The sequence below is a fragment of the Triturus cristatus genome, chromosome 4_1 (assembly GCF_964204655.1).
Source record: "Triturus cristatus chromosome 4_1, aTriCri1.1, whole genome shotgun sequence".
In the NCBI taxonomy this organism is placed as follows: domain Eukaryota; kingdom Metazoa; phylum Chordata; class Amphibia; order Caudata; family Salamandridae; genus Triturus; species Triturus cristatus.
Window position 1 is genome coordinate 967,571,804 of NC_140585.1, and position 124,992 is coordinate 967,696,795.

Genomic DNA, 124,992 nt, shown 5'->3' on the forward strand with positions numbered 1-124,992 from the left:
ATTGTAATCTCTATGGCGGTGCCTGAGCAGGCACCACCTCCATTGTAGGGATTACTGACCCTTCAACTGTCCAACAGCCTCCTGGAGCCCATCGTAAAGCGTCGGACTGTCCCTCTGCCTGCTGCCTCCGACCGCACGTATTGTAATGTGTCAGACAGACCGCAGCAACAGATGGCAGTTGAACCACATCCAACGAGCAGTCAGATGCGGTCTGACCACCACAGAATAACCCCCTCATTCCCTTTTGTACCTTTTGCAGCAACCTATCTTATTTGGTGTGAAATACAGTTTTAAAATAATGATTTACATATTTACACACTTTCTGTCTCAGCCTGGGATCTCGTAGCACTACAAATACACAAGCCACTATTCTCCGCTGTGCCAATTAGTAATCAGTTCTGTGACTCTCTAGTTACACACACCAACACCTGCGGTGATCGCATTAATCAACTGAGGGTTTCTAATATGAAAAGTACATTTCACACCAATTAGTTTATCTCCTATACATTTTTCATTTGAGGTGTTTGGGTTATTTTATGTGTAGTTACCTAATTGTAAAAGACCATACAAATAGTTATAGAATATTTATTTGCATTAATCACTCTTTGGCCCTGCACCCACACCCACCGACCCCTCCACCATTGCACTCAGGATCACAGATCCTATACTATTTTTTATAAAAATTCACCCTCTGCCCTGAAAGAGGGTGATACTGAGGCCGAGAAAGTGTTATGGTAGATGTTAATGCAGCACCCCATGACATCTATATTTTTATCTTACTATTGGTGTTTCTATTACTATATGCTTGGCTCTGTTTGGAAGTCTCTGGTGTGGTTCTTCCGTGAACGCTTAATCGCATACAAATATACTGTTCATGTCTAAATAAAAAGGCTAGTAAAAAATATTTAATCAAATAAGAGACAACTTATCAGGGAACAAAAAAAAAGGCAAGCTGGCAACTTAATTAGGGCCACTAAGTTTGAGAGAGAAAGTGCAAATTATTATTTAATTCTTGAACTCACAATTAAGGCATTTTATCTCCAGCTGACTAATAATGCAGGTAGTTTCAGGGTGCACTCAAGTAGCTGAGAATGCTGGAAAGATTTGAGAGCGTCAGAGATAGAGTCCAAAAGTTACTGAGAAAACTTAATGCAGATTGGGACAGAAAGGCAACAATTAGGCATGCTAATAGTGTGCTGTATTTGCAAGGCACATTTTGTAGCTGGGCTTGTGCAGGTAAGAGCGGAGAGGCGGTGGGACCCGGTGGGGGGATTTCAACAGACGACCACGAGGAAAATGTATTTATTTAATTTTCACTCGTGGTCGTCTTTCGAATCCCCCCCCCCTGCCCCACCACTCTTACCTGCACGGGCTGCGACTGACACCCTGGTGTCCCCTTAATGCAATCCAGCTGGCCATCACATGGCATAAACAAAGACTAGACTGCAAGACAGCACCTCATAAGATGGTGGTGTCACTTCCAAGATGGTGTCACCATCTCACCTTACACTCTAATTGCCACAGCCCCTTTCAAACATGAATGCTCAACCACAGGTAAAATGCAGCATGTTCCGGGGCACAAACGTAGGTAATAATGGTGCAGCAGGTGGAGAAGTGTGGCTCAATGATTAGAGGGGCAGACCCTGATGCAGAGGTCTAGCCCGGGACCAGGGTTCAATTCCCCGCCTCGGCGGGTCTTGGGCTCAAAAATTCCACGGACCTGATAATTCTCGCCTCGGTGCCATTCCAATCATCGAGTGCAACTCTGGGCAATAGCTTGCTTAATCTCCGCAACGGCCCCCACAACGCTAAGGATGCCTGGCCTCCACCTTGGGGGTGCCCAGGAGTGGACGCCTCACAGGGAAAGCCAGGATGGGTTCCACAGCAGTATTCGTACAAGCGCCTTGAGACCCTTGCGGGTGAGAAGTGCGCTATACAAGTATCAATTTAGTAGCTCCAGGGTCCGGAGGCTTTAGGAGTCAACTCATCCATGTCTATTGGTGTATTTTACTAGCCAACCAGCAATCAGGAAGCCTAGTTTCCTTGTCAGCACAAAAAAATCTATTGCCCGCTTGTTACGCCACTGCAAGGAACTAAAGGCACAGTAAATAAAAATACAAATAAAGTCCATATAGGGATGAAAAAGTAGGTAGGAGAAAGCTTTGCTGTCAATGCATACCAGAGACTTTGTAAAAGTCTCACGAGCTAAAGAAACTGTGTGTATAGCTACCATGCCCTCTGACCAATTTGAAATAGGAACAGCAAGTAATTCAAAAGGAAGAAGCAGTCCCTGCAAAGACAGAGGATAAGCAAACTCGTAGGGAGATAGAGAGGTAGAGATGTTCACTTACCAGCCGTATGAGTGTACTTTCTGAAGTGCACAATAGGTGCTAACTTAATATATAGACCGACTTTACAAATGACATCTGCAAAAACGAAGTGCCTATAAATGCATGAAGGTGCATATTCTAGGAGTTTCACAAAGATTATTGAACATTAGATAACCTTAAAGGAGGATGCAAAGGGAATAAGGGTTGGCAAAATCAATATATCTGCTCTCGGGTATTTTTTTTATTTTTTCATAGCAAGCAAATGCCAACAAAAACAAAGAAGGAAAAATAACCTGTAGCTTGTAATGAAAAATGTGAATTAAAACTATCAATCTTCATGTATAATTCTGATAGACGATAATGGGTGCTCCCTAGCAGGCTAATGTTCTTGGAAGAAGCGCAGAAACCCTTTTTATAATTTTAGTGCATATTGCAGGAGCATATTTTTCTTATTCACACCAAGAAAAGGTACTATTGATTTGTAATAACTGCAACACAAATCGGGATATTTACTATAAAATGTCGGAGCGCGGTGTTACTCCAAAATTGTTGACGTCGGGCACCAACATTTTTTAAACTCAGGGATGCGCCGTTTTTAAAAAAAATATGGTGCACCCCTGCGCTCCCCCTAGCGCTGTCGCTAAAAATGCTGCTGAGCGCCAGCGCTGGCCCCCTTACGCCATGTTGCAAGGGTGCCTGTGCAGCATGGGCGATTGTTTATGTGCAGGAAGAGGAACCATCCTGCATGTAAACAATCTTGAAAGAAGATTTTCAGTTTCTGTGTGCTGCAGGTATTCCCTGGTCTTGGTATTTGGCGCTGCCCCATCCTTGTAAATATGTGGGTGTTGCAGCGGAACGCCCACTGCACCACCCATTGCATGCCCCTTTCATGCTAAGCAAAGCATGAAAAGGGGCCTTATTTCTAAGGCAGCGTCAAGCCATGTCAAGTGGTGTGACTCTGCCTTGTAAATAAGGAGAAGGGGATATCGCCACCAGAACATCATTAAAAGTGAACTTCTGGTGACGATATACCCTTGTAAATGTGTCCCTAAGTTGAAACAGACATTAGAATGACAGGACAATTGCAAAAAGATTTTATTTTAAAATGGAAATATATAAGAACTGGCAAAGAAAAGTATTGACCCAACGGCACAAGCACTGAAGGGCACTACTTTTTAGGCAAAATGCTTTGCAAGAGAGACAATGTATGAAGTAGGCTGGCCCTTTGCCTCATGCTGAATGTTGTGGTACATGGAATCAAAAAAGCTGAAAAAGACCAATGTATAGAGAGGGCTCACACAAAGCCCCTATATGCATGCACATATGAATGTTTCATTTATTGGATTTATTTCTTACATAAAGCTGGCACAACAGCAAAAGCAGTCTGTAGGCTAGACCCAAACCTTCCATATTTTAGACCACTGGATGGACACAAATAAGAATGTTTAGGTCCATAGAAAGAATTAACATTTTTTGAGGGATTGATGTATTTGATAGAAAATGAACAGCTGTTTGACAATTTCCCTTTCCAGCAGAGCGCTGGTCTGCAGAGGCTTACCAAAAAACAATCATGTCAATCAAACCGGATGCATTGGATGCAACAAACATTTTCCTTGATGATCCCTGGGGGTTGGATGAGATGTGGTTGTGATTTTTGACAAGCTTCTTAACTGAAGATATTACACACAGAGACTGAATTTGCTTCCAAGTGCAAGGTTGAACTTGTGTGTAGAGCTCAGGTTATTCAGTGACTTTCAGCACTCTGATATCACCTGCACTGGGGCAGAATTATTATGCCAAGAAGGCAGTGTTGTAGCTACCTTTAGGCGACTGCTTCCCGTACTTGCTACTACATTTGGTAGGTTACAAGCTCACTAGTTTCAAAAGGTGTTATACAGGCACTACAGAAGCATTGAAGCAACAGGGTTCAAAGAGAGACCAAAGTCCTGGAGGGCCCAGGGGGAGTTCAGTCTACCCCACAGGGTCTTAACACAGAGATCTAAAGACAACAATATTAGGCCCAAGGCAATAACTTTACAACGAAGTCAGATCAGAGGTTGTGAATGTCCAAAGCATACTTTTGCGGAACTTCACAAACTTACGATGCTAATCGCATGTTGTAATGTTCATTTCCCACCCCTTGCATGGGATGTTAGTGCTTTTGTTTTCTCTACTCGTGAAGAAATCTGTAGTGGTAAAGGCATTTTCTTCTACCAGAAGGCCTTTTGTGGATTTTTGGCAGGCGTAAATCATGTATGCATCTCAGAAATCACATATAGCAGACAATTTGTTGAGCAGGACTGAATATTTAGGAACAAACAGACCAATGCGTTTTTTCTGTCTCTCGGCCAGGCATATATTAGGAAGCACAAAAACATGATCTTTATTTAAAATTTCTCTCTAATCTAACACATTTAAGGTTACTACTGTTATGAAGCCCACACAACACGATAGTGATATGTTTCAGGCTAATGTTTTTTTCGCACTGGTTTGTTTTGTTGGATGGAGTAAGTCAGGAGTAGGCTTGGACTACTTGTGTTAGGTCACCAGATCACAGAAGTCTGTCGCTAGAGGCCGGGCGGATTCACCTGGATTTCCCATGACAATCTCTTGGGGGTGCATACTAAGGGTCCCCCCACGCCTAAATTTCCAGCCGAAAGCTCCTGGCATTGTGAATCATACTGCTCGACATAGCAAGCAGGCAATATGGACCAGCAATTGGAACAGGCGGGTGGCGTGTTGACTGCCGCCACTGAGAGCGCACATTCAGAGCTGATACAGAAGCCCAGACCCGTGGGGCACTGCATAAGGAACCTGAGGAGGTGAGTCAGCAAGCAGGAGGCGGGGAGATGGGGGTGGAAGAGTTAAGCAACGGTAGCTCCAAAGCAGCACGAGGACAGCACATGGACTGTGTAGAGCAGAGCCTCCCCAGACCTGGCTTTCTGGCTTGTTTGTTCCTCTGACTCTGTTCAGGGAATCCAATTAAGTCTCTACCACCTCCAGAAGCACCTGTATGGGCACAAGGCGATTAGCAGGCCCCCAAAAGACTAGGACAAAGGACCAGGAGTAGCTGAGCTCACTTTAAGCAGTGCTCGCAGCCAGGGTTGAGAACTTAAGAGCTGTACCCAGTCCTTGTAAGAGCCGGGGGACCCGCTGAAGGAGCCCAGCTAGGTCTGGGTGCAGCTTGGGGGTACCGTGGAAAGCTCCTGCTTTTTCCCTTGTCAGGTTAGAACATCCATAATAACTAGCGGACCGCCCAATTGGCCTTCGCATTCCTAACAATAACTAAGCTACTTTGAATGCTTATTAGGCAACAACAAGCATTACCAAGCACTGAATGCTTCACATAGACTATTGATCACACCAACAATAGCAGGAACATAAGCAGCAATCCCAATGTACTTCGTGACAATAACAATGGAAATGGCAACGTCCTGGCACTGGGAGCAGGAGTGTCTGTTTCCCATACCGCATTGTGCCTAAGTCCCCGTAAAGGGCTATCAAGGTGCTGCAATGGTGTCCCATGGAAGCTGTGATCCATGGCTTTGTTGGTGATAAACAGCAGGAGGTTTGCAAACACAAGAGTAACAAAGTCACCCGGATCTATGGGACGTGTCAACTGTAGCGTGGCGCAACACTATTGCATCGCTCCAAAGGGTAGAGCCCAGGTGACACAGAGGCAGCCATGGTAGGTTTCAATGCAACCTGCTGCTACAGGTGAGCTCCTCTGCACCCCACCACCAACAGTCTGATGCTCAGCTCTTAACAACACTGATAAAGTGATACAAACAGCAAAAAGGGAATCAACGGAAAAGTGAACAAGTAAGCCAAAGTGCTTTTGGTAACCACAAATGATCAATATCAGGATGGGCAATGAGAACTCGCAGCTCCCTCCTGTTGCAGGCAACTTTAAGGAAAAAGAAAACAACAATTTGAAAAAAGACCTCAAAGAAAATGAGTACCAATTCCTTGAGTAAAATAACCTGTGCACAAAACATGGCCCACTAATTACCAAACAGTTCTAAGAGCACCTTCTATAATTGGCAATTTTCTGACACAGTTCTAGGTGATCCAAGGATGCCAAGCATACAAAACCTCTGACAATCTCAAGATGTTAGAAACTATTTCAACGTCCACGAAATAGCTACGCTTTAGCCCCCCTTGCAAATCATTGCCCCAATAAGTGGCGAGGTATTGGAGGACATCTTTGATGATATCGTATGGGCTGATGAAATTGTCCAAGAAGAAGAAATGCCATTGGTTACATCAGAGGGCCAACTGGACTTACAGCAAGTAAATCAAGTAAATCTAAGCTCCAAGAATGATTTTAAATAATTTATGACGATCTCCCCTGTCACCAGTGATCAAGATCACAGGCAATAAACCAAAGGAGACCCAGGAGCTAATACTAGTGCCTTTGGTTGGCAAGGATCAATTGATAATAAAGGGGGCAGGAAATTTGCCCTCCCAGGTCATAAAATCCATTTTGCATTCCACTGTAGCAGGGGGGATTTACAGCTATTGGCTGACTTGGCTAGCCCAACATTTCAGGGGAGGCTTGAACCAGCCATTAGTGTTTCACAAGTGATGAACACATCCACCTCAAACTTACAAGAAGACTCCAACTTAGAATAAACACAAAATCCTCCTATGTTTGTTGAAGCAATGCAGGAGGGAAAAACGGCCTTTTGGGCTACAGACGATCTGTTAGTCGCTTCTGACTGTGTTGACCAAAGCATTAATCGAGCTAATCATGTTCCGTTGTGGTGGGAATTGCTAGAGAAAGAGGTTCTTGTGAATGAGCAGGCAGCCATATTGTATGCTGACAAATCAGATGTCCAAATCTTGGGGTTGGAAAAGCTGGCCAATCATACAATGGACATAGCACCTAGGCTTGACAAGTTGAACGATTTAAAAACAAATGCGCAGTTGGCACCCAAGTCATTCAAAATGCCTTGCTATTGTCAACACTTAATCGATAAACTGGCCTCCCTTCCAGAATGACATTAATACAGGACTTAAAAACCTTCAGTAAGGGAATCACCATCCCTTGTAATCCAACAAACTAATTGCAACCGGCATTTGCTAGCACAATTAAATCCCACACATCAGGTGGGCTGGCTGTGAGCAAGGAAGCCACAGAAGTAACTATAAAGGAAGCAAAGCCCTCCCTTCAGCCAAAAGAAAGTGAGACTGTCAAGCTACCATTGTGCGTTCCCGCAATATCAAGGGAAAACAAACAAAACTGATTAAAAAACTGAACTAGAAAGCAAAATCCCTTTTGGACCCACCCCAAAGAATTGATTCTATCTTCAAAACAAATAGGGACCGTCAGTAGCTTAATCAGACAATTGAACATGAAGAGGGAGGTAGTAGGCTTTATGGTAACAAAAGCAATAACCTGACAATTAAAAAAGAGAATGATTCATAAATCAATGCAAAAATTCCAAATACATTTAACACAGAAGCTCCTCTTTTGCAGCATGATGCCACAAATGTCACTGTACACAAGCAACAGCGCTATGCCTCAACATTCTCAGATTCTATGCAAACAGAAAATCTAGTAGAGAACAATAACAAGCCAACAATAATAAGCAGACTTTGCAGGACTTTAGTTACCTTAATAGCCTGAGCCACTCCACTTCTTGGGAGGTTAATAAGGCAAAAATTGCAATAAACACTTCAGACCACCTTTAAGCAGAACAAACAAGCCATCCTCCTGTGCTCCCCAATCTCTAGACCAAGTGTAGCATAAAGAGTGCTGAAATACCACTGAACACGCTAGAAGGATCAGTTGGAATAGTCCCAGCTACAGACTACCTCCATTCGCAAGTAAAGGCTATACAGACAAGAACTCCAGCATGAGGATGAAGCCCTTCCTGCTCCTACTTTTAGCCAGAAGACACCACAAGAGGCAGAGATGATATTTTAAACAGAAGTCATTTGTTACTACTGCTTACAATTCTGCCAGGTACAGAGAGGATTTCCACAACGGACATAGAGTCAGAGACATTCACTCCAGGCCAAAACCAAGAAGCGAATGAACAAACAAGGATTGCCTTTAGAAGCAGAGAAATAAAGGGACTAATTATATGACATAAAGGTCCCTTGGAAGGGTTAGGTCTCCAATTATTAGACCCCCCCCAGTAACTAGATATCCAAAAGCATTCACACAAATGGGTCAAAGAAAATCAGCGAAACATCAGGCAATGGAGCGTCGATCAGAGAAAAGATCTGATCTATATACGCCAGTGGAGCTGAGCTCATAGGTTATCCCTTCCCAGGGATATCTATATCAAGAACCTAAACTAATGAAACCTTGCTAGTTTACTTAGACGCGGGGAACAGTAACTACAAAGGGTCCCTCCAAACAGATAGCTAGCGTACCAAATAAAATGCCTTTGGATCACACCAGATCTTCAACTCCCAAGCTGGATCCAGGTCTCACAGTGTGGTCTTCCGAAGACTCAATAATGTGTTCACAAAACCAGAAGTAATGCAGTCCTTATACCAAAATGACATAGTTTGCCGACTGGCTGGCAAGACTTTTATGAAATATTTGCAGCCGCACAGGCATCACTAAAAGGAGGCCACCCCTCTGGTGAAGCAGCTATACATGTAAGCAAACACTTAGAGGCCAACATAACCCCTCTCCATATAGGCTTGGGTGACCTGATGTTCGTCAAACTGGATTTGAAACCTTCAAAATATTGGCAAAAAAGAAATGTCAACTAAAAAATATAGTTGTTATAGTGAGTGATCAGTGGATGAGACAGTTTGAGGCTTTGTGGATTTTGGCAAGTGATTTTAACTCAGACAATACAGAATGGAGAATCCCGCCTATAATGAAGACTTTTGGCAAACCCGACAGGGTTGGCACAGCAGCAGCAACTCCTTTGAATGATTTAGGCCTTCGTAGTAACAATGGAGAAATTCTCCCATACCAACCGGTCTCGGTCACCTATATCTCCTGCAACCAAAAGTCAACCTTGAGCTACATTTGGGTTTCAGGGCAGCACTTTCCGAAAATCAAATCATTCTCAGTGCTTCATACAGGGATTACCCAATAGCAACCATGTGGTCCTAACAAGTCAGTTCACACACAGAGGTTACTGTAAAGCCCCACTGAGTCTCTTAGAATCCCAGGAGGATGTAACCCCAGTTAAGAATATAAGATGGAAATGACAACATCAGGATTCAAGGTGTGAGCAATTTAAAGGTACTCTTCAGAGGATTGAGACTGAGATTAAAGGTACGACTGACTCCTGGCACATTGCCATTAGGACCCTTCAGGACAGTCTCCAACTTTCGAGAGCACGAGTACACACAATAAGGTTTTCCAAAAATGGCCCCCAAATAACTGAAAAAAAGCTGAATGCTACAAAATGACAACTGGCTCAAGGTTGTACCAACAAAAACACAAGATCTACTCTCCTACAAATTTGAAAGCAGTACGGGGCAAACTTTGAGGGCTTTAACAAAACTAGCAAGAGAAGGAATGGTTAGAACTATATGAATCAGCAAGATCACAAAGCCTGTGTGCATTTTGGATCCTTGTCCATCAACTATTGAGGCCAAGTAAACCTTCTCCTCACAGTAACATCTCAGTTGCATAGTAGTCCAGGTACATTGCTACCCTGTATGTGGTGGATGAGGTAGTAGCTCCAGTGGAGTGTAGAGCCAATGAAGTGCAAGGCAGATGTACCTCCAAGCATGAAGCACTAATTTTAAGTATGACACAGTACTAACATATCAAGTCATTGCACGCCTTGGGGGCTCCTGGCCTGCATGGCCTGCTGGCAATAATTTTTAAAACAGCTAGTTGTTAGTGGGCGGATGTTCTGTTCCCCCTATTTAAGAGCTGTCTGCTTTTTAACATCATTCCAGAAAGTTGGAGAAGCTCTATTCTGATAGCCATTCATAAGGAAGGCCAAGAGATTTAATGGAAAATCATAGGTTTATCTGCTTGCTGGACGTAGATGGTAAAGCATTCGCAAAAGTATTTCTTAAAGAGCTGGAACAATGGGCAATGGTCAATGAGCTAATTCAGCTTGCCCAGATTAGTTTCCGAAAGGGATGTGGGACCGAGGACAACCTGATAACTGTGACTGCTTTATCAGAAGCACCAATGAAGAAAGGCGGTCCCCCTCTGTTTACAGAATTCATAGGCTTTTCCACCGCCTTTGATCATTTGAACAGAGGCTTACTATGGACTAAGCTGCAAAACTGGGGTCTCTCAATTCCAATGCTAAATGGCATTATCAGCCTCTACTCCCAAATGTGGGTGCGGATATGAATAGCACCTAACTGGGTGATGACGGGTAAGATTGCCACATCAAGGGTGGTGAAGGAAGAATGCATTCTGGCCCCCCTCCTCTTTAACCTGTACTTGGCTGATATCACTGCCCATTTAGAAATAGCAAGAGCGTTCTCACCAAGAATTCTGGATCAGAAAAAACAGGTGTTCCAAATGCGAACAACGCCAATATATTTGACCATACCCAGATTGCCCTCTGCTCACGCTAACTGCTTTGAAGTACTACAGTAGGGTAAACAACTTTCGAATAAACAGCACCAAAAGTAAGATCATAGTGCTAAGTAGGAAAGTCTATACCAAATGGGCTAGGTATCTATCCAATAGGAAGCTGGAAAGAGTCAAATCCATGATATACCTGGGTGTTTGCTTAAAATAAATGTTATCGACCAGTATTTGTCCTTCTGATTGCCGCTCCAGCAGTGTGCTTATGATTGAAATCTAACCTACCCAGGTAAAACTTGATTCTAAAAGTGCGCTTTTTGGCATACGGATTAAAAGAGAACAATGCAAGTAACAGCTCCTTGAAACACCCAATCTGGCAAATCCTTATGGATTAAAACAGAGGATGGCACAAATGTTTCAGAGCTCCAATAGATTCTTTAAAGGCTAAACATCTCTGGGAATCCTCCATTCCTCCGAAAGTATTAGGTAGATGATTTCTGAAGCTGTAAATAGGCTTGCCTTTATTAACTCGACTCCACTTATAGACAATGAAAGCTGAATTTCAAGTTTGTTGGACTATCTACTGAGCCTTCACAATGAAAAAGAACTACTACGGTTAAGGTGTGGTATAATTCGTTTTAAAGAGTACCGCTTAGGCCGGTCAAAAGGATCATCGGAGCGGGTCTGCAGACTCTGTGTGTCAGCATCGGAGTCCCTATTGCTCATAATTTGTATCTGTGAGCTATTAATGGTGCAGAGATACTTCTGGCTATTTCTGGTCTTCCTGCAATTCCAGATAAGATCATGCCAAGAAGCAGTTTCTGCCTGCTTCTCCCCGCAATCATCACAGCTGGCAGAGAGACTTGTGAACCTTATGCCACAAGCACTTAAGACGATAGAGGAAGTTTCAGATCAAAATTGGACAAACTTTGATGCCTAGAGTAACAGACTTTACCAACTTGATAATATACCCTGTTGGAAAAATATAACTCACCACCATTCTGTAGTGTCTGCAAAGGGTGAGCCCTACTTGATGGGGCAGTGCCTTGAGGCACATCAGTGCTGCCAAGAGGAAGCAGTGCCATCAGCGGGAGGCAGGTGGAGGGCGTGCCCTCGCCCCACAAGATGAGAAGGGGCGATTAGTAAGGGCGAACTGGAGAGCTAACACTGCCACTTGTGGACCCCTCTGGCATTAGCAAGAGTCAATGGAGCTGCCAGCATCCAAGGCCTTGTAGGCAGGAGAGTTTGGAGAGGTGGCGGGGCACAGCAGCAAGCCACTTTCCCACAGCCCATCAAGAAAGTAAGAAACCATGCTTTCTCCACTTGAACGAATCCAATTACACAAGTATGGTGGGAGCAGCACCCTGACCCTTTCAGTCTCACTGAGACTAGCTGAAGCAATTGCAGGAGTGGAGAGCATTATGCACCCCGGTGAGATGCCTCACAGGCAGCAGAGGCAAACGCTCAACATAAGGGGCACAAAGCACCACACAGAGCAGCGCTGGTCACGCTCAGCAAAAGTAAAACTTTGAACAGATCCAAAGAAAGACAGCACAAGTGAATCAGAGTGGCAAAGCCTACAAAGCCATCCCAGTCAAGAGATGACAGCAGTGGTCTGACAAGCCAGAAAGAGATACCACTACTGCACTGTGGCACAACCAGAGAGCCAGCTGCAAAGAGGAAGTGAGCAGGAGCTTTTTGCCCCAATGAGGATCGGCGGAGCAGAGCAGTAAAAGGGAGATGAGTGCTCTGATGTTATCTCAGCATGACAGAAATGTGGAAGCATCCCAGTAAGGCACTTGAATTACAAGGTACAACCTACCAAGTGCAACGCTTAGGAGACTGAAAATTCCAGAGACTTCATATTGTCTGTCTTTGGCTGCCAGATGGACACAGCCCCTAGCAGAAGGTCTAAGAAAACCAAGAAAACCAAGGTTGAACCAGAAGGTGGACAGCATACAACGCCACATACAACGCCGCAACTGTGGTCCAAACACTGGGACCATATTCTCCCGCATCCTCAAGGCACATCAGACTACACCCCACCAACCATGCCTGATGGCAGTAATGTCTTGAGGCACACGTCCTGCACCACCCAGAGAAAGGAGGCAGCACTATATTGCTGTACTGCCTACGGAAGAAGGTCCATGAAGAGGAAATGTGCGACACATGTCATGATGCTACACTGACCCAGAGAAGAAGAGGGTCAAGTAGCGGGAAGACCCTTGAGGCAAAGGGCCAGCTTCCCATATCTACCAATGAAGTCGGAGCTCCAAGAAAGTCAACATATGAAGTACTTGGCCTGACTGTAGAGACAGTTGACCACTGAGAGGCCCTGTTGGCCTTCCCTGAAGAAGGTGCATGCATCTGCACCCAGAAGAAGATACTGCAGCAAACATTAATCTCAACTGAATCATTGGAAAGAAGGTGCATGCCAAGGCACCAAGGAGAAAGAAGAGGAGGAAGGAAAGTATGACCTGTCAGTTCACACTGGGAAACCTGATGACTGGAAAAGCCCAGGAGGGAAGATCAAGAGTGGCCAGGACAGGAAGACGTGCTTGAGATGACGGGCGCCACTGTCAGACTGCATCTATCCGCATGAAGAAGGCCCACCACAGTGCGAGAACTGCGAGTAAGCCGCAAGCATGCACAAATTGTGTCTATGCCCAAAGCCCTGTGGGAGAACCGGGAGTAAGCCGCAATTATGCGCAAACTGAATTTTGGCCCCAAGTCCAGTGGGAGAACGCAGAGCAAGCAGCAAGCATGCACAAACGGAGTCTCTGGCCTATGCTCCACAGCATAAACATCCAGGTTTTATAACTGGGAGCTCAGCAACCCAGAGTATATAGGCTCTGCAAAAACAGAATATAAGCATCTGGCCACCATTGCTTCAAGTTGTCGATGATTCAAGCAGGAATGCCTGCGACCATCAAGGCAAGTCATCGCCACCTGTCATATAGGTTCATCACACGACTGGCAACCCCATCATGCCAGCCCTTGACTTGTGCGTCATCACTACCACCCATGGAGCATCGAACAACCAGAGTGGAGTCCAAGATCATTGTCATACCTACAAGCAAGGTGCTCCAAAGATCACCTGAGGAATCAGTTAACAAGTGACTACCTGCTAACCTCGCCTGCATCCTGATCCCGGTAGCAAGAGGATGTCTTGACCAGGACCCATCTACCTCCACGGTTGCATCAGCGACTGGGCAGTGGCTCCTTGGTGGTCTTGCAGTAGCCCAGACATGTTACACACACAGCCCCAGCACAGACCACACGCAGTCCTATGGCAACCCAACCAAAGGACCTCCAGAAGCATAAGAGAGGGACTTGAGACGATCCCATCAGTCGATGCCAGAAGCTAGTGAGGCCCAAAAGCAGAGACTCTGGCAGCAAGCCAAGATTGTCTTCCAGGTGCCAAGCAACATCACTCATTCAAGCTTCGCGTTGGAATCCAACAACGCTCCTAATGCACCCTGTTTTTTAATTGTTGATACTAACAACAAATCGTTCGGAGCATCAGCAGAGGGGGCCAACTCGACACAATGGACATGACTCTAGTCGGTATGTAGCCAGAAGGTCCTTAATGTCTCTGAGCCAGCTTTTGTGTTCTGACCCACTCAGGTTAAATTATGAATGTGAGTGGAGATGTCCTGTTGAAGCCAGCTACATTAGCCAATGTGTCTATTGCTGTCCTAAAGATTGACTCTAGAGACTAATGGACTGTATGGTATCCAATGTATTTTTGTTTTATTTCCACAGGTTGCACTTGTCCTTTCTTTTGGATTTTGGGAGGAATGAGGCGCCCCGCTTGACACATAATGATACAGCTCCTCCCTTGGGGCAGTACTAACACCAACCCCACATCCATCTAACAAAGGTGTCACCAGTCAAGTGATACTGCTAATTAAAGGGGCCAGGTGCACGTGCCTTGGGCCAGTTTCACCCACCAGAATAAAGTCTCTGTGTCAGTCATTACCTTAATGTGCGGGCCTAGGGCCCACAACCTTTACACTGCCAAACCCCACCTCCGAAATATAGTGCTTTGATGATATGCCCACACCTTGTCTATAGATCACAGGGGATAAATGTTGGGAAGTCCATCTAGGTAACAGATACGCTTGACTGTGGCATACCAAGGGATCACTTTACCACCTTCTCTGTTGAATCTAAATAAGGAGCTATGGGAAGTGATCTGTGTATCATGAATATAACATCCCTTCAGCATGTTGGCCAGAATCTCTTATTTTGTATGGTTTGTCTCTGGAGGACATCCAGGATCTGGACTGCAGTCTGAGAGTCAGGAAGTACTGGATAGTCAAATATTACTTAAAAATGAATGATCAATTAGCTGAGTTTCACATATATGCTCATTCAGCCAACTCCTTGCAGTGGCATCCCTGAATATTCCATGATAGTAATTTCTTCTTCAACGGCTCCTCTTAAAGCTAAACATCATACTGTGGCCAATCTAGTGTAACCCTAATAAGCTAACTTCTATTCAGTTCCTCAATTGGGCGCATGGCCAGGTAGGCTGGTCAGTTTACGCAATCATTGCTCTATAATGATTATTTTTCCCTGTGCACATCTAAATACCGATTAAAAAAAAAAAATACAATCAATAAATATTACCAACAAATTGCATGTAAAATGAAGAAAATATTTTCTGAAAAAGATAAAAAATATTGATTTTAAACGGACTATATTAATATTATTCATACAATGACCTTAAAAGCAGAAAAATAAATGTTATAACTTTAGGCAGACTGTGCTTCTTTCCTTATAAACTAAAGTTCATATTTAATATGATTATTGTGAAAAATCTGGAAATATGAGTCCTGCATTGTGTTATTGTAAGGTGGTTAAATAATAAATAAATGCATGTACATTTTAGAAACTTCCACATGATGTTAAAACGTTTCCATTCCTTTGATAACAGTAAATCCAACATTTTTTTAAAGTTGTGGTTATTTAAGAAAATATGTGATGGTTGTTAAAATATTAAAGTTGATCATATTAAGATGTATTTATTTATTTTCAATTTTATACCACGTGGACATGACGGGTACGTGTCAGAGTGCTGTACAAGAGAACTCTTTTCCCTCCATGCAAGCAGTTTACATGAGGATAATTTCGACTTACAAAATATAAAATTAAAACATTGCACAAGTAACTTAGAGCAGATTTATCACTTAATCAAGCAGCACAGTGCAGCAGCTGCAAATGCTGCGCTGCGTGAAATGAAGAGAGGAGGAGAGCGCCATATTTACAGAAATATGGCACTTCCCTCTCCCTAGCACTGGTGCTGAAATCAGCTGCTGTGCGCCACGGAGACACCTTTGCACCATAGTGGAAGGGTGGAAGGGTGTCTCTGTGAGTCTAGCATACGTTTTGTACTGTAAGGATACACTTCCAGTACAAAATACTATGCATAGACTAACTTTAACCCTTTTACCTCTTCGTATGTGTGCTGTAAAGTGCAGCACACATACAAATTTGGAAAAGGAAGGAGAAATTAAGGCATTTCAAAAAGGCACAGTTTTCTGATGCTAAACCCTGTCAACTCTATTTAGTAAATAGGGTTTAGTGTCAGTAACCTTGGCTGGTTGCATGCCCATGCTCGACCCATGGTATGCCCCCTTGGCACTAAGTAATGCAAAGCAGCGCTATGCACTGCTTTGCGCTAATTTCACTTTATTTCCAGAATTCAGAAAAAAAACAGATTTTGAAGCAAACGCGGAGTAGAATCTTAGTAAATCTCCCCCAAAGAGTTCAAAGATTACTTGCCTCTTTGTGCAAGCTTACTGAGTTCGGGTACTAGGAGTGATGGTACCTATCCTGCGATAACAATCAGATTCCATAGCTTCATGGAGGTACTACTAACCATGCCACCACCATCTTAAGTATCATCGGATAAGCAACTGCACAAACAATACACTCCATGTTCTCGGGTCATGCCTATTTTCACCAGAGGAACAAAGCAGAGCATGAGGACCTTCTCCATAAGGCTCACTTGTTACAGCAGCACTAATTCCCTCACATTCAGCATCGTACCGCTCCACTGCTGCCCCTTAGCATTCTGATTGGGTGAGGTGGTGCGCGGGGGCCAATAAAACCCACAGCACATCTTGCCCATTACATCCTGCTTCCAAGGGATGCACTTGAGTGGGCAAAGGATTCCCCAGGACTCCAAACTACTGTGGTGGTAGGCAGATGGGCCGCCCAGCTCACAGCAGACAATGCCCACCACGTATGAGCACTGGGGCACCAAGAGTAAGGCAGTATGGGTCCAAGACAGGGCTGACTCAGCGACAGCATGGGGAACCCAAGAGATCTCTGAGAAAGGCAAACCACAATCCAGGAACACCTGCACTGTCTCCAGACAAGTCAGCTACCACCAGTTGACAAGACAGGTGGAGGGGATCTGTGATTTTATTATTAAGGTTTTCAGGGCTCCGGGAAGGAACTCCTCCTGCCATCTTGAAGAGGGCCCGTTTTACTTCCAATCCACACATTTCAGAAAGTACAAAGATTAGTTGGGCTTCACAAATGTTAGTATTAGCTGGCAGTACATTTTAATATTACATTTTTACGGACATTCAATTAATGGAAAATGCCTAATTACATGAATACCTTTTTTTAAATGTTCTAAATTGTTGCTAAACATTTTCATATAACTTTTGGAAAATTCTACCCAGCCTCTCACTATGTATTTAATGTGGAATACGTTTGGCGAATTATAGAGTATCACTCCCAACATTACCTCCTCGCCTGCCTTCTCTGTTTCCGGTACTTACAGCAGAAAACGTTTCACCTTCCTGAGACAGATTATCAAATAAACATTACTGAGAAAATTGCGTTGTTTTGGGGGGTGAGAAGTCTGCCTTCCCTTTCATTTTTACTATTTGAACATGCCCCCTTCCCTAAAACTCTTACCTTCCCCTATAGAACATGACATTACACCTATCTGCATTACTATGAGGCCCAAGGAAGGAAAACCGTCCTTAAAAAGTATGCGGTACCATATTAGTACTGGTGGGTCTGTGCTAAGACCTCTTAACCTCAAACTGAAAAAGGTACAGTGAACCATTACACACATACTTTTTATAAAATAAATTGTTTTCTTACCTTGATAACTTAATCAGTGTGGTGCTGTGGAATTTCCTTTGACTTCCAACCGTAGAGTTGACTGTTCGAGTCCTGCTGCAACCATGATTTATTTTTTATTTTTTAGAAAGTGTCTCTCTCCTTCTCCTATATTAACAAGTTGGATAATTGCGCACTATTGCGACATTGATCATAAGATGTGGATGAAGATAACAAGACCTTTGCCAAAATACAAAGATGTTCAAGGGACTCAGGTTGTTGTGTGTAGATTTAGATTCCGTATATAGGTTTCCCGATTTATGCCCTTATATAGGTACAATTCATATTGCCCTTATTTAGGCATACAAAATCCAGCCCTTATTTAGGCATTGTCCATGCTAACCAAATACAGGCATGGTCTCCTACATCCGTCAATCCACGTCACAACCAGTTCTTGGAAAACTAGACTCTTAAGCCTTTAGGAATTTCTCTTGCTTGGATATTGATTTCTCCAAGAACAAATTTATTATGAATGAACATCTATTCCTTAGGGTTTCATTCATGACGTTCCGATGCCTGACTTTTACGTCAATACAGACATTCCTTAACACCTTCAAGGTATAAATATACCTGCACTTGCCCTGGCAAACCACGGTTCCAGTACGGTCCAGTTCGACTGCCTACTTGCGGTTCGCCACGGCGAGTTCGGAAGGAGACCGAGTTCCCGCCTGATGCACTGACCAGACGCTGTCATCCTCCTCGCAGAGAATCCAGCTCCAGTGTTTCTGACTCCCCTTGCGGGGTGTTCGATATTGAGTCCCGGAAAGAGATTCCAACCTCACACATTCTAAGGTATGGAGCCGACTAGAACTTAGAGAAACGTTTGGCAACTCTTGGCAAAACTAAAACTATAGCTAGCTATACTTTAGAAAGCAGTACCTACTTCTTACCTCGTGCTACACTTAGGTTAGGTACACTGGGGTAGAACTATTTAGAAGCATCAGATGAGTATTCACATTTTAGCCTGTGTTATTTATGTATGTATTTTATGAATATATGTCATAGCTACAAACCATGCTATTGCAGTATTATTTTATCTTACTGCTAACACTGTACATATTGTACTTCGCATCCTGTCTTACGATTGTAGCAGCTCATATCTCTTGCATGAGAAATAAGACTGTTCAATAAACCCTTTTTATTGAAACACCTGTCTCTCTATTTCTGTGCAACTCTGTAGAAACGAAGCATGCACGATTGACTGAGTGAAACTGTTATCTATTTTTTCCACGGTTCTGAGATTGTTCCGACTCTAAGGGAAACAAAGTTGTCATGTTTATGCGGTTGTCAGAAACTAATCCCTTCTTGTACATTCTAGAAGTTTCATTGACCTCTGAGTTAGCTGGCACATACAAGTAATTAAGTTTAATGTACTCGATGGAAACATACTGACCTCAGTCCTATGTCATAACTATAGTGTATATTATTCTAATGCGCAGAGCCTATCAGGGATATAGGAACTACACTACAAGGTAATCTCTCAAATGGGAGCTCCCCTGCCTGCTCATCTTCATACTTTTCACGAAAAGAATGAACAGAGATTGACAAATCTGTTTTTAGTAGACGCTAGAAAAAGTTTACAAATTAACTGATTTGTAAACGAATTTTCATACGTTCCAAAAGTTCGCATTAACCCTCCATCATCAGTGTCTTTGGAGGAAGGATATTTAGCAAATATCATGAAATGGAAAGAAGGTGTATTAAAGGGTTCTTTTTTTGGCCTCAACATTTTCCATTCAGGCTGCTACATATGCAGTTTATGCTGCTGAAAACAATCCTAAATTATTTTCAATATATGTGTGAAATGATACAGTGCGGAGCAACCCTGTCTAATTGTTAGTTATATTGAATTGGTTGCCTGTTTTTTGTCAGGCATAACATTTGGTCTTCTGCTACTTCGGCATGTGCCTCTCAGGCTGCATGAATGGAAGTGTACAAGATAGTAAGCTTTATCCAACAACCTTAGATTTTTTCGGATAAAAATTATCTAGTTGAGATTTAAATAAACTTATTCAAAATTGTGCAGAAAAATAAAAGATCCTTTACAACATAAAGTGTATTTTCATTCCCAATCCTTTGTTCTACAAAGTTATCCTCACCAAGCCCCTTTTGTGGCCAACCCCAAGGCCAGTGGACTGCACTGGCTGGAAAATCTCAAGTGCAACAACAATATTCGTACTAGTTCAAATGAGGATGGCTCTGGCTATTTTAGGGCAACTGGCTTTCCATTGTTCTGAAATTGTGAAAATGGCTATTTGCTACAATTCTGTATTCCCAGCTAAATAATCTTATTTCAGTAGGACGTCTCTCTCATGACACCCATAGTCAATGTTAAGTTCTAGAGAAGGGAATCTCTTCTCTGTTAGATTGACATGCCATCATATCACCTCATCAGGACCGGTTGGGTGAAAGAACTTAATCAATCCTGCACCTGAAACAGCACATACCCCTCAAAGCAGTATTGCTGCAATCGGTAGTTCCTTCATTTGCTTGGGATGAATTTTTAGTAACATTGGATTCCAAGAATACATATTTTTATACATCCAAAGCATCAATGATTCCTGAGATTTGTATTGCAAGATCGCCATTTCCAATTTAAGGTTTTTCCTTTCTGGCCCATCATCAACCCCAAGAGTATGAAAAAAAAATATTGTCAACAGTTGCAGCCTCTTTCCTTTTGGAAGGAATGTATGTGTTCTCATTTAGATCGCTGGCTAATTTCTGATTCTTATTTTAAGGCAGATATTAACACCAACAGAGGGAATAGTCGTCTAACAGAAATGGGATTAGTGAACCTGGGGAAATCACATGCAGAAATTACATCTTATTCCAGACCAACAGAGATAACTATTGGAGCTCTCTTCCTAACTACTCTGTGATTAGGTTTTGCATCAGAAGAAAGACATTTGTGTCTCTAGAAACATTTGAGTTATCTGTTGCTCCCTCAATATCCTTCAGTAAAGCAACGGTTAAAAGTTCAGGGGAACTGCAGTCATCATCTGGGTTCCTTCCTACAGCAAACCCATGAACATTCATCTACTCAAATATTGGTGGCCAGTCTCTTAAGAATTTGAGGCCCTCATCCCTGTAACTCCACGTTACTCACAACCTGGTTAGGCGCCTTGTGGTAGGAGGGAATGCTGATGCTTGTACACTACTCTCCTTCAAGTCAGAACATTAAGTGGAGGAATGAGAATCTACAACATACTATTCATAAGAGTGGAAAATGGAGATTGGGAATTAAAGAGAAAAACGATTTGGAGTAGATGTCACATTTTAGATGATGTGTGATGGCACACTTTCTCTGGGAGGTCTTTAAAGGAACCACACATACTACTGGTACATCAGTTTGGGCTACGATAACTAAGGCAGATGGTAAATATTAGTAGTTGTACCAATGCGGGGTGCATCCGCCATTGGTTTGGTAAGTAGCTGTGTGTGAAATTTGTCTAATTTGCTTTCACATAATTCTGAAAAAGTATGGCAAAATCACGCAAAATAACACATCTTTACAAAAAATTTAAATCTGACATTTTGAGGTATATTTTAGCACAAAACGCATCCTTGCATCAATTTTTGCCACAAAGACACATTTAAACAAAAGCACCGCGAACAACAGCTTATTCCCTGTACAAGTGCATTCGCAAAACGTTTTTACTGGGAATGGCACAATTCATGGCCAATTTGACAGGGTATAGTGTGTAATTAGTCAAAGTGGTGTAATGGTATAATTATGGGGATTTCACATAACAGGCATAACAGAAAATTCACAAAATTAGTTTGCCCATGCATACTTGTACCATAGTCTGACAGCTGAAGAACCAAACAATTTGAGAGCAAGAAAACACCTATAAGGTGAGAAGCAAATTTGGGATGTGATTAAGGATTTACTAAATGCTCTATTATTAACCAGACATCTTCATGTGCTGAATATGTTGGTGCTTCTATCAGCAAACCTCTTGCATATGGCATTAGCTTTTAGCAGATTTTATAATGCAGTCTTGTTGTACAAGAGGGGGACTATAATTAAGACTGTTACAGAAGATGCCTCACCTAGAAAAATGAGCAGGCCATACTCATGGATGCAAACTGTAAGTACAAAAGAATGTGGAGCATCCTAGAAAGTAATGCCATGAGTAGGGATATGAAGATGTAAAATACCTCAAATACTGTTCTGTAGCCAGATTGAGTCTCTCAGTCTGCCCATCTGTCTGGAGGGGATAGCTGGTGAAAGGTTAAAGGTTACCATTCTTAGGTGTTTTCATTTCACTACTGTCTGTCGTTTAGGCAAGGGTACCATATGGGCACATTTGGAAAAATATTTACAGTAATCCACAGTACTGTGTTTCCATGGAATTCTGTTAATTCTACAATGAAGTCCATTGAAATGTGAACTCAATGAGTGTAGGGTATAGAGAGTGGATGTAACAACCCCATGGCTTTTGTAGTAGATATCTTACTTTGGACACAAACTACATGGTTTGGGCCCCAAGAGCTGCTGTTGGTGCTTTTCTTGTGCCAGGGAGGGAGAAACTACATCTTCAGGCTTCTCCGCAAAAGTGGGTCAATGAGGAGAAAGTCCACACAATGCTATATAGCGCAACACCCACTCCAGCAGTGTGGGACCCAAGAACTGTTGCTAGTGCTTTGCATGTGGCTGGGAGAGTGAGACTACACCTCCCAGGCTTCTCTCCAAAAGGGGCAGAGGAAAAGAAAGGAACCCACATAGAGCTATGTGGTGTAACGTCTACTTGCACATTGGAGAATGTGACTGCTCTGCTCCCTACCACATCCGATAGAGGCCAGGACAGTCTCTGTCCCTTTGGTTTATTTCCCAAAGTCTGAGAACTGTGGGAAAAAGGAAAACTGCAACAATCACCAGCAAGGGTAAGGAGAATTCCACTAGTACCTTAATTATGAACTTTTTAACATCTTCTTTGGGTTCTCTAAATGTTGAAACTGTGCCTGTTGAAGAGCATTTGGGTATGCTAAACTCCGCTCCAATGGAGCAGATTAATTCGGGTAAAACAGAAAAAATTACCATTCAATGCTATTAACACCTCTCTGACTCCAACTATTTCTAATAATTCATGTATATCATTTAAACATCTAACTATCGTGGCTGACAAACACAACTCTCTCTCTATGGATCCGCAAGTTTGACTTCAACCCACAAAGAAATCAAAAAATGTTCAAAGGAGTAGCAAACTCATACAGTGAAAATGACAAAAGGACTTCAGTAAAACAAAAGGTCCCCAAGGGGCCCAAAAAATCATGCCCATATATCCACGGACCCTGTTTTAAATGGGCCAGAGTCACTAATCATCACTGCTTTTTAAATGATCAGTGCTAGCTTGTCAGCAACTGAATCTAATATTACACTAATTTTAATGAAATTTACTTCTGTTTGGAATTTCATTTCTAATCAACCCTATCAGCCTAATTAAGCGAGGGATACTACAATTCTGTAGACAACCCTATCTCTTCACGTCCAATTTAACATATCCCTGCGATGAAAACTCGCTTAGATTCAACAGAGTTTATTACTTATGTTTGCGGTTCAAGGGACAATGTGCCCCTCCTGTAATATTCAGTCCCTTCTAATGACACCTTTTCTTCGCTGCAGGTCATCATTACTCCTCCCTCACTCTTCATTCTTGTTCCTGGTATCTGTCCTCCACCTACTCCTGCTCTCAATTAATTACCACTTGAGGCAAAGCTGGTTGTCCTGATTTTAGCTGAAGTTCTTCCTCTGTCCCTTTGGTTTATTTCTCAAAGCCTGAGCACTGCGGGAACAAGGAAAGCTGCAAGTGTCTCGAGGGCCATATGCAGTTAAAAAAATAAGGTTGTTCACTGGTTAGGTCACTATATAGGTGGAGAGGACAATTTACATGGAAATTATTATGGTGAGAAGACCTTCCTGGATTACATCAAGTGACATAACCTTACCTGTAGACCTTTAATGGGCTCCATTTTGCACAATCTATCACGTACTTCAATAGATTGAAGGAGAATCTAAATTTTTACATTGGGTTACTTTTATAGACCAAATCCAGCCCCTCTTACCAGTGGTGTCTCCGAGTTTTGTCCCATCCACAAGCTGCCTATGAAAAATTAAAGTGGCATTCAAAAATACGATGTATTTGAGGCTCTCTCTTCTTGACCTTGTAATAATTGACTTTTTAAACAATGCTTCCCATCTTTGTGTAATTTTAGAGTCGAGGATATGAACATTTCAAAAGGTCTAGCATCTGAAATGCCAGTGCCAAGGGTGTAAACACCTCTGTCATGACTTCTGTTTCAAACCTGACCCAAGCAAAACTGCTTTCATGAAATATTGAGGGCCTCGTGCCCAAAAACAACAACACAGATTGGTCATCTTTTGGTAAGTCTTTTAATAATATTTGTTTACTTGAAACTTGATCCCAAAATAATGTTTTCTTTGATTGGTATTCTTTTTTTATCCCTGCTACCTCTCTCACTTCTGGTTGTGTGAATGGGGGTTTATTGACATTGATAGCCCTTTCTCTTAACTGTAATGCCATCATGATTGAGACATGGGCCCAGATTTACTAAGGACTTGCGTTCTCCTGGCATGACACAAGTTATCACAAGGCAACGCAAATCCTTAACTGGTATTTACAAAGCCATGAAAGGGCTGGCTTGCATGGCAGTGTAATGACATGTAACGCAACACAGCGGCTTGCACTGCACTGCATTACATATTCTTAAGGTATGCGTTCCATGGGCGTAGCGTTGGAGTGACTGTTTATCCACCCATGAATTTTGATTCAAAGCCAGATTTACTAAGGTCAGTAAACCTGGGATTGCACCAAAATGCTGTGCCTTACTGACTAAGGTGTAGATAGGAGAAATATCTTTATTTCTCCTCTTTGCTTCCTCTGTCTATGTGTGATGCATTCTCACTTACATTGGATGAAAATATCATTCTTAAAACTTAGGAAAGATTTTAGGGAGAAAAAAAAATTACTAAATCCTCAGCAAGATTCTAGGCATTAATGAAATCTGTACCCACGCTCTAACCTTACCTGTGCTTTGTGACTAATGGTAGACACGGTTTCCTATTGACTCGCTTTAGACCGAATGTGATTCATTACTGTGAATTTCTCCAAGGATCAGCAATTTTCTAAAGTGCTGTCTCATTGTCTTTGTGAGTGAATCTGCATGCAAAACACTATGCACTGAACTATGTGTTATAGTTCTATTTTTAAACCACTTTGGCAGTGATATCTGATTCTGCTTTTAAAGACATGTAATTCTGCCAATAGTTTTTATAAATGATAAAGGAACTAGTAAACAGTTTTGCTGTTACCCGTTTTCTTATTGGATCTGTCCCTGTAGGGTCTTCACTAATTTTTTATAACTTTTAAACAGTTTGTACTACATATATATTCGTACCAACTGATCTGTAATGTTCTAAACAATGTTACTTATGTTTGATATATATCGATCATTTGTATCTATTTCTGTCATCTGGTGTATTGGTCTGAATATTCGGGTTTTCTCAGAGAGCTGTGTTTTATCTTATTCGCAGACCGTGGATTTCTAGCTCTGTTAGGTTGCTTATTTTATATTGTACTATGTTGGTATATATTTATCTGTATGGGTTTAAGGAAAAATATGAATACAAATTGTCACTGCTACACCGTTCTGCAGCTAGGCCTGTACTGCCTTTTTAAGCTTAGGCCAACAAAATGTTCTTACTACCACTTCCTTTGTTCTTCATTCTCTAGGCTGTCCTCCACAAGGGGAGTCATAACAAATGTTTATGACTTTCTGGTGCAATTCCTTCGCGGGACAAAGAGTTGATTGTCCATGTAGTAATAAATCTTGATCTTTGCTTCTTGAGTCTCTGTTTTATTCTATCCAAGTCTCAGGCTCTAATTCATGCTGTTTCAATCGTAACTGTTCTAAAAAGAATTCCGCCATTAAAAGTAGCTCTGTTTGCAGAGTAAGGATATTCTTCCTCAGTGCCTTGTCTGGAGAGGCATCAGCCTTCCCTGTTGAAAACCAGGATAAGTGACGTCATTTAAAAAACATGAAAAGAAGAGAGACCATCTGCCGTGTCTGGGATTAGTACACTTCATACTCTTTAGAAAACTGAGGTTTTTGTGATCTGTCCAGACTCTGATATTATAGGGAGAACCATCTGAATAATGCCTCCAATGTGTGAAGGCATCTATGATAGCTAATGGCTGCCAGGGTGTTACAAAAAATTGCCACTGGGTAAAAGGCTTGAGTTTCCATCTGAGACAATATTGCTCCTTTACAAAGGAAGAAACATCTGTCTCCACATAAAAAGGTTTGTACAGTTTGGATGTCTCAAAATCAGGGCTGTCATTAATGCAGATTTTAGGATTCAGAAAACTTCTTCTTTTTCCTTGCCCCCACTTGAAGGGTTGACTCTTCTTAGTGAGCATTGTTATTGAACACTCAAATGGGTTTGATGATCAAGAAGGAAATTTTCTATAGAGTGTCTAAAGAAATTGGTAAAGCCTAACAATGTTAGTGCTTGTTTCACAATGTTACGAGAAGGCCATTCCTCCACAGCTTTGACCATGTGTGCGTCGATTTGAATCACTTGATCTGCAATTTAAAATCCCAAGAAAAGGCACATTTTTCAGCCTTTGCATATAGGAAGTGTTTCCACAATCTCTGTAGGACTTCTCATACACTTCTTTGATGTTCTTACATATTTGAAGATAGAACAGTAAGATATCAACAAAATAGATAATTACAAACGTGTTAAAATGTCTTGAAATATATCACTGAGAAAATTTTGGAAGGTTACATTGCAAAGACCAAAAGGCATTCATAATGCCCATATTTGGGATGGGCAGTTTTCCACTCATTCCTCTTTCATATGAACCAAGTTATACCTCCTCTAAAGTCTAATGTGGAGAAAATCCTGGCAAAATGTACTTGGTTTATTAGGACAGAAATGTGGGGCAGAGGATTCCTATTGAGGAAAGTGACTATATTTAATTCCTGGTAAGGCATACTGGGCCTGTATGCACAATTTGGTGTCAGCATGAAAAAAAATATCAGGGCCCCAGCTTGATACACTGAATGTTGGTTGAATCTGTTAGCTAAGTGGTCTCCATATATTACATTTAGCAGCATATCGTTATTAGGTGCCAGCGGGTATGTCCTGCCATGTGAAGTTGAGGCTCCTGGCTAAAGATCTATGGCACAATGGCATTCCTGATGAGGTTAAGATGTATTTGCTCCTTTGGTACTAAACAATGTTTATAGTCTTTCTACATTGGGTGTTTCTATAGAATGGGGTGTAATCCATCTTCTCAGGTCCATTATCTGTTCTACTCTCTGAGACTGTTGTCCAGCGTTAATCTGATGCATGAAACCAATCAAGTCTTCACACTAGGTAGGTTGAGTGGTTACTAACAAAAACATGTCCTTCAGATCGTCTCTTAATCCCGTATAGAAAGCTGTGGCTGTGGCATCACTAGTCTGGTTCATCTAATCTCTTAATTTCTGAAAAAGTTACGATTAGAGTCCAAATTTTTCTTTTTCTTTTGAAGATTCAAAGGTCCCTGTTGGACCTAGAGTCCTAGGGTAGCTTGGCTCAGGTGGAAAGGCCTTACTCCAGAGTTACATGTCGTGCTTGCATCACACCCACTTCACACTCCAGCGTTCCATCACTAAAAATGACGCTACACCAAATAATTAGAAAAGGTAGAAAAGCTTTATCTTTCCTTATATCATGTATCTCCTTCCCTTTCAAGTGAAGTCAATCAGTTTTTATCTTCTGCATATCAGGATCAAAACATATCATTGTGTCTAAATTAGCAGTACTATTCTGCTTTAGACTGGTATGAAATTAAGCGCGCCACTTGGTGATTCAGTCCAGCACAGTAAACTCAATAGCGCATTAAATAAAGTCACTAGACGTAGCGCTACACATAGCATTTACAATGCGCTGGAAATCAGATTATTACATAAAGCGCTGCACATAGCATACATTATGCTCTTCAAATCAGGTTACTACATTAAGCACTGCACTTAGAAATCACAATGCGCTTGAAATCAGGTTATTACATTAAGCACTGCACTTAGAAATCACAATGCGCTTGAAATCAGGTTATTACATTAAGTGCTGCACATAGGAATCACAATGCGCTTGAAATCAGGTTATTCCATTAAGCGACGCACATAGCAATTCAATTCTGGCAATACCTTTATGCATGAAATATAACCTTAAATATGCTCATGACACCTGGCTGGTCTTTGCAGCATAGAACATGGCTTTCCCTTGAAACAGGAAATCTGGCCTGTTAGGACATTAAACTGGCATTCAATAGCAGACTCCTGTATACCCCCCAAGTGCACGGCTTACTAGGTGAATACCACGTCTTCCACAGGGTGAGAATGGAGGGGGCCACAAGCCGAGTTATTCTTTCCGCTGGGCAGTGGGGGCTCACCGGGCTCAAGGAGAGACTTCCCCGGTGAGGGGCGAATCCTGGCCCACTCCGGCCTTCCGCCCTCCTCCCCAGGGGTTTCCTTACTTGTGGGCCTCTGGTAGGACTTTTCGGCCGGTTGAGGACTCGCTCCTCAGAGAGCTCCACACGCCGGCAGGCCTCACTCTCTGGCGGTGTCCGGGGGGGGGTTGCGCTGACGTGGAGTCGTCCTCGGGCCACCCAATGTTTCCTACGGCCAGGCGCTACTCTGCTCGGCCTTAGTGGCTGCAGGGAGGCGCGCCCGCAGCCGCCAGAAGCAGCGCGGCCTGCGGGGGCGCAGCCTCCTCACACAATCGGGCAGCGGCGGGGGCGGCACTCCACAGTCCGCCCCCAACACGTGATACGAGTGTTGCTGGCATCAAGGCCTGACGCGGCCTTCTATTCCCCTCCGGTGACTTCCTCACAATTCTGGGTTGCGCCGCGCTAATGTATCCAGTCACAGTGGGGCCCCGGTCTTCCTCACATGCCCCAGGTGACAGAATGGACGATCTTTCAAACCCTGGGCTGCAGCGGTGCGTGTTTCCTTCTGGGATCTCAGTGCGGGGGTGGCCAAAATTAAGGGGGGTGATCTGTAGCTCAGGGGCAGTCGAATCGGACAGCCAATTTCCTGGGTCTGTGGCAATGATCACATTCTTGTTCAGTCAAGAAAAGCTGTCAGTCACTAGATCTGGGTTATTCCAGGGTTCCAGGCAACAGCAGGGATGTGGAGGATTTGGCCAATGATGGTGACTCCCTACCCTGTCTCCCTTCAGGGGTCCTGGCTAGACAAAGAGCGCATAAGGTTGATGTGACCCCAGGGTCAGTGGCTGAGGGCATGGTCAGGTCAAGAGGTAGGGGGTAGTGTTAGCCGAGGGGGAAGAAAAAGCAGGCCCTAAGAACTGTCAATTTCCCTCTCTAGCGCATCCACCTCCCCACTCAGGTGCCTTACTCCTGACTACCTCACGTCACACCTTCTAACCCAAAATGGCCGACGCACCTCACCTCTATTTATAGTCTGGGCCCTGACTGGCTAGAGTGGCCCAGAAGGTTCTGGAACCCCTCATGACAGTCTATGGCCCAGGTTCTGAGGTGACAGTTTAGGCCACCATTTTGTGTAGGAGCTCTCTCCCTCCCTCCATTTTAGAGAAGCACCTTGCGCCTTACCCTCAATCAGTGAAAATGGGGCACCCAGAGCCTCGACGTCAACACCAAAAAAACTAGTGGACCGAAAAATTAGAGGGTAAAGGGAGAAAAATGAGGAGGGGACAGCCAAAGGACTGGCAGGTCTAACAGTCCCAAATGAGCATTCTGTATAGTTTGCATGTGAACAAATACTTTAGCAAATCCATTCCACTAGAGCTGAAATGTTAGAGGGCAACAAATTGTGTTCGTTAATCAGAGGTGTTGCCCAACTGAATGCTTCTTTAGTTAAATAGGAAAGGATAAAGGTCACATTTTTCAATTTACTGGAAAATGTTTAGGTGCAATCTGTTCTATTTATTTTAATAATATATATATTATAGAATAAAAACCTAATATATGATTGCAATGAGTAGTTCAAATATTTTCATTTTCTAGTACAAGCCACATCCAGATACCACTGAGATTGAAATGTAGCCCATTCTGCAAATTGTGTGGCTTCTTAAAGATATGCTTAATGTGATCTATTTGCTCATGTATACTAAGTAACTTATTGGAAAGGTGAGTGCAACATTCAGAACCTATAATGGCACAACTCCCTAGCCCCTTTGGTAGCTAAAATGTAATCTAAATCCATATTTTTAGAACCAGCTTCTTAGCATGGGTATCTAGTTGGCCTACCTCTAATCATAAAGCTAATGCTGTGGCATTCGCTATCTCTTTCATTATCTCTGCATTTCGTGTTGCTTAAACTGAAGTAACCATTATATTGGGTGTAGGAATTAAAGCAGAAAAGAATCTAGAAGTAGTAGAGGCAGTCAACCTCATTGATCATTGTATCTCACTCAGGAAGGCAGAACTACAATTTCTCCTTCAAAGCTAATACCCATTATTAACCAATTTGGTATGGAGATCGACAAGTCTACCTTTTAATGATCTAGAAGAGCAGATGCCAAAAGTAAGTCACTAATATATAGGACTAAAGTAGAATCTGAGGAACAACCAACATCTCTAGATCTTTAGGGCTTGAGAAAAGATTTAAGAGGACTTTAGAAATACTTGAGGAAGTCAGATCCACAAAATGTGGGATCATTGGAATGCGAACTAAAAGAGATATGGACTCTTCTTATGTATGGGGATGGCGAAAGAGGCAGAACAGATCAACTACTATAAACCATTGGGCATTTAGTGGGATGCAAGAAAGGCTGGTATCAGGATTAGGGATCTTAGTGAAGTTTGGGATAACTACATCAATAACAGCCTGAAGGTCCTGAACAAACCTTTGCATATTGGCTTTAATGGGTACTAGGTTATTCTGGGTAGCTTATTCTGAGGATCGACCTTCCCTGGTTTCATTGTTGATATGAACAACACATTGTTGGCCCATGTGGGCCACAATGAGTATGGTACCCATGAAAATAATTCATTTAAATTGGCAGACTTTTGCTGTATCATTCACAACACTTTGGCAATTCATGACTGTTAGACCTGACACCCTTGCATTGTAGTTCCCACATCGTTTTGCCTTCACCCCTCCTGTTTTGCTGAATTTGTTTTGTAGGCTTTAGGACTCTTTGCAATTGTTAGCTAGTGCTCTTCCTTTCAAACAATTTACAATTGACCTACACCTAATTGGCGCATTTAATTTACTTGTACTTCCTTAGTAAAATGGTAATCTATGTATCCATCCATCAAAGGATTTTTTTAAAACATGTTTCATGCCTGTCAGTGCAGTCTGTAGTGCAGTTTCAAACTGTCATTTCAACCTGGCAAAATAGATCTTTTGCTAAGTCTAAGCCTTCCAATTTTAATACATATGTCACCTCTAAGGTAGGCAATAAAGGCTCATAGGGCAGGGTGGACTGTATTTACAAAGTAGGACATGTGGGTTTAGGTTTTACCTGTCCTGGTAGTGAAAACCTCCCAAAATCATTTTTCACTACTGCAAGGCCTATCTCTCCCATAGAATAACACTGGGTTACATTATCACACCTAATCAGTAATAACGCCTGTTTGGGAGTAGATAGCAACATTATGTTTACACTAAAATGAATTGTAAATGTAAACCCTCTTTCCTTGTCCATTCAGATTTTAAGTCCCACGTCCTGCCACTTTTAAAAAGTTGCAATTTTTTTGTCCTAACTATTTGTGCCTTCTGTCAGTATTCTGAGTCACATGGCTGTGAATAGCTTAGCTACTGGCCTTTGTGGATTCCTCCCAGACTGTGAGAAAAAGGGGGACTAAGTGTTGGCAGGATGGGTCTTCCTAACAGGATAGTTGGGGTGGAGTTGTGCCTGTCCCACTTGCATTTCAAAGGGCTGCCTCCAGCACACACAAAATAGAACTTGACACCAGTCTTTTGTCACCCTAGACGACTTAGAGCATTGACAGAGGAGGGGAAGAACTTTCCAGACCCACATGTATAGGTAGTATATGGGAACCCCCACTTCAAAGGCTGGCAGCAGGTATAAATATTGGACCTCTAGAAACACTTATCAGTTAACTTCTGGTCCTGTGGGAGACTCAGAAGGTGAGCTGCCCTGCTACTGGAAAGACTGCCCTGCTTCTAAGCACTGCCCTGCTTCCTGAGGAAGGAAGCCTGGACCTGCTCCTTGAACCCAGAACCACCAGAGTGACTCCAAGGGCTGGCTGGATGGCCTCCTGTTCTGAGCTACAGGGACACAATAAGCTTCAGATGCCTCTCTGCAACTGTTCAGCTGACCCTATGCAACCGGACCTAAAACGGGAAACATCCTTTACCACGCAACCATTACAATGCGGTATGGTTACATCGTGGTTTTAACAACGCAAGTCGTTACACCGACTTGCACTGGAGGGCGCTATAGGATAAGGAATAGTGTGAATTACTTTCCAACACCTTCCCTACTGTACGTAGACTGGAGTTGGAATAGTAATTCACACTATTCCTATGTCCAGCGCCCTCCAACGCAAGTCGATGTAACAACTTGCGTTGTTAAAACCGCGATGTAACATACCGCGTTGTAATGGTACGCGTTGTTACATCATACATCCCCTGCAACTTGACCTGCCTGATCTTTGCTGGCGTCGGCTAAAATGAGTCCTCGATTCCCAAGAGGTTCCTCATTAGGACCTGGAACCTTGGCTAGCATCAGAGTGCGCTCCTCTGCCAAGAAAGTTGAAATCCTAAAGTTTTGGACTCTTTGCAACTGTGAACAGGCCCATTCAAGCCTAGACTCTACTGTCCGTGATGACTGCTAACACAAAGCTCCAGTGAACCCGACTCTTCATGCTAGAGTGACTGCCAGCGATGACCGGCCATGCAAGATCTACACTTCATGATACACCAATGACTGCCCAAGGTGACCATCAATGTGAAGCTCCAGCAATGACCATCCGCGACGCCCGACCAGATTTTCACGCTACAAAGACGACCATCCATAACGCTCTCCTCGGGCCTCCTCCACTTGGCTTGGACTCTTCAGGCTGAAACTTGACGAGGTATCTTTTTTAGCTAGACTTATCCAGTCCATGTATCTGACCCGCGCTCTATCATGGTTAGCCTGAAACTGTGACATTCCCTCAGTCTAGCACAACCAGATGACTGTGAGTGGCGCTTTGTGATTTAATCACTACAATTTCGAAATTGCATATTTCTACTTCTACTGATTGGATCTTTGTAGGTCTGGTATAATTCTTTTCATTAAAGTTGACTCTATTTTTCTAAATTGCTTTGGGATTTTTCTTGTGCTGTGTTCCCACTTTATCACTGCATACATACGGTACATGTTGCCTCTAAGTTAAGCTTGACTGCTTTTGTGCCAAGCTACCAGTGGGTAAAGCACAGGTCAATTTAGTGACTTTTGTGGTTCACCCTGACAGGGATTGTAGTTATTGCTTGAAAAGGGCCTTCACCCCCTTAACCAAAACCCCAATTTCCTACAGTGCTCTCAAACATTACTACAAATAGTTTGCTTTTTTGGTGAGAGGGTATATTAAAGAAGACACGTCCCAGATTGCAAAACACTGTAAAGTTTGATTTCCAACAAATATCTCTGCCTGGCAGATTAGATGGGGAAGGGGGACTGGAATCAGAAATATGGTGAGGAACTTGTTGGTTAGAAATTCTGACTACGTCTATTGACATGCTAGAGAGAGGTAAAGTAGGGCTTTTAGAGCTGAGCAACTAGTGCACTTGTAAAAAAAAAAAGAAATAATACACCATTAATGTCACAATTTATATGGGACCTATAGATCTACTGAAATTAAAGTATTCATGGCAGTCTGAATAGCTTCTGCTTTTCTGAAATTCAGGAGAAAAGCTTTGAGTAATCTGATGAAACCCAGAATGATCGAGGAGGACTTGTGAATTTGACACAACGTACTGACATTTCCAATGACCCAACTGTTCATAAGCAATACATGGTCCTCCCACACTCTGGGCCTCTCACTAGCCACTTCCATTGTCTCTCCCGCCTACCTTTCCTTTACTCCTTTATTTCTCCTTTTTTCAGTGCTGCCCGTCCCACACCCTTGAATGTAATTATTCTGCAAATTCAGCAACACCAGTTTGAATTCCACATTCTCTTTCTTCACTGTTCTACTCTTCTAAAGCTACACAATAGTTGGTGACCATCTTCAGTCACCAACTTCTTGGTCTGCCATCTGATGCAGAGAATCATTAACTGACTTCTTACATTTAGTAGCAATGTGTGTACAAAAGCAGCATCAATATCTTCCTGAGCTATCTCTGTAGGATGGGCTATACCCGAGTACCATTCAAACACATCAATATTTCCGTTCAAATAATCAGCCAGTTCTTCACTCTTATTTTGTTTAGTCCAATCAGTTCTCACTGGACACATATATGCGATCCCATTCAACAACACATATTTTGGTGCGCTCTACTCTCAGTCATCTCCAGGGGTAACAATAGGCCACAGCCACTTCTCCACCAACTTTTATCACACCTCGCTCTGTACTAGCAATTGCAGCAACTAATTCACATCCACTCAGTTAGGTCTATGTGCATCAAACACACCCCATAGTTCCTCTGGGAATGGAGTAGGGCTTTCTCTGATATTAGGAATTACTTTTTTTAAACTAAATCAAAGGTGGTCCGATCCAACGTCGGGAATTCGCCTCTTGTCTACTTGCTCACTCCCCACTACCATGTCCTTTACGGTCAGTCAGTAATATTGCAGCAATTACTTGCATGTTAGCTCTAGTCTCAGCCCCGCCAGCACCGCACATTTTCTGGCTGTATCAATGGCCGTGCCACTAACCCCTTTGTGATGCATGGGGTACATATCCTTCTATATACGTCGCAAAAATCATACGTTATTCAGTAAATTTATGGAACTTTGATGAATTACAATTCCCATGAACCATGAAATTGCATGTGCATTACCTTAAAATGTTCAATTGTGACTGTTTAGCTCATTAGAGGATACAAGCTTAACGATGTCCGGATGTGCGAGCAAATATATGGTATATTCGATAAATTATAACCCTCATGAATCACATTAATACTTGCACATCAACATGCATACACGTCATTATTTTTGATGTGTAAACGCGTGACTTTCTACTTGAGTAGTTGACACAATAATCTTGCTGAACCACACTGGCCTTTCCGCTAGAAGCGTGATATTTGGTATACTCATTACTTAGCAACGTTCTTTACGTAGGACGCTTTTGGACGTCGCAGGTTACCTGGTAACGAGTCACGCTCAGCGCATTTGCGCATGCGGTCTGGGTATATCAGCAGGCTCATTTCGAGCGCTGCTGCGTATGGTGGCTGACGAGCTAGGACTTTTGCCTGCCGTCCTTAAAACTTCCCGACAAAGGTAAGCTCCCAGTATGGATAGAACTCTGTGCAGCGTTGTTAATACTCGCTGCTCGCTAAAAGGCTCTTTGAATTCTAACCTTAATCTCTGTATACTTAAAAGATAGAACGCTTGAAGTATCAGCGTGAGTGACGGCCCCCCGCCTCAACTTACTTTCAATAGGTGAGCATATTTGCTATTAAAAGCCATCTGCACAATGAACTAACTAGGGCACGTATAAATAAGGAATCTCTTGCTATTGTGTTATATTAATTATAACACTCTAAACTTAGTTTAATTATTTGATTGGAGTCATTGAATTTTAAATAATGTAGTTCTTAGATGGTCCAACTAAAATTAGTTTCACCTTTGTTCCACTCATTTACAGATATATTTTGATTAATTCTATTTCGAGATCTTAATCGGGAGTTGTTAACCTTGGAAGGATTTAGATGTGAATCTACCACACTAAACCGCATACCATATCATAGGTGAGTGTTATGCCACCTCATTGACATATGAGTCATTGCTCCTTTGGTAACACATCTGACTCTAGCCAATTACCTTTTACAGGCCATCATTCTGTTGTCCTTGTTCTGATAAAGACCCGCACTGACTTTAGAGTAGTGCAGAATTTGGGTTGAAACGTCGACACTATCCCCTGGACCAGCAATTAGAGTCTGCGTAAAATTGAATTATTGTATTTCGCAGTTCTACTATAAATTCTCGTTTTCTGGCCAATGTAAATTTCGATCTTTTTAAATTACACTGTGTATATTATGCACTTCATCACTGAGCACCAATTGTCACTTTGTCACTAATTGTCATCACTATGTATTTTGATGGCCTCTCCAAATGATTGTTGGATATATATGCATGACATAATTTATATAAAAAACTGAAATTACTGGAGATTTTGTTTTTGGTCTATGTGTTACCTGTGACTCACTGAAAAGATTCTTGAATAGCGTATGATTTTTGCGATGTATATAGAAAGATATATTTTTCACCCAACAGAACCATTGTTTTTTTGATATAAAACTGCCCAGGGTCTGAGGGATACTGGGTTACCCCATTGTTTACGAAAACATGGGGTACATATCCAGCAGATCCTTCTCCCTCTGGGCTGCACTGGCTTTCTGTTTTTCCTATGATTCAGTGATCTGGGGAAATAGATATGGAGGAGAGGGACCAGATGGTGCACAAGCTCTATCTTTTTACCTAAGGTGACTGTTAGACCTGGCATCCTTGGCGTGGTTTCTCCTGACTTTTTTGCAATCACCGCTGCGCCCCGGAGTCTGCCAATGTCACCGCAGGGCCGCGCAGGGATTGGCTTAAGCACTGAAGTGTCCCCCGGCAATGAAGGGGAGCGTCCAGGAGGAGCCGTGCTGGGATTGGCCCCAGCGCCGACACGTCACTCGGCCACCGAGGGATTCCAGGAAACGTAAGGCATCCCCAGCAACCCAACGAGCAGCTGTCGCCTACCCGAAGAGACCGCCTTGCTCCAGGTACGCTCGCTCTGAATCCCCACGTGTAGGCCTGTTGGGGGACTGTATTCTGTTCACATACAGGAAGGAGCGGCCCGTGCCGGCACAGTGAAGAGCTGCGGTACCGGGGCCGGCCCTCCGAAAGCAACCCTCTCGCCCATGGCGCTTGTTGGCATAAGTCTGCAGTGCTGACTACGGGGTCAGCCATTTAAAGGGGCAAAAGCCTTTGGGAGATAGGAGAAGTACTGGGCACCACTCAACAAGTACCAGGTGCTCATAACCAAACGCTCCGAGCAATTGATACAGTCCCTTGCCCAGTTATCTACCGCACCTGGGGGACTGTTTTGCATATATACCTAACGAAGTAGAGAGACTACAAGCTTACCTTTACCACATCATTTTCTTTTTTCTTTTTCTTGATAAGAACACTGCAAAGAACATTCTAAAGAAAGTTTACTTATGTATGTTGGATGTATGACGTTCTGATCTGCCTGATCTATATAAAGTGATTTATATTTTTATAAATAACTTGTGTAGTGTCCTTTTAGGGTGTTTCATTATATTACTGTGAGTGTTGGTACAAATACTTTACACATTGCCTTGGGGATAAGCCTGTCTGCTCATGCCAAGCTACCAAGGGGGTGAGCAGGGGTTATCAATAGTGTGTATCCCCCTTACACTGACTAGACGCAAGGGTCCCTTTTTGTCTAAGGTGCCTACCTCTGCCAACTAGAGACCCCCAAATCTAACAGTGAATAATTTGGTATAATAATTTCATCTGGGTATTTCTCATACCTCATATTTGGGATTCATGCTTGATCTTGTGTGCCTCCTCATTCAATTGTAGTGAGAAATATTATTTCTTAACATCTTTTTTATTTTTTAATTTCTTCTTTCTATATCATAGGCACTATCCTCAGGAAAGGACTCCTGGTTGGTGAGTCCCACACACTCTTGTAAATACATGCATGAACCTTTACCATATTGTTGTTACACAGTATGGGCAGGAATCCCTTTCAGTTGAGGCTCGTAACTTTTAGATTTCTCATCCCCCATCTCTGCTCCTTATTCTTTAGTCACACATGGGTTGCCGCAACGCGTCCCTGGGAGGGAGATAGGGGAGAAGATGGAAAACAGGTTCGGTTTCCCTTTGGTTATGCTTTTAATAACTGATTTCATGGAGCCGGAGAAAAGGTATCATGCACTCACACTCAAAGATCCCCTTGCTTTCGGCGAGCCTTCAATCAACACCTGGGGGGCTTCTGAAGGAACCATGGTGGTTAGATCAGAGGGCCTGTTTCTCACACATGTTCATCTTTCAATGGTCTGTGTTTAGGATCCCAGGGCTGCTGCATATCTTTTCCAGTATTCTGGAGACCGCTCACTCCAAACCATGGATCCATACTCACTGGAATACCCCCAGTCCTATCGGCCAAATCTACATAGTTTCCCTGTCATCTCTTATCCAGATAATTGTGCACACCCTTTGTTTAAAGTAACATTTACAAATATATAACAATACAGGCTGTGCAAAGCAAACAAGCTAACAAACATACTATAAGAACACTTAGGGGTCCATTAGGATGTAGGGCGTGGGACCACCGCTGTGCAGGCGGTGCGGAAAAATGCCTTTTTCCGCCCGCTAGCAGCGGACATCACAGCCGCCATATTAGTATGGTGAAACATAGGCCAATTTCAAACCGCCGCGGTGCTAAGCGCACCGCCATCAAAGTGCTCCCACCACCGCGGCGGTGGCAGCCAATGGAAACCCTCTGCCATGCGGAATGACGTCCGCCCGCTCCACAAATTAGGATGACTCAAGCAAGCAGACGAACCGCAGCGGAGACACCGCCCAACCAGAGACGGCGGAAACTCAACAGCAGAGCGTGAAACCAGAGTCCCGGTCCACTCCACCCGGACACAACCGCAATGGACCCAGCCCTACACGTCTTTCCGGTGCTGTACCTGCTACATCACCAGGAACTCATGGACCGCCGCTGACGACACTGCAGGTATGCAATAACACAACACACAACCCATGGCCTGACACAGGGTCCAAATCCACATTAGACACCCTAGGGGGGACAGGGACACATCCACAAGGGAAACCACACATCACCCACCTGCCTGCATCCTGGACACACAGCTACCACCACCATGCATCAATGTCCCGGTCACGTCACCACAGTGGTGAACACCAGCAAATACATGCGCACAATGCAGAAGGCAGGGCCAGTGCCAGGCATGGGCAGGGCACAAAGACCACAGGGACACACCCACTCCCACCACACACTAGCACACCCAATGAAGGCACATGACATGTGCCCCCCTGTGCACCCCATGCACAACAAGCCAGGGCAATACATACCCTGCACCACACAACAAACAATCATGGAGACACACAATGCAGGAGTGGCTGCACAGGGACACACAACAAACAGCACAGTAGCACAGGGCCAGAACGCACACTACACCACACTCAGGGAAAAAGCAATGAGGACAAGCAACAAATGAACACACACAAGGAATCAACATCCAAATGGACACACATCCTGCACAGCCACACATACATATCACAGACTGACACATACACACCCCACATGCCAACAGCAATGGAGCACAACAAATAGGGAAACCAAAGTGGGCTACACACAAATGCAAGGCCATGGAGACACACAACAAGCATGTGTACATCACATCAACACAAGGAACAGAGCACAACACCCTCACACCAGCAAAGCACACATGGCTGGCACAGTAAGTGAAATCAAACCACAGATAGCTCAGTGCAACCACACAGGGAGACAGCAAGGAAAACCATGTATAGGCACAAGGATGAAAGGATGAAAGGAAGGCCCTGAAGTCAAACGGGGAACAGCCACACATCCATACAACTACTTCACAGGAATACACCAGCAGCACTACACACAGGGACCATCTACACACCTCAGGACTGACAAACACCAGTGAAAATCTACACACATACCCCCCTCACAGCAGCAGCACACAACACCAGTGCCAAACACATTGAAGGCTGGCTATACTTGACAGGCAATATACACACAAACAACCACACACCCTAGGCTCAGCCACAAACATCACACACACACCGGGATGCCACCACAAATGTGGAAACAAATACAACAGACAAACACATAACCCAACTGAAACACACACAGAGCCACAACAACAACAACAGACATGCCCTGTGCAGCTAAACTGGGGAAAGGCAATGGGAGCAGAGACACAACAGGAGTGCACAATCTCATCACTCAGGAACAATGCACAGACAACATACCACAACACACACACGAAGTGCACCATCACAGAACAGCACAGCCACAGCAAACAAACAACAGATGCACTGGCAGAACAATCACATAGCAAACATAGCATGACATCAGGGGATGCACACCAGGCAATCACAAGGCAACATACACAAACAGCACTACATGCACAAAAAGCTGTGTGTGCACACCAAGCATACCAGACATACACAGACGTCAGTGACAGAACAGCAACCCACACAACACCATACAGCACAGCACAAAGACAACGGCACACCCAGGAAGTGAAGCAATAACACAAACAACGCACATACATCCAACACAACACCCAATAGATGCACAAATCTGGGACACAAAGGTGGAAACAACTTGACCACATGACTGGGCAGCACACAGTTGAACTGCATAGCAGCAACCATGACTGACAAACAGCACCAGAACATCACACATGACCCTTTGGGGAAATGCACTGAGTGACACATTGACCCTGGACAAAGAACTGCACCACAAAGCACAGTGGCACAACTGGAGTCATGGGGAGGCACACACACATACAAACCAAGGGGACAGCTCACACCAAAGTGAAGTGTACTGCATGTCAGTAGGGGACATGGCAGGAGTGTACCATACACAGAGAAACAAACCCCACAAACAGCCACCAGACACATGGATGTGCAACAACACACAACACTGAATTGCCAGTAACACCCTCTGCATACTCACAAGTGACAAAAACAACAAGTAGGAGTCAGACAGAACTGCAAGGGCACACTAACACACTGCACAGTGCACAACATACAACTCACACATGGGCATACAACCACATCCACAGGGATGAACAATCAAAACAACAGGCACACAACACCTGGGTGACACATGTGTGTAGTTGACATTGCATAGGCATGCACACATCAACACTCCCCACAAACTCACCCCCTTCACACTGCACACTACCTGGCCATCCAAGAGCACTCATGGAAAGTAAGCCATGGGACTAGGGTGACTGGCCATCACAAGATGACCACACACATACACCACTGGCCACACATATAGGAAGAACACACACATGATGACCCTGGACAGCCTGCCTGCAATACTGTGTGCAGAAACCCACCCTGTGCTGACAGTGCCCCCCAACCTGACATGTGTGCAATTGAGCCAACATGAATTAATCAATTAAATGACAACTGCAAACCATTCGAAATTGACACAGTTGCCACCACAAGCATCTGTGCCAAGAAGAACTGAAGACCCTGTCACCCCTGAAAAAAAGAGAGCAAATGAGCCCAAACATTGACCATGTTGAAGTGCCACACAGACCATGTGGCACAGTAAACCATTTACACACAGCAAAAGAACTTTATTCAGTAAGGACACTGACAAAATAGACAACTGGAGCAACTGTCTTTATTCACAAATTGCACAGATAGGCACCATGAGAAGAGAAGAGTAAGGCACAAAATGCAGAGCATGTCCATGAGAAGCTGCACAGGCAAGGGCAAAACAGCAGTGAACAACAAGGCCAGTGGCCAGGGCAGAGTGCAGAGCATGTCCATGAGAAGCTGCACAGGCAAGGGTCCAAAATAGCAGTGAACAACAAGGCCAGTGGCCAGGGCAGAGTGCAGAGCATGTCCATGAGAAGCTGCACAGGGAAGGGTCCAACACAGCAATGAACGGCAAGGCCAGTGGGCATGACAAACTGCAGACTGAGTCCATGAGAAGCTGCACATGGAATCTGTGCAACTGTACCTTTCCATGGTCAGCAACACAGTCAGGGGGCAACAATGTGCAGTACAGGCCCACCTGTGTGAGACACAGGTGTGTGAGGGTGACTGACACTCAGACTTGGCTGTCAGGCGGACTGGGAGCTGGCTGTGTCTCGGGGACTGTCGGGGCACTTAAAGGGGGAAAGAGTGGAACAGCTAAGGTAGAGCTATCAGTGGCTTGGCAAGCTGGAGGGCTGTTTGGACCAGGTGGTGAGGTGGCATGTGGAGGTGGAGTCATTCAGACAGGAGTCACGGTGTGGCTGGGAGATTGTGGAGGGGTGCCCTTCCACTTCTTGGGGATCCTAAATGGCTTGCCTGACTTGGGATTAATGGGAAGTGGTGTGGGCACAACAGGCACACACACCACCACTGCTGCAGCAGGTGCAGGCCCTGGCAGCCCCTCTGGTGATGTGCTGGACCCAGCGGAATGCTTTGCCTTGCTTCGCCTCTGCCCCCCCTTCCCCTGTTTACTAGGTGTTACCCCTACAGTGCCCTCCGGCCCCTGCTTTACTGGGCTTGGAATGGGAGTCGAGGTGATTGGTGATACTGCCTTTGAGCCCTTCCTAGGTGTACCCTTGGCATGCACCACCTCCTTGGTGGGCACAGACACTGTACGATTATCTTTGCGCGATGCTTTAGGGGCAGGAGAGTCCTTGGATGGGGATGCCACTGAGGCATGTGTGCCTGAGGTCTGCTGCTTTGCTAATTGTCCACTGGTGTCGCCTGACGGGCTTTTCTCCCTGCGCTTCGGGGTGCCTTTGGTCTTCTGTGGGGATGGTGTCTGCGCACGGGACCGCTTAGGTTGCTGCTGCTGTGTGCTCCGTGTACTGTATCGTGACTTTGATGTATGTGGACCGTGTTCACTATCGTCAGACATGGCTACTGCCTGGAGGGGGACAAAGGGACTGGAGCTGAACTGTGAGAATGTGCCTGTTGCAGGGCAGACATCACTGTTGATGACAAAGCCTGGACTGTCCGGTGCAGCCCACCCATGTCGGAATGTATGCCCTCCATGAAAGCAACCACCTGGGCCAATTTCTTGTTGTGGTCAATGAAGGCATTGAGGAGAGCTATCTGGCCTACACACAGTTGGTACAAAAGGTCCACAGACTCAGCACTGATGGCAGCAGGGGGGACAGGGGCAGGGGCAGCGGTGCCAGGGGTGAAGGACACTCTTCCCCTCTTAGTGAGGTGGACACGGGCAGCACCAGAGGATGTGGCTGGGAGGGTGGGCAATGGCCGCTGTGTGGTGGAAGTCAATGCAGAGTCCCCGTTCCCTTCCCTGTGCCCTCCAACATGGACGCATCCCCGCTGGCATCGAATGATGTGGTACTTTGCTTCTAAGGCTGGGACTCCTCCAGCAGACTCCTGTCCCCCTCTGATGTGCTGGTGACATCTGTGTCACTGGGCTCCTGGGCAGCTGTGGTGCTAGTTTCACCCCCACTGGTGTCCTTCTCCTGTCCATCCGTACCCACAGTTGATGCTGCATGGGAGACAGAGATGTAGGGACAGGTCAGTCACAAAAACAGAACAAACATATGCAAGCAATGCATGACAAAAGTAGAGCAAATCTACATGTTGCAGACCACCCTGTGCAACCACATCATGCCAATTCACTACATAGACTCAACCAGTGCGTGGAAACTGGAAACTCAGGCATGAGTGAGCCATGTGATGACCACACAGCACAACACCCTGCTTGTGGCTCTGTTCAAACAGACACACAACTAGTTCTGAGCACATCTAGGGACATGATGGGGGCACAGTACTTGTTGCCAGTGACAGAACTGGATGGAACAGGAGGGGACAACACAGACCCAGACTACAACATGACAGTCCACAATGGACATTAGTCCATGCCACCCACCATGTCGTACCTTGGGGACAATAGAATGCTGCACATTGCTGTAAGATGTCTAGCCCGCCCCAATATGGGTGCATGCAATGGACGCATTGATGTACGCACAGTCAGATTGGGCACACTGCCGTTTCCTCCCATGGGATTCCCAAGACTACACCAATGCAGAAGAAACCTGAAGAGCACAACTCAGAATGTAATGTGAAGGCACAGCATCCAAATCTACTTTGCAAGTACAGGTAGGGCAAATGCATGCCACAGGCACCCAGGCCAGCAGCCACTTACATGCCGCACCATCACACTACCAACATCACAAAGGCCAGCGCTGGCACAGGCTCTGTACACATGCAGCCACTCCCATCCAAAGTCAGACTCCCCAAATGCTCACCCCTGGCTTGCTGCTGATGCTCCTTCAAACGTGCATCCAGCTCAGGCTGTGTCACCGCCAAGATGCGCCCCATTAGTGGTGTCATGCTGCGCCGTGCCAGACTCCCAGTGCGAGGAAGCAGCCCCAGGGTCATCTCCGCCACATTCTTTGCCAGCCGGCTGATGTCGTCCCATCTCTTGTGGCAGTGGGTGCACCATCGGTTTGAGACCCCCAGGACTCGCACCTTCGCTGCAATGGCCCTCCACATAGCCTTACGCTGGTGTACCTTGAGCTGCAGGCATGGGAGACAAGAGGGAGATATGATTAGGGACACAGTGCCATGTACCGACATCTATCAGTATGGCAGCAAGATACAAAATCCTCACATATCCAACGATAGGTCAATCAGAGACTATAGTACAGCCCACATGGGACCCCTGCATGGGAAAAGCTGATTTTAAAGCATGTTATGTTATGTTATACATTTATTTTTATAGCGCACGGCTACTCCAAAGGAGTGTCCCGGCGCTTTATCGAGGCAGCTCAGAATAAAAAACATAACACCATACAGCGAACAACTGAAAAAAAGAACAGCAGAAATACTAATGGTTAAAAAGCCAGGTCTTCAGGCTCTTCCTAAAGTGAAGCAGATTAATAGAGGACCGTAGGGCCAAAGGGAGGGTGTTCCACAACTGAGGGGCCCTCAGACTAAAGGAGCGCCCTCCAGAGCGTGCCTTCCTAATTCGAGGAACCACAGCCAAGAACAGAGATTCGGATCGCAAGGATCTGGCAGGGCGATAGAAGGCGAGCCTGCGTTGGAGGTATTTCGCGCCCACGCCAAAAAGCGCTTTATGCGCCAGCGTCAGAACTTTAAACATGATCCGCTTCCGGATGGACAGCCAATGAAGCGACCGCAACAAACCGGAGGCTCCAACTCGCCTATGGAGGCCAAAAATAGCGCGAGCTGCAGCGTTCTGCACAGCCTGCAGCCGCTGAACAAGATAGTCCGGGAGGCCACTGTACAGGACATTAGCATAGTCCAATCTGGAACCAACCAAGGCCTGTACAGTGATCTTTCTGTGCTCTTCTTAGAGCAGAGGCAAAAACCTCCGGAGCATCTTGAGTAGCCCGAAGCAAGTGCAGGTGTGAGGGGGAACACAGTCCCTGCACATCTCACACACATGCAGGATGCCAGCACTGAAACACCCATATAGTCTGCCCACATCTCCAGTCCATTGTTTGCTTGAGCAACACATACATCACATGTCAACCTGTGTTTGTGGGTGGACTCACTGTGTCCAAGACTGCACAACCATCAATGTCCCTGTCTTGTGAATATTTGAATGTGTCATGATGATCAAATGGATGGACATGAGATCACAAATCCAATATGTCAATCACAAGGGCAGTTGTGTGCAAACCACAGTGCTGAGATGGACCATAGTTGGAGTGATATGTGACAAGACTGATGTCACACTCTGTAAGTTGAGTGAGTTGTCCTTGTCTTTGTAGGCGGGGACTGTGCAGGCCAGCTGGGCTCACACTGAGATGGACTACAAGGGCACACACAGACATCCAGCCAAGCAATCACTGTCCTGACTACAGCATGAACAACCTTCTGTGTCACTGTATGGCTGACAACACAACACAGGTCACTCATACATACATGTGCAGGGAGGGAAAGTTGTGGCATTGGGTACACACACCCTCCCACTGGAGACAGCATGTCAGGCAGTGCATGACACTACCCCACACTCCCAGGCACATACTGCATCAGTCCACTACATGTGTGGCCCCCCTGCCCTACCACACCACTGTTGAAGACTTACCACGACATTTGGGGCACCATATAGCCTTGGGTACTGTGTGAGCACCTCGTCCACCAGGACCTCCAGCTCCTCGCTCGTGAAGGGACTGGCACAGATCTTCTCTGTCCTTGCCATCACTGTGGACGTGAGACAACAGCAGGGGATTTTGGTGGCGAGGGTTCCCAGGCAGCAGTCCCTGGAGGCAGCAGCAGGTGAGGGGTCTCAGGCAGCAGTCCCTGGAGGCAGCAGCAGGTGAGGGGTCTCAGGCAGCAGGGTCTGTGAGCAGTGGTAATGTGAGGCCCACTCCCACATATATAGCCCCCTGGGGTCATTGCAAAGGTGCCAAGCTGCAGCAATTGGTGGTCCAGGTCTGCCTGTTTCAAATGCATCCAATGACCGCCCCCGCAGTGGCAGAGCACGCCTACCGCGATCTTCAAAATTGCATTATGTCACCACAATCATGGCTCCCATTGGCTGTAAGGGCATGCTCCATGGCGCTGATACAACTCTGGGGCCCGGGGTGGGCTACCGCGATGGTGCATCTTTCAGATGCAGCCAATGACCACCTCCGTGGTGGCGGAGCACGCCTACCACTATCTTCAAAATTGCATCATGCCACCGCTATCGAGCTTCGCATTGGCTCTAGGGTGAGCTCCATGGCGGTGTAACACTGCAGGGGTCCGGTGTGCGCTATCGCGATTTTAGTGGCGGGGCATGCCAACTGCCATTTCCACAGGTCTCCATGCCTATGACTACAGCACTTGTGTGAATGTGGGTGCTGGTGACACACCGCCGGTGTCAGGCGGTAGCTACCGCAATATGGGTGCCATGCATTGACACGAGGCACCGCCATTCTGGAGGCCGAGCATGCCAACCGCCATTTCTACATGTCTCCATGCCTATGACTACCGCACTTGTGTGAATGGGGGTGTTGGTGACACACTGCCAGTGCCAGGCTGTAGCTACCATGATATGGGCGCCATGCATTGACACGAGGCACCGCCATTCTGGCGGCGGAGCATGCCAACCACCATTTCCACATGTCTCCATGCCTATGATTACCGCACTTGTGTGAATGGGGGTGCTGGTGACACACCACCAGGGCCAGGCGGTAGCTACCATGATATGGGTGCCATACAATGGCAATGGCCATCTGTCAAACATCAACAGTGCACAGTGCCAACATGTTCAATGGCACATCATTGTGCACACAATGCCAATGTTCAATTGTCACATGTCACTTAAGGATTTGATGTTGGTGTTGGCAGGACAGTGTAGTCCTGGACTGTACAATGTGTACAATGTGTACACATGTCAATGTGTTGAGGTCCAGTGACAATCACAGCAATGCTCGTCTCGATGAATGTTGATCTATTTAGCATTGCCTCTCATGTCTGCTCATGAACACATTCATCATTCCAGCGCCGACTGTGGTCATTGTGTGGTGGATGTGTGCCAGGTTGTAATGACGCATTTAGGTGTGACCAGTACAGAAGCTAGGTATGAGACAGTGGTTTTGATTAGTTACAGATATGCTGGATGCTAGACTCCCAGGTGTGCACATGTGTACTGTGGCCATATCCCTATGTGCATTCACATTGCCAAAGGTGGTGTTTGAGGTACTTGTCTTGTGTAAGTTGACACGTGTGCCCTTTGTGTAGCTGACGGTGTCCTTCCGTGGAAGCTGGTCTGTTAGTCACTATAGATGTCAGTCGTTGTTGTTGTGTCACCCAGAACGTGATATGCTGGGCACATCTCATGATGTATTGCATTGACATGTGTCTACTATCATCTCCAATAGGAGGAGGCCAAATTTGACTCGTCACTTAACGGTGCTGGAGGACATGGAGGATGTTGAGATCATACGCAAATGCCGCCTGGACAGAGCCACCCTGAAAACCCTTTGTGATCTGTTGGAGCCCCACCTGCAGCTACGCAGGACATATCCAACAGCTTTCACCCCTACTTATAAGGTGATGGCAGCCCTGCATTTTTTTGCCACTGGATCATTCCAGGAGACTGTGGCCAGCGCTGGTGGGATGTCACAACCGATATTCAGCATGGTGCTGCGTGATGTACTGTCCGCCATGATGCTATACAAGGACAGATACATCCATTTCCCCAGGGGTGCTGAATTGCCAGCTGTGAAGGGAGTCTTCTATCCCCTTGGACACATCCCCAATGTTGTTGGGGGCATTGATTGCACCTAAGTCGCTCATGTGCCACCATAGGCAAGTGAGTACATTTACCGCAATCACAAGCATTACCACTCCATCAATGTGCAGGTGGTGTGCCTGGCAGATATGACCATCTCGCAGGTGTGTGCCAAATTCCCAGGTTCAGCCCACGACTCCTACATCCTGCGGAACAGCATAGTACCCCAGCTGATGGCTAATCTTCTTCCAGAGCGTGAATGGATTGTGGGTGAGTATGCCTAGTCGTGTGGCATGCTGTGTGTGTGACCTGCTGCCCTGAGACTCTGCGACGCTGCAATGTCTATTTGTGTTTGTCATACCTAGGTGACTCTGCATATCCCAACCGTCCCTGGTTGCTGAGCCCACTGCGGAATCCCAGGTCCCCGGCTGAAGTCCGCTACAATGAGGCCCAAGGGAGGACACGTTGTGTGGTGGAGCGTACTTTTGGCCTGCTCAAGTCACGTTTCTGGTGCCTGGACACGACTGGAGGTGCACTGGCACACTCGTCCAGGAAGGTGTGTCAGATTGTAGTGGCATGCTGCATGCTCCACAACCTAGCCATTCGCAAGGAGATTCCCCTGCTCCTGGATGATGGTGTGGACCCAAGGCCCCAGCCTGCAAACCAAGCTGTGTCCAGAGATGAGGGCAGTGGAGAGGAGGAAGGTGTTGACCTGCGTGAACAGCTCATCACCCGCTACTTCACTTGACGGTGGGTGTCAATGTGCAACATACCCATTGTCTGATGATATTGCTGTTGTCGTGAAGGGGCATGTGAGAATTGTAGCATCAGCCAGTTGTAGACTCAGTGGTGGTTGCAAATGTTTCTAGGATATGTCATTTGGGATCATCAACGGGACGTGTATGTTGACACTTGGTGGCCATTGTGACATGTGCATGTTGGGTTATCCTGGTGTTAGGGCTTGTGTGATGTCTGTGATGCCACACCCAGACCAGTGACAGTTGTTCTGTTGTGTTTCCCTAGGTGCCTTAGACTTCTCCTTGCCTACATACAGCCCATGCTCCTGGTACATTGTGATCATGTTGAAGTCTGTACACCCTGCAATAAAGACGGAGCAGACACAACAACATGTGTGTGAGGATATTTTATTTGCTATGGTGAGATGAGAGGGGGGTGTACATTTCCATGGGGGGAGAAGTGAGTTGACAGTCGTGGTAGATGAGATGGTTGAGTAGTCACCACATTGCTGTGGTGACCCAGTCCAACAGACAGATGCCATTCACAAGGCAGTGTGGGGAAGGACAATCCAAAAAGTCAATGCAGTGGTGGAGAGGGTTGCCATCATGGCTGGCTCTGTGACTGGCATCTGGCAGGTGCTTGGCTTCCAGATACTCCCAGGGTCTTCTTGGGACGGCCCCTTTGGTAGGGGGGGGCCTGCTGCAGGGCCAGTGGAGTCTGAGGACTCACCCCTCTCTGTGGGTGCAGGGGAGGATGGTAAACTTTCAATGTGCAGCCCACCAGAGGGAGGCGGAGGTGTTGTCTGGGGCGCATGCCTGTCTCTCAGTACCGCCACTTGCTGGCCCAAGAGGTCCACGATTTGGCCCATGCGGCTGTCGAAGGACCTCATCAGCAGGATGAGCTCGTGCAACAGATCGTCCGACCGGCCCGTTCGTCCTTGGGCTGTTCACATGCACCCAGGACTCTGGTGATGTGTTCCAGGGAGTCGGTCCCAGCCTCCTGGTGTCCCTGGGTGACCCTGCCCATTCCACCTGCCCTGCTGCCACGGACCTGTTGCCTCACCACTGTGGGCACCCGCATCCTCTCCCTGCCCTCCTCCATGAGTGGTGTGTGCTGGGCATTCTCTGGGACAGGGAGGGTGTTGCAGGCAGCACTGGTGGTGGTGGCGTGGCCGCACAGGCTGTGACAGCAGAGGTCTGCTGTGGAGTTGTTGTTGCCGCAGATGTAGTGGGGGGGACGCTGGGGTCCTGGAAACCTGTTGCTCCCTGGCCCACCAGATGGGCCGGCCTCGAGCTCATTGTCCATGGAATCCTGGGATTCAACATCCGAGAGTCCATGTAACGGGGGGAGACTGGCTCTGCAGGTTGCAGGTGTTGTCCCCTGTAGTGAGTTCTTGGTCACCTGTGGGTCAGATGTAAAATGGCCATTGCAGTGCACCCGGCAAGTTTTGTGTTAGCTGTGTGTCATTCACTTTTTGTACACTGCACAATTGACATATCATCACATTGTTGACTATGTGCAGTACTGTGCTTCCTGAAATGATGCAGTGGTACAAGCATTACTTGTCCATGGTGCGAGGTGTCAAGGCATACCATGCGAAGAGTGCACAATTGAGGTTTACAGGGACTTGTTGCAATCTAGGGCCTGGCCCAACATGTGTTTAATTGTGGACTCATAGTTTATTTGTCTGGCCTAGCAGACATCACATCTGGTCATGGACTGGCCATTGTCATCTCCTGCATCCCTTTGTCCTGTCATGTGCATATCTTGATTTGTGCCACCACACATGCTTTCATATTTTTAGAATGGTGCTTGTTGCACATGCCCCATGGTGATGAACATGTAACTAGTTGCTGTGCATGAATGTGCCCAGGCTTTCTTCTACTTGTGCATTGGTGTGTCACACTTTGGTGGTTGTGACAGTTTCCTTAGCTTACCTGTGTGCACATTGTGCTTGGCAATGGGGTAGGTATGCCTCTTTGTGCAATGAGATGGCTGGTGTTGTCATATGGCACCATTTAATTTAAGAAAAATGGGTGGGTGCACGTACTGGCTACCTACCTGTGAGTTTTTTTTGTCTACTGCAATGGCTTCCAACTGCTCCTGGGTGGGGTGGGGGAGGGCTCCATACTGCTGAGGCGTGGGACAGAGGGAATTTTGAGAGTAGTAGTACAGCCCTCCCAGACACAAACACCCTCCCAGGGAAGATGGCTACCTACCTGTAAGTTTGATGCGGGTTGTGTAATGGCTGACACATGCTCCTGGGTGGGGTGGTGGGAGGGCTCCATCCTGCTCAGGTGTGGGAGAGGGGGCATGGTGGGAGTAGTGGTGCAGGCCCCCCACCCCAGACACCCTCATTGTGAAGATGGCTACCTACCTGTAAGTTTGTTTGGTGTACTGTAATGGCTTCCAACTGCTCCTGGGTAGAGTGGGGGAGGGCTCCATCCTGCTGAGGTGTGGGACAGAGGGAATGTTGGGAGTAGTAGTGCAGCCCTCCCAGAAAGAAACACCCTCCCAGGGAAGATGGCTAGCTACCTGTAAGTTTGATGAGGGTTGTGTAATGGCTGACATATGCTCCTGGGTGGGGTAGGGGAGGGGTCCATCCTGCTCAGGTGTGGGCCAGGGGGCCTGGTGGTTGTTGTAGTGCTGTCTGCCTGTACACATGCCCCCATGGTTATGTTGCTAGCTATGTTTGGGGTGAATGGGAGTGGGTGAATGTTGGATCTGTGAGCCATGTTTTTGTGAGTGTGTGGTGCAGATGGATGGTATGTGTCCTAGGCGGTGTAGCTTTGTAGTTGTTCAAGGCAGTACATTGCAGAGTGGCGGCAGTCATTTGTTTGTACTTACCAGCCTCCACTCCCCCGGCTACTCCTGTGAGACTCTCTGGATGCAGTATGGCAAGCACCTTCTCCTCCCATTGTGTGAATGGTTTTGGTGGAATGGGAGGGCCACCGCCAGTCCTCTGAGCCAGCTCACGGTTCTTGCCCCTCCTCTCCTTGACCACCCCTTCAGATCATGCCAATGCTTCATGATCTTCTTTTTTGATCTTGGGGTGGTCCCTAGTGCATTGACCCTTTGGACTATCCTAGCCCACATTTGTGTCCTTGTGGCTAATGGTGTCTTTTGGACTAGGGTACCAAAAAGCTGTGGTTCCACTGGGACTATCTCATCTACCATGACCTTCAACTCACTCTCAGTGAATTTGGGCATTTTCTGTGTGGCTATGGTGTGTGGTGTGCAAAGTGATTGTGGGTGCAGGAGTGTGAGTGGTGGTTGTCGTTGTGCTGTCAATGGTGTGTGTTGTGCAGGGGGTTAGTTGTGCTGGTGTGGAGGTGGTGGTGGTGCTGTGTGTGGTGTGGCTGGTGATGTTGTGTCATTTGCCTCTCCTGTCAGCTGGGGTATGTATCCCTTCTTGCCTCGGTTTTATACTCAGCTATGTGGGTGTGTCCAATTGGGGTGTTGCTGACAGGTGTGTTGTCCTGGGATTTGTTTTTTTCGTTGTGCCATGTGGTTGTGTCATTGGGGTGTGTATTTGGGAGGCATGTCTAGTTTTCTGTGTGCACTTTTTGGCCTTCTTGTGGGGTTTTGGCTTCGTCCGCCATATTTTTGACGGTTTGTCCGCCGCGGTGGCTGTGCTTCAGCTCTTCCACTGGCTCTCTCATTCATCCCATTGTGCGATCACTGTGGTTGGAGACGGCGGTACGTACCGCTGAACCGTCGGGGATATACTAATTTCCGGGGCGGTGTCTCCGCTATACTTGCGGCGGCTTGTTGTTTTTACGCTGCGATTCCGACCGCAGCGGACGAATTTTGGCCATCTCCGCCCGCTACGGGCGGTTATTCTTGGCCTTGTACCGCCGCGGTCGGATTTTTGGGGCGGTTAATGCTAATTTGGCCGCTGGTTTTCCCACGGAGTCGGCGGGTGGTTCTTTTCCGCTTCCATGGCGGTCGGGGTGTTTTTCCGCCCGCCATCCTAATGGACCTCTTAGACTTTAATTTTGTTGCAATCATGCTTATGCATTTAGCAAATTCAACAAGTCCTGTACTGGGCTTTGGTCCACCCTAGTCCCTCTGGTCAAAGTTTTCCAACCTGTGGCCCCTGGATCATCATATGGAGTCTGGTCCAGAGTTCCCCTATCTACAGTCTGCGGAGTCGATTTCTCACCAACAAGCAACCATCAGTTAAAAAGCATACAACACACTGGGAAGCCAAAAGTCAATTGTGCTTAATGCTAAATTATCAAACAGCAAACCAAATAATCAAGAGACATTTGCAATTTCAGTCGACCAGAGCTCTCACTCAAAATGGCCAGCTGGAGAATGCAAATTGTAATGTATTTTATACACATTCTCCTCAACATAAATCTATTGAGTGTAAAGACATGACAAAAACTTGTTACTTTTTGCAAAACCTAATCTAATGAGCAGATGGCAGGATCATCTCACAGAGAAAATGTGAGATAAACTTCTTGACACTAAGATACAATACATGAACGAACTGCTGGCTTCATTAATTTCCTAAAATCACGCTTCTGGTTGTCAATATCAAAAGCGAGGTTATGCTACTAGTGTCATGAAGTGTAGCCTGCATTTTGAGGATAAACGGCTCTTCATGTTAAAACCCAAACAATATTCGCATTTGATTACAAAATATATCAGTGCGCTTTGGGAAATACAAATGCAAAAAACCCTTTAATTTTAAAGCAATAGGAATAGAAGAATATGTTATCACACAATCCATTGGACCTTGCAAACTGTCACAGCCAGGTTAGGAGCCTTGCATGAAGAAGGAATGCCGATGCTAGTCCACCATTTTCATTAAGTACGAATAGTAAGTGGAGGAATAGGAATCTCCCATCTATTATTAATAATTCAGGAAAATGGAGATGAGTAGCGAGAGAGAAAAATAAGCTGGAGTGGATGTTACATCCTTCAGACATTTTAGATGAATCGGACTGGCACACTCCCCAGAGGTTTTTAAAGGAACTGCACACACCACTGCTAATGCAAGTCCGGCTATAACAATAAAGGCACATGGTAAATAATGGTAGTAGTGCCAGTAAACTAATATGTAATAAGCCCCAACACTCTTGTTCTTACCTGATGTGCTTTAAAAGAAAGATAATAACTAACCCAGAAAGGATTTGGTTACCTTTTCCTGATCTCGGGAGCACGAGGGTACACTGAGAATTGGTGGTCTCATTCAATATTACCCAGCAGATGCAAGTCCCACAGATTCAAACAATTGGAAGTGGGAAGCCACCTTACGCAATCAGTAATTACAAGGCTGGTGGCCATTTTTCGGCAGAAGGCGATCCTTGAATTGGAGAAAATTTGCTGCAATATTTCAACTTATTCGGGATTTGTTTCACTACTTCAGGGCAAAGGAGTTAATATATAGATAGGTGATAAAGGCTTATATCAATTGAGAGGGGGCATCAAGCATCCTTTCCTTGTTGAAATCGCTCAGTCGATCCACTTTTGGGTAGAAAATCAGCTGTTCTCTCCTAGGGCTGCTCATATTCGGAGGCTCAAGAACAAGGTTGAGCATCATCTCAACAGGTTATTACCCGCATTAGTGCCATCCCATCAATCCAGGGAAACGTTTCATGTGATGATGGAGCATTTACCTTCTCCTATGGGCAGATCTATGTGAAACCTTTGAGGCTACTCCTCTTTCCAACTTTTGCTTAAAAGTTTGGTGTAAGGACACCTGGGGGCTGGATTCCTTCTCTAAAACATGCCTCATAATCTTCTATATGCCTTTCTGCCAGTTTCTCTCTTTTCCATGGTACTGAGTTTCAGGAAGAGAAAGTTACCGTGCTCTTGGTGACTCCTTTCCGACCATGTCATCCCTAGTTTCCATTTCCTGAATCTGTTTGTGCCTCTTCCTGTTCATATTCCTTGGAGTCCATCTCCAAGCCCTATTCTCTTCTGTGACTGAGATTGAAAGGGAAGGTCTCCAATTGCCGAGATGTTCCAGAGACGTCGCCAACCTAGTCAAGAATCCTGCAGCCCATCACCTATAGCATGTAATTTAAGTCAATAGACCCATTTTTGAAAGATGGTGTCAGGATCAAGGTAATCTAAGTGCAAAGCCTTGTAAATACTTTTTTAATTTTGTATTACCTTTGTGATGGCATCTTAAAGGGTCAGACTGCTTTCACTTTGAGTGCCCAGTAGGTAGCCATAGACGTTTCAGAGAATCCTAGGCCTCCCTATAATAAATACTTCCTTTGGTTTTTAGGCTTCCTAAGAGTTTTTGAAATAAAATACTAGTAAATAATTCTCCCATTCCACCTTGAGATCTACCAACAGTTTTGTAAGGGTTGCGTGCCCCCCCCCCTTCTAACCTTTGTCTTCTTGTAACCTTTTTTAATGCTAAAGTTGCTGGTTTGACTGCTATAACTTTGGTCCGCAAGTTAGGTGACAGAGAATTCACAGTGTTGACAGCTACATATTTTATTTCCACAGCAGGCTGATATGAAGCATGTGCATGGCTTCATTCTTCACAGTTTTTCACAATAAATAGTTTTGCATATTTTTCAGCCTGAAGGTGTAGAGGGATTTGGTCTCTCTTTGAATGTTCATAGAACTTTAGCTTTCTATATAGAATGTTCAAAAACTTTTCATTAAGCTCAAATGAAATGAGTATCTCTTGGGGGGCTCAGAATAGGGAATAAGGCCCCCAAACTACTACTTTAAGCCACTGAAAATATTTGCTGCTTTTAAAGCTTATATATACTTCAGCTTGTCATGGTGTTTCAGTTGGAAGTCAGCTTTGATTCGCTGTAGCTTTCATGGGCTACGATTTCCGGAGTTCGAATGCAGGATATTTGTAGGGCAAGTACCAGAGCTCATTCCTGTACTTGTGTTAATCGTTATTGTTGGCAATTATCATTGGCAACTTTGGTGAAAAAATACAAACATTTTAAATAGCTTAATTATTATGAATAAATGCATTTCCTACTGCATCCAGGCTCTTGTTCTTTGTGGTGTCCTTCAATGATAATGTTTGGTTATTATCTCAGACTACAAGGCCATTGATGAGAAGGAGGATGTAATGTTAAAACTACTTACCAGTAATTTTCATTACTCCAAGCATTAGGCTTCCTAGCCCTCTTCCCATCTCCCTCCCTTACTTTCTTTCGACACATTTAAACTGCCATTTGTGACTCTTGCCTTTTGCACAAGGTGGTGTTCTAAGGGGAAGATTCTAGTTATAGGCCCTGTGCTCACTGTGCCACTGGAAACAAGCTACACCTGGCTGAAGAGCCCTATCAGGGTGAAAAAACTCTTGGGTTGCTTGTGTTCTGGTTCAGAGAGGACCTGGCTTGCCAGTTTGGGCTCGACTGATCCTATTGGAGCAGGGTCAAGACTTATCTGCATATGGCTGGGTCCAATCTGAGGTGGCATGATGGGCAAAAGAACGATGGGTTGGAATGCTACCCTGAGAAATTGCCAGTGGTTAGACTTATTGCAAGCATCCTCCCATCCATCACCTTTGTGTGTTTGATGTTCCACCCTATGTGGCCAATGGCATGTCCAGACATGGGTCCCTTACTCACTTTGCCACTGGAACTAAGTTACACCCAACTAAATGGCCTCAATCAGGGTAAAACCTGTCTTGGGTTGCTTGTGTTCCAGTTTAGAGAGGACCTGGCTTGGCAGTTTGAGTTGAACTGTTCCTCTTGGGGCAGGGTCAAGACTGATTTGCATATGGCTGGGTCTAATATGATGTGGCATGGTGGACAAAAGAATGATGAGTTGGAAAGCTACCCCGAGTGATTGCTAGTTGTTATACTTATTGCAATCTTCCTCCCATTCCCTTTGTTTATTTGGTAAACCCTGGTAAGTCAAAATCTACTTGAATTGATAATACTATAGGCAACTCTCTCTCTGCATTATTCTGAGGATAGGAAAATTGTGTTTCTTTAATAAAAGGACATAGGCTCAGCATGATTTAGCAACAGATGTGATGGCTGAAGCTATTCGTCAGATGTCACAAAAGACATTCTTCTTTTATACTACTTATTTGCTGTTATATGTATCTCCTGAACACCATTCAATACACACATGTTCCTATTATAGTCAGTAGTAGAGTGATATGTCCTTTGTTACAGTATGAAAAAGTCTCCCCAATTGACTCCAAAGCCTTTCTCCTAGTAGCTGTGTTCCATGGCATGAGTCTGTGGATGTTTAGTCACTGCCTAACTTTAAGCTCACCAGTTCCGTGGAAAAGCAGGTAAGCCATTCTGAAAGCATTCAATAAGTGCAGGTTTATGTGGTGTCTAAATCTATATTCTTCTCTTTAATCAGAATTAGCGTTTATTTGCTCCAAGAGTTATAACCTGAGTTACACTACTCTTCTGACATATTGTTATAGCCACTTGAACATCTGCAAACTTAGACGTGCCTGGGCCTGTTGATGTTGTACCTGGCAGTTGGAAATTCAGATCTGAGTATAGCTGTCTCTGCCTTTATTTCCTTGCAAGCTCAGACAACCACTGGTTACAGTTCTTTCTTGTCAGAAGAAGCCAGACTCATCATCCTCCTGGCATTTTGTATCCAAATCAACCACCCCATCTGTTGTGGTCTCAGCCTCCACTTGTTTTCTCCTGTGGTCCTATTATTGGTGATATAGTTGCGCTCTCCCTGCTAGTATGTTGTGTTTCCTGTTCCTTGGTGGTGATTTCTTCCTGTGCCCACTGATTTATCCCAGGCTATTGATTATCTTTGCCTCTGGTCCTGTTGTTCCCCTCTTTTTTCTTGGCTGCCCCTAAAAAGAAATAGTGAGAGGATGAAAGGCTCATGAGTGCCTCATAATACAATAGTCAACGGGATAAAGATTCACTCTGACTTATACCTCACTCCTATGTCCCATTTAAGATTGATATTCCCATATCTGTACCACATGAAACTTCTGAGTTTAAGATATGCTATTGTAAGCGATCGACAGAAAGAAATGGTACCTAGAAATGGTGCTCCAAGCTAAAATACCGGCTCCCTGAATTGCTAGAATGATCTAATATGAGGTGAATAAGTAAACGAAGTCACATGATAGGAGTCAGCAATTCTAAAAGAAGATGCTGGTGCTAGCCAAATGTTCCGAATGAACGTCTATTAAGCTATGAGCAAGAGTTAAAATGAATAGGCACTTCTAAGACCTAAACTAAATGTGAACGTTTAAGAATAATAAATTGGTAGAAACATTTTCTACACTAATACTCACTAAAGTAGATTTCCCCAACATTAGTAAAGTATTAATATGCCATTACGTATTTAGTTGTACATTTAAGGAGGATTTCTTTTCATTTCTTAGCATGGGCACATTGTTTTGCGTTCCATTTATAAATGAAAACATTTCTGCAGCAGCTCTAAATGCATTCTAAAGGTAAAGTTCTATTATGGTTTGCAGGTCAATTATCAGTTGTTTTTATTTTTTATTAAAATGTATCAAATCGCTCCCTTTTGATGATTCTAACCATCACTTAGTCTGGTTTCACACATGAATTTGAGTCCTAGAAAGCATTTTCATCTTCAGATGTGTCTCGACTTTTTCTTTTTATTCCACTATTAGGTTGAAATGATTTCATATCATTGTTATTCATTAATCCCATTATTCTCATGTCCTTTTCATATTTTTTCTCTGGAAATTTTCCCATCTTTTGCACAGAAAGTATTTACAGCTCGAAAACAGAATGTAAAGGAAAATTAAGCAAAGTCCTATTATCATTACTGGCATTATTATTGCTTTAATTATACCCTTCCAGCTGTTGAGTATAAATTTCCAATTCTACTCAATCCTTTCCCAAAATGTTCATATAAACCTGGTGTTTCCACATCATGTAATTCAGGTTCAAGACCTGATATATTCTTTGCATAGCTCTCAATTTGTCAACTTGTGACAGACTACTCCCTTTTCAGCAAGTAAGATATCTAAAGTAAGACAATCTTGTAAAACCATAGACCTAATAGCAATTATTTCATTGTTAATTAAAAGTAAAGCTCCGGATGTGCTTGTGATCATTTTGTCAAATACAGTTGCCAGCTTTCTGATATTTTCATCATTCAGTATGATCCCCACTGGTAGTATCACTGCTCCAAATATGCCTCTCACTAAAGCAGTTCCTGTTTCTACACTCCATTTCTGTCTATGTGGTGCCACTATTGCTAATGCTTTTAGGCTTGTAACATGGTAACATTTGGGAATTAGTATGCCTAAATAACAAGTTCCTTTCCAATCAGCACGTAATTGGAAGAAAGCATTCAGTTCACAAGTGAAATATACTCTTGGTATTGCATTGTGGTTTCATTGTAAAATTTGCCATGATCCTCCCATCAATTTGAATTCACAGCTACTGATCCCTAAATGTGTTGTCCTTTTCAATGTTTTTTGTTTGTAAAAGCACATTTTTCCCTTGTGGCTGATGTCGACTCTGAGTTTTGGATAAACCATTTTCTTTCTGAATTTTTTTTTTTCTTCCTTCTTTCATATATTCTCTAAAACGTCCCCTTTTCTATCATCTGTTTTTGTCATGTTCATGTACCTTTCCTCTGAAGCCATTATGTAAGCCTTTTCTGCGGGTTGCATTAAGCAGACTACATTTTTCTTATAAGCTTCTACACTATCTATTGGTAAATGTGGGAAGAAATAATACCATACAGTGTCCATTGTTTTTGCTTGTGGGTGTAAGTCCATTCTTTCACTGAAAGGCACGTTTGACAGCACTAAATTGTTATTGGAATAAAAGTATTCAAAATGTTCCTGTCTGTTAGACTTGGCTTTTTCAGCAGATTCACCAGCACACCTTTTGCCCTCCTGTTTTTGATCTCGTTTTTGTTAGTTTTAGGACTCTGCAAAAAGAACTGTTGATGGACAGAATGCAGAACAATGTCATACATTCAACCCAGTACAGAGATCTGGGCCTAAATCCATCATTTGTTTGCTCACCAAGACATTCCAGTTTGGACCCAGCCATATGCAAATCAGTCTTGACCCTGTGCCCTATGGGAACAGTCCAGCCCAAACTGCCAGGCCAGGTCCTCCCTGGACTGGAAACAAGCATCCTAGGACCAGTTTCGGGGTTTCACCCCTCTTCAGCCAGGATAGCTTGATTCCAGTGGCATGGAGAGCAAGGGACTCACGTCTGAGCATACCCGTCCCACTCGGGGTGACAAATGGAAAAAGAACTGTTGATGGACAGAATGCAGAACAATGTCATACATTCACCCCAGTACAGAGATCTGGGCCTAAATCCATCGTTTTTTTGCTCACCATGCCATTCCAGTTTGGACCCAGCCATATGCAAATCAGTCTTGGCCCTGTGACCTATGGGAACAGTCCAGCCCGAACTGCCAGGCCCTGGTCCTCCCTGGACTGGAAACAAGCATCCTAGGACAAGTTTCGGGGCTTCACCCCTCTTCAGCCAGGATAGCTTGATTCCAGTGGCATGGAGAGCAAGGGACTCACGTCTGAGCATACCCGTCCCACTTGGGGTGACAAATGCAAAAAGAACTGTTGATGGACAGAATGCAGAACAATGTCATTCATTCACGCCAGTACAGAGATCTGGGCCTAAATCCATCATTTTTTTGCTCACTGTGAGACCGGCCTCGTGGCGTGGGCCCTCCCGACCAGCAAGTTACCCTGCAACCACGCCGAACCTCGTTGATACAGCCTTCCGGCTCCCGTGGGCCAACATCCCGAGGGCCGACCAGATCCCCAACACGCATGCCCGGCCGAGGGAGAGCGAAACCCCCCCAAACCAGACCGAGAGGCGCCGATCCTGTCACACCTCTGGTCTCTCCCCCGAGGGAGGTTTCGATCGACCACTAGGCCCCCGGGGAGCAGGCGCCTCGGCCGCTGGGTGTCTGGAGTCCCTCCCGGACCCACCTGAACAGATCAAAGGGCCGAGCGACAGGAAACCCCGACACACCGCCCCCCAGGCACCAGACCCCTCTCCGCGAGGACTCCGGACTTCAAAGAGGAGGGGGAGTATAACAAGGGGTGCTGAAGGGACGAGAGCAGAGAAGACCTGGACTGACGAGAGCCTGCTGACCTGGTCGCGGCTCGATCGCTCCCCGAACCGAAGAACGCTACCCGAACTCTGAACCATCTGAGCCCTGCTGACGCTGTCGCGGCTCCCCGAACTCTGAACCATCTGATCCCTGCTGACGCTGTCGCGGCTCCCCGAACTCCGAACCATCTGAGCCCTGCTGACGCTGTCGCGGCTCCCCGAACTCTGAACCATCTGAGCCATGCTGACGCTGTCGCGGCTCCCCAAACTCTGAACCATCTGAGCCCTGCTGACGCCATCGCGGCTCCCCGAACTACGAACCTCCGGTGCCTGCTGAGTGACTCACGGCCCGCTCGTCCAAGAGAAACGGCAGAAATTGCCGAGAGAAGCAACATCCCCTCAGCTCGAGGATTGAGAGCTGTGCGCCGGATACCTCGCAGAGACACTGATTCAAAGACTGTCCCGCTACCCCTTTTCCCTCATCACGAGATCGCTGCCGCTTGTGGCATTAATTCGGCACCTGCCTGCCGGATCATAAAGATCCCTGACAACTACCGATAAAAGCATATTGTCTTACAACAAATTACTGTGTGGTGTCCCTCTATCCGAAGAGAGAGTAAGTGCAGCGTGTGCGATCCTAGGTACGAGACCCTTCCAGGAAGGGCCTCCCCGCTCTTGCTCGGCCTAACTCTGGGAAAGGTGGGCCTCCGGGTGGTCGGGAACGCATTCCGTAGCCTCCCCGGGGAACGCCTTCCAACATTTGGTGGCAGGCGACGGGATCCGAGCCAACACCTAGAGATCGTGCAGTAGACGGCTTATGCACTACCAAGAAGAAATGGAAGGGGAAACTTCCCTAGGTGCCGCAGGCACCAACCCGAGCACGACATTCCAAAAGGACCAGTTAGAATCTTATACACACCGAGAAATGAAACAATTTTGCAAAGACTTTGGAATCGCTACCACCGGACTAAGCACGAAATAGGACTTCCAGGGGGCATTAAAAACCTGGGTCGAGGCGGGAACTCCCCGGACACAAACAGAAGGAGAGCCTCCCAACGAACCACGAAGCACCCCGGGGAGGAACGGCGCCCCCGAGGGGGGCCTATCCCCAGAGGAACTAGCGGACCGAGAAAGAGGTCGCAACCACGAACTAGAACTAGCAAAATTAAAAATCGAAGGAGAGCTAAAACTGGCTGAAAAAAAGCTGGCGGTGGAACAGTTACGCCTACAAGGAGAACTCGAGGAAAAGAAACGACAAAGAGAACACGAAGAAAGAAAACTCCAACTAGAGCACGAACGTAGCCTAAAAGAGATCGAGCTCAAGGCTAAGAATGCAGAGGCCAGACCCTCGGAAACCCAACCCCTCTCCTCCACCGTGGAACCAAAGGTCCACTTCCCCAAAGATGTGGTGAAAGAATACTATAAGAACGACAACATCCAGCAATGGTTCAAAGCCTACGAAGTCGCCATGACCTCCCACCGAGTCCCGCAGAAAGACTGGGGGGCTGGGCTTTGGGGCCGGTTCCTGAGCGAGGGGAGAGATACCCTGCTGGACCTGCCCTCCACGGTGATGAACTCCTACAGTCACATGAAAGAGGCCCTAGTAGCCAGATATGGGCTCACCCCTGAAATGTACCGGCAACGGTTTAGAGACTGCAAGAAGATACCCGGTACCACCTGGGTGGAGTATGTGAACTTTTACAGCCGGGCCTTGGACAGATGGGTCAAGGGCAGCAAGGTCTCCACCTTTGAGGAGCTGTTCGACCTAATCGCATGGGAACACTTGTCCGCTAATTGCTTTGTAGAGCTGCGCCAGCACCTCCTGGACAGCAAACTCACAGACCCTCGGAAACTGGCCGTCGAGGCTGACCGGTGGGTAAACACCCGGGCCTCCCGGGGCCCCGTGGGAGACTACAGTCGCCACAGTCAGGGACCCCCCCGCCAGAGGGGCGGAGGGAGTCAAGGCCGGCCAAGGGAACTCCCGGGGGGATCCCCGCTCAGCCCCCCAGAGGACAACCTCCGCCCTTTCCAGCTCCACCTCCGGCCAGCACCGGGCCACCAGGGAGGCCGGGGCCCGAGTGAGGATCACCTGTTTCCGCTGCCAACAGACCGGACACTATGCCAGCGACCCTCAATGTCCCATGTACCAGCGAACCGCCACAACAACCCCGCCGGCTCGACAAATGGCCTCCGTAGCCCTGGGGGAAGAGATGGAAGACTCCGAAGAATGGGAACCAGCCGCCATGGCCTTGGTCTCCCTAGGGGACCGGGAGATGGTCCCCGGAACGTCCCTGCCCGCCAACACGAAGAAGTACCGACAGCAGGTAAAGGTCAACGGTCACCGCGTCGAGGGCCTCCAGGACACGGGGGCGAGTGTCACGGCGGTTCATTGTCACCTGGTCTCCGAAGATCAGATCCTGCCCGGCGCCTTTTGTCCCGTCATATCATCAGACAATTCCGAGAGCCTCTGCCGGATGGCCCTAGTCCCCTTCGAATGGGGGGGAGTCACCGGCAAGTTAAAGGTGGCGGTCCAAACCTCCCAGCCCGTGGACTGCCTCCTGGGCAACGACCTTGAGAACTCCCCGTGGGGACAAGTGGAACGAAGAGCCCATCTCGAGATGATGGGCCTACCCGAATGGGTATGCGCCACCACGCGCTCGATGACTCTCAGAGTGCCTTCCTCCGAGGGGGGAGAAGCCCTGCCTCTAAGCACCGCCACCATCCCCGAGGTCCAGAATACGCCACCAGGGGCCAACGACCCCCTTCTGGACGAAACGACCGCTCCCGACGAATGGTCCGTGCCTTCGGTCAGGGATTCGGGGTCGGAACTCGGGGACTTGCCAGAACTGGCCCAGTGGCACTGCGAAGGGGGCCCCTCCCGTGAAGAATTCTGCCAAGAACAATCCACCTGCCCGTCCCTCATTGGACCCCGACAACAGGCCGAGGCCCAAGCAGCAGGCGACCGGACCGGCACCCACTGGGTATACTGGGAAAACGGCCTCCTGTACAGCGAACAGAAGTCGGCCGAGTTGGGATCGGCCCGAGTACTAGTGGTACCCCTGCGCTTCCGAAGTCTCCACCTGGGCCTGGCCCATGATGTACCCCTGGCCGGACACTTAGGCCAAGATAAGACCTACCAACGACTCGTCACCCACTTCTATTGGCCCAAGATGCGAGCAAATGTGGAGGCCCACTGCAAGTCCTGCCCCACGTGCCAGGCCAGCGGAAAGAATGGGGGCAAGCGCAAGGCTCCGCTACAACCCTTCCCAGTCGTCAGTACCCCTTTTGAGCGGGTAGGAATCGACATCGTGGGACCACTGGACCCCAAGACCGCCCAGGGCCACCGGTTCATCCTCGTCCTGGTGGATCATGCCACCCGTTACCCCGAAGCCATCCCTCTCCGCACCGTGACGGCCCCCGTGGTAGGCCGGGCCTTGATGGGGATCTTCTCCCGCGTGGGGTTTCCCCGCGAAGTCGTGAGTGACCGGGGTACGAACTTTATCTCCCGATATATGAGGTCCCTCTGGCAGCAGTGCAGAGTATCGTACAAGTTCACCACCCCGTACCACCCCAAAGGAAATGGCCTAGTCGAGCGCTTTAACAAAACACTGAAAGGAATGATCATGGGCCTCGAGGAACCCCTACGCCGGAGGTGGGACGTCCTCCTCCCATGCCTCCTGTTCGCCTACCGGGAGGTTCCACAAAAATCTCTGGGATTCAGCCCATTCGAACTACTATATGGACACCCCGTCCGGGGACCCCTGAGCCTGGTCAAGGAGGGTTGGGAACGACTCCCCGGGGGACCCCTCCGGATGTGTTCCGATACATCTTGGCGCTCTGCAACCAGACCCGGAAATTCCGAGAACTCGCAGAAGCGAACCTCGAGGCTAGCCAGGAAGAGATGAAGCACTGGTATGACCAGAATGCTACGCTGGTCGAGCTTCAGCCGGGCCAACAAGTCTGGGTCATGGCCCCGGTGAAACCCTGCGCCCTCCAAGATAAATGGACTGGACCCTTCAAGGTGGTCGAGCGGAAGAGCCAAGTCACCTATCTCGTCGATGTGCAGTCCCCGCAGAACCCCCTCCGGGTTCTCCACGTGAACCGCCTCAAACCCCACTTTGTACGGACAGAATTGAGTTTACTCCTGGCCACCGACGATGGGGCCGAAGAAGACACCGAGCCCCAAGGAGACCGATGGTTCCGTGGAGGGGGTGAGACTATCAACCACCCTCACAGCCCAGCTGTCCGACGACTGCTGCCAGCTACTAAGGCAGTTCGCGGACCTCTTCTCCCTAACCCCTGGGGTCACCAACTGGTGTGTCCACGACGTGAACACCGGCGACAGCCCGCCAGTGAGACACCGGGCCTACCGGGTCCCTGATCGGGTCCGAACCTGCATCCAGACCGAGGTGACGAAGATGCTGGACCTCGGGGTGATTGAACCCTCCGACAGCCCCTGGGCCAGCCCGGTAGTCCTGGTTCCGAAAGCGGCTACCCCGGGTGTCGCCCTCGAGCTGAGGTTTTGCGTGGACTACCGAGGACTCAATGCGGTCACCCGAGCGGACGCTCACCCTATCTCCTGTGCCGACGAGCTCATTGACCACCTCGGGGCCGCTCGCTACCTCAGCACCTTCGACCTGACTAGTGGATACTGGCAGATTGCCCTCACCGAGGGAGCCAAGGAGCGCTCCGCCTTCTCCACCCCGGATGGGCACTACCGCTTTAGGGTGATGCCGTTTGGAATGAAGAATGCCCCGGTCACCTTCCAGCGGCTGGTGAACAGGGTCCTGTCCGGACTAGAGGGGTTCAGCGCAGCATACCTCGACGATATAGCGGTATTCAGCTCCCAATGGACCGAGCACCTCCAGCACCTCCGGCAAGTCCTGCTGGCTCTGCGCCGGGCCGGCCTCACCATCAAAGCCAGCAAATGTCAAGTTGGGCACGGCTCCGTAACCTATCTGGGGCACCAGGTGGGAAGTGGGCAGGTCGCCCCCCTCCAGCCGAAGATCGACGCCATCTTGTCCTGGGAACCCCCCACGACCCAAACGGAAGTCCGGGCCTTCCTGGGCCTCACCGGTTACTACCGGAGGTTTATTAAGAACTATGGCAGCATCGCAGGCCCCCTCACAGAACTAACCTCCAAAAAACACCCCAGGAAAGTACACTGGACTCCCTCCTGCCAGAAGGCGTTCGACACCCTAAAAAGGCGCGGCTCCGGTGCTCAAAGCACCCGACTACGCCCAGGAGTTTGTGGTCCAGACGGACGCCTCGGAACACGGCATCGGGGCAGTCCTCTCCCAGTTCGACGACAAGGGCATAGATCGGCCCATAGCCTTCATCAGCCGAAGGTTGCTGCCCCGAGAACAGCGGTGGAGCACCATTGAGAGAGAGATCTTCGCAGTAGTCTGGGCCCTCAAAAAGCTACGGCCCTACCTGTTCGGAACACACTTCCGAGTACAAACGGATCACCGCCCCTTGCGGTGGTTGATGCAGATGCGAGGGGAAAACCCCAAGCTGCTACGCTGGTCCATCTCCCTCCAGGGGATGGATTTCACGGTGGAACATCGCCCCGGGACGGACCACGCCAACGCGGACGGCCTGTCCCGATTCTTCCGCTTCAGCGAGGAGAACCCCCAAGTGGATGGGTAGTTCTCCCCGCCTTTCAGCTGGGGGGGGCACGTGTGAGACCGGCCTCGTGGCGTGGGCCCTCCCGACCAGCAAGTTACCCTGCAACCACGCCAAACCTCGTTGATACAGCCTTCCGGCTCCCGTGGGCCAACATCCCGAGGGCCGACCAGATCCCCAACACGCATGCCCGGCCGAGGGAGAGCGAAACCCCCCGAAACCAGACCGAGAGGCGCCGATCCTGTCACACCTCTGGTCTCTCCCCCGTGGGAGGTTTCGATCGACCACCAGGCCCCCGGGGAGCAGGCGCCTCGGCCGCTGGGTGTCTGGAGTCCCTCCCGGACCCACCTGAACAGATCAAAGGGCCGAGCGACAGGAAACCCCGACACACCGCCCCCCAGGCACCAGACCCCTCTCCGCGAGGACTCCGGACTTCAAAGAGGAGGGGGAGTATAACAAGGGGTGCTGAAGGGACGAGAGCAGAGAAGACCTGGACTGACGAGAGCCTGCTGACCTGGTCGCGGCTCGATCGCTCCCCGAACCGAAGAACGCTACCCGAACTCTGAACCATCTGAGCCCTGCTGACGCTGTCGCGGCTCCCCGAACTCTGAACCATCTGAGCCCTGCTGACGCTGTCGCGATTCCCCGAACTCCGAACCATCTGAGCCCTGCTGACGCTGTCACGGCTCCCCGAACTCTGAACCATCTGAGCCCTGCTGACGCTGTCGCGGCTCCCCGAACTCTGAACCATCTGAGCCCTGCTGACGCCGTCGCGGCTCCCCGAACTACGAACCTCCGGTGCCTGCTGAGTGACTTGCGGCCCGCTCGTCCAAGAGAAACGGCAGAAATTGCAGAGAGAAGCAACATCCCCTCAGCTCGAGGATTGAGAGCTGTGCGCTGGATACCTCGCAGAGACACTGATTCAAAGACTGTCCCTCTACCCCTTTTCCCTCATCACGAGATCGCTGCCGCTTGTGGCATTAATTCGGCACCTGCCTGCCGGATCATAAAGATCCCTGACAACTACCGATAAAAGCATCGTGTGCGATCCTAGGTACGAGACCCTTCCAGGAAGGGCCTCCCCGCTCTTGCTCGGCCTAACTCTGGGAAAGGTGGGCCTCCGGGTGGTCGGGAACGCATTCCGTAGCCTCCCCGAGGAATGCCTTCCAACACTCACCATGCCATACCAGTTTGGACCCAGCCATATGCAAATCAGTCTTGAACCTGTGCCCTATGGGAACAGTCCAGGTTTTAGTACTCTGGGCACCTTTATCCCTGCTATTCAGGGCTAAAGTGAATATATTCTCCTGGTAAATTGTGCTACTGATTGGTATATCCATGATTGGCATTTTGATTTACTAATAAGTCCCTAGTAATGTGCACAGGTGTGCCCAGGGCCTGTAAAACAAATACTAGTAGTGGGCCTGCAGCAATGTTTGTGCCACCCACAGAAGTGGTTTTTCAAAGGTGTCTCAGACCTGCTTCTTACAGTGTCTGCATGCAGTTTAAACTGCCAATTGTCGACCTGGCAAGTGCACCCATTTGCCAAGCTCTAACCTTTCCTTTCCTAACATGTAAGACACCCCTAAAGTAAGCCCAAGGTACCCCTAAGGGCACAGTGCAGTGTGGGCAAAAGGTAGGACATATACTGGTGTGTGTTCCAGGTCCTGATAGTGAAATACTCTCTATTTCGTTTGTTTTTACTATCGCAAGGTTATCTGTCCCATAGGCTAACATGGGAGCTGCTTTGTAACATATTACAAGCATAACTTTCCATTGGGATGAGATAGAGAAAGGGAGTTTGGGCTTCCTAAACTCAGAATTTAAAAATACATCTTTTAGTAAAGATGATTTTTATATTGTGTTTGAAAATGCCACTTTTAGAAAGTGGGCATTTTCTTGCTTAACCATCCTGTGTGCCTGTGCCTTTAGTGTGTTCCCTGTGTGGGTTTAGAGTGGCCGGAGCAGGGGATGTGCATTCACACTAGACAGACACAAGGGGGTTGTGGTGTGTCTTGCCTGGGTGACTCATAGCCAGGCTGAATAGACCTGGCTCCATTTAGAGTAGTTGGAGGAGTTGTTGCGAGCACCTGAATGAACTGTGACTGCCTCTCACAAAGCTGTCTCCACCTCCTGTGGTGAACCTGACCTGAGCCAGGCTGAACTGGTTTATGTGTGCCAGAGGAACTTTGTTTGGACCAACTTCAAAGGAAAATGTGGTATAAATATTGAGGTCCTGACTCCAGAGCTTCAGAACTATTTTGGGATCAAGGAACCTGCCAAGAAGAAGAGCTGGAGAAGCTGTGAGGAGAGTCTACCACTTTGCTGTGTTGGCCTACATAGCTTCTTCTGTCTTGGGCAGTGAAAGGACTGGACTGATGTTTCTGGACCTTCTTCTGCTGAGTATCTCCAAGGGCTTGAAGTAGAGCTTGCCCCCTCTTCAAGATGTCTCAGGAACAACAAAGACTTCACCTGCCTCTAGGTACCACCCCTGGGACCTTGTGTTCCAGTTGCCACAGAGGGAAACCACAATCCAACGCAATCACCACAACCACCGGCGCTTTCGTGACCTGAAGGCACGGCAGAGGGCACTGCCGCATCTCGTGCTTCAACCCTGGTCTCACCGACGACATCTGTCACTGCCACCAAGCTGCTGCTTGCACCACGACCTGTGGGCACCGCACTCCACACTGCCTCGCTTCACTCCACCAACCTGGTATCTCCGACACCACCACTGCCAGCTGACATCGCTGCCATTGTGTGAAACATGGTTTGGGGACACTGCTCGCCAGTTACACAAAGCATCGCCCCATCTCACACCGCAGTCTCGGCCCACCGACACCAGCTACAATGACCCCTGATGCTCGACAGGTGCCATTGCTTGCACCATGACCATCAGTACCATGATGAGCACTGCCCCACTTTGTACAGCAGCCCTGTTTTCACCGATGGCACTGGACGACTGCCACTGAGCCGCTTCCTGCACCACCACCTGAGGGCACTGCACGCTGCACTGCGCTGCTTTACACTGCAGCCTCGACACCCACCACAGTCAGAGCGCACTGCCTCAGTTGCCCTGAACAAAAGTTACTGTTTAAGGGTGTTCCGATACCACACCAAGGCCACACTGCCGCGGTTAGCTGGAACCATGGGATTTGTTGGTCCCCACCGCCGTGGTAGCCCAGACTGGGCAATTCACTTTAAGGAACTTTTTCTGAATTATATTTTTGCATTACTGATAATTTGAAGAACTGTATGTTGGATTTTTATCATTTTGGTCTTGATTTACACTGATAAATATTGGATATTTTTCTAAATCTGGTGTGGTGCCATATTGTAGTGTTTTCACTGTATTACTGTATGTTATGTTGAAATTCTTTACACACTGCCTCTGAGATAGGCCTGACTGCTCATACCAAGCTACCAAGGGGGTGAGCAGGGGTTATTTGTGAAGTGTAATTCCTTTATTCTGATTAGGAGGAAGGGTTCCTACTTTGACAGGGTAACAACCTGCCTAGTAGAGATCCCCATTTCTAACACCGCCTGTAAACTAATGAAAGCAATATACTACAGGAAATAGCATAGGTCAAAGGAATATGATAAAAAGTGACTTCTTCAGAAGAAGAAGTTGGCAGGTGGGCACAAACATAACAATCCTTAACATCCATAGCATTAGTGTTTTCTTGAACTAGCCTAGATTAAACATTAGTGGAGTAATCATCTTTTTTTGTAATTTGCAAACGTTTTTGCAAAAATACTTTCCCTAAAATTCTATGTGCTCTTATTTGTGGCATTGACACTAGAAGGATCTAATTCAGGGGTCAAGTAGAACCCAACTAAAACTATTGTAATCATTATTACTGTTATTTCAAAAATCGCACACATAACACATTTACACTTATCACTAATGCAATCCATCGTTCTCGAGTCAGTAAATTTGTTCATTTGCTGTGGAGGATTAGCAGACTACTTTCTTTAAAACTGCAAATGCTTTTTTTTCTTAGTCTTCTTCGTTAAGCAGTTCCCTAACAGATAATCCTTAACTCTACTCTGTGTTCTATATTATTAGCCCTATCTCTTCTGTAACTTTCTGCTTGGACCTTGGTTAGTCTTCTGTAAAACAACTAATTAAAATAATAAACAACTAATAGGCAATTTTCAGTTCTTTCTTCATTTGCACCAAACTCAGTTAGCTTTTTCAGTCCGCTTTCAGTAAGTTTCTCCAAATGGCAATGTCTTTGTGCCTTTCAATGAGGTTCTAACAGTTCAGGATTCACGTTGCAGAAGTCTTCCAGGGTCACATTCAATGCTGCATTCATATAGTAGGACCATTCAGCGGTAGAATACCTCAATCAAGGTATTTAAGTTCTTCTACATTTTCTCAGAACTTGATGATTTGGATCAAGTGAGTTCTCGTCCTCTGCCTCACTCTTTTTGAGTGCTGTTTCTGGAATTTGTGCTACTGATGTACTCCTTTTTAGTCTATCTTGCCCAAGACTTTTTTCCACTCTGTTGATCAACGTATTCACTGGGATCAGGTTCTTCTCCTTGTTCTCTTTCACAGATGCTTTTGATTTGCAGTTAAAATTCTGCTACTCTTTCACTTGAGACCTAGATACCACTTTGTGATACTTCTTGAACATGTACTTGTCTTTCGACCTGCTGATCTTCACTCTTTCTTCTCCTTGTACTTCTGCTTGCACGCCAACCTGTGCTTCTGCTATTGATGGCCTCTCAACTTGTGTTCTGAACACTAATGCTCTGTTCTCAAAATCATAGACCAAAGAAGATTCTTCTGGATCACTCACTCTCCTGGTGTATGAGGCATGTATCCAGTTTCGAATTCCAGCACATTTAACAGCAGAGTTCATTGTTAGTGCAATCTGATAGGGGACTCACTATATAGGCTCAAGAAAACTCTTTTGAATGTGCTTCTTGATCACTATCCAGTCAGGGCCGAGGTCTTGGCACTGTTCTCGATGACTATCTCATGTAGCAGATGACGGCTGATGAGAGAAAGAAGAAACCACATCAGCGAGTGTCTTGCAGTAGTCCAAAATCATATCTTCTGTGATGTTCACAAGGGCATTTGCAGGCACAGCTGGTAATCTCATTGCCCTCCCCATGAGAATCTTGTCCGAGAATAATCCTGTTTCCCATCTGGAATGCTTCGGACACTCATCAGCACCAAATGAAAAGCATCTGTCCATTTCAATGTAGTAGAAACATAAACGTTTGTGAATCTGAACTTTATTGTTCCATTCATTTGTTCGGCTATTCCTGATGCTGCTGGTCTGTAACAGCAAAGTAACTTCTGCTTGATCTATAATGCAGCACAGAGCATGTTCATCACTTCATTAGTGACTCAAGAAGGCTCGGCATCCCGTATCTTGGTATGCTGTCTCGCAAATAACAGTTTAGCTGCAGTGAGACTGTCATTTCTCCTTGTTGGGTAGGTTTCCACCCATCTTGAGAATACACAGATTCACTAGGATATATCACAACTCCTTGTACACAGGTATCTCGATAAAATCCATCTGTAGTCTGTTAAAGGGTCCATAAGATCTCCCTATGTGTGTACTTCTGACTTGTGTTTTCCTTCCTACATTCAGCTGTTGACATGTGATACATCTCCTGTAATTCTCATCTGCAATCATTCAAAACCTAGCATTAAACCAGCTTTGTCAGAATACTCTCACCATGGCATCCCTTCCTAAATGTGTGCAGCCATGATAGTACCTTGTAATTGGAAACAATAGGCTATCAGGCAACACTGGCCTTCCATCACTTGACATTCAAATATCATTTGCATTTTTCATGCAACCCATTTTGTTCTGCTTTGGGTGCAGTTTCTTAGACTCTTTTTAATGCTTCCCAACTATTTGTTATTTCCATCATCATTGCAAAGACACTTTCTCCCTCAGATTTGTTTGTGAAACCTCCATTCAATGAGCATGCTAGCTGTGCACAGTACCTGACTACTGAGTCAGTGTATCTGTTGCTCATGGCAGTGTATACACTGCCTGGTTGGTGTCCTGGACACTTTATAAACAGCAATTTCTTTTGGCAGTTGAATGGCATCAGGCACATCTTTCACATTCTCACTATTCCAGATGGGAGTACCTGTGGAAGTAAAAAAGCCTCTCTCTGACCATAATTGCCCAAAATCATGAACTACACTGAAACCATTTTGGCGGGCTGTAAAGATGGTGACTCTCATTTTTCCAGTCACACTGCAAGCTTTTGTAAGGGCAATTAATTCTGCAACTTGTGCAAAGAAAACATATTAAAGCCAAGACACTTCGATCCCATCATCTATAGCTGTGTCAGTGTGCCATCATTTCCTCTCAGGAATGAAACAACAACAAAGAAGACATGATCAGGCTCATTTAGTGGTTCATCCTTGATGTTGAGTCTTGGCTTTGTGTATAGTTCGGTAACACCTAGGCAATCGCAGTCCAACTCTTCACATTTATAATTTGATTAAATTACAGACATCAAGGTAGAAACATTTAACACATGACAACGTTTGATAGTTCCATGTCTGAAGCAAATAGAGTCTACTCATGATTTGTAAGTCTATTGTGGGTTAGATATTGTGTCTTTGTTTTTGTCATTAGCAACTCCATTGAATGTGGGACCATAACAACTAATGGTTGTCCCATCACAATATTTTCACTCTTTTCCAGACTAACACTCACTGCAGCAACTGCCTCCAAGCAGCCAGGGAGGCCTATAGCTATTGGATCAAGGGTAGTAGAAAAATAAACTGTATACAAATTAGATCTGTTCAGGGGAATCCTTTACGGAGCCAGAGAGTAAAGAGGTCCTTTCTCAATTGAAAGGTGTTCGGGATACATCCTCTCTAATACATTATGTAGCAAACTGATAAGTATCCCACCTAGTGTGTCGGGTGTGATCACATCTAGGAAGGGAGAGAGAAAAAAAGGAGGGCCTGAACCTAATTAGGCCTTAGAGTAGGGCTGAAATATGTTGGTATTGTATAGGGTCATAGAAACTATTAAATCCTAATTACCCATAAATACTATATATGTTAAACCTTCCCCGACCACTATGCCAATAAAGGGATACCTTAGAGAAGCTGAGGGATTTTTATTTTCTAGTTAAGCCCACTGGTCTTTTCTCTGTAATATCTCCCTGGAAGATGGTTGAGCCGATCCTGACCTTTAGGAGTCAAGGTGAACCCGATGATGAAGCATGACACTACTAGAGTGTGTGAGGGTTATTTAAAGGAAAGAAATGTTTTCCTTTTCCGCACTGAAAAGCGCGGAGCCACGGAAGAAACCATACACTGTCCTTTCCCCTCCTTTTTCTCTCTCTCCCTTCCTAGAATTGATCACACCCAACACACTAGGTGGGATACTTATAAGTTTGATGCATAGAAAAATAAACAACAGGTCTTCAGGCTTCCCAATGTTTTTGTGTCAAAACGGAGAGTGCGCATCCGTCTCTTTTGCTACAAAACAAAGTAAACACTTTTGTGTAATCTGGCATCCCGAGAGTTGGGCATGACACATTTATCTTTCAGCTCTAGGAAAGCTTTTGTACATTCATTATCCCATGAAAGTGGATCAGACACCTCACGACGTGTCAGCCTCAGTGAGGGCTTTGCTATCAATGAAAAATGTGGTATCCACTGTCTACAGTATCCCGCCATTCCCAAAAACATCCTCTCTTTGTGTTTGTGGTGGATTCATCTGCAAGATTGCTTCCACTCTCTCTGATGACACCTTTCCTTCTCTTTTCATAATGATGTGATCCAGATACTCCACCTCTTTGTTTTTGTCATGAGCAACTCCATTGAATGTGGGACCATAACAACTAATGGTTGTCCCATCCCAATACTTTCACTCTTTTCCAGACTAACACTCACTACGGCAACTGCTTCCAAGCAGCCAGGGAGTTCTATAGCTACTGGATCAAGGGTACTAGAAAAATAAACTGTATACAAATTACATCTGAGCAGGGGAACCCTTTACAGACCCAGAGAGTCAAGAGGTCCTTTCTCAATTGAAAGGTGTTCGGGATATATCCTCTCTAATACATTATGTAGCAAACTGATAAGTATCCCACCTAGTGTGTCGGGTGTGATCACATCTAGGAAGGGAGAGAGAAAAAAAGGAGGGCCTGAACCTAATTAGGCCTTAGAGTAGGGCTGAAATATGTTGGTATTGTATAGGGTCATAGAAACTATTAAATCCTAATTACCCATAAATACTATATATGTTAAACCTTCCCCGACTACTATGCCAATAAAGGGATACCTTAGAGAAGCTGAGGGATTTTTATTTTCTAGTTAAGCCCACTGGTCTTTTCTCTGTAATATCTCCCTGGAAGATGGTTGAGCCGATCCTGACCTTTAGGAGTCAAGGTGAACCCGATGATGAAGCATGACACTACTAGAGTGTGTGAGGGTTATTTAAAGGAAAGAAATGTTTTCCATTTCCGCACTGAAAAGCGCGGAGCCACGGAAGAAACCATACACTGTCCTTTCCCCTCCTTTTTCTCTCTCTCCCTTCCTAGAATTGATCACACCCAACACACTAGGTGGGATACTTATAAGTTTGATGCATAGAAAAATAAACAACAGGTCTTCAGGCTTCCCAATGTTTTTGTGTCAAAACGGAGAGTGCGCATCCGTCTCTTTTGCTACAAAACAAAGTAAACACTTTTGTGTAATCTGGCATCCCGAGAGTTGGGCATGACACATTTATCTTTCAGCTCTAGGAAAGCTTTTGTACATTCATTATCCCATGAAAGTGGATCAGACACCTCACGACGTGTCAGCCTCAGTAAGGGCTTTGCTATCAATGAAAAATGTGGTATCCACTGTCTACAGTATCCCGCCATTCCCAAAAACATCCTCTCTTTGTGTTTGTGGTGGATTCATCTGCAAGATAGCTTCCACTCTCTCTGATGACACCTTTCCTTCTCTTTTCATAATGATGTGATCCAGATACTCCACCTCTTTGTTTTTGTCATTAGCAACTCCATTGAATGTGGGACCAAAACAACTAATGGTTGTCCCATCCCAATACTTTCACTCTTTTCCAGACTAACACTCACTACGGCAACTGCCTCCAAGCAGCCAGGGAGTCCTATAGCTACTGGATCAAGGGTACTAGAAAAATAAACTGTATACAAATTACATCTGAGCAGGGGAACCCTTTACAGACCCAGAGAGTCAAGAGGTCCTTTCTCAATTGAAAGGTGTTCGGGATATATCCTCTCTAATACATTATGTAGCAAACTGATAAGTATCCCACCTAGTGTGTCGGGTGTGATCACATCTAGGAAGGGAGAGAGAAAAAAAGGAGGGCCTGAACCTAATTAGGCCTTAGAGTAGGGCTGAAATATGTTGGTATTGTATAGGGTCATAGAAACTATTAAATCCTAATTACCCATAAATACTATATATGTTAAAACTTCCCCGACTACTATGCCAATAAAGGGATACCTTAGAGAAGCTGAGGGATTTTTATTTTCTAGTTAAGCCCACTGGTCTTTTCTCTGTAATATCTCCCTGGAAGATGGTTGAGCCGATCCTGACCTTTAGGAGTCAAGGTGAACCCGATGATGAAGCATGACACTACTAGAGTGTGTGAGGGTTATTTAAAGGAAAGAAATGTTTTCCATTTCCGCACTGAAAAGCGCGGAGCCACGGAAGAAACCATACACTGTCCTTTCCCCTCCTTTTTCTCTCTCTCCCTTCCTAGAATTGATCACACCCAACACACTAGGTGGGATACTTATAAGTTTGATGCATAGAAAAATAAACAACAGGTCTTCAGGCTTCCCAATGTTTTTGTGTCAAAACGGAGAGTGCGCATCCATCTCTTTTGCTACAAAACAAAGTAAACACTTTTGTGTAATCTGGCATCCCGAGAGTTGGGCATGACACATTTATCTTTCAGCTCTAGGAAAGCTTTTGTACATTCATTATCCCATGAAAGTGGATCAGACACCTCACGACGTGTCAGCCTCAGTGAGGGCTTTGCTATCAATGAAAAATGTGGTATCCACTGTCTACAGTATCCCGCCATTCCCAAAAACATCCTCTCTTTGTGTTTGTGGTGGATTCATCTGCAAGATAGCTTCCACTCTCTCTGATGACACCTTTCCTTCTCTTTTCATAATGATGTGATCCAGATACTCCACCTCTTTGTTTTTGTCATTAGCAACTCCATTGAATGTGGGACCATAACAACTAATGGTTGTCCCATCCCAATACTTTCACTCTTTTCCAGACTAACACTCACTACGGCAACTGCCTCCAAGCAGCCAGGGAGTCCTATAGCTACTGGATCAAGGGTACTAGAAAAATAAACTGTATACAAATTACATCTGAGCAGGGGAACCCTTTACAGACCCAGAGAGTCAAGAGGTCCTTTCTCAATTGAAAGGTGTTCGGGATATATCCTCTCTAATACATTATGTAGCAAACTGATAAGTATCCCACCTAGTGTGTCGGGTGTGATCACAACTAGGAAGGGAGAGAGAAAAAAAGGAGGGCCTGAACCTAATTAGGCCTTAGAGTAGGGCTGAAATATGTTGGTATTGTATAGGGTCATAGAAACTATTAAATCCTAATTAGCCATAACTACTATATATTTTAAACCTTCCCTGACTACTCTGCCAATAAAGGGATACTTTAGAGAAGCTGAAGGATTTTTATTTTCTAGTTAAGCCCACTGGTCTTTTCTCTGTAATATCTCCCTGGAAGATGGTTGAGCCCATCCTGACCTTTAGGAGTCAAGGTGAACCCGATGATGAAGCATGACACTACTAGGGTGTGTGAGGGTTATTTAAAGGAAATAAAGGTTTTCCTTTTCCGCACTGAATAGTGCGGAGCCACGGATGAAACCATACACCGGCCTTTCCCATCCTTTTTCTCTCTCTCCCTTCCTAGAACTGATCACACCCGACACACTAGGTGGGATACTTCTAAGTTTGATGCGTAGAAAAATAAACAACAGGTCTTCAGGCTTCGCAATGTTTTTGTGTCAATGTGGAGAGTGCGCATCCGTCTCTTTTGCTACAAAACAAAGTAAACACTTTGCTGTAATCTGGCCTCCCGAGAGTTGGGCATGACACGGTTTATCTTTCAGCTCTAGGAAAGCTTTTGTACATTCATTATCCCATGAAAGTGGATCAGACACATCTCGACGTGTCAGCCTCAGTAAGGGCTTTGCTATCAATGAAAAATGTGGTATCCACTGTCTACAGTATCCGGCCATTCCCAAAAACATCCTCTCTTTGTATTGTAGTGGATTAATCTGCAAGATAGCTTTTACTCTTTCTGGTGACACCTTTCCTTCTCTTTTCATAATGATATAATCCAGATACTGCATCTCTTTTTGGCACTACTGTACTTTTCCTGAAGACAATTTGTGTCTGTTTTCTGCCAGGTGATTCAATAATGCAATGGTGTAATTTTTAGAAGCATCACAATTTACTGCACAAGGTTAGACTCACAAGACATCTGTAAAGATTTGTGATTTTTCTGTAAGATCTGATTAAAGATTGAGGGGCTCTCTGTACACCTTGAGGGACACAACACCATGTGATTTTCTTCTGCTGGAAGACAAATGAAAACAAGTACTGGTTATTCTCCAGCACAAATAAAGGACTGTGAACCATACTGCAGTACAAGGAATTTGGACGAGCACTATAGCTGCATATGGGACTACCGTCAGCAAGGCAAGGCACTAATATTTCATTATTCCGTTTCATCCTGGACTATCCTATATTTTCTGTTTGGCTTTTGCAAACCCATTATAGGTGAATTACATCGCCTTCCAATCAATTCCCACAGTATGCCTTTCTGAGGCATATCCTCAATAATTGGCTGTATTCCTACAATGACTTCTGAAGATAAATAATAAGACAGTGTGTAGGAAAGACAGCATTTGGCATCAACTTTATTTGGACTGGCTCTAGACCTTTTATTAGTCCAATATCTTTTCCTGTGAGATCCCAGACTTCAGCACTTAAGGTTTCTCTGAGATCTTCATGCAATTCAGATATTGTCAGTAAAGGAAACATTCCCACTTCAGTATTTTGTCTCATTTTAAAATCGACATATTCATCATGGGTCTGGAAAGTGCCAGTATATGTTTTGGTGTGCAGTATATTGTGCAATTTAACTTGCACAATAGATATCTCCCTAACAGATTCAATGGACTAGAGTCACAGACGTCAGCAAGGCAAGGCACTAATATTTCATTATTCCGTTTCATCCTGGACTATCTTATATTTTCTGTTTGGCTTTTGCAAACCCATTATAGGTGAATTACATGGGCTTCCAATCAATTCCCACAGTATGCCTTTCTGAGGCATATCCTCAATAATTGGCTGTATTCCTACAATGACTTCTGAAGATAAATAATAAGACAGTGTGTAGGAAAGACAGCATTTGGCATCAACTTTATTTGGACTGGTTCTAGACCTTTTATTAGTCCAATATCTTTTCCTGTGAGATCCCAGACTTCAGCACTTAAGGTTTCTCTGAGATCTTCATGCAATTCAGATATTGTCAGTAAAGGAAACATTCCCACTTCAGTATTTTGTCTCATTTTAAAATCGACATATTCATCATGGGTCTGGAAAGTGCCAGTATATGTTTTGTAAGATAATGCAGTGGACAACCCAATATACCCTTGAGGGCTTGGGCAAAATTGAATAGTAGGGTAAAGAGGTACCTTCAAGGGATTTTTAGCCCTGGGCTAAATTCTGCAACCGAATGGCACACTTTGGCATGCCTCATCTAAATATTCCATAAAATGGGCCCGCTATTCTCCCACTGATCATTTAATAACAGACTGTGTGCTATCCAACTTATACAGTCTCACTCAAATAGACCCTTACATCTAGATATTCGGGTTTACCCATTTTAACTGCTTACTTCAAGTAATGCACTTTCGATATATCCTTGAATCTGAAATGTGATTTCCTGACATCTTTGCTCTACTTCCCACTTCTGATGGTTATCTTTTGATCTCCTTCTGATGTTAGGATGACACTATAGATCCACATTAACTAATGTGATCAATGTAATTGCTTATGGATGTATAAGAACTGTCATGTAATATCGAGATGCCGAAACAAAATGAATAATGTAACATCCTCTAGATTTGTATAGGCAGAATCCTTTGCTCACTCAATTGAATATGGACACATGTATATCCTTTTTGGGCTTGGCCAACGAGATGAATACTGTAATACAATTTAGATTTGTATAGGCAGGATGTCGAATTACCACAATAGGCATCATATATGAAGCAGACTGCCATGGTTCTATACCATTTCCTTGTCACAATTAAATAACCAATTCACAATCAGGGTATATAAAAGGCACATAGATAATTCTCCTCCAAGATGGCCACTACCATTTACTTTTTACCCTGGGATGTGTATTTACATAGCCATCATATACACACCCATATGACATAATACGGCAATCGCCTTTGAATGGTGAATGAAACAACTATTTACCCCCTGTTTGATGGAAGATGCTTTTACTTTCTCCTTTTCTGATTGCAGTATCACTGATTAGTCGCTGAATATCACCGCTAAGAATCAGATCTTCACTATCTAATAAATTTAATATATGTAATTATATAAAACGACTATAGACAGCAAATCTAGAATTCTTTCCAATTTCCAACCTCTTCGGTAGAAGTTACACTCCTTTCAAAGATGGCCGCAATCTAGTTGTAGATATATGTCTCGAAGTCCATTCTCATTTATTATTTAACAAATCTAAATATATTTGATTTTATAAAACGGCTATATACAGCAAATCTAGAATTATCTAAACAAACAACCAGCTTTATCAACTAGAGGCACTGACTTCTAACCTCTTGGATACAAGTTACACTCCTTTCAAAGATGGCCGCCAAATAAATCCATCTAGTCTGAGATATATTTCTCGAAGTCCATTCTTACTTTCTAATGAGCTTAAATAACACCGAAAAACGAACGCATGGGTCCGCTTGCGATCCACATGACAGCACGCTACTCATTCGTCCACAAACCTCAGGTATGTTTGATTCACGTGGTAATTCCCGCCCCGAGTTGAGCCCAGACTCCTACTAGCTCATAACCAAGTCTTTCGAGTATACAACCGTTAGCTAAAACGTTCGCTTTTATCTTACAGAGTTAAGTCCTAGAGGCTAATTGATTCAGATGTCCCTAGACTGATTGCTGGGCACAGTAAGATATTCCCGGTTTCACGGTCCAAAATAGAAGATACAGGCTTGAGAAATGATAAAGCCACCCAAGGTATGTCTCGATTAAATTAATGACCCTCCATCCGCCTCTCTCTATACCTCCTTAAAATCACCGTGATTTATCAAGTTTAAGAAGATAATGTAACGGTTGACTTAATTAAAAAAATACCCTGTTTGTTTCACCTTGCATCATTTAAGCTTTATCTGACCAGGATTTACCAATTAAGGTTTCTAACCCCTATATTGGCCAACACAAATGTTGTCATAGGTACAGACCACTCATCAATATGCTGTTCCTTATCAACACGTATCTATGTTATGACATTTGGTTTATTTCGTGTCTCTTTGCCCTAGACTTGAATTATACGTATAAAATTGTGGACTGGTAAAGACCATTACCTCATTGGTTCAGTTGGACCCAGACGAAGAACTCTAAGGTATCTATTCAAACCTTATACAGATTCCTTTAAGATAACTTCGTTATCAGCCCTAGATCAGTTCTATACATCAGAGCTATAAGTATGAACTAGTACTATCGTCAAACCCAGACAAGGCCGACCAAACACAAATCAACTACAACCCGTTCTTGTTTATACGGTTGGCGTGCATTATACATACTCTTACAACACAAGGGCCAGAATATAGTTCGACTGAAATAGAATAACATGTATCTCTAAATATTACTACCATTTTCGATAAACATATACCAGATAACAATGTACAATCTACACCAATACATGTCCTTACCAAAATTGTTTAGACTAAAATAAAGAAATTGCTTAAATCTGTAACTCTGTACATATAAGTCATGGATATTAAGAAAAGAGTCTTTTGTATTTCTTTTGCATAAATGAGTGTCAAATAAGTTTAGATCAATCAGATATGTATGCTCAGAATAAATTAACACATATTTTGTTTGAAAAAAGTTTTGTATTTTTGCGATGGGTGTATATTTTTCGTGATGTAAAATAATGTTTTTATTTTCACTAGGGGTCGAATTTTTAAATCTTATTGTCCTGAAGATGGTCTTACTAAGAAATCTATAAAATACCGAAACGTCGACTGTCACACTGTTTTCCGGCAAATTAATTTAATCTCTTTGAAAAAAGTGTTCGATTGACTTGAATGTGAAGGCATAAATAACTAAGTGTTTTCCTTTCACTGTATCAACAAAAGTTGTGATTTTCAGTACCCTCTTTGAATTCTGAATATAAACTTACTTTTTTATATATACACCCGCTCGTTCTTTTCTTTTTCCTTCTGGTTTTCCATTTCATCTGACTAATGCTAAAATGTGGTGATTCATTCACATCACTCCAATTTCCAGAAAATGAAGTTGTTTGAACAAAAAGAAGAAGTAATCATAATTAAACCTATAGGTATATAATTAACCTATTTTCAATTTATTTTTTGAAATTATAAAAATTAAACATCGAAAAAAATCCCTTGAAGGTACCTCTTTACCCTAGTATATGTTTTGGTGTGCAGTATATTGTGCAATTTAACTTGCACAATAGATATCTCCCTAACAGATTCAATGGACTAGAGTCACAGACCACAAACTGATGATTTCTTCAAATTAATTTATTCTCAATGGTACTTCTTTCGAAATTGGATTGAACATTTGCTTATTCATAACACCAACTACTTGGATCATTTTCCCTGAGAGAGGTAAGTTCTAACTGTGGATCGGGTAGCTCCTGTGTCAATCATAAAGGACACATCAAGACCATATGCTGCATCTAGATAAGGGACACCCTGGTCTACCTCTAGGACTGTGCCAAGCACACAATCTTCTTCTTTCTCGGGCACAGTTATTGTGAATTTTCAGAAATGAATCGATCTGTCTCAAGCAATGGGAAGTGTCCCAATAAATCTTGATTCTAGTTCTGAAACTGTGGCATTGCATTCTGGAATTGATTTACATTTAACTTAGGCATCTGATTTGAATTTAATCTAGTATTTCTTTGCAGTAGGTACCATTTTGAACTTGATTTTGCATTGGATTCCAAAACTGTGGTTCAGGCATTCTCTTACCCAACTTTTCTTGCAGATTTTGCATTAAAGCTCCAGCACTCTCAGAATTAAATTTACATTCTTGTTAGCAATGCCCCACCCTATGACAGATGTGACAAGCAGTAACCTTCTTCATAGTAGCAATGTCTGTCCTTGATCCCATACCTGCGGGAACGCCTCTACCTTGTCCATGTGGCATTCAGACCTCATTTCAATTTCCCAGAAACACAGCTTGCGGAACAACCACTTCCTGCATCACACCCTGATTTCCTGCAAACGAATGATTCTGAAAACCCTTTTGAGCCAATCTCGTCTGAGCAAACATACATTTCTCTTTTATTTTCTTCTGCTTCATGTCCAAATTATCACAACAATATTTTGCATAGCGCAGGATTTCATCAAGTGTCATGTGTAATATGAGAACTAATTTCAGGTTTCAAACCCAGAACAAACTGTGACACAAAATTCCTATATCCTTCTTTTCAGGATATTCACATCCACTGTCATGTTTAAACACCTGCAACAATCTCTTATAGTATTCATGGACAGTCTCTTTCAACTTGTGTGTAGCTATTTTAATCTTTAAGTAATCAGTATCTTTGGGAGTTATCTTTCATTTCAGAAAAGTCATTACTGCTTGATATTTCTCCATCACTGTAGGAGATGCTGCACCCGTTCCTTTTTCACTCATAGGCTTTGCTTTTGGCCATTTTACTGCTACCTTCCATTATGCTCAGAAATCAGCCAGAACCAACATGTCAGGGAAAATATCCAAGTCTTTCCACTAATATTTAATTATCTGCACACTAAAGTACATTTCCCTTACATTATTAAAGTACGTGGTTACATATTTAGCTGTTTAGGATTTCTTTGAGCTTCTCAGCATTGGCATGGGCACATTTTGTGTGTGCCATTTTTAAATGAAAACTTTTCTGCAGCAGCTCTAACTGCATTCTAAAGGTACAGTTCTAACGTGGTTTGCAAGTCAAATGTCAGGTTTTTAATTTTTTTAAAACTTTATCAAACATCTTCCTTTTTATGAATCTGATCACCACATATTTTGGTTTCACACATGAATTTGAGTCAGAGAAAGCACTTTCATGTTCAGATGGGTCTGGTTTTTTTCTTTTGATTCCCCTATTAAGTTGGGGTGATTTCATATAATCGTCATTCATTATACCCATTAATCCCATGTCCTTTTCATATCTTTTTCTCTGGAAATTTTCCTGTCTCTTGCACATACAGTATTTACGGCTCAAAAATAGGAGGTAAAGAAAAATTAAGCAAAATCCTATTATCATTATTGGCATTAATTCTTTGATATTACCCATTCCAGCTTTTGAAAACCAAATCCAATTGTGCTAAATCCTTTTTCCAAATGTTCATATAAACCTGGTGTTTCCAAATCATGGAATTCAGGTTCAAGACCTGATATATTCTTTGCATAGCTTTCTATCTGTCTACTTTTGTTTGGTATGAATGAACCACAGTGTGTTAATTTTAACATGTGACATACTCCTCCTTTTTCAGCGAGTAAGAAATCTAAAGCAAAACGGGCTTATAAAACCATTGACCTAATAGCAATTGATTTAGTGATAATAAAAAGTAAAGCTCCTAATGTGTTTGTGGCCATTTTGTCTACTATAATTGCCAGCTTTCTGATCTTTTCATCATTCAGTATGATCCTCACTGGTGGTATCACTGCTCCAAATATGTCTCCCACTAAGGCAGTTCCTGTTGCTACACTCCATTTCTGTCTGTGTGCTGGTACTAATGCTACTGCTTCTAGGCTTGTAACATGGTACATTTTTGGAAATTATGCTTAAAGTAGAACATTGTTAAAGAAATCAATACATGGGGAAAGTTCTCACGAGAACCTTCTTTATGAGATAAAGGATGCTCGATGTGTTTCAGTGTAAGGACAATGGCTTGCTTAGAAAGCAGAGGCAAACTAGCAATGTATTCTGATGAAGCACAAATAAAATGTCCAAATCATTATTTAATACATCAAACCCAGCACATTTCATTATGTTAAAGTGAATGGTCTAATATGAGGTGAGGAAGCAAACTAAGTCACATGATAGGAGTCAGCAATTCTAAGACAAGATGCTGATGCTATTCAAATGTTCTGAATAAGCGTCTATTAAGTTATAAGCAAGAGTTGACATTAATAAGCACTTCTAAGGCCTAAACTAAATGTACACATTTAAGAATAATAGATTTGGACCAAAATTTTCTACACTAATATTTTATTATCTACACACTAACGTACATTTCCCCTACATTATTAAAGTATTAATAAGCCATTACTTATTTAGGTCTACATTTAAGAAGGATTTCTTTTAGTTTCTCAGTATAATCAGATTTTTCTGCATGCCATTTTTAAATGAAAACATTTCTGCAGCAGCTCTAAATGCATTCTAAAGGTACAGTTCTAATGTGGTATGTGAGTCGAATGTCAGTTCTGTTTTTTAAACTAAACTTGATCAAATCCTGCCCTTGACTGCACTACACTTCATTGACAAACGATTGAGGACCAAAGCAAGGGTCATCATTGTTGAACTCTCATGACTCCCTCCAGATCAGGCCAAAGTTCTCTTACTTTAAGCTAATGCATAACTGGTACTGGTCTCCAATTAAGTGCTTAAGGCTGGCCTACTGTCACATGACATTTGCTGGAAATGTGAGGAGGGTGACTGAAATAGTACATGTCCTATGGAGTTGTCCCAGGCTCTCTAGGGATTGGACGATGTTGAGGTCTGTCTTCACGGGGTAGGATGATGTGCAAGTTATTCCATCCATTCAACTGGTGTCCTTACATGAAATGGTGCTGAGCATAATCCCTTCCAAACATAGGAAACAATGGATCGCAATGGGTCTGGCAGCAGCCAAACTATGCATTTTATGACACTGGAGACAGCTGTCAGCTTCAGAGGATTATTATCGGTTAAAATTGTGCACTTTTGAATAAATTACCTATAAACTCAATGATCAAATGGAACTCTACAAAATAATATGGGAACCCTTCCTATGTCCACCAATTGTGGTAGGATGAGAATGAAAAACTACTTGTCTATGTCCCACCTCCCTCTAAAGCCCAGAGGTCAAATGCAAGACCATAGCTGTACTATTTTCTGTTAACAGAATTAATGTCCTGAGAATGTATGATTGCCTACATAGTTATTAAGCAAGTATGGGATATGTCTAGGACACATTACAACACACCAGGAGGATCTGGGGCTCTCCATGACCCTATGGTTTATTTCATCCATGAGAGTAAGCAGTTTACAGGACATACTTAATGGTGCTTCAAGATGACAATGATTAAGGAGGGTAGGGCGGGGTTGAGGGGCATGGGGAGTGAAATTTGATTAAGGATACTTTTGGATAACAATATTTTGGTTACACCTGCATTTGGGGTCCATCTTATGTGATATAAGAGAATCTCCCCTAAAGGTGGGAGTATTAAAGGGCCACAACTGTTTAATTACCAGACTAGATATATTATTATATCTGTAGGCAAAAAAGATTTATCTTTCTGCTGTGAACTATTAGGGAAAAATATGTTAAGAGACTGAATATTTGTTTGTGATACATAACATTTCAATAAAAATATATTGCAAAAATAAAAGGAATGGTATCTTTGCACATGGGACATTTGGCTTAAACGTTGTCACCCCCACATTGCCTGATGAAAACAAACAGGAATGTAGGCATGATTCCCTGGGGTCATCAAGGACTTGATAGGGTGTGGCATGCATAACATTTATATGGACATATTAGAGCAGCTAATTCTAAGTGTATGTTGTTTGGATCTTTATGTGTGTGTTACTTTGTCCCAGAGGTCAGGTTTAGACTGCATATGATTTGACATGAGCGATGTAGACATAGGCACAAGACCCATATGAATTTATCATTACAAATTGCAAGAGTAAAAAAATTTGAACTTACGACCATGGGGACATGGGCAGTTTTTTGAAAGCTATATATGATCTTTCATGAAAAAGCTCCTCCGGTAAATGCAACCAATCTACACGATAGTTCCATAACCACAGGCTCTGAATACACTTTGTACATGATATACAGAAAACATGGATATGGCAAGACCCATTACACAAGGCTACTCTTGTAATCACTACATAAAGGAGTACACTTTCCATATGCATTGACAATGATCTTCTGCTGCTCATGAGCCTCTGTCTGAGCAAGGAGGTCAAGTCATGCTGTTCTCAGGACCCTCCTGTGTGGGCTGAGCTGGCACACCCTGTGCTTACAGGCATGCTCAGAGCAGCCTCCACACCATGGCTTGATGGGTGTGAACACAAACTGCACTCCAGCATCTGGCAATGGTAGACTAGATTTCCAGGCACGCTGCATTGGTCAGTTGGATCTTTCATCCCACGTATAAATGAGGATAATTTTGGGGGAACCACCTACTGATGGCTTAAGTTCTCTGAGATGAAGTTTAAGTTCCATTTATCTCATTCCTCAACCATTTGGGGGCTTCTAAAATCAAAGCAGAAAGGGTAAGGAGAATGATTCTGCTCTTGTCCAAGGAAGGCTTAGGAATGGCTGGCTTTACATCTTCTTCCTCTATGTCTCCTACTGTTTGTCATAGTTGCTGAAAAACTCCACTTTTACTATGTAATTCTATACCTACATAGCAAAACTCAGTTTTACTGTGTAGGTGCAGCCACATAGACACTGATACTAGGGTAGAAGAAAGAGAGAAAGAGTGAGTGAAGGAGACAATATGCCTGGGGCCCTTGATGGCACCACATTATTATAGCAGAACCATTTTTCAGTTAAATAACACGTGGGGTACATCTAAGTGTAGAAGGCTGTAAACTAAAGTATGTGGGTGTAATCCTATGTGTTAAATATTTTTCTATGAACACTATATGTGGGATGCCCTGAAATAAGGGGAAATTATAAATGTGGGTAAGTGGCATATGTTGGGGTAAGATGGAATATTGACTCATAATAGTTCATTCACTGGGATTCACCAACTAGCATCTCACAGGAAGTGATGCATTGGATCGGTAGTTAGTTAAGCACTTGCAGACTCTGACCTCTGGGCTGTGACCCACCCTGGGATACTGGGTGAAGCTGTAGTTCTAAGCTAAGGAGCACATTTATGTACCCGTTGTCCAGCAGTGTTGTGCAATCCACAACAGGCTACAATGATCTTGTACTCTATGGTTGAGGAGAACTAGATCAACTGACCCTGCATGATCAAGACTTCAGAAACACAGTTTAAGTGTGCCAGGAGTGCACTGTCGAGGGATGATGCGTAGATGTCAAAATGGTGGAGTGAGAGAGACAATGCCGTCATTACCTGAAACAAATTGCTGTCATATTTGTTTTACAGTTGTTACCATGAGAATGTTGCCGACATTCCATACATACATATACTCAAATTTACTATCACGTGTATTGTGATGTGGTAATGGTTTGAGTACAAATTGTTGTGAAGCCATTACCCTTGTACACTCAGTCCCAGTTCTTAGTAGTCAAACTCACTTAGTAGCTACATGTCACCAAAATCCCTAGCAACTTAGTGACATATTATAGCAGACTGTTGAATGCAGCTGTTGTGCATGCACCAAGGAAAATAAGCAAATACATCAGTGAGACAGCCCCTCTCATCACACACAGCTGACATATTGAAAGAGTGCCTGTTGCAGAAAAAGTATTGCCTGTGGCGGGGTGGTGGGGTTTAAATCAATGACAGCTGCTACCTGAAGGAAGTGGATAATGGAATAGAATACTCTTGCCACCAGTTGCCATTCCACCAGTGATATTGGCATGGGCTATGCTTATACACTGGCCTGGTGATGCATTCTAGTACCTGGTGCAAGCACCAGGATTGACTTGCCTGTGAGATATGCACAGAATCCCAGTGACCATATGGTAAGAACCTATGGACAAGAAGTGATGTGCAGCAACATTTTGACATATGATGGAATGGCCTGAGAATGAGCTGTATGCAAAGTAAGGTCCTGCTCAGAGTATTCAACCATATCAAATATCACATCAAGAGAGAAATGGTATCTTGCAAGTACTGCTTCCCTCAACACACAACAGTTTTTGATCCCCTGCCTGTAGATCCTTACTCTATTCCTCAAATAATTGTCCTTCAAGATGAGGGTCAAGGTGGCAAAGATAGTCACTAAAATGGTGAAAACATTGTTTTGGCCTTGCTTTGACTGCTTATTTGGGCAGGCAGTACATAACTGGTTAATGCTGCATTGAGTTTCACCTGCTGATGGATATGGTGGAGTCATCATTGTTGATAACCTCACCTCCGTGCATTAGCAGGTGTGTTGAATGTAAATGTAGCCCATAGCTATCAGTGTTCTCTACTCAGTCTAAGTGAACATTTCTGCTTTTCTTTACCTGTATTACAAACCCAATTCATTAGTAATATTGGATTTGTGCTAACTGTTTTACATAAGGTATTTTTTAAAAGTCACCTTTAACCTGCCTAAAACCTAATGAAGCCCATTTCCACAGTCAATCAATCAATCAATGGGACACTTATAAAGCGCGCGGCTACCTCCAGCAGAGGTGTCCCGGCACTAGCAACGGATCCAGTAGAGGAGGAAGAGAGAAATGGACTACGAGCGGGCAAACAACCACGTCTTCAAAGTTTTCCGAAATAGTTGTTCTGTCTCTGCCCTACGAAGATGGTCAGGTATGGAGTTCCATAGAGACGCAGTTCTCACTGAGAAGGCTTGATCACCGATCCTGGCTTTAGCAAAGCAGGGGTTCCTAAGAATTTGTTGGAGATTGGATCTCAGGGCCATGGCCTGGTGATATTTCTGTAGTCTCTGCCTCAGGTTCACAGGGCCCTTATCCCTGGAAGCTCTGTAGGCGATGGTAAGCACTTTAAACTCTATCCTCTTTTGGACAGACAGCCAGTGTATGCTCTGCAGATGGGGAGAGATGCAGTGATGCAACGGCACATTTCTAATGAGTCTGGCCGCAGCATTCTGAATAACCTGCAGTCTTTGGGTCAGGTAAGCTGGAAGACCCAAGTATAGGCTGTTTGCATAATCTAGCTTCGACGTAACCATAGCATGGACCACAGTCTTCCTGCAGTCCATTGGAAGGAGATGCAGGAATCTCCGCAAGATTTTTAGTTTCCAGAAATAGACAGAGGAGACTTGGCCGATCTGGGCTTTGCAAGAGAGGTGCGTATCAATTTTAAACCCAAGATTCCCTAGCAGAATCTACTGGGATTGGAGGGGGATTTAGCTCTGATGGCCACCAGAGATTGGAGGTTGGAGGAGAGGGTTGATAAAAAATAATACTTCCATTTTGTTGGAATTTAATTTCAAGCAGCAATCTGTCATCCAGGTCAAGATGTTAATCAGACAGTTCTTAAAGTTGATGATCGCTGCCTCCGAGTGCTCTTTAAAAGAGAAGACTAGCTGAGTATCATCAGCATAGGAGATCGTTATCACTCCCCATAGCTCGCCTAAAGAAGCAAGCGGGGTAAGATAAACATTAAACAACATGGGGCTCAGAGCGGAACCCTGGGTTACCCAACACAAGGGGTTTGGGTGAGGAGACGTGGGGACGGAGCAGTACTTGCTGCGACCGGCCCTCTAAAAATGAGCTGAACCAGGCCAGCGTGGTACCTGACACTGATGCAGATCAGGGTGTACAAAATCTCCCTACTTCCACGGATAGAGTAATTTCACAGTTACACGCACATACACTCATCATACACTAGGGCCCATTTCACTAACATACGCTCAAATACTCTACCAGCACTGAACCTGTGGAAAGAAAACTCCTAAACACCCTGCATCTACACTGAGGTCGATAAGACCTGGTTATTGTAACTGTCCTGAAACATGATCTAAACAATCTATACAACAATAATCAAATAGAGTACTCAATAATTGACAAGAAATAATAACCAACACCGTATTCAAAATTATAATGCTTTATCTAAAATTAGTCAAAGAAAATAAATCAGAATAAATCATTTTTCTCATAATTACCTATTCTAGCTAAATGTCAGAATGGGTCAGGACAGGTCTCTCAGTAAAAGTCTCCCGAGTCGCCGTCCTCACAACGTAGAACCTCACCAACGCAGGTTTGGGAAGAAAATGGCAAAGTGGCAAGAACCCTCTCTAGGCTAACAATATTTATAGTATTTTAAACAAAGGAAAGCAACAAAAAGTGTTCTTTGCGTCCGCTGAACCTCTGAGCAGAGCGAGAAGGAAAGGATGCAGCATCGCAACATTTGGAAAATCTCCGCTCAGGAAAATCACAAAAATAAAAAGACAGGACAGGAACCAAAAATAAAAAAGTAACTTTTAGCATCCACATTTCCTCGGCGATGAGCTCAGAGTTCATTCTTTATGGCTCCTTTGTCTTCCAAGGCTGTTCAGATGCATCTGGAGACTTGCCCAGAACTGCTGCTGTCCTCACGGAAAGTTTTAACCAGGCAAGGACTGTGGTCTGATGTCTTCACGACCATATTCAACAAGGCCCTCTCATCACAAATCACTCACTCGAGGCCAGGCTGCAAACGGCGGCCATTTTACGTTAGGCCAAAATAGATCATCGTAATTGAAAGAGACAAAAACAACGTTACCTCAGCATAGTGATTAAACAGTGTTAACCCCACTAATACCCTTATGTGTATGTAATTATCTAGCCTTTGCAACACAGAAAAGCATTAATTCAAAAGCGTTTTGTGCTTTAAAATAAACAGCACTCAGCAACGTTTATTTAATAAAACATGCACATTGTCAATAGGCGACACAAACGCGTTCCCACGTGTAATTCTCTCTTGTTAATTCATACATGTTGATAAGTAAAAACACTTACACAAAACAAATAATTAGTAATTAATGATTATTAATGTTAATTATGACAAATAGACAAACCAGAGCTTAAAAACCCAATAGATTTTCAACAGAAAATTCTGCTCTAGCAATCCCCCCTTTGGTGATTTTATCACCAAATAACCCAAAAAAAAATTTAGTAAAATTTTATCCCATTTTAGGAGAAATTGGAAATGTCTTTTTCTCCTTACACAACACTACACACCAGACACTCTTTCATAATCCCTCTTTGTTTCTAAGTAGACACTCCCTCAATTCTTCTTATTCAATTTCTTGTGGTTCTCTTTTCAACCTTTCATTTCTCTTCTCATTATTTCTTTTAATTAATTTCTTTTTCCCTCCCCTGTTTTTACAACACAAACACACCAATCTAAGTATCAATAAAGCAACAATTATACAAGTTAAAGGAAACAATATCTTACCTATAATAGTACTACCTATTTTTGCAATAAAACTCTTAACAGCTATCACCTTATTACCTAATTTAGTCCAAATACTCTCAGCTTCCAGTGGTACTAATTCTTCATGTAAATCAGTAATATTCTTAATATAGACCTTCAGGTCTTTGCTTTCGTCTGGAATGTAAGTGCAACAATGTTGAACTTTCAGCATTCCACAGACTCCACCCTCCTTGGCTAATAGAATATCAAGGGCAAGTCGATTTTGCATAGACATGGCACGTACGGCAATCAATTCCGTATTCACCAAAAGAAACCCTCCAGCGGTATTTGTCGATAAGCGATCCACCACTGTTGACAGTTTCCGAATTCCATAAGCATTCAAAGAAATTCCCACTGCTGGAATTAATGCTCCAAAAATGTCACCCACTATTTCAGACCAAGTTTCTCTCTTGAAACGCATTAGTAAATTAATATGTTCTACATCTTCTATTCTATCTATATGAAAGATCTTTGGAAAGACCAGGCCCACATAACACGTGCCATACCAATGGTCAGGCAACTTGTAATAAGCCTTGTTCCCACAAACATAATACACTCCCGGGAAAATTGTATCTTCTCCACCTCTGAAACCCCATCCTGTTGCAATGAAGTATGTATCATGACACTCACTTGTCCCAACAAAATATGTATCATATTGGGATTTCCTTCTTGTAATGCACAGCTTACCCTTCTGTGGTGCATCTAGAGCTAAAGTTGGACTAGCTCCATTTCTCAATTCTTTTCCCATCTCAATGTCCCAAATTGTCTCACTCATTTTATATTTCCCTGCTTTCTCATGCATACTCAATCTCCTTTCCTCCACCATATTTAGGAAAGCTTTCTCCTCTTCTTTCAGACTGCAAGTTAAATTATTCTTAAAAATGTAATCTAATGTTAATTCTTCTTTCTCAATAAAAATCTCACCAAAAATGTTAGCTTCTTTAGCTGGATTCAGCTCTTTGTTCATTGGCAAGTGCCCAAAAATACTATCTTTGTTAGACATCTCATAATCTATTTTCCCTCACAAATAAAAAACACTACTTAATACACTACAAGAAATTCCATACGTAGCTGGTAAATGATGATAAGTAACACCCTCTGAAACGGATGCAGGTAATTGCATACAAACGTAGCAATCCCTAACTTCCATTGTTTTCACATATTCGTACAACAGCTTTGAAAAAACATTACTAGAAAAATCATTAATTGACCTATCTTTATGTATGTAAGTATTACTAATTCTAGTCGGAACTATTTTTTTTTAACTCTTCTCTGTATTTGTCACATTCTCTGTATGCATCTCAAATGTACCTATTGTAACTCTAAAAGTAACTATTAAAGCTAAAACACCCCATAGTAGCATTAATAATCCAGTACAGCAGCAGCACATTTTACACCATCTTCTTAAGAAGGCACATCTACTTTGGTTATTCTCTATGTTAGCCATTTTACTACTTTGACCGTGTCTTTTGACTTAGCCTCTACTACTCCACTACTTGAGACTCTAAAATTCTGGATTACTTCAAACAATCAATTTCAGTTTTCTTCTTCTTTTCACTTTCTCCAAGTGATTTCTTCTCTTCACTCAATTTGGATATTCATCACTCTTTACTTCATTTTCTTCAACATCAAATTGTATTAGATCTTCAACGATATCCTCAGTATCTGACTTTTCATCAATGTCAGTCAAGATTACTTTCAGGATTTCACCAGTATCTTCCTCAACCACTTCTCGTACGGTCTCCTCTGGATTTCTTTGACTTTCTGCCTCTTCACCTTCAGACAGTGCCACGTACGTCCATTCCGGCGACCTATACTTCTGGTTAGGTTTTCTTATTCTTTTGATCTCTTCTGGTTCTTTTGACACTTTTCTCTTTTCACCTCTTGCTGGATTTTGACTCGACACCTCATTCACTTGTTCAGCTTTCGAAGTATTTGCTCTTATCAGTCTATATCTCAGCCTCTTTATTCTGTTGTTAGGCCAAAGATCTCCTCTTACAACCTTTTTCGGTCTTGTTTCTGTATTATTTCTCTCTCCAATCCAAGTTCTCTTTCTCAGAACTCGACCCTCTAATTTCTCATTTTCACTTTCATCCGATTCTATTTCAAATGCCTCTGGTTCTTCAGCAGTTTTCTTTTGCTCCACAGTCTTTTTCACCACTGTTTGAGACTTCCCTACTTCCGTCCCTCCTCGGGTCTCCGACACGCAATCTTCTTGCTGTCTACTTGTCCCTTCACCTAGCTTGTCAAGAATGTTCCCTACACCTCCTCGGGGGTCTTCCGCAATCTGTCCCTCTCTATCTTCTTCTAACCCTGCTTCTTCAGGTACAATCTCAAGTGGTTCTTCGATCTCCTCCTCTTCTGATTCAGGAGTAGTCTCTGTGGAATTGCTCTTTTCTCTCTTCTTTCCTTCACTGCTTTTTGGAACTTCAGGCTCTCTTACAAAATCTGATCTCCTTTCTGAGACTCTCAATGGTTCTCTTGAAGCCTTTTCTGCTTCTTTTCTCACTGGTTCTGTGTCTTCATCATCACTGGAATCTGACTCTTCAAAATACTCCTTACCAGTCCCATCCTTTGGGTTTGGAACTCTCAGAGTATGACTCGCATGTACCCAGTTTTTCACACCAGCACACTTTACTGCAGTTGTCGTAGTTTGAATGACTTGTCTCGGCCTTCCCCACCTTGGAACCAAGCAATTTCTTCTTCTGTGCACCTTAATCCTCACCCAGTCCCCTGGACTCAGATCATGAGCTTGCTTCTTCTCAAGTGTGGTAGCTTCTTCTCCAACCTGGTGAAACACAGAATGAACTGCGTCAGCCAGGCCTTTACAGTAATCCAAAATCATGTCATCAGTTATTGTCATCAACTTATTGACAGGTACATATGCATGTCGCATTGCACGTCCCATTATGATTTCGTGCGGACTTAAAGCAGTAGTTCTATCTGGAGTAGATCTAATAGTCATTAGCACTAGAGGCAAGACATCTGGCCATTTCATGCCAGTGGCTAAACACATCTTACCAACCCTGTTCTTGATTGTGCCATTTATCTGCTCAACCACACCAGAAGCCTCTAGTCTGTATGCACAATGTAGCTTCTGCTGTATGCTCAATGCTTCACAAATCAAACTCATGAGTTCATTATAGAAGTGTCCACCTCTATCAGACTCAATCGTTACTGGAAACCCGTACCTAGGAATCAACTCTCTTAACAGTAACTTTGCCACTGTTATTCCATCATTTCTCCTAGTCGGATAGGCCTCCACCCATCTTGAAAACAAACAGACTACCACTAGAACATACCTCAGTCTGTTCACTTGGGGCATTTCAATGAAATCAATCTGCATTCTTGTAAAAGGACCTCCTTCTCTGCCTATTGTTCCCAGACTCACCACTGTCTTTTTCCCAGTGTTAAATTGCTGGCAAATCAAACATCTCTGACAGATGCTTTCTGCAATTGTCCTGAACTTTGCATTGTACCAGGTCTGCTTAAACGACCTGATCATCGCATCCCTTCCCAAATGTCCCTGGCCATGATACATCCTTGCCATTGTCGACAGTATGGAGTTCGGCATTACTGGTCTGCCATCTCTATAGACCCAAACATGGTCTGTTTCTCTTGGGGCACAACCTGCCTTAATCCAGTCTTTCTTCTCTTCCTTTCCTGCCTCATCCTGCAACTGTTTCACTTCATCCCATGTCTCTAAGACATTAGTAAACATCACAGAACAAAAAGACATTTCACCCTCTCGTTCCCGATTAATGGACTGATTGTTTTTGGCGCAATATTGAGCAATGTCATTAGCATATCGATTGCCAACTGTCACAAAATCATCTCCTTGTCCATGAGCAGCACAGTTCACAACTGCTAACTCTTTAGGCAACTGTATCGCCTCAAGTAATTTTCCAATCACTTCAGCATTCTTTATTGGAGTCCCACTCGACGTCAAGAAACCTCTTTGTAGCCAAAGCTGGCCAAAATCATGCACAACCCCAAATCCATACTGACTATCAGTCATCACAGTCGTTCTCAAATCTTTCCCAATTTCACAAGCTTTTGTCAATGCCACTAATTCAGCAACTTGCGCAGATTTCACTCCTTTCAATGGTGATGCTTCCATAACCTCTGAAACTTTGCACACCGCATATGCTGCACATAGCACACCCTCATCATTCCTCAGGCATGATCCATCCACAAACAACACATGATCACTCTCATGCAAGGGAAGATCCCTTATGTCTGGTCTCGGTTTTGTACAATAATCAAGCACATCCAAACAATTGTGATCATCTTCTGTTTTCACACCCACATTTTCAATATCCGGCAACAATGTCGCTGGATTCACATTCACACATCTCTCAAGAGTCACATTTGATGCTCCCAGAATGACTTTCTCATATTTAGTCAGCCGACTATGTGACATGTACTGGGTTCTGCTTCTTGTCAAAAGAATTGCCACATTATGAGGTACGAATACCCTTACAGGATATCCCATTATGATTCCCTCACTCTGTTCCAGGCTTCTGCATGTTGCAGCCACAGATTTCAAACAACCTGGTAAACCTACAGCTACAGGGTCAAGTGTCGATGAGAAGTACGCAATAGGCCTCCTCAGCTGTCCATGCTTCTGAATTAACACTGAAAGTGCACATCCATTTCTCTCACTGCAGTACAACTCAAACTCCTTTTCATAGTCAGGCATACCCAAAGCTGGGGCTTCACACATTCTGCTTTTCAGCTCTTCAAATGCTGCCATTTGTTCTCCATCTAGTTCCAATGGGTCTGTCATCTCACTTTTTGTCAGTTTAATCAGTGGCTTTGCTATCAGAGAAAAATTAATTATCCACTGACGACAATAACCCACCATACCCAGGAACATTCTCACTTCCCTCTGGGTCTTTGGGGCCTTCATTCCCCTGATGATTTTGATCCTGTCATCAGTCACCTTTCTCAGACCTTTTTCAATATTGTGTCCAAGATAATGCACCTCTTTCTTGCAGAATTGTAATTTGGCTGGAGATACTTTTAACCCTCCATCTGCCAGATGATTCAGTAAAGCTATAGTATCTACTTCACAAGCTTCACGTGTCTTTGATGCCACAAGTAGGTCATCAATATATTGCACTAGTACTGAGTTTTCGGGCATGATTAAGCTCTCCAATGATTTTTTCAATAACTGATTGAATATCGAAGGACTCTCTGTATACCCCTGTGGGATACGACACCATGCTAAAATACGCTGGCCAAACCTAAATGCAAAAATCGGCTGGCTGTCATGATGCAATGGAATTGAAAAGAAAGCATGACACAAATCAATCACTGTATACCACTCAGCATCATGTGGAATCTGATACAAAATCACTGACGGATTTGGCACAATAGGACAACATGCCACCACAATTTGATTAACTTTTCTCAAATCTTGTACAATCCTGAACTTCCCATTTGGCTTCTTTAGCCCCATTATCGGTGAATTACACGGGCTACTCAGTAGTTCTCTCATAACTCCCTGCTGAATCATTTTCTCAATTATAGGAGTTATTCCTTCAATTATTTCTGGTGTCATTTTGTACTGAGGAATGTTAGGATACGTAATTCCCTCTTTCACTGAAATTTTCACAGGATCTACATTATTCATCAATACCACATCCTCTCCGGTAAAATCCCAAACTGTCCTCTTCACTGTGTCTCTCAGCTCTCGAGGCAAATCCTCCGGATCAAACACAGCAAATGCACAAACCATTTCACTCTCTCTATTTCCTAGAGTCATTCGGTACAAAACATCCTCATCTGGTGTCTCAAAAGCTATTCCATCCGGTGTACAGAAAATTGTGCAATTCATCTTACACAATAGATCCCTACCTAACAGGTTCACTGGACTAGTGTCACAGACAATAAATCTGTGCATGTCTGAAAATTTCCCTATATGTACTCTTACTGGTTCAGTAAGACGTGTCCTGATTTGTGTATTGGCTACACCAACTACTTGGATTGCTTCATCCGAGAGAGGAAGATTTCTGATATCTGTTGACCTGACAGTTGATCTCGTTGCACCTGTGTCTACCAAAAAAGTAACACTTTCTTCATTTATTTTCCAATCTACAAATGGTCCTGCCTGGTCTATTTCTAGAGTTGCACCAAGTATGCACTCTTCCTCCTCTCTTCGGCACCGTCAATAATCACCCTCAGACTCACTCCCTTCATTCTTTAACAAGTACTGTTGTACCTGGTTAGAACGCCTTGGTTTGTTTACCTGTTCATCATTGTAGAATCCTGAATCCTGATTATACTTTTGTGACCCTCTATTCTGCGGCAAGGGCGGTTTTGGCTCTTGACTCTGCTGTCTCGCAACTTTCTGTTGTTGCTGCTGTTGATTATTTCCTTCGTTCTGCACCTGTTGATTTAAGGGTTTTCCTTCATTATTCACTAATGGTGGATTGGTACACTCAGATCTCCAATGTCCCAGTTGGCCGCAGTTGTGACATGGGAACTTCTTTTTGGCTTCCTCAAGATTCCCCTTTCCTTTTCCTGCATATCTAGGTCTATTCCCTGCATTATTTCCTGCATTATTCGCCTGCTCCACCAACTGTGCTTCCTGTCTTTCCGCAACCTTCACTTGTGCCCACATTGCTTTTTCTTTCAGCTTTCTCTGTTTTGCTTCAATTTCATCACTGAAATATTTTGCATGTCTCAGAATCTCATCTATTTTCTTACTCTGCCAGTCTACTGTGTGCTCACGAATTCTCTCACTAATCTCAGGTCTCAGGCCATATACAAATCTGTATACAAAATGACTCAAATCTTTGTCACCCAGGTGTTCATCTCCACTGAATTGTTTAAAAGCCAGTATCAGCCTCTCGTAAAAAGCATGAACTGCTTCTTTTGCTTCCTGTTGTGTTCGATCTATTTTAACCCAGTCTGTCTCTTTTGCAGGTACTTTACTCTTCAGGTATACCATCACCTGATCATACTTTCTCATTACCTCTGGATCTGGTGCTCCTGTTCTCTGATCTCTTGGATATTCCTCAGTAGGCCAACTCACAACTATTTTACACTCAGTCCACAAGTCTGCTGGAACAATTATATCAAACAGACTATTCAGGTCAATCCACAGCACTTTTGACAATTTCACAAACCTATCTACCTGCCTATACAACTCGACGGGCTTTTCTCTCAATCGAGGGAAATCATTCGTAAATGATAAAATATCCTGTCTGGTCCATGGAACATGTACATATCCTCCTCCAGGTATTTCTCTCATAGGATAATTATCCACTGGTTTCTCCTTTTCTCTCACAGGAAATGCTGAATAAGTCCTATCTCCTGATTCTTCTCTTTTCTTGTACCACCTATCCTTCCACTTCTCTACATCACCCCATCTTCGCAATAATGCGACCATTTCTTTAATCTATCCTGTTCTACCAGTACCATTCAGATTCTCAATATCTTTGTCTGTAAAATCCATCCTGTAAGATTTCTGCAAAGCTTTCACCTTATCAATGTCAACTCCCTGTTCATTCGCTATTGCTCTTAACCTGTCATGAGTATTTCTTGCTCTCCAGGTGATGTTTTTACACATAAACAACAGTTCACCATCATGATGGTTTTTAAGAATTTCTGTTGGAACTGTTCCTGCAACAAGCTCTTCTAATTCTACACGTAACCTAGCCACATCAATTGCTTGTGAATCTTTATCCCTCTTTTGAAGAACTTTCATCCAATCATTCAAATCTTCAGCTGTTATTTCAGTAGTTTTTCTCACTGGAACCACTTTCTTTTGCGGTTCTAAAATCGGCATCCCTGAACAACTAGCTTCACTAGCATCCAGTCCTTCACTACATGTATCATGTCTGGATTGTCTCAGATCACTACTTTCTGTCCTTCTTCCTGAATCTCCTGAGGGACCAGCTAAACTTGTTATCTTATTCCCAACATATGGAATCACCAAACCATTTTCACCTATCCTCTGCTTGTCAAACACAGGCATAACCGGACCTATGGTTACAGGCACCGTAACAGCTTCCAGATTCTTTGTTAACTCCCTAATCTTTTCAGTCAGCTCTGTTGTAGTTCTGGCTAGTTCTCTTGTATTTTCGTCACCACCTCGATTCTCTCTCTCCCTGAAAGGATTACCACTTCTTAACTCAGGTGTCACATATTCTGTCTCAATGATACGCACTGTTTCTCTTATCGGAGACACAACTGGTGTACTCTCGTCTGGTTCTGGTCTATATGGAGGTGGTCTCTTGTAAATCATGTCATTCAAGACCTCATCCTCATACTCATTAACTCCATATCTTCTCACTTCTGCCTCAGGAACCCTCTCTGCTCCCTCTTCAACTGTTCTCATAGGATATAATCCCTCTGACATGCTAGCATCTCGCCATCTTTTCATTCGATCATGATGAGTTTCACGATCATGTCTCCTCCCAAACATGTACCTGTAATGTCCTCCAGACCTCTGCTTTTCTCGCTCATGTACTTCCTCTTCCCATTCCACTAAAGCCTCAAACTGTGTCGACCTTGGTCTTGGATCAAGACATAACATCTTTTCCCGTAAATTTCTCAACACGGCCAGATTAAATGAACCATGTTCTGGAAATGCTAGAACACCATCCTCTTTGGTATACCTAACCCAATTCTCCAACCATATACAGGTATGATACCCATATCTCGCAGCCATGAAGGATGCAGGTGTTTTCGCTGGAGGTAACAATTCACCCTCTCTCGTCTTAACATCTTTATCCTTGTCGAACCACCTTTTGATTTTTCCAAACAATGTTTTTTCTTTTTCTCTTCTTGGTAATACATTTTAGCGTTTACCAAAACTTTCTAATCCCTTCCGTATTATAAATATACAATACGATTTTCCAACCAATAACAGCGCGACTCACACTAACGCACCAATCCTGGAGCGTCTACGTCACTAGAATAGCTCTTCCAATCCTTGCGCGGCTCACACCAATGCACCAATCCCAGCGCGAACACTATTCTGATCCAATATCCAATCAGAGCGCGGTCTGTTTGACGTCAGCAGTCGCTGCAGTCGCCTGTCTCCTGTCTCCTGTCACTCGTCTACCCCTCCTTTACAAAACTCTTCAGTAGACTTCGTGTCAAATTTTTACAAAATCTATTAGTTACAACATATAAACATCTCCATTGTCTGCTTCGCTAACCACAGAATAGTAAAGAAAATCTATTTCACAAGAATCCCGTTGACACAGTAGCACATCTACCCTACTCTGCCCTTCTAACATGCATTCATTAACTGTTTCCTCTAGGACTTGTCCAAAGAGTTTTATAATCAACTAAATGCCCATACATACATTCACGCACATTCATACAAGAAAAATATAGTACATAAACACAGAATCCTGCTTCCCGAGAACAGCGAACAATCTGTCCCACTACAGAATTATAACACACGTCAACCAAGCAGCTTACCTCTGCCCAGTTCCTCAAACAAGCTCAGAGAATACCTATTACTTCTCCCGCGATAAGCTTTAACGGTGAACCTTACGGATCCCTGGGACTTAAGACCAGAGTTTCACAGATAACCTTCGCTACCATACACACTCCTTTTATACCAGAAATATTTCTAATAGTAACATTCAACAATGTCACTGATTCCGAACCCAGACAATGTGACGCGCAACTTCAATTGTCACACGTTTTCCTACAATCCCGTCTTTCCCGAGAGCAGCATATACTTCCCTCTGCCCTACTACGGAACTGCTACTAGCTCCCAAGTTCCAGAAGCACTACATATAACTCAACATGACAACTCCAACATATAGTATTAGTACATATACCAACATCAATCAATAATCAATAATCAATAAGCTAATGTACAAGCAATCTAATCAGATCAAGACAATCATCAATAACCATCCTAACTCTGCTACCAGGAAATTGATGCAGATCAGGGTGTACAAAATCTCCCTACTTCCACGGATAGAGTAATTTCACAGTTACACGCACATACACTCATCATACACTAGGGCCCATTTCACTAACAGACGCTCAAATACTCTACCAGCACTGAACCTGTGGAAAGAAAACTCCTAAACACCCTGCATCTACACTGAGGTTGATAAGACCTGGTTATTGTAACTGTCCTGAAACATGATCTAAACAATCTATACAACAATAATCAAATAGAGTACTCAATAATTGACAAGAAATAATAACCAACACCGTATTCAAAATTATAATGCTTTATCTAAAATTAGTCAAAGAAAATAAATCAGAATAAATCATTTTTCTCATAATTACCTATTCTAGCTAAATGTCAGAATGGGTCAGGACAGGTCTCTCAGTAAAAGTCTCCCGAGTCGCCGTCCTCACAACGTAGATCCTCACCAACGCAGGTTTGGGAAGAAAATGGCAAAGTGGCAAGAACCCTCTCTAGGCTAACAATATTTATAGTATTTTAAACAAAGGAAAGCAACAAAAAGTGTTCTTTGCGTCCGCTGAACCTCTGAGCAGAGCGAGAAGGAAAGGATGCAGCATCGCAACATTTGGAAAATCTCCGCTCAGGAAAATCACAAAAATAAAAAGACAGGACAGGAACCAAAAATAAAAAAGTAACTTTTAGCATCCACATTTCCTCGGCGATGAGCTCAGAGTTCATTCTTTATGGCTCCTTTGTCTTCCAAGGCTGTTCAGATGCATCTGGAGACTTGCCCAGAACTGCTGCTGTCCTCACGGAAAGTTTTAACCAGGCAAGGACTGTGGTCTGATGTCTTCGCGACCATATTCAACAAGGCCCTCTCATCACAAATCACTCACTCGAGGCCAGGCTGCAAACGGCGGCCATTTTACGTTAGGCCAAAATAGACCATCTTAATTGAAAGAGACAAAAACAACGTTACCACAGCATAGTGATTAAACAGTGTTAACCCCACTAATACCCTTATGTGTATGTAATTATCTAGCCTTTGCAACACAGAAAAGCATTAATTCAAAAGCGTTTTGTGCTTTAAAATAAACAGCACTCAGCAACGTTTATTTAATAAAACATGCACATTGTCTATAGGCGACACAAACGCGTTCCCACGTGTAATTCTCTCTTGTTAATTCATACATGTTGATAAGTAAAAACACTTACACAAAACAAATAATTAGTAATTAATGATTATTAATGTTAATTATGACAAATAGACAAACCAGAGCTTAAAAACCCAATAGATTTTCAACAGAAAATTCTGCTCTAGCAACACTACCAGGAGCTCAAGTCTATCCAGAAGGATATGGTAAGACACCGTGTCAAATGCTGCGGATAAATTCAAAAGCATAAGCATTGCGGATCTGCACTGATATAAGGCTTCACGCACAGATTCTGCTACTTCCAAAAGGGCTGTCTCTGTACTATAAACAGATCTAAATCCGGATTGGGAGTCGTGAAGACAGTTGTTAGAATCAAAGAAATTAGACAATTGATTCTGGACTTCCTTCTCAAGGTTTTTGGCCGTGACGAGCAGGAAAGCGATAGGCCTAAAATGTTTGAGCTCCGCTAGATTGGCGTCTGCTCTTTTCAGAATTGACAAGACATATGCTGCTTTCCAGGTGGTTGGGTAGATGCCCGTCATCTGCGAGGAGTTCCAAATAGGGTTGAGTTGCTGATTAAACCTTTTGGACAGTTTAAAATACTTTACCGGGCAGGGATCACCTGGTAAACCTGATTTACATTTAATCAATTCCAGCAGCGATGCTTCTAGGCCAAACGCACTGATCTCGGACCAGATTCTAGGCTTGTCTGGAGTGGGTTTTGGTATGGTAGGAGACCCAGCTTGGGAGAAAGAGGAATAAATAGATTGAGCTTTCTCTCGAAAGAAAGTGGATAAGTCCTCACAAAGAGTAGCTGAGGGAATGGTGGTGCTATCCAAAGCCAACGGTTTAATAAAGTCTTGAACAATCTTGAAGACTTCTTTCACTGAATTATCAGAGGACTTTATTTGATTGGCAATTTAGTCTCTGATGGTATTATGTTTTAACCCATGGAATTCTTTTAAAGCTGTTCTGTAGGCATGCTTAGCCTCTGGATTGTAAGCTTTGTGCCAAGCACGCTCCAGCTTCTTACATAAGAGTAGCTGAGGGAATGGTGGAGCTATCCAAAGCCAACGGTTTAATAAAGTATTGCACAATCTTGAAGACTTCTTTCACTGAATTATCAGAGGACTTTATTTGATTGGCAATTTAGTCTCTGATGGTATTATGTTTTAACCCATGGAATTATTTTAAAGCTGTTCTGTAGGCATGCTTAGCCTCTGGATTGTAAGCTTTGTGCCAAGCACGCTCCAGCTTCTTACATAAGCTTTTCTCCACCCGGAGATCCAAAGTGAACCAGGGGGCAAAGGGTTTCTTCCTGGATGATTTCATAGTTTTAAACGGGGCTTCATGGTCCAGGGCAGATGTGACCCAGCCGTTGAAGGTACATACATCCCTACTAGGGTAACCAGACAGCTCAAGTGGGGCAGACTGTAACGCGGGACCCAGAGACACAGGAGAGACATTTATCCAGTCTCGCCTTTTTTCATACTTAGGGCAGGCACTATTGTGCCATAGGGTGCCAGCCCAGCTGAAAGGAACTCAGCAGTGGTCCGACCAAGTGAGAGGTAGCGGAGCCTTCACATTCATGGTGGGATCGTTCGTAAAAACGAGATCCAACATGTGGCCAGCCTTATGGGTGGATGCACACACCGCCCTTGAGAGTGTCTGCCAGCTGAGTGGCCAGGGGGCAGTTGCTACTGTCCATGTGGACATTAAAGTCTCAGAGAACTCTAAAGTTAGCATGCCTCAGCGATAGGTCTGCGATGGTATAACATGGCTCAAGCAGATGTCTGGCGGGCGTATCCGGAGGTCTATAGACCAACAATCCTGCGAAGGATGATGCAGGGGAGGTTTTAATACAAAAAGACAGTGCCTTAATCATCCCTGTGCTATCAATTCTCTTTGATAAAATTTCCCAGTTCTCTCTTAGAATCACCATAAGCCCACCCTCCACTTTGATGCCAGTGCGATTGGCAGTGACAATCCGGAAACCCGCAGGTATCGCCAACAAGATATCAGGATTGGAACTTTCATTTAACCATGTTTTGGTAAAAAATATGAGGTCCCACGCATTGGACTCTAAATGCAAGCCAGACACTGTCAGCGTGTTTAGATAGTGATCTACAGTTTATCAGGCAAGCCTTAAGTTTGGAGCTAGTGGCCATTTGGTGTACTGTAGGTGCCTTTAATATGGAGGTACGGGCGTTTTTCCATCCCTCTTGCCTTCTCAGAGAGAAAGTGCAGAGATTGCAGTCTGGCTCCTGACCGAGCCAATCCTGGCAATTTGCGCTGTAGTCAAGGTGGATGCAAGGAGGCCGATGACAGGCCGATTTGTTCATATCTAAGAGCTGCTCCCTGGTCCAGACTACTCTGGCTAAAGAAGAAAAAGGTGCAGCGTGACTGGTGCTGGCCGCGGTCCGGACGATTGCAGACGGGCTTGCCCAGCGGCACACCCGCTGCGCGCATCAGCCTGGCGAGTGTCATTTATTAGAGAATCTTGAGGTCGAGGCGGAAAACTACTAGACCTCCAACCCAAGATGGCGCTTGTCACTGTCCCACTAGGGAGACTGGGAATGGCCGCTAAACCACATTGCCAGGTGGGAGATGCTGCCATAGAGCGCGGAGAGGGGTAGGGAGAATCCACCACCCAGTGAGTCCCAGGTAAGAGAGGAAAGAACAGAGAATGGCCCGGTGTACCCTGCAACATACAGCAGTGCCACGGGCAAATTGAAACAATCTAGAAGCAAGATTAGCAGCGATGAGCTTCCAACTGTCACCTAAAAGCTGAATAGCATCTTGCAGGGGTGTTCATTTGCTCACAGAGCTGAGATAAAGGCCTTGGGTGTGGGGAGGTGTTTTGTTCCTCTGAAAGGATGAACATTTGGGCTGTGCCCAGGAACAAAATTGACTTCAAAGAGACCTACCCTGTCACAGGCAGATGTAGTTAACACCTGGGCCTAAACACTTCCGTTGTCCCTATAGTCAGGCGTCAGGCCCAGTGGGAGAGGACCTGCCCCCAGAACAGATTTAAGTGGCCAATGAAGCAGGATTCCTTCTTTCCCTAGCCACACATCTAGGGTGTCCACAGGAGCTCTGCACAGGAGATGAAAGGTTTTGTCATGTTGGATTTAGGTAGGGGGGCACTGTGGGATAATTTGCAGTAGGGCACACATGAATTGCTGCAAAGTGGGTAGGGTTATCCACGGGAACGTTTTCCCATATTGGTTGGAGAAGGGCTATGAGCCACCCCCGCCCACAAGATAGTCTGAGGTATAAAAATGGGCACCCCTTGTCACCCTCTTCAGAACACTATTGACCTGTGGAAGACAGACGAAGGACTGCACCTTCTGTTGAAACCTGTGAGAACTTGTACCCATGAAAAAGAAGCGGACTCCAATGGTCATTTGGCTAACCTCCTGTTAAGCTACAGGTACGCAAATTCTGCAAGAAGCCCACTTAACTGAAAGAGTTGAGCTGATCAGTTTCACTTCAACCTGTCCTGGACCCTGCTGGTGATTTATGTTCGAGTGATACCTAATCCCCATGTGCTGTTCTAGAGGACCTGCAACCCTTGTCTGACTGACTGACTGATAGCTTATAAAGCGCACTATTGCCGAGGCGTCTTTGCGCTAAGGTGAGTGGAAGCCGAGCTAGCACTGATGGATCTTGGGGCTTAAGGAAGAGCCATGTCTTTATCGATTTCCTAAAAAGGGCCCTATTTGGTTGTAATCTGGTCATCAGGGATGGGAGTTCCAGAGTGTGGCTGCTTGATACGAAAAGCCCTTACCTCCCCATCTGGCTCTTTTTATCTTAAGGACGAGAACCAGTCCTGCATTAGCGGACCTGAGATAGCGTTGTGGCTGATACCGGGGAAATAAGGTTTGACTGACCGCGGCTCCTCCTCCAAACAGAGCCTTGTGCACTAAACAGAGTGCCTTAAAATCCACTCTCAGCTGAACTGGATGCCAGTGGAGCTGCTTAATACTAGCAGACGTGGGGTGATGTTTGGGTAAATCAAGCAATACCCGAGCTGCAGCATTTTGGAGTGACTGAAGTTTGGTGATCTGCCCTTTATCAGCTGATAAATATAAAGTGTTGCAGTAGTCGACTCTGGAATGAACAAGAGCACCGACTACTGTTTTCCTAAGTGGTAAAGGGATAAATGGCAGAATGTTATGCAGAGCTTTTAACGTAAAAAAACATGCAGAGGAGACTTGATTTATTTATGGAGCGAACTTCAGATCCTTATCAAACACAAAACCAAGGTTCCTAACCTTGGACACAGGGACCGGGCAGTTCCCAGCCTCAAGGGGCCACCATAATTGGTTCCATACAGAGGTTTTTTGACCAAACTCGATTACCTCAGTTTTTTCGGTATTAAGCTTCAAGAAATTCGAGTTCATCCATGCCATCACATCCGTGAGGCAATTCCAAAACCTGACAGCAGTTAAATCCACGCTTTGCGTAACCAACACCACTAACTGGGTATCATACGACACTAGCGAAAGACCATGATCTTTGATTAGTCTTGCTAATGGTGTGACATATAGGTTAAACATTGTCGAGGACAAGGCCGACCCCTGTGCGACTCCACATGGGAGGTATACATTTCCTGATTGAAGGCCGTCCCAGTAAATCAATTGTTCCTGGGATGCAAGGAAAGATGTCAATAAAGTTAGCGCCTTATCTCTAATACCTGCTGCCCTCAGCCGCCGCAGCAGCACCTGATTTATGGTGTCAAATGCTGCGGTCAGGTCAAGCAGGATGATAACGGCTCTACCCCCTCCATGCATCACTTTACGGATCTCTTCGGTGGCCATAATCAAGGCTGAATCGGTGGAATGCCGAGATCTAAAGCCTTGTTGAGTGGAGTCAAGAATGTTATTACAATCCATATAGTCTGTCAATTCCAAATTCATGGTTTTCTCCAGAATCTTTGATGGTAAAGGAAGGCAGGATATTGGGCTGTAATGTTTCGCCTCCGTTCGATCTAGAGAAGCTTTTTTCAGGCTGGGTCTTATGCAGGCCTTTTTCCAGAAATGTGGAAAGACCCCCGAGCTAGTGATCTCATTTAGTAGAGTCAAGAGAGCACTGACTTCCTCAGGTTCCATATGCAATATATGCTGAGGAAAGGGGAGCCAAGGGAGAACCTGACTTGGTTTGTAACAACAAGTTTGCAACTTGTTCTGTCGCTAAAGCAGAAAAACGTGACAGACTATGCAGAGATGTGAGGTCCTCCGATAGCTTCACTGTTCCCCACTGGATCACTTGCTGAGTTCAGCAGTTCATTGTAGACTGTTTGGTCTTTATTTTGAAAATAGAAGGCCATTTTGTTTGCAAAGTTTTGATCCGGCGAGAATAAACTATCTCTTGGACACTTTGATAGAACTGTCACAGTTTTGAGCAACTCCTTAGAGGAATTCTTAGCCGCCTGAATTTTAGCTGTGAAATATACTGTTTTGGTACGTTTTATAGCTGCCTTGTATTCCTCTAAGGTAATATTATAGTCCTTTTTATGTTCCACACTATAGTCCGATGTCCAAATACGCTCCTTAAGTCTGCATTTAACTTTAATTTGTCAGAGCTCAGCCGAATACTAAGGTGAAGTAGCTTGTTTACTCTAGGCTTGCTTAGTGACTTCAGGAACAATCATATTTACTGATGAACTAAGCCAGACTTCAAAGTTTCTGGCTGTGGCGTTGGTATCATATGCCACATCAGGAGGATTGCTCGCTAGAGCTGGTAACAGATTGTTTAATTTAATAGATTTCGAAGAACGTGATTTGACCATACCAGGTCTATTTCGACAGCACCTACTAGTTTGAGGGGTCTTTATGATGTAATATACTGTGGAATGATCAAACCATGGTAATGGTCGCACGCTGACTATCTCAAGGTGTTGGTTATTGGTAAAAATACCATCTAACGTATGGCCAGCTAAGTGTGTTGACTCAGATACAATCTGTCTCAACCCGAAACTTGCAAGGTTATCTATCAGGGGAGTGTCAGAGTCGTTGTTTGCTTCCAAATGGAAGTTGAAGTCCCCAATACAGTTCAAAGTTGTTAATTTTGACACTAAATGTCATTGACTCAGCCTGTAGTGATAGTGCAGGCAAGATCCTAACCGTATAAAAGGATCCCTAAATTATGGCAATCCCTCCCCCTTTGGTCCCGGCCCTGTCTACATGTGCTACGAGGTAGCGTGTCGGAACTGCTGCATTCCAGTCTAGCTCCGAAGCACCATTTGCCCAAGTTTCAGTGAGGCATTAGAGATCGGGATTCGCAACTTGAATCTGACATTCTAGGTCGTATTTTTGTTTACTTATCAATCTTGTGTTCAGTAGGATGCAGCTAATTACATCTGAGCTGAGGCTCATGGATCTCCTATCCTGGCAAGCAGAACTCTCCAGGGATGTTCCTTGAACTATTATCGGTACTTGTGAGCTCCTGATATGATGGGTGTTAATACTATTATTCATGGTTAGGTGTTGCACAGCACTGCCCCCAGTTGCAATATCGCTGCTATTCATTACAGGTTGATACAGGGCCGTCAAGCCACAAGAGTTGCATCTTCTAGGGCTGTAATTCTCTCTGTCCAACAATAATGTGGGTTTAGTGCACTCACCTATCTTCAGATCGAGGAGTTCACTCTGCGTGTATCTTTGCAAGTAACGGGCAGGGGTTCTGGCGCTGGTTGTGCTCCAGGCTGACAGGCGCAAACAGGCTTGCCTTTGGCACACCGTCAGCGCAACCGCGAGCGTTGACCTTTGAATGCGGGTCCGCTCTTACAGGTGGGCACCACGGTCACACGAAGTAGCAGTTCTTCACAAAACAACAGTGAAATACAAAGGTTTAGTGCAGGCCTTTGTAGCGGTATTTAAATGGTGTACAAGCGCTCTACATATTTATGAATGCGCTATTTTCCGACATACATCGCTTTACATGCATGCTCTCTTTTAATGGCGTACAAACTTGTGGAACTAGGGGTATATCAACAAGGGCTTTATCTCTGCTTTTTTGGCTTTAAAAGCCAAAAAAGCAGAGATAAAACTAGCACCCTATCAACAACAGGGTGCTAACATGCAAATTTGCATGTTAGCACCCTTTTACTCTACGCTTCCCCTTGTATCTCTAATGAGATGCAAAGGGGGCGTTCCAGAGTAAAATAATAGGAGAAATGTCGCTAAGCGACATTTCTCCTATTATCAAGAATATCGCTAACCCTGTTAGAGACAAAAAAAGCAGCGCTAACCGCGGTTAACGCTGCTTTTTTACGTCTGGTATTTTTCTGACTTAGCCATGATATCCCATGGGAGGAGGATATCATGGCTAAGTTTGCCTGTCCCTATCAACAAGGTAACGTGAGATTATCGCTGGGTTTCCAGCGATAATCTCACGTTAGCCTGTTAGCGTGAGGATTTGTATCGCTATTGAGATAAGCGTTGCTAATAGCACGCTATCTCAGCGATAAAAATTAAAGCTAGTCGGCGATAATTATCCTAGCGCTAAGTGCGCTTAGAGATAATTATCGCCGGTTGTTGTTGATATGCCCCTAAAATCTTTTGACTTAGGGCTCTTAGCGTTTCTGAATGCAATCCATTTATTCCTAGCGTGTTTAGCCTGTGCAAAACTTCTGTGCACATTCGCCAATGTTCATATTTCCTCCAAGTGCTTAACTTATCAAACCAAACCCGACCTGTTACGAATGATATCTGGAAAGAACTCCGTACCCTCAGAGATAAAGAATAATAAGGTAAGCACTTGGAGGAAATATGAACATTGGCAAATGTGCACGGATGTTTCGCACACGCTAAACCAAAGTGTGTACACCATTAAAATAGAGCATGCATGTAAAGCGACGTATGTCGGAAAATAGCGCATTCATAAATATGTAGAGCGCTTGTCGAAAAGTCTCTCTTTTTTAAATTGGTTTCGTCGGTAAAAGCGATGACCCGGGAACTGGGATTCATCTTTTGTTATTACGTTTTTTAAACATTTATCTTGTCCCTTGAAGACTGTGGGGATAACTATCTAATTAATACGGCTCCATTATTATCATTTTGTAAATAGATTTCGCGATCTGAGTCGGCGCCACATGACAAAAAGAAAACTCGGAAAGGTACGTGGCCATATGGCAACCTTTTCCAATGTAAATATCTGTTTTTTGATGCGCAGATGTTCTAAAAGCAATTGCTTTTCCTTTTTCCAAAGACAATTCGAAACCACTGTGAGGATGGCCGCAGAAGTGGTCTCCACATGATATAAAAAGTAAGTAGTCTCCGGCATTTAAATATTATCAAACATAAATTCGGAAAAAAGCAGACGACACTGAGGTTCTTTCAATTTTTCTTTCTTTTTTCTTTTGAATCAGTTTCTATTAAGAGTTCATGAGTGGAACACATGGGATCGGCTGATCTCTTGAAAAAGGTCAATAAGCCTGACATGGAGGTGGTGGTGGTGAAGTAGGTGTGTTTGTCACTCCTATAGCACAGTTGGTAACATAAATTCAAATCTTGTTCTTTCTAGTTATTGGTCCTGATGAGAACCCAGTGAATGTTCCGTTGGTTTCGAAACGCATCAACCACGTTTTTCCAAACAAGTGCAGCAAAAAGGGAGTCACCCCTAATTACGTTCAAGCATAGAAATTAATAATTTTCTTCAAAACATTTAAGTGAATACATTTGATGCTTGTTGTACAGTGGGTTTATTTAGAAGAGTGCACTGTTGGGTTTAAATGTAAAGCTCAGTAAGCCAAGTTTCAAAATGTGCTAAAGGCTTTTTTGTTTTATGTTTATATTTAAATGCATCTTTATGTGTTTTTTCCTTGTCAAAGATTATGTCATGAATTTTTTTTATGTTATACGTTGTGCTTTGGTCATGTACATTTTGATGTTTTACGTACAAACTATGTAAAATGGTGGGTGTGGTTTGCAAATTTGCTATGTGAAATTTGTTTAAATGCTTGGTACATGAAAGAAAAAATTAGTCACAAATAATTTTAAAATTAAAAAGAGAATCAAATGAAGTTTGGTGTCACATTGAGTTGGTCCATGTGTCACTTCCATAAATAATGGACTGATTTAGAGACTGGCACATGGGTACTCCATCACAAATATCACAGATATCCCTCACGCTTTACTAAAATTGCCATCAGATACAATGTACTTGAAATAAGGTGGATGGGATATCGGTCTTGTATGTGACAGAGTTGCCCATTTGCCAAACTCTAAATCAGACCCTTAATCTTTTGCAGGTATGTTTTTGTATCTGCATTTGCCTCTCCATACTACTCCTCCATTTCCCCTTATTCATCCTTTTCTGTATTAGAAATTTCACCATGTTGCAGTCACTCCCTTGCCCCTTCCAGATTTACACCCAAAAAGAATTTGAATTTGTGAGAAATTCAAAGGGGAGATAGACGCTACAATTACAAATACCAGAATGGCCAGTTTACCTCAATTTAATCTAAGTTACTGCTCCCTTAATTAGTAAAATGTGTATTGCAGGCCCACAACGAGGAGCCTTTGTGCATGATCTGTAGACATTTTACAATCTAACAAGTAGGGATGGATTAGTTCAACAGGCAGTATTCCATAAGTGTTGAATAAAAAAGGGAGTCAGAGCTTATGCCAAGAATACACCACATAAGACCTGTTGATCTACCAATCAGTTTGTGATTATACAGAAATGATTGCCTTTATTCCATTGTGTTACATCCAACTATGGAAATATATTTTCACCCCCTAATCTGAAAGCTGTGATTTATGAAGTCATAGATGGCACATAGTGCAGGAAGAATTAGGACTACTTGATTCAAATCATACAAATCCATAAGGATGTTCAGTACTATATTTGCTACTGTGATGTTTGTGCCTCATAATGAGTCAATAGCTGACTGGCTATCATAAGGCTTTCTTTGTACAGGTCAGTGAGATTTTCTGGCCTTTGTGTGAGAATGGGTCACAGTTTACATTGTGACACAGAGGTTAGACTAAAATGTTCTACCTGCAACTAAATGTACTCCTAAACACTTGAGACAAAATATGGTATGACTGGGATCATAACCAAGTGATAAAATATATAGGAGATATGGTTAGCAAATTTTATAAATTAAATACTGTCAGAAATTTGTGAAGGAAAATGTTTAAATAAGGTTGCTATTGCTTGCTAACTATAAGTTATAACCTTTTTCCATTTTTTAGTTTCTTTCTTCCACTGTCCTCTTTCATGTTGGTGGAGGTTGAGAACTTTTGCTGCAAGTAATTAAAAAATACAGTGCTTCAAGTTCAGAAAAAGAGAAAGGTGGAAAAGACTCGCATCATCCTGAGGTTTTTCCTTCTTTCTCACAGGTCATCAGGCTTGCAGCTCCATTATGCTGCATTCATTTGCCTAAATGGTTACTGCATATTGCAATATTCCATTTGTTTCATTCTCTCCTATCTGAACTCCATTGGAAGAAACTGTCCAAACACTCATTGAGTACTGGTGGAGAGTTACAAGTAGTTTGATGGTCTTCAGGAGAGCTGCCTAGAACTGTCCACTCCATTCTGAGATGAGCGCTACAGAGTTAGCAGACCACTCCCATTCTAACCTAGTCACAAAGAGGGTGGTATATAAACATAACAGTGGTGGTATGTTTTGATAGTGAAGCATGTCTTTGAAAGGTTTAAAGACCGAGTATATTTCCAAATGTGTCCTTGGTAAGGGTGTGCAAATGAAAACATTTAGTACTGAACTTTATCTCATGAGGTATGGTGGAAGCCTAACTGGAACAGAGTCAGATAGAATGATTAATTTTAGGTATACATTATACATAAAAGGATTCATAATGCAATTAGAAATTGAGTACTATTACTAATTTATGATTATGCATTTGAGTATCAAGGCCTCCGTTTTGAAAATTCGTTTTTTCGCACTTCTTTTGTGAACAATTAGTTCTTCATCCACCCATTCTCAGAAAGTTCTTTCAGTATTAAGATAAAGTCATATGTTTTAAGGCCAAACCCCTCTCAGATTTCAATCTATCATAGGGCCAGTTTTTCTTACGATGATCTAGAAAAAAGTAAGCCACCAGTCTTTTAGTGATGCTTGGTGGGATATGAAGCAGCAGTAACATCTAAAACATTTCCGTTCTCTTTACCCTGTTTTAGAGCATAGCTTTAGATTGTTCCCTTGTGGCTTTGCCTCCGTCCTTTATCCTAATCTCCTCAAATAATAAGGGTCAATCTAGCAATTCTAGTTTCTTCTTCCATGTATCCCAGCGGAGGCCCCTCTTATTGAGCAATTGTTTCAGAGACTGAACATTCAGTCCCCACATCAATCAATCAATCAATCAAACATTTGTAAAGCGCACTACATACCCGCGAGGGTCTCAAGGCGCTGGGGGGGAGACTGCTACTGATCGAACAGCCAGGTCTTGAGTGTTCTCCTGAAGGTCAGCAGGTCTTGGGTCTGTTGTAGGCTCAGTGGTAGGGTGTTCCATGTTTTGGCGGCGAGGTGAGAGAAGGATCTCCCGCCGGTGGTAGTTCTTCGGATGCGCGGAATGGTGGCAAGTGAGAGGTCGGCGGAGCGTAGCTGGCGGTTGGGGATGTAGAAGGAGAGTCGACTATTGAGGTAGGCAGGGCCAGTCTTGTGGAGTGCCTTGTGTGCGTGGATGAGGAGCTTGAAGGATATCCTCTTGTTGACGGGAAACCAGTGCAGGTTTCACAGGTGGGGGTGATGTGGCTGTGGCGTGGTATGTCGACGATCAGTCGTGCCGAGGTGTTTTGGGTGCGTTGTAGTTGTTTGATGAGCTTGGTCGGGGCTCCCGCGTAGAGGGCGTTTTCGTAGTCGAGTCTGCTGCTGACGAGGGCCTGAGTGACTGTCTTTCTTGTATCTGTTGGGATCCATTTGTAGATTTTGCGGAGCATGCGGAGGGTGTTGAAGCAGGAGGAGGAGATGGCATTGACTTGCTTGGTCATTGAGAGCGTTGAGTCTAGGATGATTCCCAGATTGCGTGCGTGGTCTGTGGGTGTCGGGGCTGTGCCCAGTGCCATAGGCCACCAGGAGTCGTCCCAGGCTGAAGGGTTGGAGCCGAGGATGAGGACCTCCATCTTCTCCGAGTTCAGCTTCAGGCGGCTTGCCCTCATCCAGTCTGCGACGGCCTTCATTCCTTCATGATGGTTGGCTTTGGCGGTGATGGGGTCCTTGGTGAGGGAGAGGATCAGCTGAGTGTCGTCGGCGTAGGAGATTATGTTGAGGTCATGCTGTCGGGTGACGTGTGCTAGCGGGGGCATGTAGATGTTGAACAGTGTCGGGCTGAGGGAGGAGTCCTGGGGTACTTCGCAGATGATCTCGGAGGCTTCGGATCGGAATGGGGGAGGCAGACGCTCTGGGTTCTGCCTGAGAGGAAGGATGTGGTCCATTCCAGAGCCTTGTCTCGGATCCCTGCGGCGTGGAGGTGTGCACGTAGTGTGCGGTGGCAGATGGTGTCAAAGGCGGTGGAGAGGTCTAGGAGGATGAGTGCTGCGGTCTCACCGTTGTCCAGCAGGGTCCTGATGTTGTCGGGGGCGGCAATGAGGGCGGTCTCGGTGCTGTGGTTGCTGTGGAACCCTGACTGAGAAGGGTCCAGGATTCTGTTTTCTTCAATGTATTGGGTTAGCTGTCTGTTGACAATCTTCTCGATGACCTTGGCCGGGAACGGGAGCAGAGAGATGGGCCGGAAGTTCTTGAGGTCTCTTTGGTCTGCCTTGGGTTTTTTGAGTAGAGCGTTGATCTCGGCGTGTTTCCAGCTCTCTGGGAAGGTCGCGGTCTCGAGGGAGAGGTTGATGACGTTGCGCAGGTGGGGTGCAATAGAGCTGCTTGCTTTGTTGAAGACGTGGCGCGGGAATGGGTCTGACAGAGAGCCGGAGTGGATTGTGCTCATGGTCTTGATGGTGTCATCGATGCTCACACTGGCTCAGGCTAGCAGGGGGTCGTGGTAGATGATGTGAGGAGAGTCTGTTGTGTTGCTGTTTGTTGGGGCTGTCTGGGTGTGGAAGCTGTTGTGGATGTCTGCTATCTTGCGGGGGAAGAAAGTGGCGAGGGAGTCGCACAGGGCTTGCGACGGCGGGATGTCGTTGGTGTTGGAGCTGGGGTTGGAGAGTTCCTTCACGATGTTGAAGAGCTCCTTGCTATTGTGTGCTTTGTTGTTGAGGCGGTCTTTGAAGGAGGTCCTCTTGGCAGCCTTGCTGAGGTGGTGGTGGTTGCGGATGGCGTCCTTGTGTGCTGCGAGGCTGTCCGGGGTCTGTTCACGGTGCTGTTTCTTCTCTAGCTTCCGGCAAGCTTGCCTGGAGGCTAGGAGTTCTGGAGTGAACCAGCTGGCCCTCTTGCTGGTGTCTCTGTAGGGGGTCTTCTTCAGCAGGCGAGAGTGTTGGCGCAGTCACCTTTCCAGCGTCTGAGGCTGTGGGCAGCGTCATCGGCGTTGGAGGGTTGGGTGGGTGATCTGAGACCGAGGTTTGCATGAAGTTGATCTTCGGTGATTTTGCTCCAGCAGCGGCGGGGATCTGTTAGGTGCAGTGGTGTGTGGTGGGTTTCTGGAAGGTGAAGTGGATGCAGCGGTGGTCGGTACAGAGGAGTTCGGTGGTGTGGTTGAAGGAGACGTGCGGGCTTGAGGAGAAGACTGGGTTGAGCGTGTGGCCGGCGGAGTGGGTGGGCATGTTGACGAGTTGCCTCAGTCGGAGGTTGGCGAGGTTATCGATCAGAGTTGTGGTGTTGCTGTCGTCGTTGTTCTCAAAGTGGAAGTTCAGGTCTCCAAGGAGGATGTAGTCAGTGGAGGTCAGGGCGTGCGTGCTAATGAAGTCGGCGATGGAGTCGCTGAACTGGGGGCGGGGTCCGGGGGGTCGGTAGAGGAGGGTGCCTCTGAGGGTGGAGTTAGGGGTCTGTGTGGATCTGGAAATGTATGTGTTTGGCGGTGCTGAGAGTGTCGTCGGTGCTAGTCGAGACCCTGATGCTGTTCTTGTGGACGATGGCGATTCCTCCTCCGACTCCGTTGGTGCGGTCTCTGCAGGTGATCTTGTAGCCGTCTGGGATGGCTATGGCGATGTCGGGTGTGGAGGAGTCGTTCATCCACGTCTCTGTCAAGAAGGCGACATCCGGGGATGTTGTGTCGAGCAGGTCCCAGAGCTCGACGGCGTGTTTGCGTGCAGAGCGGGTGTTCAGAAGTATGCATTGGAGATGGTTGAGGTCTTTTTTGGCCGGTGGTTCGTCGGTTCTGAGGCTGGTGTAGCTGCAGTTCTGGCAGGTGAAGGGGCTGTGTGTGCGTTTCGGGGCGGCCTTGAAGCAGGTGTGGTCCATCTGGGGTTGAGAGCGTGCAGGGTGCTGGCATTGAGTCTGTTTTTTTGGCGTTCCTTGTGGTGGGTGCTGCGACCAGGGGTCTGGCACAGGCGGCGGTCCAGGCGCGGACGGGCGCAGACGGGCTTGCCCCGCTCAGCGGCCGTACAGCGGCCGGCAAATATGGGGAGGTGGGAGGGAGGAGCAGCTGGGAGGTGGGAGGAGCGAATGGGCAGTCAGGGGGACGGGGCTGCATGGGAGGCAGCGGCAGGAGCGGAGCGGGACGACGAAGGGTACAGAAGGCAAAAAGGCACAAGTAAGGGGGCAACGAATGTTACAGAAGGCAAGGAAAGTTATGGAAATACAGGGCAGCGAGGGGAACAGAGGCAAAAATGGGCACAAAGACACGGGGCAGTGAGGGGAACAGAGGCAAAAAATGGGTACACAGACACGGGGCAGCGAGGGGAACAGAGGCAAAAAACGGGCACAGAGACACGGGGCAGTGAGGGGAACAGAGGCAAAAAACGGGCACAGAGACACGGGGCAGCGAGGGGAACAGAGGCAAAAAATGGGCACAGAGACAGGGGGCAGCGAGGGGAACAGAGGCAAAAAACAGGCACAGAGATACGGGCAGCGAGGGGAACAGAGGCAAAAAAACAGACACAGAGCAAGTACAGGCAGCAGGGCAGGACAGAGAACAGCAGTTACGGGTACAACAACGAGGAAAGCATGTCCAGGCAATACAGTGAACCAACCTATCTCAGCAGCAGAGCAGCGACAGACACACAAGCGGTGCTGTGCGGCGGGGGAGCGACCTACCAGGTAGGGTCAAGGGTCGCTCTCCTCACTGCGCAGCGGCCGGCATATATGGGGAGGTGGGAGGGAGGAGCAGCTGGGAGGTGGGGGCAGTGAATGGGCAGTTAGGGGGGCGGGGCCGTAGGGGAGGCAGCGGCGGGAGCGGAGCGGGACGACGAAGGCAAGGAAAGGTATGGAAATATGGGGCAGCGAGGGGAACAGAGGCAAAAAACGAGCACAGAGACACGGGGCAGCGAGGAGAACAGAGGCAAAAAAAACGGGCAGAGAGACACGGGGCAGCGAGGGGAACAGAGGCAAAAAATGGGCACAGACACACAGGGCAGCGAGGGGAACAGAGCCTAAAAACGGGCACAGAGACACGGGGCAGCGAGGGGAACAGAGGCAAAAAACATGATGTTCAAGTGATACTCCATCTTTAGTACATATAAATGAACCTAGCCTACTTTGTTGACACTTATTATTGAAATGGTGTAGTCCTTCAAAGATCCAATTTGCAGTGCTCCAGTGTAAGGTTGTCATTGGCCAGATGGCAGTAGGCCAGCTATATACTGAAAGTGGTGTGCCAAAGGCTCTCTAACATATTGTGGCTATATTTTCCATAGCAATGCCAAGGCACTGAAAGGAGAGACTTGGATTCTGAAAGTCTATTACCTAAACTCTCTTTGTAAATAGTTGAGATCGAGTGTTGTGGGAAGACAAATAAAACACTAGGAATTTCATCTATTTCACATATGTCTGGACAGGGACTTCATCACACCCACTGCTGCCTCTAAATGTACTTTAAAAATATAACTATGTTCACTCTAATACTGCCTGCCAATACACCTTCTTTTCTGGAGCTTAAACACATGACTATATATCTTGTGCTAAATTTCTATAACATTACACAATATCTAAAGAAAAACATTGAATTGGTGCACTAGCTGAAATCAAACGTATTTGCAAAAGAAAGGCTCTTGGCTATGCCATCTACAAAAGACCCCCTTTCTTATTAAAAAACAAGCAATTACAACCAGATGTTTGTTGTTAGAGGATTACTCTACTTACCTTTTAAATTCATACATATGCATTTAATTTGGGTTTTCTTCAGCATATGCAGTGACACTGATAAGGCCAAGGTGTCCCATGTTTTCCTGCAGCATTACAAGATCTGCAAGTAAATATACGATTCTGGTGGCCAGTATATACCAATATTTTCAGTCTATCGGTCTGCCACAGCAGGCAAATTGCCAGTTAGAAAGGATGGTCTCTAACATAATGGCTTTAGAGATTAAGGAAGGTTTTGCCATGATGCCTAGTGGGAAGGCTTATGGCAGTGAATGTTTTCCCGCTGAGTGTTTTTAAAGCATTTGCAAGTGAGCTTACACCATTTTTGACGGAGTTGTTTAACTTTGTTAGGGAGGGTGGGGAGGTTCCCCTGTCCTTTAAGGAGTTTATGGTCATTAGTTTTTTTTAAAGGGTAAGATTGCAAGGGATGTTAACTCATATAGACCAATCAGCTTGTTGAATGTGGATTACAAACTTTTTATGAAAGTATGGGCTATTTGCATAACTCCAGCAGCCCAGGCTGTAATACATAATAATCAGACACGGTTTGTGGCTGACTTGGCGATGTAGGTGAATCCAGGCATTTTAATGAGTTAATGAGACTCCTGCTGCTGTAGTAACGGTCGATGCAGAAAAAACATTTAAACTGGAAAACTGGGATACACTTTTTTACGGCTTAGGAAGGTTTGACTTCCCTGCCGTATTTAGCACAATGCTCTAGAATTTGTATCAAGGGGCACAAGCAAAGTAAATTCTAATCTTGCAGGGGTGGTTGATATAAACAGTGGAACCCGTCAGGGGCGCCCCCTGTTTCAATCTTATTTACCTTCTTTTTAGAGCCCCTGGCAGTCTGGATTCATGAGAATTAAAGGACTGAGGCCCCGTAATAGAAATGGCCAAATTCAAAATCTTTGCAGATGATATAATTCTATATTTTAGACCAGAGAAGCAGTTTATCCAAAAGGTGCTTGATGAGTTCGAGCAATTTAGAGTGATTGGGGGATATAAAATTGATTAGAATGAAACTGAACTACTTCTTTTTAACACTCCCTCCCTCTCAGCAGGCCCGCTCTCAAAGCTTGAGTCACTACTCTGGGATTTTGAAACAAATAGCTACTCCCAGCTTTATCAATTACATTATTTGGCTAGGATTAAGATTAAGGAACTGCTGGAGAGACGGGCACTCCTTCCTCGTACATTAGTCAGAAGGGTAGCCCTTATTAAAATGTCTAATTTACCTTTGTTGTTATTTCTTTTTGCAAATGTTTCTAACAAAGTTAATAAGAACTAACCCTTCCAAGACATGCTTCACTACCAAAACAGACCACCACTGCTATGTTTATATACCACCCTCTTTGTGACTAGGTTATAAAGGGAAGTGGTCTGCTAACTCCGTAGAGGCACTCCTTCCTCGTACATTAGTCAGAAGGGTAGCCCTTATTAAAATGTCTAATTTACCGTTCTTGCTATTTCTTTTTGCAAATGTTTCTATCAAAGTTATTAAGAGCTATTTTTTTGAACTGTAGACACCTTTAAGGCACGTTGTATGAAATAAGAAGGCTTCTAGGGTAAAGCTCTCTACAATCCAACCTATTTGCCAGGCACTACCTCATGTGATGTCATACTATGAAGCATCTTTTTTAGATGCATTAGTGGGCTCTATTTACGGTAAGAGGACAGTCGAACTTTTTTAATAGACAAAATGATCAAAGAAGCAGGATCCCAGCTCCCGGTTTTTCATTAAGACAGCTAAATTCCCAAAGAAATCGAGATACAAGGTTGCACAGGAATTTGGCACCAGACGTCAAGCACTTTATCTCTCTAAGCACATCCAGGTGGCTATGAGTATCTTACTTTACAGGAGTGCAAGTTTGTTGGCCTTAGAAATCCCTAATGCCAGCTAAGATTCTCGAATGCTCTTGGTTTTAAAGAGCTAGGACATCTCTTGTTGAGGGGTAGAGGTATAACATGGCAAGAACTGCATGAGAGATGTGGCGATCAATGCCAGTTGTTCTTTCTGGGTCTCAGCAGATCACCCTTTCTCTAATAAAATCACTGCCAGGAGTCCAGCTTAAACCCGCACCATGTTATGCATGCACTTTTGATGTCAAAACTTAGAGGGATCAGAAACTGGTATAGCATTTTTTAGATAAAATCAGCCTGTCCACACAATACATTTTTTCTGAGGCAGAATGGCAGTCTATCGCGTTGCTAGGCCAAAAGGCTCCCAGGGCAGCACATTTTTAGAGGATGTTCTTTCTATCTCGTTGGATGGCTTACACCACCCCGAGGCTCTCCATAGAATATACCCAGCAGTGGAGGCTCGGAGTTTTTGTTGTCAGCAACAAGGGATGGGAGGTTGGCTGCATACTTTTTACACCTGCTGAAGGGTTGCACAGCTTTGGGAAATGGTGTTCTCTGATCTCAGTCTTAGCATCCAGATTAAGATTGAACCGGAGGCTTGTTTGGCACTGTTTCGGTTAATTAGGAAGTGTCAATGCTTTGGGATTGGCAAGTGGAGTCAGGTATTTATAGCGATAGCTCCTCTGATTGCTCGCTCACTGATTTTACAGACCGGGAACACATCTAGGGTTCTTACATACCAAGAGTGGCATAATAAAATAATTAGGACAAAGAAGTGTGAAGTGGTGCATTCAAGACGGGTAGGGATTTTAAAGAGATGTAATGTCTCATGGCAATTTATGGATGCAATAGAAAAGGTGGCCGCCGATGCAGTAGTAGTGCAAGTGTAATGTTTATTTATTTTGGCTCTCGATAGGGGTAGCAGGTTATTGTATTGTCGGGAAAGGGTTTTAACAAAGCACAATTACACTTTCCTTTTGATGGCTGGTATTTCAATCAATTGTACGGTTTAAATTGGTTTACCATTGTATCAATAAGGGACTGGGGAGGAGGAGATCTAATAGGGCATGAAGGCACTTTGTTGCGGAATATAATGTATTACAAAAGTGTTTGTCATTTAATGGCACAGAGGCACTTTATTGAGAAATATAACGTATTATATAAGTGTTCTGTCTTTTAATGGATCAGCTGTCTGTGAACATTTGATTTTTAGCTATATTTTATTGTTGTGATATGCTTTTTATTACCTTGCAACTGATCTGTGATTCTGCTCAATAAATAAAAAAAGAATCCTAAATATCCCAGTCATCCTCATGGACTGCTTCTTCAAGGAACTCAATATATTTCTAATCGGTTTGATGTGGGGGGTCAGCCAGGCGCAGAATGGCCTCAACCAAATTATAACTCCCATCTGAGGAAGGGGGCTTACTGCCACCCACTCATCACAAAACATTACCGGGAGGCATAGCTCCAGTGGGTGGTCTCGTGGTTGGACTCCAGGGGCTCCCTGGGTGCTCTGCTGGTGCAGTAGGCTTTCGGTGACCTCCTCGTGGCAGGGTTCTTCTTTCCTGTTCAGCCTTGCGTAGATATTTGCAAAGAGCTCCACAACATGCAGCATACGCACTGGTGATCCGCTTATGGTACTCAGAAAGGTACTCACTCAGAAAGGTAAAGGAAGATATGAATCATGAGGAATTGCGCAAAGCAGGAACCACGCAGTTGAGACACAACATCTCAGTCCTCTTTAGAACATGTACCCATTTTTTGGACACTCTCCTTAGCCACTTCCCTGTTTACACCTGAATAATAGGTTTGTGTTTATTGAGTCCTGTACACATCGGTCTATTCACAAAGGAATTTCTCAGTATCTAAAGTAATACTCATGTACTGCCCTTTTATGTATTCTGACATGGCTTTGTGAACCGGCCCCTAAACATTTAAAATGTGGAGAACACTGAGGGAATATTTAGTTAGTAGAAGTAGACAGGGCTGTGCCCAGCTGGCACTTCTACGTATATAGAGTTGGACATTTCTGGGCCAATTCAAAAAAGAATGTGTGTTTAAAGGAGTACTTTGCGTACAAATAAATGCTTTTGTGAATCGGCACCATGTGATGGTGATCTCTGTAACCGGGAGAAGAGACAGACGAAAGTATAAATCTATGCCTGCAGTTCTGTGAGTTGCATTCAAGAGGATTATAAGTAGTACTAATGCCTTTGTGATTTGGCTCAGATATGATTAATATATGGTTGTTCCATTTTCTGAAAACCAGTGATCATGTCGCAATCAACTCAAAATAAGAGACGGTTGAGATACTATTTAGAAAACCACGCCTCTTCAGTATCCATTATTGGTCATTAGCACCATTTTGTATTTGAACATGTACTACTCAATACTACCTAAAGTAACATGGTAAATCTACAACTGTCTGTTGCAGTGCCAGGTCTTTATTTATACTGCACATCCCCTAGGTATGGTCCATTCTGGGCCTGGTTCTATTTACATTTATGCTCCTAAGCATAATGTACATATGCAAAATAATGCATGTTCTTCATGCTAATCGCACACTCAGATTCACAGAATCAAAACTGGTGGAATTGTGTATTCAGAAAGAAAACTTCCAAATGTAAATTCTACCACTGTGGTGAAATTTCCTAATTTGCAAGGTTAGAGTTGAGACAGGACTGTAGATTTTTTAGGTGGGGGGAAACCACAAAGGGACATGAACACTGAAACTCGTGCATGTCTGGATTAACCCTGGGCAAAGCACTACGCTATGCTCGCGTAGTTTGCAAAGTTTGCGCTACTTCGCACTAAGCGAATTGCACGTAGCACAGTGCAAACACACGTAGCGTAGTGGAGCGGTCATTTTTTGCTTGCTCGCAGTCCTCAACGTCAAGTTGGCGACCGCGAGCAAGCAAAATGACATCCCGCAAGACTTTTTCCTCATTCGCGATCAGCAACATCAAGTTGCCGATCGCAAGTGTGGAAAATAAACCTCCCGGCGAGATTCTCAACGCGGGGAGGTCAGGTTTTTCATTGCGAGTGGTCGCGTATGCTCGCGACCGCTCGCAATGAGAAACTACCAGTCCGCGTTGAGAAAGCTGCCGCTCAAGTAAAAATCTACTCGAGCAGCAGAAAACTACAGCTCGCACTGTGCAAGATGCCGTTTTCAATGATTGCACAGTGCCGGATGCTTGTCCACACTGTGCAATCATTGAAAACGGCATCTTGCACAGTGCGAACAGGGTACTACGCAGTTCACGAAGTGCTACGCGTAGCTCGCGTAGTGCAAAGTGCACTTTGTGTAGCTACGCGTAGCGCTACTTCGCGAACTACGCCCAGGGTTAGTCTGGATATCTATGTCCATCGAAGAATGCAAACTTACTCCTTTACTAGGAAGGAGTACGCTATTTTTCACAGTGGAAATCGGGCAAATTCACCCACATATGTCAAGGGATTCTGGGAGAAAGACTCTCTTCAGAGGGGAAGCAGGGGGAAGGGGTGAATAATTTTTATGTGACCAAACAAAAGTTAACTGACTACAAATAAATGACATGGGCTAATTCAGATCTGAGTAACACAGGCAACAATATTTTTTTAACTTGAGCACATCTGTAACCTCCTGTAGCTTCCAGGAAGTTCTCCTGTGATCCTTTGTGATTCCCTGATATCTATAATCTTCTCCAAACATAGAATTTATTCTATCAGGAATACATTTTTGACTTTTTTCCTTGTGCTATGTGAATCTGGCAACCTTTATCTTGGCAAGAATATGAATGAAATACTTGTCGTGAAAAAGATAAAACTTTTTATACCTTTAAAAAAAGAATTGCAAGTCAATAGTCTGTAAAGAT

The 124,992-nt window shown here is 44.5% G+C and overlaps 1 long non-coding RNA gene across 1 annotated transcript; it reads left to right on the top strand.

Moving 5' to 3' along the window:
• The first annotated feature begins 35,341 nt into the window (after positions 1-35,341).
• Positions 35,342-111,797, top strand: LOC146855901 (uncharacterized). Its single transcript, XR_014980882.1, has 4 exons — positions 35,342-35,404; positions 111,191-111,239; positions 111,332-111,388; positions 111,492-111,797. It is a non-coding gene; the product is annotated as an uncharacterized LOC146855901 (long non-coding RNA).
• Positions 111,798-124,992: the final 13,195 nt, after the last annotated feature.